General features: G+C 32.9%; 6 protein-coding genes across 6 annotated transcripts; 3 read left to right on the forward strand and 3 right to left on the reverse strand.

The window, feature by feature from the left end:
- Positions 1–40,558: 40,558 nt before the first annotated feature.
- On the forward strand, positions 40,559–41,600 carry LOC123698356 (carbonyl reductase [NADPH] 1-like). Its single transcript, XM_045644958.1, has one exon. It carries the CDS (start codon positions 40,597–40,599, stop codon positions 41,482–41,484), a length of 888 nt encoding a protein of 295 aa, XP_045500914.1. The 5' UTR covers positions 40,559–40,596; the 3' UTR covers positions 41,485–41,600.
- A 665-nt stretch (positions 41,601–42,265) lies between these two features.
- LOC123698722 (carbonyl reductase [NADPH] 1-like) lies at positions 42,266–43,333 on the forward strand. The gene has a single exon (XM_045645474.1). It carries the CDS (start codon positions 42,266–42,268, stop codon positions 43,193–43,195), a length of 930 nt encoding a protein of 309 aa, XP_045501430.1. The 3' UTR covers positions 43,196–43,333.
- Positions 43,334–43,733: 400 nt separating this feature from the next.
- Positions 43,734–45,035, forward strand: LOC123698353 (carbonyl reductase [NADPH] 1-like). The gene has a single exon (XM_045644954.1). It carries the CDS (start codon positions 43,900–43,902, stop codon positions 44,881–44,883), a length of 984 nt encoding a protein of 327 aa, XP_045500910.1. The 5' UTR covers positions 43,734–43,899; the 3' UTR covers positions 44,884–45,035.
- Positions 45,036–56,299: 11,264 nt separating this feature from the next.
- Positions 56,300–57,327, reverse strand: LOC123698357 (carbonyl reductase [NADPH] 1-like). The gene has a single exon (XM_045644959.1). The coding sequence runs from the start codon at positions 57,258–57,260 to the stop codon at positions 56,382–56,384; it is 879 nt and encodes a 292-aa protein (XP_045500915.1). The 5' UTR covers positions 57,261–57,327; the 3' UTR covers positions 56,300–56,381.
- A 17,925-nt stretch (positions 57,328–75,252) lies between these two features.
- LOC123698500 (solute carrier family 22 member 21-like) lies at positions 75,253–80,054 on the reverse strand. Its single transcript, XM_045645150.1, has 6 exons — positions 79,854–80,054; positions 79,136–79,340; positions 77,760–78,015; positions 76,880–77,500; positions 76,361–76,542; positions 75,253–75,408 (listed from the first exon to the last, which is right to left on the reverse strand). Exons 1-6 carry the CDS (start codon positions 80,012–80,014, stop codon positions 75,268–75,270), a joined length of 1,566 nt encoding a protein of 521 aa, XP_045501106.1. The 5' UTR covers positions 80,015–80,054; the 3' UTR covers positions 75,253–75,267.
- A 3,906-nt stretch (positions 80,055–83,960) lies between these two features.
- Positions 83,961–93,274, reverse strand: LOC123698629 (organic cation transporter protein-like). The gene is made up of 6 exons (XM_045645358.1): positions 92,899–93,274; positions 87,918–88,116; positions 86,367–86,622; positions 85,299–85,934; positions 84,814–84,995; positions 83,961–84,298 (listed from the first exon to the last, which is right to left on the reverse strand). Exons 1-6 carry the CDS (start codon positions 93,060–93,062, stop codon positions 84,137–84,139), a joined length of 1,599 nt encoding a protein of 532 aa, XP_045501314.1. The 5' UTR covers positions 93,063–93,274; the 3' UTR covers positions 83,961–84,136.
- Between the last annotated feature and the right edge of the window lie 25,868 nt (positions 93,275–119,142).

A 119,142-nucleotide genomic window follows, 5' to 3' on the forward strand; every position in this document is an offset into this window, starting at 1 on the left:
AGAAATTTATCAGTATCTATCTTCTTAATAATTTTCCATTGTTCTTACAGAATTCCAAATTCCTCCTATCTATATTAAAATTACATTACAACGAACTAGGTACGTAAGCCTAAGATCCATTAAAAGGTAATGTTAGCTCCGTCACTTACACGTTCAGAACTCAATTTCCAAATGAAATTATCAAATTATCGGGGGGCCTAAATATTCGTAATATGAAGGCTTCTACGTCAGGCTGTAGGGCGCAATGACAGGGAAGAGTCAATTATACGCAAGGGCGGCTTACAGTGGGGCTCGATTCGGTGTTATCACTCGACCGGCATGCCCAAGTTACGAACTTAATCCTGCTTGTACGACTTTATGTAAGAGACCGTTTTTTCATTGGATTGCCTGGTATTTTTTGTGAATAAGATGACGGCTAATATTATTAAAACCGAAAAATTGCGGTTCATCTGCTTTTATAAATAGGTACTAGGCTATACATATAGGCTTACTAGGATTTTCTTTCCTGATTCATGCTATTAAATACTTGTTTTCACGTTAAAAAGTATAATTAAAAAAAAACAGTTCTAGGGAATCATTCAAACATTGTTGAAACGTCCTTATGTTCAATTTATAATTAAAAAAAAGACTTGTGGCACTCGGGGACTCCCGCGGTAAAGCTATTGCATAGCATGCCTTCAAGCCACAACTCCGTGCCCGTCGGAGTGGGGATTGTGAGGCTTTTTTTCGTTACGGAATTTCTGGATTCGGACCCCGCGCTCAAGGCCTTTTTAAGTTACTGCATAGCTTCTAGCTATGCAGTAACTTAAAAAAACGTAGATGCCTTGATGTCTTTAAACTGTATCTATACATAAACTTAAAAGGTGATTTCAACTAATAATATTATTCGTAAAACACATCTTCATATTAATATATTATGTTTTCAATAATTTTGTAACACAATGTAAAGTCAAAGTACCTAAGTAAGTAACATACTCTGTACATAATCTTAACTTTTACCACAATCTTTCTAGTACCTATATAATATTATGAAGTCTAAACACACATTATTTTGAACTTAATCTTTTCCCTTGGGCCAAGCCAAGAATCCTGAGGTAGATAGGAGGAATAATCGTCTAATTGAGCCGGAGTTATATCCCTGCTTCTAAGATCCTTTCTACATTTGAACATTATTATTTTTTCCTTTTCATATTACGGGTAAGCTCAATGCGGAAATGTTTGTAACAACTTCAAGAGGTGTTTTTGTTTTGTTTTTAATTATATTATTATTTTACGAATTCGCTTTATGTATCTATACTAATATTATAGAGAAAAGGTTTGTATGTATCTATGTATGGTTTTCACGCATAAACTACTGAACCGATTACAATGAAATTTAGCACACATATAGAAGGTAACTTGGATTAACAAATAGAATAAGTTTTATCCCGGAAATCTCACGGAAACGGGAACTATGCGGGTTTCCTTTAAAAACGCGGGGAAGTCATGGGCGGAAAGCTAGTATTGTATATGTTAGTAATTATACGGGGTAAAATACAACTCGCTATGGACCTGTTGAACAATGTTTTAAATACATCGGAGATAAAAGTATGATGATAAAATATAGGTATATTTTTGAAGGTTAAAGTTCTTCTGGTCGCGTCATTACAATACCGTAACTTAATGGATTAAGGCGACGATTTTGAATCTCACCCCACAAGTTCCACTTCTGACACGTCTGCACACACGCACTTTTTTTCTTAATATAGGTTTTAATAATATAAGAAATAATTTCTACGTATCACAAACAAATCTTTTCTGTAATATCTTTGTCACTTGGGCAACTATTTAAGACTTGTTCTATTCATCGATAACATGAAGATATTTAGACAAACAGCAAACAATGTACAATCCACACAAATTAGAGAATAACTGTTACTAACTGAGTTAACTACTGAGTTTGAGATAAACTTGTTAGTTACTTAGATAATAAGAGATTCTCTTTAATAATATAATATTTATGTTATCGAGAAACTTTTGTATTTTTTCTTGTGGTTTGATTTTTATAACATTTATTACAGACTATGTTCGGACTATAGGACTCCTATTTTATAAATTAATAAATATAAAAGTCAATTATTGTGTAAATAGTTGAATGTTAATATTACGTGAATCATGAATATTTGGTATCGGAATTTATGAAAATGGCTCATAACATCAAGTTAATTAAAATAATAAAAATGTTAAACATTCCTTTATTTTGTAAAAGTTATGCAATTTGTAATATAATATTGTTGTTGTAGATTCATAATCTATTATTATCAGTATTTTCTATTTAAATTTTGAACCAAACATGAAAGACCATGAGATACTTAGAAAAGAGCGTGACGTGTCAGAAGTGAAACTACTTTGGCAAGGTTCAAAGATACCAAAATCGTCGCCTTACTCCATGACGTGACGGTATTGCCTAACGCGAAATTTTACTCTCAACGCAACTAAAGAAGTTAGTTTCTTGCCAATCCGGGGCGGATGCTTGACCAACTCACGAGTTGCTGAGATGGAGGAAGGATGCGGGTTCGAGTCCCGCAAAACATATAAACAGAACCGTTCTGAATGTTCTTCTCTCAGTTTTATGTATTTTCTAATTTCTAATTTATTTTTATTCAAAATATTTCAATATGTCTTCATTCTAGGTAAATAACATCAGTACAGTCTAAATTTGAAATGAGCAACCCGAGGCGTCCGTACGGATCTTAAATTTCAGATGTTGGTCTTATGAACTTCTTAACGAACCAAATATTACGTAGTGTATTCTCTTTGTTGTTCCGTTTCTCTCTGTGAGTACGTTTGTACATAGTTGTACGTAGTTTACGATTGGATAATATTGTATCTATCTATACTATAAAAATGAATCCTAAAATGTGTTGGTAAGCGCATAACTTGAGAACGGCTGAACCGATTTTGTTAATTATTTTTTTATAATATTCCTTGAAGTTCGAGGATGGTTCTTATGTAGTGAAAACGTAAATATGTACCATGGGCGTAGCCGGGGCTACCGGGCTAACCGCTAGTAGTAAATAGCAATTTATTGTGTGAAATATGTCATGGCAGTAATTACATGACTCAAGAGAATAGTCACAGAATACATAATAGTAGCTAAACATAGTTTTAATTTGTATATCAGTAACTAGCTTTCCGCCCACGGCTTCGCCCGCTTTGTCTAAACCTCAATAAATCTATATATATAAAACTCAAAGGTGACTGATATAGTGATCTATCAACGCACAGCCAAAACCACTGGACGTATCGGGCTGAAATTTGGCATGTAGGTCATCTACCTGTTAGGACGTAGGCATCCGCTAAGAAAGGATTTCCCGAAATTCTTGCGGGATCGGGGAAAAACGGGGATGCACGTACAAAGTCGTGGGCGGAAGCTAGTTATATACTAAAACCTTCCTTGAGAAACACTCTATCTATAAAAAACCACTGCGTCAAAAGCCCTTGCGTAGTTTTAAAGATTTAAGCATACAAAGGGACATAAGGACAGAGAAAGCGACTTTGTTTTATACAATGTAGTGTTTTTTTTAATAATATAAAATTTGAAATAAATCGAACTAATATATAAATTGACGGCAAATTAAAAAAAGACTAAATTTGGCAGCTTATAAGAATACACAAAGTGAGTAATTAATTTTTAAAATATATTACATTACTTCCACAAACACGAAGTTAAATTTAATATAAACAAACATATTTCTCTAAGATTTCGGTACAAAAAGTTTACAGCCTGAAATATTCAACTCATTAACTTTATTACACAACAAAAAAGGCCAATTCTTTAGCTTCTTTACTCACAAAGAACGTAAATATATAGGTAAATTTTATTACCATTTATTTAGCAATATAACCGATTCAGAATACGATCTTTTTATGAGATCTCCAGAGTAAGAGTATCGGTTTTTCATGAAAGCGCTCTTCGATTTACATAATCCAGAAATTCTAAGATATTTCAACAATACTTGCTTCGTGTTATTGTGATATTATATTTTTTGTATTATTAAAAACAAGAGTATCTGAATAATAAGTAAAATGGTATTCAAGAGAATACTAGAATTTGTTGGTTTTGTAAGAAATTTCATGATCCCTTGAGCCGTTCTAGCTTTAATATTTATGATTATTATTTGATCTATTGATATAAAACAATAATATAAAAATACCTATTGATATATAATAACAGCCTATTGATTATTCCAAACAAGATCTTATTTCATCTCTTATTTATACCTACGAATGAAATCGCTGGCAAAGAAAATCCATACTAATATTATAAATGCGAAAGTAACTCTGTATGTCTGTTACTCAATCACCTTAACTACTGAACCAATTTGCATGAAATTTGGTATAGAGATATTTTGATACCCGAGAAAGGACATAGGCTACTTTTTACCCCAAGACATAGGACAGGTATTATCCCGCAAATCCCACGGGAACGGGAACTATGCGGGTTTTTCTTTGACTGCACGGGCGAAGCCGCGGGTGGAGAGTTAGTAGGTATATAAATTCCACCAATCACAGAATTAATTAACTGTATAAAGTATCCGTATTCCTGCACTTTTATTTCACTCATGCTCGGAATAAAATATTTGCATGCAATCGTAAAAAACATCCAATTATTTTCAATCCTTGATTAATCAATTACATAGCGCACTCAATTCCTTTGCTTAATAATCCAATGCACTATATTTTAAAAACACTCGTTTTATATTCATAAAGTTTTCTAAAGGCTTATTTTTTTCTTACTTCGTAATGGAAGATTATGTTTTTCTTGTGTACGTATATATAATTATGTACGTGTATACATACTAATATTATAAATGCGAAAGTAACTCTGTTTGTCTGTCTGTTACTCAATCACGCCTTAACTACTGAACCAATTTGCATAAAATTTGGTATGTAGATATTTTGATACCCGAGAAGGGACATAGGGACAGACAAAAGGTAGCCTTTATTGCGAAATATGTACAACGGGCGAAGCCGGGGCGGACCACTAGTTCAATATAATATATTATTGTTAATTCATATACTATGCAGCACAGATGGTTGAACAAAAACTAAATGATGTTTTACATTCGTTTTATTTGTTTGTTTATTGTCACGGGATTCACCAATCTTCAAAATACATCATGAATGTTTCGAAATTATTCATTTTTCAACCCAAAAAATAACAATTTCTTTTATTAAAAATGTTTGAAATAAATTTTAATACTTACCTAACTGCTCATTACAATTACAAATCCAAATAAATACAGCAAGGCTTCATAACAACCAAATCAGCAAAAACAATCCGGCGTTCTTAAACGGCAGCGGTCTTAACGCAATTGTAAAGTCGACTTACTCCCAAACTTTTCTTATAACTTCGGAACTACATCCACATTGCTCCAGTCGCGACATTGTAGAAATTCAATATTGAAATCCATACTTCAAAACTTTCCGAAAAAAGAACTAGGTAATTTGAACGGAGGAGCGATAAAAGTTCCCTCTCACCTCCGATGGTTCGGAATAACTTCCCGAAGTGATTTATTTTCCTTATACTTTTTTTATTTAAAACGTTTCATTCATATTGAGTTTTGTCCTAAGCACTTGGGAATGTTTTGAAAAGAATCCAGCCCCTAATAAGCTTAGTCCCCTCTTCGTTACATATAATTCGTTCGGGAAATATTTCTTTTGCGTATTTATGGGCGACCGATTTCGTCTTATTTCTTCTGTATAATTTAAGTTGTTTCTTTAATTTCGCATTATTGATTTGGTAAAAATATGGGATAGGATAAAAATATGACAAATTACCGATAGGTACCCAGCTGTATTGTTTTCAATCGTACTTTTGGTTTTGAGGTCGATCTAGTTTTATTAGATGTAATTTAACTTATTATATTTCATCTAGGACGTTGCTATTACGTGCGTTGCGTTATATAAACGTATTCAGAAAGAATTAATGTAGTATTGAAGATACAAGCTTCTCCTTTAACTCCATTGATCACTTTTAACCCTATAAGATACGGTACAACTCTTATACCATTCGAAAAAATGAGTCGACTCCACAAGAATTCTGCCATAACATCCAGAACTTTCACATTAACAAGCGCGCACTCCATAAAACTTGTTTGCTTTTGCAACAAACAATGAATAATAAGCAAAGAAGGATAACTAGTGTCGAGTGTCGGAACTATCCGCTCGGTTGAGGACTCTCACTTAATTTCTGCTATTTAAAATTCAAACAGGCAAGCTCCTTGAGATGAACGAATTAAATAGGAAGACGCCAGACGATGTAAATTTCTCGCCGGGAAGAGAGAAAAATTGTATTAGCATGATTCAGTTGGATAGACTTGTCTTGATTATGGGATGTTTCTAGAAGTTGATATGCATGTGATGGAAGAATTAAATAGACAGTTTATTATTATTTTTAGCTAGTGATCATTTGCAGAGGTACCTATAGTACGAATTCACTAACGTATTACTATTAAAAATAAATTGTTCAAAATTGCAATACTTTAAACCGTTCCATTATTGTTTTATGAAATGTTTGGAATGATGGAAATATATGAGTATAATTATTTATACTATATACCGTATAAATACCATATTTATATACTAGGTTTCCGCCCGCGGCTTTGCCCGCGCAGTCAAAGAAAAACCCGCATAGTTCCCGTTCCCGTGGGATTTCCGGGATTGCGTCATTTTCCCGGAATAAAAAGTAGCCTATGTCCTTTCTCGGGTATCAAAATATCTCCATACCAAATTTCATGAAAATTGGTTCAGTAGTTTAGGCGTGATTAAGTAACAGACAGACAGACAGAGTTACTTTCGCATTTATAATACATATTAAGTATGGATTCTCTGTCAGTCTGTTATTTTTAACCGACTTCAAAAAAAAGGAGGAGGTTATTACAACCAGATTTCTTAATCATGCACACTATTGCTTCAAACTTACTAACAAAATATTATTGTTAACTGATCAATTCCTTCTATTTCGATTCCTTTACTTTTCCTGAATTAGTTTTCTAAACCATACTAATGCTTCTTACTTTTTCCACTTTAGACACATTAATAAATTTATTGATAATATACATTATTACTACATTTCATATCCAGTTTACTTCACTCCAAAAACTATCAGACATACATTCAACGACGAGTAAATCACAACTGACGCACGAAAACTTCGCAATCATTAATCTCACATGTTTTAGTTGTTTGTAAAACGATCAGTGGATACGTCATAACACGCTTTCCATGGGCCAAATTAATGGGGCCTGTCAAATTTCCCCCTGATGGGCCACTTTGTCGCCAGATAAAGGTATTGTAATAAATGCTGAAATTCCATGAGACATTTATCCTGAGATGAGGTACGGTTATATATATCGTTTAATTTATGGGACAGGGGTATTACTTGTTACTTTATGTTCTGTGTGTTGAATTAAAAATGGCCGCTTTTGGGAGTAATATATCTGAAGATATGTGAAGATATTAGTAATTGTTTTGAAATTAGTCAATGTCTATTTTTGTATAAGAAGTGATGAGTTTAATTGGAAAACAATATATTTTATGCACTTACACTCTTTAGTAATGTTAGCACAGAAATTTAAGTAGGACATTGATATCGTTCATACAAAATATGATCATTAACTTTGCAAATATTCTAAATAGCTTATTTTTTCCAATTAGATTATGTAGGTACTTTCTATGCAATATAAATCTGTAGATAATTATGCCTTCATACAAGGAACTAATGTTCTTACACTGCTTATTATAATAAGGTTACTTTGCGTAATTACATAAAGAAAAGCTGCTTAAAATTTAATACATATTGTAATCCTTGAGTAAACTGCGTGCAAATTTAATAAAATAATAATTAATTCTAAACAACAGCTGAATGCCAGTGCCAAAGCTAAGGTAAAGTTTAATTAATTTAAAAGTCAAATATTGGTTCTCCATTTAACAATTAATATCAACAGATAAATAAATGTAAATAACCAAAGGGTCTCAACATAAATTAATAAAAGGTGCCATTAATTTGCGAAGCGAAAGGCAATTTTGTGTAAAATTATTAGTCTAAAAATTTAATTATATTGAATATTTTGACTGCCTATTTGGTTTTGTAATTAGAATAATTCCTTTAGAATTGATTTTGTAGCACTCTTTGTAAAAAGAAAATTATAATGCCCTAAAAGAAAGAGAAATCAGGCATCAAAAAAAAGAGCATGTGTGACGAGCACTCGAGTCAGAAGTGAATCTTCTTTGGCAATTCTCAAAGAGATTCAACAAGGAATTCTCCCCGTCGCCTTACTCCATGATGTGACGGTATTGCAATGATGCGACCTTGAAATTATACTTTCAACTCAAACTCAAACATTTATTTATTCTATTAGACTTGTTATAAAAGCACTTTTGAAATTTTTTTTTTATTATTCAGCCATGGCTGTCCCACTGCTGGGCAAAGGCCTCTCTTCCCTTCATCCACGTTTTCCTATTGTGAGCAATTTTAGTACATTCCTTGCAATGAGAGTCCAGTTCGTCTCGCCATCTGATTTTGGGCCTTCCACGCAGCCTTTTTCCATTGTCGGGGATCCACATAGTGGTGATTTTTGCCCACAACTCTTCGGACATTCGGCAAACATGTCCAGCCCAGTTCCATTTGAGCTCGGCAGCTTTTGAATTGTCATAACATTTTTAATTTTAACCATAGTTTTTAACATTTACCACCGATCCGAAAAGCAGTATCGTATAGTATCGTAAGAATAGTATCGCAGGAGAACTCTTAAAGAAGTTTCACTTTATACATTTAATTTTTAAATATTTGTAAGTTTTTCTAGTAAAAAATCGATAAAAATAAGTCTATCGATGAGATAAGTTAATATTCTTTCAATACAAAATTATGAAGAAAGCCATTTATGAACAAAATATTTTTAGGCTAAAATAATGTGAAAATCTTGTAAAAATGTCTGACGCTAACATCGAGTTATTACTTTGTTCTTGGCTTTTTATTAAAGTGTGTACCGTATTTGGAATCTTGAGCAAAAGCACTAAATATTACAAATATCTATCGTTTCAAATATTTTTTTTTATATAATCTTTCAGCATTCATTTAGAATTTTTCATATACATATATGTAATGTAACAGTATTAAAAAAAAATGTTAATATTGCATTCTTAAATTCCTGCATCCTCTTCTCAATTACTCAAAATTATACATACCAAATTAATACATCCTAGCCATTGAAATATACATAATATTATGGAGACGACACCGCCTATATAACTTATGTTCCGATCAACATACGCCATATGGCGTAACTGCACGCTCATTTTTTATTTGTTTTAAAGTGAAACGCATCAAATATGCCTTCGTGTGTGTTACGATATTGCACAAATAATACGGAAAAGTGCAAAGGAATAACTTTCATCGGTAAGTACCTAACTAGATAATAATTTTTAAAACTTAGTTAGAGCAAAAATGGCGCACAGATTTCGTTCGTGTTGTCTCCTCCATACGTAGTACTATTATCTCAATGATCCTAACCTATAAAAGAGTTTGGAAAATCCAAAAGTGCACGCCTCATAATCTCATCCTTTACAATAAAATTGATTATTTATAAAGAGTACACTATAAATATAAAAAAGAAATAAAAAAAAATAAAGAATATAATATATAGATATACTAAAACTATTTTTTTTGTTGTTTATTTAATAACAATTAAACCACATCGAATCAGACCCTGAAAAATGAAAGGGTTCTATTCCTGAGCATACTCAAGCGTAAGAGAAAAAAAAGACTCGATTAGTAAAGTATTTCCGTCGCTATCGTGTTAACAAGAAAATCCTCCGCACATACAGACACACGGACGTCCAAGACAGAACTTTTTTAAACTGTTTTTTAACTAGTTTAAATAACAAAAATGACATCAAAAATATCATGAATGTTAAAAATAGTGTTTTTTCTTAATATGTGTGTGTATGTATTATCTTACAAGTGCAATGTATGATACATAAAGACATTTTAAGTTTGAAAAATCAGATGTTTTGCGCGAAGTGACAGTAGTACCCACCTCAACGCTTCGCTTATGAGGCGTGCAATATCATGTTACGTATTTTGTCCTTACCCAACATTAGACAATTAAATAGTATATCTTAATTCTTAACCAAGAATACTTTATTAAATTTCACACTCAACGTCATTAATTCAACTAATTACCTACACACCACACATCAAACTCAAACATCGTCATTTATTATAACGGTTCGTTCACAAAGGTTCCCCTCTATCGAAATTCAACCAATCAGAACAGATACCAATAATATAATCTATATCAAATTGACGGGCAGCACAAAAGCGGTGTTCGTTACATAGACGTAGATACTGGCAAGAGCTGCTGGTTTATTTTTTATTGAATTCAAAAATGGAATTCTTTTGAATTTTTACGAGGGAATTTGTCTATGGCTTGCAAATGGAATTTTACAACATTATAATATGCAACCTTTTTAAAAGATGATAATATTAAGAAAAATTTGATAGGACAATGATTTCTTACTTACTTGTTATTTAAAAGGTATTTTATAATATTGTCTCAATTTTATTTTGTTAATCGTGTTTAATAGTTTCTAGTGCAGTAGTAGTAACAATATTGTTAGAATGCGTATATGAATCTGTGATAGTAAGTATACATACCTATCTAGTAGAGTATATATTATGTTATCTGTTTCATAAGTTACACAGTTTTATAGGACATATTTTAGTATAACACCATGTTACTACGCTTCTCGCTATATCTATCTCTATATCGAGATGTATCATCAATTTCATTTGTATACTTTATTTACCCTTTCCAAACGAGCCAGCGTGTTCCGAAAAGCGACAAACGCTCATAGCCTATCCGACAGATAGAGGCCAAAATAGCATTTGGTTTTGCTATTTGCAAGGCGATTTCAATACTCTACGTATATATTTTCTCAACACCATTTATACCTCTTCTATTCAAGATCTATATGATCTATGTATTATAAACGAACTGCTACAATATTACTGGCGGCACGTCGTACCACGTACCAGCAATGATATTATAAGTAAAAAATTTAACTAAAGATTATTATTAGCGCTATGAAATGTGGCTAATTAGCTAGAATTTTCTTCAGTTGTCTTTTTTTTGCTTACGATGGTTAAATCATGCCATCTCACTTTGACGTGTAATCGTGTCTGCGTTAGTGTGCCGTTTATAATTCAAACCATAACAATAAACAATTAAACACTTTTATTTGAAATATCATTGATACAAAACACAGGTACCAGGAGTACAAACATACGCAGGAATTTAAATCCCTTGGTAGACGAAACACAAACGGAGAAATGACACCTAAATTTAAAAAAATACTTGATTTACACCTCTTCTATTCAAAATACAGGTACCAGGAGTGCAAACATACGCAGGAGTTTAAATCCCTTGTTACGTGAGCTCTCAGACTAATGCCTCGTACATTTTATTGCTCCATTGTTGACACAAGTGAGGGATGAAGGCCTTGTAGGTACAACGCTCAACGAATTCTGACAACCACCATTAATTCCGTTTTCGCGCCAATTTCTTAGGGATAGAATAAATGCGGTCTGCCCCTGATTAATAGATCTCATTTCGCGCTCGAATGACTGGAGAGCAAATACATTTGTTATGAATAGATTTTGGTAATTAATGATGATGTTGTGTTTTGTATGGATTTCGTGTTACAATGGACAATGAAATCTGAGCTGGGATTAATTGATATTGTAATATTATCATGTACTTACTTGCTATAGAAATGTTATAAATAAATATGATATAAGATGTACCTCTTATTTATAATGGAAATGTCAAAACCCTCTATGTGATGATACATCTCTATGTTTAGGAATAGATTACGAATACTTAAAGAGAAATAGTTACAAACTTTACAACAAGAAACCTCTAATGAGCAAGAGTAACTTGTGTTACCGAAAATGTACCAAAGTACACGATTGAAGTAACTAATAGGTAAATGGTACGTATATAAACAAACCAAGTCAAACAAGAAATTAAACCCAGTCAAAAGTGTTGAAGAAACAATAAAAAAATACATTGAAACACACCAACCAAACAAAAAATACTTAAACTTTCGAAAAAAACATTCATTAAAACAAAAATCGCTGCCAGACCCCTTCTCGAAACAGCGACTCTTTGTAATACCATAGTATTTCTCACTGTCTTTAAAATAATTGCTGCCATATTTTATTTCAACTTTTCCCCGGAATTAAAAGGCCGGGGAAATAATTGTCGACTCCCGGCGCGATGACGTCACCCGGGTAATCCTGGAATGGGATATGAATTTATCACGGTCGTAATCTATAATCGGTATTGACGAATATGTCGTTCAATTTGTTTCTTGTGAACTGGGTGGAGTGGCGAGCTTGGAAATTTAATTGCAGGCGTTATAATGTGCTCGACAAATGGATGCAGGTTATGGGTTATGTGGAAAAGACAGTAAATTGTTGGCTTGGTTATTAAGCTGTCGACATGTCCCGCGTGAAGGTTAGGTTGATTGTCTGATTTACGAAAATTAGCTAGGAGAAAGGATATGATTTTATTCGACTGGGCTAGAGTGTGGATTACGTTTTTGGACATTTACAATATAAAACGGGCTGAGTTTTTAAATGTGCGTGTGTATTAAAACTTGGTCCTAACACTATGTAGCAACCATAAGCATAGATAGGCCTAGAGGACAATTTTCAATTGAATTCTACTTATATTATTGAGGAATATTCTCACAAACTAAACTATTAACCTAAAATCTATCTCTACCACCAGCCTTACCTTATCAACGTAACCATTATATCCTAACGTCCAATTCATCCGACGATAATTATTAATTACTCAAGATAAGCCTTAAGGATATTATAACCCAGAGTACTTAGCATTTCGGCCGAAAAAGGTTCATTAATTCAGGCTTCAATCTAAATCTTCCTAAGTCACTTTTGTAGGACAATTTATCGAGGCGGGTTCGTGAGATAACCCGAAAATGAGTACTATCCTTTATAATTCATGTCCTACTTGAAAATTAATGTTTTTAATTATAATGGCTGACCTATGTAAACGGCTGTACGGTTAAGCTGTGTGCACACGAGATTGTTTATTTTGAAAGTGTCGGATGTGGTAAAGAATACGTGATTAAGAATGCAAATGTGGATCTTGGTTTGTTTAGTACATTATAATCGTAACAGGGATGCGTTTTTTAAATATACACTACGTTGTAATTAAAGGAAACGAAATTAATTAATTTATTATAGCATCAAATAAGAATATTGTTAAATTATTAATGAGAAATTAACACCTTACTCTTTTATGAATTACATTGATTAAAGACATGAACGATTCAATGGGTTTCACTTTTTCTATTGTACATTACACAATTACACAATTACAAAATACAATAAAATATTTCATCTGTGATAAGTCGGTTGTAATAATACATCAGTATTATTTCGTCAGCCGGATGACGAAAAAAATCAAACATAATATTTTTTTTAGTTTTTTTTTTTTTATAAATATCAAACATACATATTCAAGTTTCGTCTAAGCAATATCAACTAAAAAATATGTAATTAATAACGGGAGAAATAATCTTCTTAAAGTAAGTAGGTACTTAAATTTCGGAGGTAATCTCTGACCCTGGCTAGCCCTAGATATAAGTGTTTATGATATTATTACTTCGTATGAGCCATAAAAATATATATTAAGAAGCATAATGAAGGATTTTATTAAGCAATATAATTATATCTATCTTGTTGGTCATGAATAGCATACCTACTTATTATGATACGACCTCATAACGATTTTAATATGAGCAAACGGATTCTCATTTAAATACATATTAGTTCTATATATTATTAATAATGAACTAGTTTTTTTTAAAGGATATAGGTTAGAAAGGCGTTGTAGGCGGCGCAGACGCGCCAAGGATATGAGCACTGCTCACATCTATGCGATCGCGCTGTTTAGTCACTCGCTATCTGCAACGGAGAGAAGTAGTACTGCGAACGCAGCGACAAAATTATGAGAAAATGCCTTCATTTGCGTGTGTGTGAAAATATGTGTTGAATTTTCACAATTCGTACCTACCTTTATCGATACACTAGTTTTGCTCCGCAGTTTTATCCGTATTGCGCCGCTCCTTTGGTCTTAGCGTGATGTAATATAGCCTATATACACTTCCTCGATAAATGGTCTATCCTAGCACTGTAATTTTTTTCAAATTGGAGCCATACTTCCTGAGATAAACGCGTTCAACCAAACAAAAAAACTCCATAGCTTTATAATTATATTTGTATAGATTTATCGTTCACAGGTACAAAAAGGAATAATTACAATTTCCTACTAGCATTGTAAGTATTATCATACCTACTAAAAAGAGAACAAGTAGACCGACTTCCGAAGTTCGAAGATAACTTACGTGTTCTGTTTATACTATGGTATTATGTAGTGACTGTTTAGTAGGTAATCTGTTGTATTATGCTCAATAATTGTATGCACTATTCGAAGTGCACTGTGCAGTGGTGTTGAAAATACTATTATAAGGAGGATCCTCAATTTTAATTCTTGTTATACTTAAATACGTGCTCAAGGCAAATATTATTCTGTAAAAAGCTGCCGCAGAATAAGAACGAGGAATCTTATAAGTAGATTTCAAGTCCTTGAATTATTTCTTATTTATAATTTTGTTTCATCCTTTTCATCACAACGAAGACTTTAATTTTTTGATAAAAATAACATAGGTCTGTAACCCTTTTGCAATTTCATTTTTGCAATTTTTATAATATCGAATGTTCTAGAATTGAACGTTCTTTCGAATTTGTCATTTCAAATAAAAATCGAACGTCATTTCGAATGTGCTATTACCTTTTTTTAAATGAAAGCGAACGTTCGAACAATCACGCTGTTACGAATTTGCAATTTTTTTAAATGGCATGAAGCTGAACGTTTCCTCAGAACGTTTCTATTGTTGCTTTGGGCCACAATAAAACAGACGTGCTCAAGGATTTTAATGCAACTGTTAGAGCAGGCCGAGGAATCAATTTGGGGGGCGAATCGTGATTCCAATTTTTCGTCCTCTCTGTTTATACGTGAGGTGAAAGATTTATGCTTTATGGACCTATCCCAATGTTGATGGTTGGTTTTATTAAGTGATGTTTTATTGATTAAATCTGTGTTTGTATTAAGTTGTGTGTTTTATTGTTTTTGGTAACGATATTTTGAAGATAATAAAGAAGTGGTATTTAACGTTGAATGAATTAAATAAACCCGCATCTAAACCCATATGACCACCCAAATGTAATAACCCATAATACCTGTGACTCACAATAAATAATTTTTGAATTTGAACCTTTTGCTTAGTTTTAAAAATCAAATCATACGTAGGGACAGCGGGAACTTTGTTTTACACTAAATAGTGAAGAAGGATAATGAAACCACTGCCTTCCCAACACTAAACGAAACCGTGTTAAACAAATAGAAAACATATCTAAATATACCCTATTGAATCGTTATAATATATAACCCTTTTCCTGTATCACATAATCGCCATTCATCCCCTTTCATCTTTCAAGGCGATCAAACGATTCCAAAAGTTTTGGCGCGAACTCATTATATAAAAACACATTTGAAAAATCAGCGCGCGCCATTTTTGACAGAAATTAACAACGCATCCGAACAAAAGCGGTGTTCTCTTTGAAGTTTGTCGGTAATTGAGAGAACACATCATACCTTTAATTAATTTAATATACGGAAACGCGAACGAGTGAAGTTAGAGCGTTTTGTGCGATATGAAAAGAAACACTTTATAAAGGCCTATTCATACGGCTGCTTAACCGACGGAAAATTCTATTGCTTCCCACTTCACGATGGAAGGTTTTTTTAATTAAACTCGTGAGTTGAGTAAAATTAATGTTGGGAAATTGTGGTTGCTTGTCTGAAACATCTTTTACAAACGAAGCGTAGTCATTAATGCTGTAGCTACGAATAAACTTACAGGAATCAAGAAAACATTGATTGTATATTTTTGTTTTTGAAATAAACGTTTCTCTCTATGATCTATGATAGTTAATATAATAATAATAGTTAGTTACGATATTTTAAGACAAAAATCGAAAATAGTCAGATTTATCCTTTCGGTATATTGGCAACAAGACACTACCGACAAACATCGTAAACATATTACGTTGTTAAAAATATATCACACAAAAAATAAAATCTATGTTAATAATTCACCTTTTATTCTGATATGTATATATTTCTTTTTACATTCATATTATTTCGTATTTATTAAGCTATTGCATAGCTTCTATCGCGGGCCTTGAGCGCGGGGACCGAATCGAGAAATTCCGAAACGAAAAAACCTCACGCTCCCCACTCCGACGGGCGGAGGAGTGGCTTGAAGGCATAGCATGCAATAGCTTTACAGCGGCAGGCCCCGAGTGCCACACGTCTTTTTTTGATTTAATTTATTTAATTTATTTCAATTTATAAAACCAGTTTTAAGGTCAGTACTAATAATAATATGAATGTATAGGTAATACGAGATATTACTTATACATCCATGTTATGGTTAGTATTTATATACCAAACGTCTCTCAAACTTTACAGTTAGTCAACATCCTACAGCCTCTTTTACAAACTAATCCACTAACAATTAACATAACAATATTGCTAATTCACCGCTAATAACCAGCTAATTCAGAACGCAAACAATGTATTTGCACAACACAATCAAATTCACGGCCCGTCAGTTTGAACGCAAATAACTCTTCACTAATTGATAGTGTGAATGAAACTCGAAAGGGTCCACAAATTAATTTCGGAATCCATTTAATGTTAATTATTGTGAGGAAATTATTTTGCCATCTTTGAATTAACGTTAGAATAGGTTCTGATTACTGTAAATGCACAAGAAAATGGGCATCTTATTTTTCGAAAAATAATTAGAATGCAAATATTAATACATTTTTTTTTTTATTTTGCACCAAATTAGATAGGAAATATATCTCTCCCAGAATCTCTTGTTCTTTAACCGACTTCAAAAAAAGGAGGAGGTTATCAATTCGACTGATATGTTTTTTTTATGTATGTACACCGATTACTCCGAGGTTTCTGAACCGATTTACGTGATTCTTTTTTTGTTCGATGCGGGATTGTGTCGAATTGGTCCCATAAAAATTTTATTCGGATAGGCCCAGCAGTTTTTATTTTATGAGCATTTTTGTCTGTATTTGTAAATGTTGCAACTGCAAGTTTGAAGTCGGTTGTTTTTAACGCAGTTATTTTTATACTTTCTTGTTCTATAAAGAATTTATTATTTAAGAATCTATACTATAACAGTTGTCTGACTCACATAAACCTGTGCCAAATGCAGGACTACATTCATCTGATCAACCATTTTGCGTGAAGAATTAGGTAGCAAACAAAAATACTGACAATCATCTATACTAATATTATAAAGCTGAAGAGTTTTTTGTTTGTTTGAACGCGCTAATTTCAGGTACTACTGGTCCAATTTGAAAAATTATTTCGGTGTTAGATAGCCCATTTACCGAGGAAGGCTATAGATAGGCTATATGTCATGACGCTAAGACCAACAGCACGCGGGTGAAACCGCGGGGCGCGGCTAGTTTCTAATAACAATAGGGTATAATATTAATCATTCTATTTATAATTTATTCATTAGAATCAATTATGATCATTCCAATAAGCCCCAAACACTATGCAAACAATATCTATTGTATCTGTGATGAGAAGGTAATCCTACCGATTTCAGATGACTCCATAGCAAGACATAAAGGTTATCGTGATTTTGCAATATTATTCGGTCGGTTTATCTTTTAAGCTACAGAATATTCACAGATAGAGATACAAATTGCATAGCAATAAAATACAAATATTTCATTATGAAATTTAAATAATAGATAGTTAAAATGTGCTTACTTTATAACTCAAACTTATAGTATGATACTGTTAACTTATTAATACAAATACCATAATTGATCCGTGACCGCCTCCTTAGTACAGTGGATGACGCGTGAGCGTAGAACCGAGGGGTCCTGGGTTCGATTCCCGGTGGAAACGAAAAAAAGTCTCGGTGTGGCAGGACACGGAAGGCTGATCACCAAGACGTAGGTGCCTAAAGAAAAAACCGATCAGTGAAACAGATGTATTATGCATAATACATCTGCCCCTTACCCCACTTGGGGACACGGGACTTCACTTTTACACCATAATTACTGTAAATAAATTACCTCGTACCTACCGGATTAAATTACTGAATGCTTACGAAAACTAAATTAAATATACATAAAGTTAATGCTACCCTTAATACTTTTAAAAGGTCGCTACTAAATTACTGATTTTGCACTCCATTTACAAATGAATCGTTTCAAAGGAAATTAGGTTAAATATAACGATACATGTACGTTGAAATGAATAAGGAATGAGTGTATGTGTTTATGTTAATCTTTTTAGACGTTTTGTATGAGTTTCATTTGTTATGTGTGGTAATTTGACGTCACAATCGCGTAATATATAATACTAGCTTACCGCCCCCGGCTTCGCCCGCTTTGTCTAAATTCTAATATACTAAAATATTCCTCTTGAATCACTCTATCTATTAAAAAAACTGCATCAAAATCCATTGCGTATTTTTTTAAGATTTAAGCATACAAAGGGACATAGGGACGGAGAAAGCGACTTTGTCCCTATGTCAGACAGGGGCAGAGAATATTACGAAATTTTATTTTATAATCCATATGTAGTGATTTTAAACTAATATTTCGTAAATATAGTAAACTAGCTGTGCTCCACAGTTTTACCCGCAGTGCTCTGCTTCTGTTGGTCTTAGCGTGATGCCTTCCTCGATAAATGGGCTATCTAACACCAAACGAATTTTTTCAAATCGGAACAGAGATTAGCGCGTTCAAACATACAAACAAACTCTTCAGCTTTATAATAATAGTATAGATTATTGAAATCGTGCTTTCAATTGCATTAGCAAATCTCCTATCTTTACCGTTGTTCACTTAGGTATTTTAAACTTCAGAAGAAGCATTACTTAATGTTTTCATTAATCTTTGATATTCAGTATTGATCATGAATTTAACTGTACAGCATGTTGTGGTTATACCATACAGTTTGTAACTCCGTAGTTTGCTATCGTGTGCACTAGACTTTGATCTCCTAATGATCTAAATGGAACTTGAGTTTGCTGTTTCCATTAAAATATATTATGTTTGATTGATTGTTTTATCAATACGTTATTCGTAGAAAAAATAATTATTTATTTGTAAACATAATCTCAACATACATTTTCCTATCTATTTAGTAAGTAAATATTTTTGTTACAAAAAAAGGAATAAGATTATATCTAATATTTGAAAGATATTAATTCTTATTACTAGATTTATTCTTGTTACCTACTCATGCAAATATCAAATACCGACAAAACATTATAATTCCACACTGATAACTACAAAAATCTACAGTGTGCATGTATCCTAATAATTACGCAAGAAAAATAATTGATATCCAAAAAAAGAAAATCTAGAATTTTTTTAAACATTTCCACAACGTTCCAAAACAAGGAGCCACTAAACGCGAACGATCGCGGAACGGATGCGGCAATAATTGGCCGCACGTAATTACATGTTGTTTACTGCGGGGCTACTCGAGTTACGACCGCCATTAGCTTTGACGTAACATTTACCTGTTCCTTTGGACTCTTGAGCGAATAGTTGAGAATGTTCTTTTTTGGGGGAGTGAATAATAAATGTTTATAACCGTTTTTAACACGGCTGTCTAGGAATAAGCCTAGCGCTCGAAGTGTGGTTAGGCATTTTATTTTGTAAATGTTTAAATGGAATTAAAGCTTAGTTTCTGATCTAGAATTCATTAAATATTAACAAAAGATAATTTAAAAACAAAAGCACTTAGCACTAAAATATTGACTAAAATAATGTAACATTGGTTTATTCAATAGACTCACATCTCCAAAGAAAAAACCCATTAATGAACTTAAATATTAACCATATTAAAAGTTGTAACAACAGCTTTTAGGAGATTAATTTACCGCACTAATTTATTGAGACACACCATTATGTAACAAACGACTCTAATAATAGGGAAATAGAGGTGATTTTAGATTGACAAATAGGTCTATTTAAATTGGTGATTGTGAATACAATTAGCAGAAGTTAAATATAGATTTGAGAGCAACTGAAGTGGAAACAATGTCTCGTTTTCGCTTCAATTTAACCTTTATGCGTGAAAACCTTTCTGTTATTGGAGATTTTGTTATTTTCTTTGTTGTTATTGCTTATTTATTTAACACTCTGGAGAGATAAATAAACATCATTATATTAAATTGCACGATTTTTCTATATATTTTCTATACATAAAAGGTCTTACAAAAATGATACGAGGTTATGGTTTAATTATATATAAATAATTTTATTTAAGTTTCAGGCTTTGGACTTCAATCAACAAGATGGAGAATCGAGAATACAACGGTCCTGTAAAAAATATTTTCAATTTTTCATAAAATTATTCAAGTCTTCCTTTTCTTGTGAGAAAAAGCATCGTCAACATACCCAATAATTTAGACGACCCTTGTCTCAACAGGCCTGGATATTAATAAAATAATCAAAAAATAACGTGAGTACTTTAAAGTTATTTTTCTTAAAACGGACAGATATCTGCTGACTGACGAATACACAGAGAGAAGAAAAACTTAAATATCATCAGAGTTCTGTACATAGTTTTTGTAAAGTTACCTATTTAAAGTAATAATTTCAGAACAATGTACGTGTAAGAATAATGATGAATTGTCATCCGATCGTACAAATTTGGATATCGAAATTCTTTTATCTTCTATTACTTTACAAAAACTTTTTATAAATTTTACATGTTAAATTATTTAAAAAATTTAAATTATTTAATAAATAATTAGAATTCATACCAGAAACTTAATATAAATATTTAAAGCATTGAAATATCCTCGTTTAATGTACCATGAATTACCCACTTTTATTACCGACGCTAGTCACATACTAAAACGGCTTTTATAACTCCTGTGTAATGTAGGTCATATTTTTAATGTCACCATGTAAAGAGCTGAAGAATAGAAGTTATTTCTCTATAAAATAAAATTTTTCATATAGTTTGCCTGGTAGAGATTGCTGTTCAGCAATAGGGCCGCCTCTTGTATAAATGCCGTGTAACATTGTATCATTATTTTTTTTAGTTTTACGATGTACCTGGTATATAAATAAGAATTTATTAAATACGGATTATATCAGCTTACTATCCTAATACGCTAGAAGCATCTAGGGAATAGAAATATTGCATGTATTGGAGAACAAAGCCTATAGTAGTTATACTAACTTTGGCTTATAAAAAATTTAAATACCCATCAGAGGAACCACACCAAAAGCTATACTACTATAATAAAAATTACAAATGTTGTGTGGTTTTATGAAACCACGGTAAAAGTGAAACATTTTTTCACACTATAGACATTTAACTAAAAATTATCGTATTTGTACGATAATTATCGTACGTATCGTTCGCTACACAGACCAAAAAGTTTGGGACGATGTAATAAAAGTTTCACTTTAAAAATTTAAATACCCATCAGAGGAACCACACCAAAAGCTATACTACTATAATAAAAAATCAACAAAACGTTTTACACATTTAACTTACATTATATTTACAATTATTCCTCAAAAATCGTTGAACGGACGTAGGCCAATTACGTAATGCCCAATTAGGTTAGCTTCGAGCTGCTGACGTGGCGTGACTTGCAAAATCACGGAGTCACGTACCGATCACTCGTCGGTTAATAACCAAAAAACGGTTATTTGCATACCCATACCGATAACGGTATCGAAAACTTTTAAAACTATGTCACTACTGGGACCATGAACGCTTACGTAGAAAAATACGATTTCAAAATCAAAATATTGCGAATATATTTTGACCTGAATCCTCATATCCTGAACCATGGGGATGCATTTTTTTTGTAAAAACGCGTGCGAGATTTCCGAGTTTAAGAAAAAGACAGAAAAAATAAAAACCGTTTAGATTATAATATAATATTATACTTGTTATTATGTTATATAGTTACCCATTTTTTTGTGAAAATAAAAGGTTATATTATAAACTACAAAACGTTTGAATCATCGAAGTCAGGACCAGCTACATAAAATCGATCTTTATATTATCAACGTAACCATGTTACGTTTATTTTATTTTTCTTCTAGTATTCTAGTAGATGAACGGTGAAGGAAAATATCGTGACTAAACCGACGCGTCGAAGAATCAAAAGTTCGACAACATGTGACATCCGCCAATCCGCACTTGGCCAGTGTGGTGGATTACGGCCTGATCCCCGAGTGGCCCGCGTCCTGCTGGGAACATAATGGCTGATGATGATAATTCTAGTAGATCCTGTTAATAAGCGTTTGCCTCATCGAAGTCACAATGACATTACGAAAACAATCAACTTATTAATCCAATTATAAAAAAGCAAACATTTCCAACAATTCCTTCATTGTTACGTCTTAATCAACGTTCAATTATACGTGAAAAGCATTGAAAAGTTATAACTACCGTGACAGGCGCGAACTGGAACCGACTCAAACGTTTTCATTACTACATACAAAATTTAATGGATTTACATTACAATAGCTAGCTTAAAATAGAAAGCAATTTTACTTTGAAATGAATATTTTCACGTTGTTTTACGGGTTATTTTTGGCGGTGTGACTCAATATTGGAACGATTTTTAAATTATAAAGATTACATATTTTGTTGATAAAAGCGATAGTAAGAAATTTCAGGGTACGATTTTGTTTCTTGCAACAACTTCAGCGTAGCGTGTAGCGTGCTACGGCTTCGCTACGATATCGCTACGGTAAAGTGTCTACGCTACGGTAAAAGTAGACGCGGGATTGAAAACCGATTCACGCTCTAATTTATTTACTTACATAATATTTCTTTTTTTAATAAGAGATTTAAAATGTTTATAAATTGTTTTTAATATATTAAAAATGATTAGCATTTTCTACAAAAAATACATCCATAATCCAGACTTTACAACGAAATATACTTGTAATTTTGTAATCTAGAAAGCTTAGTTGATTTTCTTTCTTTGAAAAAGTTAAAAAAAAACATAAAGTACCTAAATTATAGCTGAAAACTATTAGTGAAAGCATTAGCCATAGCCCGCATTAGCGGAAAAGTCCATGAAAATTCATTAATATTTATTTGCCTGTCCTTCTTATGTTTTATTCTATTTTACAACGAAGTATTATTCTTTCTTCTCTCTAGCACTAAACTATAAAACCCGCTTTAGTCTTGTATATAATTCGTTATTTTTATTTCTTTCTTCTCTTTAACACTTACTGTCTTAAACTTAGGCATTGGCTTGTAAACAATTAGAGACAGAAATTCTATTATATTTCGACCCTGCCAGTTGACAAAGTTGACAAACTTTGTGTGTGTGACTTGCAAAAGTGTCACAACAACCGATAGATGTGCGTCAAAATGCATTAAACTCCGAATTAGTCCGGGATAGTTTGCTCTCTTATTGTTTAACTTTGATAATTACGTTGACCCTTTTTGGTACAGAGTAGCTATGTATAGAGACTGTTATATTTACTTTTGTATTAACTTTTAAGGGCTGAAATATATGCGTACAGTTGTCATTAGTAGTGCACATAGTTGTGGATTTGAAAAAGTTGAAATGTAAACTATTTATTATACATTTCCATCATGTTGTTAAATCATTTCGACACAACTAATATGATAAAAAAATACATAATTAATTTATATACTTAAAGAAGACATCATTGGGGTGAAAAATACTGATACGCGAACGGTGGTCAAGAACACGGATTTATAGTCAGTAGATAACGTATACGTTTGCTGTAAAGATTGTAACTAATAATTTTGTGTATAATATTGTATAATATTCATTACTATTACATTCTCTACAAACACAGATTTTCATACAATCACATTGTAATAATTATTACATCAAGATGGTCGAAATTGTACTATCTTGATTAGGCTATTGTTTCTCTAATTGCGTAATCATATGCCATTAGGCTAGACCCTAAACATTCCTATGAAAGTTTTGGAAATACCAGACTATCTCTCCGAAGAAATCGGTTTATAGTTCAAATATAATTAAGAAAATAACTAAATCCTACTTTATATAATATTATAATTGCGAAAGTTTGTGGGGATGTTTGTGTTTGTTACTCTTACACGCAAATACTACTGAACTGATTATAATGCAATTTAGCACACTTGGATTAACACGAAGGATAGGTTTTATCCCGGAAATCTTACGAGAACGGGAGCTATGCGGGTTTTTCTTTGAAAACGCGGGCGAAGAAGCGGACGAAAAGCTAGTATACCATATTTATAAGTTTGGATACTAGTCTCCCTATAAAAAAAGAAAAATGTAAGTAAATCCTAGATTTAGTTTCAAATTGGCCGAAAGCTTCAATAAAAGCTTAATATTTTTAAAGTGACTATTTCCACTAAATACAAGTACCATCTTGACAATCAAGACTCTTGATCGGATTTATTTAGGCCTATTTTTTGTCTAAACCTATGTCTAATTATCTGAGTACTGAAGCAAAAAACTAAGTACTGTCTAGCCAATTTCTTATTCCTGTGAGACTTACGCAATTAATTTATGATATAGAATTCCGATTTATATGATTTTTTTGTGTATCTGTGGCAGTTCTCAGAATAGGTCGTTAACTATTTTTTATCTCCCTACGTGATAAAAATATCCTGGCAGATCGTTTGACGTAAGCTAGTTAATATATAAATAGTAAACATGGTTTAAAATATCAAAAACACGCGGACAACAGACTGTGCTTTTAATCAGAAAATCTCTTAACCACAGCTCTTGACATTATTGCATTGTCACCGATCTTTGATAAGTGGTTCAAAATCGAATCTAAAGGAGTAGGTTACAAACAAAAAAATGTGTGCGTGTACTAGTGTACACACGTAAGAAGTGAAACTTCTTTGTGACCTTATTTTTCAAAAAATAATTTACTACATGCAACTTTACAGAAATATTATGTCGAATCACGCGTGGTAGGGATAAAAAAAGAGGACACGTAACGGAAAAATGTTACGCGTAACTAAAAAGTGTTACACTAAATTTTTTTCCAACCCCGATAAAGAAGTTTCACTTCAAAAATAAATATGAAGTTAGAAGGAGTGTTTAAAAGTATCTAGACATCCTTAAATACGTTTTATCGCCTTCTTTATACGCTAGTTTATTATCAGTAAATATATAATATTTCTTTACAAAACTGCTGTTTCTTCTTCCATATAACAATTACGCCTAACAAAGGCTCAGTGCGGGTAGTAATAGAATTAAACAGTAATAAGGTTACGCCACACTCCGGTAGGTCAAGTTAGCTCTGCTGTTCTTAGCCGCTCTTTGCGAAATTGTTACTTATAACGAAGGTTAATGTATTTAGTTGGTTATATTGAGAGGTATATTTTTAAGAAAACCTTTTATGAAAACATAAACTTCATAAGATATTTGTTCCTCCGCACTTCGCCAGCGTGGTAGATTAAAGTCAGAGTCGTTCTATATTTTGTATCAAAGCACATTTATAACTCGTTTCTACTTCATATGGGTTAACTTTAGTATTAGTACATGAATATCTATTCTCTAAAGACAAGTTCACTTGATTTGAGGTACATCACAGCTAACTATTAAAATATAAGTTGCACATTCATAATATAAGAACCTCATGACTGAATGTTGCTTATAATAATAAAATTGTTCTTCTTATTCTCTAAATTAAATTGTACTAGCTGTATGTTTTATCTTTATATATAAAAATGAATCCCAAAATGTGTTGGTAAGCGCATAACTCGAGAACGGCTGAACCGATGAATTCTTTTTTTATTATATTCCTTGAAGTACGAGGATGGTTCTTATGTAGAGAAAACGTAAATATGTACCACGGGCGCAGCCGGGGCGGACCGCTAGTTTTTAATATAATTTTTTATAATATATAATTTGTTAAACGAAGGGTGTTTGAACGAGATAGCAAGAACGGAATCAATATCAAATCGACCCACTAAAGGAAAAGTAAATAATAAATGTTACTTCTTAAGTTATACGATGCAGCGTTTTATTGGTGATATTTGTTAAAACTAGCTCTGCTACTGTTTTACATACGGAAAAAAACTACGGAAACGTTTTTATTATAGCCTATATATTATAGCCTATAGCACATAGAGATCACGTACAAAATAAAAGCATTTTAGAAATAGGTGCAGTACAAATGTATATAAACTTTTCAGCAAAACAGGTTACCAAAACCGCGATTTCCTTCAACCTGTACCAGCCTCTTCAAATACTCCATTATAGGTATTGAATTAGGACCGGATTAAGGGGTGTTTAAGCAGTGCTTCTGAAAGGTCGATCATTCTTAATACTATAGTTTCGAAGAGCGAACTATAACAGAGAAACTGTTCGTATGAGATAATTAGAGACATAAGGAAATTATTATGGGAACCATTGCAATAACAATATAATTTCATTGACTCGTAGTGTTAATGGAAGTCTTGGGATGTATTTGTATGAACATATTATGTATAATATTATTATGTTGATAGCTAATAGTATTTTATATAATGATTAGGTTTAAAGATGTAATTCTAGCATATCGTGCACATGGGATATCATTTTTTCATTTATAATAATAATGATAACGTGCGTAAATCGTAAAGTTCATCTGCGTCATACCAATATTAAAATAAAAGAAGCAATAGTACAAAGTACCGAAGCTTAAAATATTTAAAATTATTTTTAGTTATAACTATTCACATGAATACCTACTATTGACGTACATAAAACTCATGTGCGTCATACTTCTATTAAAATCTGACCCATAAAGGTAGTAAGTAGTACCTAATAAAATTTTCAAACTGCACCTAGTTGTTAGCCTATTAAATTTACTACATAGGTCATAGTATAGAAAAAAGTCGCTTCCTGCTGTCTTTTCCTTTACATGCTTATAAATTTAAAACTACGCAACGGATTTTGATACGGTCCTTTTTAATACATAGAATGGTTAAAGAGGAAGGCCTATTTAAGTTATTAACCCTACAGTAGTCGCGCGGTCTACACGTGTAATCCAGTGATACAAAATGGCAAATTTCTAATAGCTTTCTAGCTGCAGACGAAGCCGCAAACGGAAAGCTAGTGGGTAAATTATAAATTTCCAAATAACGTAAATACAAAGAGATTTGACGACAAGTCAATAACTGCGTTAAAAAAAACCGACTTCAAACTTGCACTTGCAACATTTACATTTGTATTTTTGTCTGTGTTTACCGACAAACCGCCGCCGCTTGACACCATCCCGCATCGAACAAAAAAAGAATCACGTAAATCGGTTCAGAAACCTCGGAGTAATCGGTGTACATACATAAAAAAAACATACCGGCCGAATTGATAACCTCCTTTTTTTTGAAGTCGGTTAAAAACAACTCCCGATCTTTGCATTTAATCCTTCGTCTTAACTTCTTCACTATTAGTATAACAGGAGTCTCAAGAGCTATTTGAGTCAATTGTACAGTATCAAGGAGAATTAGTCGGATCCGGTGTGAAATGGAAATGAATTGAATTAAGGCTTGCGGAATTGAGGCTCCATCATGCTGATTGGTAGATAGTGATTGGACAAAAGTGGATTGGGAATTGAACTGTTTGAATTACATAATAAGCGTTGCCATTTTTTTTACTGCTCTGGGTTTAGACGTAGTTGAAATGATAGATAAATGAAATAGATATATAAGTTTGCGTACACTGTTTAGAATTTTTAAGAATACGACGAAAATTAAATTACCTGACAATTTTGTTGTTAATTTTACAATACGGTTATGATTACATTAAACCATCGTCCTACATGTCCTTTCTTTTAATGGTTTCCTGAAATCGATTGCTTAATAAAGCTGCTCGTTCTTTGTACACTCACCATATTTTTATATTAAATTTTACTTTGTTTTCTTCTTTATGTTTTCTAGGAACGTTTAATACCTAAGTATAATATAAGTGAAAACCTCAACATTTTAGAAAATAAAAACTTAAGGAGATGTATCTGTATTGCCAGTACAGATTTGTATGTTGAAAAGTTTGTTAAATTTTATTTGACAATAAAAGAGCAAACTTAATAACTCGGGACATGAAAGCAATATCCACACTAAAAGCGTTTCGGGTTTGTACGGGGAATGTCATTTAAAAAAATATTTTTCCCCGTTTCCCATCTGCCTGGGACAAATTACTCTATCTGTCAGGGATCATGATCATATCGGGAAAAACATGGGTGCTGCTAGGGCTGCCAACAATATTTTGGAGTTATTTTTCAACATGCGTTGTGATTTTAATGGTAAATCTTTAAACTTTATTTGTAACTAGATTTCTGCCCGCGGCTTCGCCCGCGTTTGCAAAGGAAAACCCGCATAGTTCCCATTCCCGTGGGATTTCCGGGATAAAAACTATCCTATGTGTTAATCCAAGTTACCCTCTATATGTGTGCTAAGTTTCATTGTAATCGGTTCAGTAGTTTTTACGTGAAAGAGTAACAAACATCCATACATCCATACAAACTTTCGCATTTATAATATTTGTAGGATTTCTATTAAGTTTGTTAAATTTAAGAACAGATCATGCTGCATCTCTAATGAGTTATTACAATTTTTTAAGTGAATAAGTAAACCGGGAAAAAATTTCATGACATTGAGATTTGTTATGGCGAATATATGTATAAAGGAATAGGCGTCAAAAGTGGTAGCAGAATAAAATAAATCCAGATCCATGATGGTGAACCATCTTTAAATAAAATTATACTGATGTTACATGCGTAATTAATTAATTTATTTAAATTTTAATGAACATGCAGAACATGTAAGCAAAATGAACCTTGTTCACATGTCTCTACATTTTCCTTTATAAGAAATACATAAATAAATAGTCCAATAAAACTTATTTGTAGCAACCCTATCGTGAACTTAGTACTTGCACCTTATGGTTTGGTGATAAAGTTCACTCTGGGGTTCATTAGGCATGTATTGGAAGAGGATTATGCGATCTGATGAATTATTTTGCAGCGGTCGGACGCTGTTTATACAGGATGTTTCCATCAATTACGTATCTAACGGTTGTTAGGGTAACGGGGAAAAACCGTTCGATATTCGTACGTGAGGTATAGAATTATATAAATCGAATTGTTGCTTCTCGAGTTCTTTGAAGTATATATATTTTGGATATCAGTGCAATAATGTTTGTGGGAAATTAAATTGAATGGGTAGCACGAAAAGAGATGTGATTTTACGAATATTTTTAGGTGTAGTTATTTTAATCAGATTATAAAAAAAATCTAACATCATTCTAATTAATTATAAGAATATGTTATATCTATTTAATAATTATAGCATCACATATTGCAACAATTACTAATGAGCAAACATAACTCATAAGTATGAATAAAGAATTAGATATGTAAAGGTATTAGATAATATTCATGAAACAAATAACTTCATTATGATTGTATAGCGTCTATCCCTAGCAATTACTTATCAAATCATTCACAGAGCAATTTTATTCCACCAAAACAAACTGCATTTACCTTAGGATCAAATGATTGATGTAGGACTGATGTCTCCAGTAATGCCGTGGAAGATTGATCGGCTCCCGAGAGCTCCACACTTACGAATGCTATCTAAAGACTTTAAGATTATGATTTCAGTGACAGTTCAATAGCAATTCTGTATGGGTTGTCGTGAATGGTATGCAAAAATGGTACGAATTATTGGTTGGATATAGCAAGGGAAAACGTAGGAGTTGAAACGTATGAAATATTAAAAGTCAGTGGCTATGTTATCTATGTAGGTAAGTAAATTTAGGTTCAAGCCTATTGTTAAATGTCATTAGATTTATTCTAGTACTAGCGGTCCGCAACGGCTTCGCCCGTGGTACATATTCATGTTTTCTCTACTTAACCATATACGTACATATTCATGTTTACCTCGCACTTCAAGGAACATAATATAAAAAGAATTAAAGAAATCAGTTCAGCTGTTTTAAAGTTGTGCGCTTACCAACACATTTTAGGATTCATTTTTATATTACATATAAGATTAAATTGTCACGGCTATGCTACTTAGTGTGGTACGTATAAAAAAAGTTTAGGTATCAAACTCACCATTAAAAAACATTGTGTATGTTAAGCAAAAATGAACCAAAAATAAGAGAATGTTGTACTTAAAAGCATTAGAAACATAAGTATGAAAGGTTCAAACAAAAAATCAAAAGCCTCTCCAGATAAAATAGCTCGACTTTTCAACGTTATCTTAAGTCTTTCATTTGCCTTAATCCTTTAGAATTTAAGGGGAAAAATTCCTTATTATTTAATAGCTGGAGTTTTTATAAAGTGCGAACGTCCTCCAGGGTTTGTGAGACTAAATGTTGTAATTAATTTGACGTGCCTCTTGTCTCCGTAACGACGGTTCTGGATTAAGGTGCTTCTTACGTTGGATTACGCTGATGTGAATTATCATTTTGAGTACGAAATTTTGGAAGATGTATGCTTGGTTCGCAATGTAACAACATTTGAAGCTTAGTTACAATGTTGGATAGCACAGAATAAAAGTGAATGGTTTCTATCTATATTGTCGTATATTTCTGGTAGATTTTTTATTTATTTATTTATTTAGGTTTACCAGTAATTGTTACACAAATAAGGAAGTATACAAAAAAAAATATATCTTAAAACTAAGTGTACAATTTTAGGTAGGTAAACACCACATGCGTACAATTAAACTATAAAAGGTGTTATTATACAGTGAGAGAAAAAAAATAAATAAGAGATCATTAAAAAGTGTCTGAATAAATAAGTCTTTCAATACGTAATCAAATCGATTTTCACTAAAAATATGGAAAAAAATTATTATTATTATTTAGAGAAGGTCTCACATGTCTCCTTATTGTCATCGGAAAATGAATATTCTTATACATTTTCAATTTTATTAATCATATTGAAATACACAAGTAACAACACAAGTATTGTCGTTAGACCCGTAGACATAATATCATGGCGTTTAAAACTCAGTGCTTTCCTGCTATTCCCTAGAGATGGTCTTTTCATTCAGTCCCCTTACAGACGAGACGGAACTCTTAGGACAAGGAAAGAACAATTAATATTAATGAATGAATTACATCGGAAATTGTAGAGCCGAAAAATGTAATATTTACCGATGCTTTGAATTTTGTACAATTTAAACGATTTTTTTTTAAGTTTTTCATCCGTTCTATCTCTATTTGTGCCAAATTCCTATTAGATATAATATGCATGTGTTCAAAATTCCATTTAGATTCGAAAAATTGCAAAAAGTAATGACGATGAATGTGTCGAATGCGCGCGGAATCGGCAACACTCGCGCTAGCGCGTAGCACAATGTAGCACGATGATTATCTAAAGGAATATAATATGCATCTATATGAGTATTTCTATTTACGTCTTATATCGTTATCTACGAATATTTATAATGTATAATCCCGGACATATCTAAATTGTATATTAATTGTATTTAATTGTAATCTGTGTATTGGAAAATTGAAATATAAGTGACAATATTAACACAATATACAGATACGTAGTATATATCTGTCAACTGTGATATTAATGTAATTTAAATATAATATTATATTGCAATACCTGCATAAGGTTTCTAATATTATGTAAAATGTATTAGTATGCAATAAATGATTTGATTTGATATATCTTTATCACAAATAATATAAGATTACCTCCAGTTCAAGAGATTAGTACAAATCAACAAACTTCAGCTGATATTAATATAAATGTGTATTAACATTTAAATAAACCAGCTTTCGCATTAATAGTGTAGATCTGAGATTCAAACACTAAATATTTTAAAGGATATATAGCGATGGCGTAGTTTCGTTGCGTATTCAGTTTTACGCCTCTAAGTGCACGTTCGTATCATACGTAAGCCAGGAAGATATTAAGGTGTGGGGTACAGTGGGATCTATTTATTTATTTATCATATGATTGTTTAAAGACTCACTACAACCCGAAAATGATTAAACTTCACAATAGTCTTAACCCGGATTGAAATCTGGTAATGACAAATAAAGTATAGAAGCACACAAGAATCATTGATAGGCACATATTATTAGTACATAAGTATTCTATTTTGCCTCGAGATCAGTTCAGAAAAAACATGCTTTCCTTAAAAGCAACGTAAGTAATATTTTAATTTTCTTTGTGCCAATAACTTATAAACAGCCCGTTGGTTCACTATTTTATTGATTCATGTTTCATCATTCATTTTTTTTAATATTTATATAAATTGTTGCTGTTGTATTCGGGAATGTTATATCAGTAAATAGACACACAACAGCTCAGGGGCTCGTCCGCACCGCAGTCCGAACAAGCTATACAATCTAATGTCTCATGCCAACCTACCGAGTTACCCGCCATATTCATTAAGATAATATAATACCATACTTATTATATAAGTATCTACCTATGCCACAGATGCTATGATTTTATGAAAATGAGCAAAGCTCATTGCCCCTCCATCCTTAGCAACGTGAGTGTGGTCGCGACTGGGCGTTAAGCACAATGTGCGGATTTAAAATTCCATTTCCGCGTACGTGATCGCGTCAGTTTCGATCTGGATCCGCGGATCCCGGAATCCTGTTTATATTATACATATTATACGGGATCCTGCAAGGTGCCGCGTCATTTGGCATCATTTTGCATTCATTGCGTTATTTAGTGGAAAGAAAACGTGATTGTAGAACAGAATGAAATAAATGGCGGGTTTTAGGTATACGTCTTGTGTTAAGAAAGGTATGTCTTTATATATTCAGTCTATTCATGTCTATGTATTCAGTATTTTAGACAATTTAGATGTATTATGATTAAAAAGTTCTTACACGTTCTTAATCAGCGCATTGATCAGTACAAACTATTTTCCAAACCGCTTTTCAATCGCAACTATAAATTAAATGTTAAAGACGAAATAGAGACAATAGGAGCGGTTCATTCCGGTCACTGCACATTTCCTTGCCCCAGCCGATATAATGAGTTGACCGCCGGCCAAACCGCCAAGATGCCTTCGCCTTTTAATGAATTTAACAAAATACTGCAAGAGATTCTTATATAAGTATATTTTGCTATAAATTCAGTTTTGTCGTAATACACAATGTTTCGGATATATTTTTTTTGCTATAAATTGAGTTCAAGACCTTTAAGAATTCATCTTTTTATATTAGATAATATTTGTAGGTATTCGTGTATGTTTAAGTCATACATGTAGTTCTTTTGCGTTATCAAAAAATGTAATTTTTCACGTTTTGTATCTGCATCCGAGCACACATATTAATATCCAAGCAAAATTAGGTATTTATAAAAATAAACTTTCTGCATCGCTTCTCTGAAGATTCATTTCCAATCAATAAAAAAAACATAAGTTTTAAACATCTTTACGAAGTAGATCGTATTTTTGTTATAAAAACAATACAAACGAAAAAGATTACTATTGATTATTGGACACCATCGTTATAGTCATTTTATATTTTGCTTAACTATCGCTAGAGAGAATACAATTCATTATTAGTGCAGAGAAATGATAATTATTGCTTAATTAAAAGTTCAAGAGCAATTGTAATAAATTTGTCAGGTTGCAAAGAAAGAAATATTTTTTCTATCTTTTGTATTAAGATCTCTTTACCCTAATGAAGCTAAGATTAATAAATTTTTAATATTTAACACAAGAAATAAATTCTAACATGTTATTGATACATACGTAAAGCATAAGGGCGCTTTTCCACCAACAACGTGCGAGGAGGTGTTTGTTATTTATATAGGTTATTTACCTAAATGAATACTCTTATTAATATTTAAATTTTAACAACAATAATGTATAAATTGTCTTTTATACCTTTAAAGAACACTCTCTAAATACAATAAAAATATAGAGCCAAAAGAAAAATGGTGGTAATAAGCAATTTTATTCCGTGCTCATCTTGAAAATCTTTCAACGTATAAAACAATGAATTCCCATTGTAATTCTGCGCGAGTTATAATTCCGCAGCATTTTAATATAATTTAATATTCCCGCGGTCGTTACAGTCACTTGGAAATTAGCATAGCTGAATGTTTGATTAGCCTTTCCCAGTAAAACACAGTTCTGACCTATTAAGTGTTCGTTAATTGCGAATTAATGCATACTACTAGTGTCATTTGCGCGCGAAATCTCATAAATTGCGCGAAGAGAGTTGCCATTTGCAAATGGCCGCTTCAGTTTCGGTTTTTCGCGTGATTAAAGTTGGGAGAAGTTTGGAGTTATTGTAGTCTGAATGAAGATTAGGGTTATTATCTTCTACCCATATCTTTTACTTGTAGCTATATATATAGATTTATAGAAACCGCAATAGATTTTTCTCATTATCCACATTAATGAACACATTTAGTGTACCTATATAAAAGGTAAATAATCCAACAGAGAGTTAACCCCTCAAAACTCAAGAAGCTCTTAAACGTAGAATTATTTTTACCCTCCAAAGCCCCTCACAACCTCGCCATAAACTTTTACCACACAATTGTTTCGAACGAGGTCTGAAACTGCTTTGATTTACAAATATTATATGGTACATGGCACCATAACATCATAACACGGCTGTGGCAAGAGGCCAAAGGTTGTCGACAGCTGGCGGACTCACATTTATTTATTATTAATAGAGACCACGCAATATTATATTCATGTACCTATGCAAATACTATCCAAAGGTTTATAGCTCATGATTTAACGTGTAATTAATAGTCCTACGCAATACGTTCAAAACGTGAATATCAATATGTGAATATTTAAGTAGAATGGTATGTTATTTGCTTTTGTACTAAGTATATATTGTATTATGAAACTGTAAGGTAAGGGATCGATTATTTACATTAGATAAATTTAAACTACAAAGAGGTTAGATGTGTAATATAGGTAATACATATATGTTATATAGGTTAATTGGAAAAATGAAAGTGCTTCTTTGTTTTTGTTCAGGCAATAGGTATGCATGGAAATAAAATTTAACTCGTCCTAATACTCAAATAACATAATTAAAGAAATTCACTTAAGCACATAAATAAGTTATTAAAGTATAAGATATTTTATTAACTTCATACATAGAGGGTATTTAATATTTATTATCCATACTAATATTATAAATGCGAAAGTAACTCTGTCTGTCTGTCTGTTACTCAATCACGCCTAAACTACTGAACCAATTTGCATGAAATTTGGTATGGAGATATTTTGATATCCGAGAAAGGACAAAGGCCACTTTTTATTGCGAAATATGTACCACGGGCGAAGCCGGGGCGGACCACTTGTTGAAAATAAAGTCTTTAAACACATTATTACTTCCATCTAGGTTTTACCACAGACTATACTAAATAGGTAATTACTACGCTGTTACGAAGCATATTTATCATCATGTAATTTTTATATCTACCTACTTAACGATAATAATTATTACTGGGGGCAATTTTTTCGCTATTTAGTCGCGAAATTGACGGGGGCGTGAGGACTTTTTGTAAGGCGGTGTGCAGAATGAGAGAATGCTATTTTAAATTAAACAAATTTCAATATTTACTGAATAAATTCGTCCAATAAAAAGCTTAGTTTAAGACGCATGATGTATTTAATATGTTACGTTCTGTATGATCTGTTACATGGTAGGAATATTAATTAATAAAGTTGTATATGAATGAATTTAATTAATTTTATTTTATATATTAGTTAACAAATACCCTTATAAATATGACATTTATTTTTGTACAAATTTCAAAAAAACTTGGTTTAAAGCAGTTTAATTCTGTTGTCTATAATCTGATGTTCTCGATTTTAATGATTAACAAAGTACATCAACTTGAATATAAGACGTAAAAAACAGGTTTATGTGCAACCGCCCTAAAGGCTGTTTTAAACGTCAAATGCAGGATACCATAGCAACTCTTTTACACTATCACATAATTGACGAGGGGCAACGAAAGCTTAATATTTGCACTATGGTTCGGGATAGTTTCATAATTTTTTTACTACTTTAAAAATATTTTAAAGAACAGAAAACATTTCTGTTTGTGTGCCTGTTGCAATCGTAAATTATTTCTCTCTTTCTGTCTTAAGACAGTCCTATATACTTTGTATACAAGACTTTATAATTGCCTTTTGTGATAAAACTCACAAGAAAACACTTCATAATTTAGCTACAACTTAAGCACTTATAAAATAGAACCCTTCACTAAACAACAAGGAAAATATGATTTTCTCTACCAAGAAAATAGTTAATAAGTTTTAAATAATTAGCATTTCTTGGAAACTTATTACCGGGCAATTTCCTTCAAATTAAAAGCATTTAAATTAGTTGTCTTTATTATGTTTTGCTTATTCTAGAGTTTAATAGTCTTAAGTCATCAGTTAATTGGTCAGGTCTAAGCTCTGGAGGGAAGCCAAAACGGCGCTCGTAATAGTAAAATAAATTATACATTTATTTATGGTGCTTGCTTCCGAAAAACTATTGCTAACCAAATTAGTATTATAGTCTAGTGGTAATAAATTGAATATTTACGCATCTAACATTACTTATAATAATACTTACTTATTATATTATTGAAGAACGTGTTTTATAATGTCATTTTAATATTTAAGCTTTTAATCTGTTTGTTTTGTCCTTTCAATAAAAGTTTAATCAAATCATTATACCGAATAAGACTAAGGAGCTAGTATTCTTATAGTTAAACAAAGAAAGAATAGGTATAAGAAGGAAAAATAACTTCATTTCATATCCCAAAGCAGGAGCGTTTATGAATGAAATGAATGAAAAATACTTTATTGCATTTAAAATACATAAATACATAATATAACAAAGACAAGACTACAGAAACAGCAAAGGGCGGCCTTTTCGCTAGGTAGCGAACTCTACCAGCGTTTTTTACTTTTAGTAATTTATACTAGAGGTCCGCCCCGGCTACGCCCGTGGTACATATTTCGCAATAAAAGGTAGCCTATGTCCTTTCTCGGGTATCAAAATATCTACATACCAAATTTCATGCAAATTGGTTTAGTAGTTCAGGCGTGATTGAGTAACAGACAGACAGACAGAGTTACTTTCGCATTTATAATATTAATAATATGGATAAGCAATAAGATGACAAGCACATGATACTTGTCAATCAGATAGACAGATGCAAAATGCATCATCGTACACACATTATTTTACCAAATCACTCCATCATTTCATCAATAACAAAATAATCAATACTCAATCACGAGGAGATACGAATGGACCATCGTTTAATCTCAACACACGGGCAGAACGATTTTATCGCTGACAGCAATTATTAATAGCCAAGGCTTTGCCGGATTACCTCTGCTACATAGTGGCTTAAGACCCATCTCACCTATACAACCCTTTTTAATTACTCGAGCAAGGATTTACAGCTAGATTACAAAACAAATTTATATCTACTTTCCCAACGAATTGTTAGAAGGTAAAGCCGGAAGGCATCGCGTGATTCCAAATAGCAGCCAATTTTATATTTTAAGCCTTATTTTTTAATTGGTAGGATTTAATTTCGATTGCGGGCAGGATCAGCGTTACGTTGTTCAATTTGCCCTTATCGCGATGTTTACAAACGTTACGACTTACGAGATTATCAAATGCTTTGATGAATAATTGTTGCCTTGACGTCGCTCATACCGACAATTTGATTTTGTTTGATATTAAATGTTAAGTGGAAAATGGTCAACTTTAAACGCATTTAATTATTATGAAAGGGGCGCAAATTAAACGTGAAGTATTAATCTGGGTCATAATTTATCTGTATTATAGGTACTACATGTTAGCTAAGCTGTTGGTACACCTTTTTTAATAACAGTTCAACTCCATACAACATTCGTAAAAAATTTATTTAGAACTTTAGCTTCGTTGATATAATATGTGATAATTTGAGCTTTTGTGGAATTACTTGTAACCTACTTTAAGTAAATACTAACCATTCAACCACTAACATTCAACAGTATATTGAAAATTATAAAAGAAATGCTTGAAGTGCTATGGACGTTTTTTAGTTTTCTACGTGGTTTAAAAAAGCCTGTCATGCTTTTAAATTTTCAATTATTTACTTTACCTATATATGTGAATAAGTATAATAAAAATATTATGAAGTCATTAAAAAACTAAAAGAGACGCCAGAAATATTCTTACAATCGCAAAGTTATAAGAACATAATTTGCTTGAAGTCCACAGAAGTACTAACTGAATCTCGTTGACCCACTAAAGGTCTTGTGAGTTAAAAATAGCATAAAATATTAACTTTGTCCTTCACCTGTATTTCTTAATCCATCCTTTGAAATTTATAAGGAATCTTTAGCTTTTATATCGGCGTAGATTATTTTCTTAATCCTTAGACAGGTCTTTATAATGTTAACTTATTTGATAGGAACTTCTAGTTATAAATAACTCACTACTTTTCTCGACTATCCGACGTCATTTCCGATAGGCGACCGTTGGCCAAGGTAAAATAAAATAACTACCTAGCTGTGCCGCCCGGTTTCACTCAGTTTGTTTGAGTAGAGTGGCTTTTCACAAATGGAAAGCTCATCAATTGTACTACTTATTAATAAAGTCACTGATAGCCTTTTTAAAATATATTTATATTATTTAACATATATACCTACCTGCGTTACCATTCTACATAATTGCGATGACGACCATTCTACACAGTTTTAATGTGGGTACATAATATGGATCCCTTTTCGGAAAATAAGCATCAATAAATTTTAAAATAGACTCATATAAAAAGAGATTAAGTATAGAAAATATTATATTATTTACAGTTCGTAACTCTGACCTGACGTTCGTAACTCTGATATGAAGTTAGCGCATTGCACAGATAATAAATATCAGAGAATATTTGAATTTTTAACGATTCACATCTTTTTTTATCAGCAGCAGCATTAGGTTTTTTAGCAGCTTTTATAGCTGACAGAATGTGATATTACTATTAGATTGTTATTTATTTTTCGATTATTATTAATAGTATGATAGTTGATTTATGTTATACTCATTATAAAACATACTGGTACCTTAATAGGTATCAGAAAACATTTGTAAGAGGTAATCCTCTTACAAATGTTTCAAAAAAGACACCTTACTAAAAAGCTGTGTTTAATTTTAGGACTGAATTAACTTCCATGAAAACTAACATTCCAAATTTCTTCCGAAAAGTTGCGATTTCTCTTAAATGATTTCAAAATATTTATCAATTAGGTAATTAGGTACCATGCATATTATTTTGATGATATTTTAGTGTGCGGTGACTCATTAAATGTCAATATGATAAAGAATAAAAAAAATGTTTGCTACAAAAACAATATTTCTTATATCTGAATTGCATAATATTCAATTGCAATCAAAAATTTATTGAGATTTTTTACAAATCCACAGAAATAACTTTTGAAATGAAAACATTCATCAGAATAATAGCGGTAACAAAGTATCCTTATGACATATTGAATGCATTAAATATTAAAGTCGAAAAAAAAAATCAAGCACTTAACATCCGTCTCTACATTTTATTACTCTATCTACATTCAACACGCCCGATTAAACTTTGCTCCAGCTGATGCGATTTGTTATTTAAATAACCTAAGATGTAGAACTCTATATTTTATACTTTTAACCGACTGGGAAAAAATGGCGTGGATTTTAAACGATTTGTATTAGAATACGTGAATTAAAAACCTATTAAAGGTAAAGGTAAAGTACATATATGCTCTATGAGAGACTGAAAATTTAATGCAAATGAGAACTTATGCCCCACAAGTGATAACTGCGTTAAAAACAACCGACTTCAAACTTGCACTTGCAACATTGACAAATACAGACAAAAAATGCTCATAAAATAAAAACTACTGGGCCTATCCGAATAAAATTTTTATGGAACCAATTCGACACCATCCCGCATCGAACAAAAAAAGAATCACGTAAATCGGTTCAGAAACCTCGGAGTAATCGGTGTACATACATAAAAAAAAAACATACCGGCCGAATTGATAACCTCCTCCTTTTTTTTGAAGTCGGTTAAAAATATCAGTGCAATGTCATTTACTTTTTTATCATATTAGGAACCAGGCAGCTAAACCACAACAATAAATAATTACTTAAAATATCCTTCTGATTTACTTAACCATAACAGACATGTTCAAATAAATTTACTATTAAATGTGTGTTATATCATATATGTATTAAACGTTTGATAAAAGTAAACTAAACCACTTTAATAATATTGAATCACGAGCTCTGATATGCTTCTTATTATCTACGGCTCACGAACATTACTATTTTTATTGTCAATCTAATTTTGAATGTGCTGCAGTTAACATGGCTGGTAAAATTGCTATAGTAACTGGCTCTAACAAAGGTGTTGGCTTTGGTATCGTTAAAGAATTATGCAAAAGAGGTGTCGGTGTTGTTTACTTAACATCAAGAGATGTGAACCGTGGCAAAGAAGCTATAGAAATCATAGAAAAAGAAAATCTTCATCCCAAATTTCACCAACTCGACGTAAGTAATGAAGATAGCGTTAAAAAGTTCGCTGAATATATCAAGAAGGAGCATAATGGAGTAGATATTCTGATCAATAACGCTGGCCTCCTAGATACTGACTTTTATAAAATTAACTATGACGATGCAAAAAGAGTTATTGATACCAACTACAATGGAGTTTTATTAATGCAAAAGTATTTCTTTCCAATTATGAAAGAAAATGGACGAGTTATAAATGTATCCAGCGCTTGGGGCCATATAACGAACATTAGAAATTCACATTGGATTCAACGCCTTACTAAAGAAAATGTAAGCCTAGAAGATATAGATGCCTTTATTAACTCGTTTTTAGATTCTGTAAAGAATGGAACTGTGGAAGAAGAGGATTTCGTTTCTAAGACAGTTGTTGCATATAGAGTATCAAAAGTAGCACTGGCTGCTTTAACTAGACTCCAACAAAAAGAAGTTGGGAAGAATATTTCAATTAATACTCTTCACCCTGGTTTTGTTCGTACGAATATGACCAAAGGGGCAGGTGATATGTCTGCAGAAGATGCTGGTATCACCCCTGCATATCTAGCTCTTGATATTGATCAGTCCGTTAAAGGCAAGTATATTTGGTTTGACAAAACTGAAAAGGACTGGACAGATACTAGTCTTATCTTAATAGAACCATTTGAACACTTCGAAAAGTGCATTGAAGATGCAGCCAAAAAGGGATAATTTTAAGAATCATCAGTATTCTTGAGGTTTTAGACAGTGTTTGTTGAAATACCAAAGTAATACCTAAGCTATATCATTTAATAAAATATTATGTTTATTTAGTAAAATTCGTTTTATATAGGTTTCTCTTAAAAATAAGTATTTTTTTGAAACTATATTATTTGTATTATTATTTATACACCACAGTCAATAAAGTATAGGTACCATATGATAATATGTGTTTTATTTGCCCTCTTTATTAGTTTCATAAATCCTACAATGAATCAATACGAATTGAAGTTAAATGGAAACAAGATATAACAGGAAAATACCTAGGAACAGTAATCGCTGTGCTAAAATTTCATCACATAAGTATTTTAGACAATATGAAACGTTGTTATCAATATTACCTTTTTATTGAGTGTGCATTGCAAAATACGTATACACAATTATGATATAACGCAGTGGAAACATTACAGATAAGATATAATAGTACTGATAGTACTCTGTTGAAAAACAAACCCACTAAAATCAAAGATGTCTTAAATGTAGTTCTTTCCTATGAAATAGAATATGATTCAAGATCATAAATATTTATGTTAATCTAGTTATAGAGATCCTCCATTTTTTTGTAGAACTTCGGTTTACTTTTTATTAAATTCAAGTCGTGGTCAATTTTTATATTTGCCTAATGTACACACATTGATAACAACTAAATATTCATTAATAATAAACAGAGGATTTTGATATTGTTCTTATCGTCTGTTGATTATAAGTACATAACGTTTCAGGGCAATTGAAAATGGAAAGCCGTGCAGTAAACTTGTCTGATAAAATTGCTGTAGTAACTGGTTCTAACAAAGGTGTCGGCTTCGGCATTGTCAAAGAATTATGCAAAAGAGGAGTTGGTGTGGTTTATTTAACATCGAGAGATATCAATCGGGGTAAGGAAGCTATAGAGATTTTAGAAAAAGAAAAACTGCATCCCAAATTTCATCAACTTGACGTAAGTAATGAAGACAGTGTTAAAAGTTTTGCTGAATATATCAAGAAAGAACATAATGGACTAGATATTCTGATTAATAACGCGGGCTTAACTGCATCTGATTTTCATAAAACTACCTATGAAGATGCAAAAAGAGTTATAGATACAAATTACTATGGAGTTCTATTAATGCAAAAATATTTCTTTCCCATTATGAACGAAAATGGACGAATTATAAATGTGTCTAGCGTCTGGGGCCATATTAGAACGAATATAAAAAATTCGTATTGGATTCAACAACTAACTAAAGAAAATGTAAGTTTTGATGACGTAAATGCATTTGTAACATGGTTCCTGGATTCCGTAAAAAATGGCACAGTGAAAGAAGAGGATTTCGTTTGTCACACTCTTCTTGCATATAGAGTGTCAAAGGTAGCTCTGTGTGCTCTTACTAAGATACAACAAACAATAGTTGGGAAGAATATTTCAGTGAATTCCATGCACCCTGGTTTTGTGCGTACTAAAATGACCAATGGAGCTGGGGATATGTCTACAGACGATGCTAGTATTATACCTGTGTATTTAGCTCTTGATGCCGATCAGTCTGTGAAGGGTAAATATATTTGTAGTGATAGAACTGAAGTGGACTGGGAAGATTTTTGGGACCTTGATATAATTATCCCGTCTGAACTCTTCAAATATTATTATGTTGATGCAGCTAAAAATTATAATTTTCGGGATCATTAGCAGTCCTCTTTTAGAGTCTTGTCAATGTTTGAGTAAAATATCAAATAAATACTAATCTACAACTGCGTGAAACATTCACACTGCTGTAGAACTGTGTATATGTTATGCTACATTAAAAAATATATTTTTATACCAACACTCTTTTATTGTATTCTTTATGACATACCTAACTCGTAAGTCTATATTATCATATATAAATAATTAAGCATTGTTATCGAGATTACCTCCTTTTGTGCGGTTGCAGTGTGCGATGTATATTATGTATTATGTAATCATCATAATTATTATAATAATTTTTAATTACATTGAAGATAAAGCGTACCTCTACCAAAACAAAACGACTAGAATTGTCTGCCATTTAAAATGAAGAAGGTAAGTCACTAATTATTCATAGTTCATCTTTATTGTGATATTTGATATTTTGTACATTAACTATGTTTTTTTTTTGTATGGTTTCGTCATATTCTTTAAATATGAAGAATAAAGAAAGTTTATTACGATTAAAACTTACACAATTTATTGCTACTGTAGAATCTAGCCTTCTAGGGAAGATTTCATATTCATATGAAAAGAAAAATCTCTACGAATTTGAAACCTAGTTTGGGAACATCGGTTATAAAAATATTATCCAATTAAGAAAAATACACAATGATAAGAATTACATAAATAAACTTCGTCAATACGATTGTGATATAAATGTGTGGATGTTGATACGCGTCTTATCATGTGTTGCTTATAAAAACTGCAACGTTTTGCGTCAATTATATATAGAAAGCCGTGCAGTAAACATGGCTGAGAAAATTGCTATAGTTACTGGCTCTAACAAAGGTATCGGCTTCGGCATAGTTAAAGAATTGTGCAAAAGAGGAGTTGGGATTGTTTACTTAACATCAAGAGATATGAACCGCGGCAAAGAGGCTGTGAAAGTTTTGGAAAAGGAAAATCTACATCCCAAATTTCATCAACTTGACGTAAGTAATGAAGAAAGTGTGAAAGCATTCGCTGAATACGTCAAGAAGGAGCATAATGGACTAGATATTCTAATTAATAACGCCGGCCTTCTTGATCCTGACTATCTCAGACCAAACTATGAAGATGCAAAAAGAGTTATTGATACTAATTATTACGGAGTTTTGTTAATGCAAAAGTATTTCTTTCCAATTATGAATGAAAACGGGCGAGTTATAAATGTGTCTAGTGACTGGGGCCATATAACGAACATAAAAAATTCTTATTGGATACAACGCCTTACTAATGAAAAAATAAGCCTTGAAGACGTCAATGCCTTTGTCACATGGTTCCTGGATTCCATCAAGAATGGAACAGTAAAAGAAGAGGATTTCGTATCGTACTCAGTTCTGGCATACAGAGTGTCTAAGGTAGCGCTATGTGCTCTAACTCGCGTCCAACAAAAACAAGTAGGGAAAAATATATCAGTCAATTCCCTTTACCCAGGATTTGTTCGTACAAACATGACTAAAGGGGCTGGTGATATGACAGTAGATGAATCCGGTATTACTCCCGCATATTTAGCTCTAGATATTGATCAGTCAGTAAAAGGCAAGTACTTCTGGTTCGATAAAACTGAAGTTGACTGGGCAGACACTAGCCTTGACATACTTGACGCATTTGAAGACTTCGAAACACGCGTTGAGGATGCTATGAAAAGCAGTGTTGAATATCAATAATGTTGATTTGAATTGACATGACTGTTTGATACCAATTTAAGTTATTTGTTATTAAAAGCAGATTACAATTGGACCTTGACTGGACCTTTTCTCGAATGATAATAAGTATCAAAAGTGAATGATTATTTATGTAAATAAAGGAATAAATCTCATATGATTTTTATTTTATTATGATGCTTTGTTTATATGCCTAAAGTATTATATTCAACTAGCTTTCCGCCCGCGGCTTCGCCCGCGTTTTCAAAGAAAAACCCGCTCCCGTAGGATTTCCGGGATAAAAACTATCCTATGTCCTTTCTCGGGTATCAAAATATCTCTATACCAAATTGCATGCAAATTGGTTCTGTAGTTAAGGCGTGATTGAGTAACAGACAGACAGACAGACAGAGTTACTTTCGCATTTATAATATTAGTGTGGATGTAAATACTAGGTACTTATGTTAAATAATTCTTGTATGCACCTAATTGTGAAGTATGTGCATCTCGTACTTGCAAAAACGTAATAAGTGAAAAAAAATATGTAACTTTAGGTTTTACTCGGTTTTACATATAATTCTGGTTGTAGACTGAAAATAAAGTCATGTTTTGACACTATCCTGTATTTATTCTGGATTTACAATTAAATCATAAAACAGATGGATTTATCTTTCAGATTAAAGTTATGTACACACAGACACGAAATGTTTATGATCTTTGCGACAGAGATTAACAACACTTAAAAATATTGTTGTTCCTAATTTTTTACAACCTACGTTGTATAGAGGACTTCTAAAGAAATTATATATTTGACACTCACTTAACGAAGGCAATTCTGACTACACAAGACGAAATTATTTTTAGACCGAGAAAAAGTCACATAGAAAAGTCTATTCAAAGCGGGCATTGCAACAAACTGTAAAAGCCGGTAGAACGGTCGAATTAATATAAGTTAAATCACATTTTTTCGCTGAATAAACGTTTCTACAGCACAATAAATGTTCAGAGGCAAACGAAATTGGCTGTCCTGTAAGCGGAATAGATTGGTGCACTTAGAAAGGTACCAGTGAAGTCTTTTAGCTCTTATTCGAAGGGTATAGACGCTATTTTTGCGTGACACGACTTGAAATGGTCAAGTTTATTGTTGCAAATGCATAATGGTCTGTAACTAAGAGGGTAGTTTCCGACTGATTGTAGAAATGTAAGTTTGGAGTGTTTGCTCAAGATATATAGCTCGTTTTGGTTATATGTTGCATAAAATTGCTTATATTATCTATGATATAAGTTGTAATAATAGTTATTTGAGTAAAAATTGCACTGTTTGCACTATATATGAGAGTTAATGTTTTTTGTGCACATTTTAGCTTCTATCGCGGGCCTTGAGCGCGGGGACCGAATCGAGAAATTCCGTAACGAAAAAACCTCACGCTCCCCACTCCGACAGGCACGGAGGTGTGGCTTGAAGGCATGCTATGCAATAGCTTTACCGCGGCAGTCCCCGAGTGCCACACGTCCTTTTTTATTCTGAAATGTCATTGGTAAATATCGTGTCCATTGAATTACAAAAGAGGATTTAAATATTCAATTATTTTCAAAAACCTATTTGAAAAGCGTGCAAATATTTATATTGAAATATACGATTATTTACACAAGGCTTATGTTAGAAACAAAAAATCAAAATTACTTCTATATAATATTTGGGTACAAACAGTTAATTAAAAATGAATGAATTTCCCCGCGTTTTTTAAATTAGTTACATCTTTATGGGAACTATATTTTCTATCACCAAAATTTATATTTGTCATCAAGTTGTATCACCTAATAAATAGATCTATCACCACGAAATATTTTCGTTCTCAGATAAACAAAAGTTGTTCCCAGGTATGGATTATCAAATTAATGTTAATATGTGTGTAAAATAACAGATCGATAACCAATAAAATTATATTGCATTACATGAATACAAACTTCGTTCTTATAATAACAGTTTTGTTACTTAAATAATAGCTCTGTGCTCAGAATGGTAGATCTGTCACCAAATAAATCGATTATCGATGCCTGACTGCGACTCCTTTTTATTTGATATTTTGTCACCAATACAGTAGTAACATTTCATTTCGTTCAGATATTAAATTAATGTATTCGTTACCAATTTAATACATCAATTTATAATTTTAATGAAAAAATGATCAAAGGGGCGGAGACAAATTGGCGCGCTTTAAAAATTAACATGTGCAAACATATTATCGGATTAGCCATACGCTTAAAGCTGGCCAACCCCCCACCAGAAGCATAAATCGGCCAGAAAAGAAAAAGGGGGCGCCCTTCGAAATCCAAACGAGCTGATTATTCAGTGATTATTGTTTTTTAACAATAAATATTTAACAATAAATATTGATTATTTTGACTTTAATTAAGTGTTTTATCTACAATTATGCTAGCCACTGATTATTCAGTGGTTATTATTTTTAAGAATAAATATTGATTATTTTAACTTTTAGTAACATAATATGATTTATTGGTGATCTCTTTAAATTAGTTTGCTTAAATACTTATTAGGACACACCTATTATAATACATACAAAAACATTTATTTGGTTCTACACCTTATATCTCAGGATTTTAGGTGATTTATTGTGGAACTGATTTTGCATTGTTTGGTGACTACATTTTGGTGACAGATCTACTATTTTGAGGACAAACCCTATTATTTAAGAAACACAAAACTAATTAAATTGGTGATAGCTTAAATGATACCCCATCTTTATAACACCTAATATTTCAGGCGTATCCATAATTATTAATATAATGATTAATATTAGTTTTCATAACAACTTAACTAAACTACAATATACTTCAATTTGTAAGAGATGATTCAATGCGTTATAAGTATCTTTTTTTTTATGCTATAGGATAGCAAACGAGCGATGCGTCGCCTGGTGTTAAGCGATACACGCCGCCCATGAGCACTGGGAAGTGGATGTGTTGCTATCCTCAAAGGGATTTGGAAGGAGTTAGGTTGAAGGGGCGAGGATGGGAGGGAATGAGGATAGGGAAGGAGAGGATAGGTAGGGGACGGGAAGGGATGTGGGCCTCTGGACCCCTCACTCACCGTACGGAACGCGACAGTAAACTGTCACTATGGCGCCAATATTCTGTGAGGGTGTGGTACCTTCCCCGGTGCGAGCGTGGCCCAATTCGTGCCGAAGCATGCTCGACTCCCACTATCTGAAGTATCTATCTTTTTTCTGCCACCATTTTTTAAGTTCTGCCAAATTGTCAAATAGAAGTGTAGTATGTAAATGAATACATAATATGCACATACCTACATTGTGAGCATCTGCGCAAAGAATACATTACGCAAATGCCGAGATTGTAGTTCGGGAATTGATAAAGTGTACGGAACTATAAGCTCTATGTGTAAGTAAGTACTACAAGCTACATATTATTACTCAAAGATAAATTGTATGTCTGTTTGTAATGAATATATTGAATGAAGAAAAACAGTAAATCAAACATAAACTCAAAACTCAAACAAACTCAAACATTCATTTATTCAATTAGACTACTACTTAGTAGCACTTTCGAATCGTCATTACATAGGTAAGTATTTTTAACATTTACCACCGATTCGGAAAGCAGTATCTATGGAGAAGAATCGGCAAGAAACACCATAACATACATTTATTTGTCTGGTTGTGGTATAAAAAATGAATGAAAAGTAGTTAATGAACTTAAATAAAACAGTTTTGAATTTAACACATGAAAGAAAGTTATGATAAAATGTAGCTAAACATGACATGACTCAGGAACTACTGGTCCCATTTGAACAATTCTTTCGGTGTGAGATAGCCAATTTATCAAGGAAGGCTGGCTATATATCATCACTATCATCAAGCTAAGACCAATGGGAGCGGAGCAATATGGGTAAAACCTCGGGGCACATCTAGTATTAAAAAGGGGGACATCTTTGAATAAAGACAAAAAAATATGAAAATATATATTTCTCTAACAAACTAAAATTACTGTACCGATCCACATAAAATTTAAAGCTCAGAACACACTCTAACCTCAAGTGAAAACAACCTTCAAAAAACAAAAACCGAATAAATAAAATAAACAAATAGAACTCGCAAATCTACTCTGACCTCACTCACAAACTCTCAACATCAATTAACATAATCAAAACTCATTCAACAAATGTAACGAAACTTAACGCAAGTTCCAAGTGCAAATAATTGTTGTCCGGACAGGAAGACATATTGAATCAATTTGTTTGCACAATTCTAACCCGGGACTGCGTATAAATCACACATCACTATGAAATATTGCCTACATAAACCAGTCTAAAATGACCCCTCAGTCCTATCATATGAACATAAAATAGGGGCAAATAACTATGGCCAATGTTTGAATAAAATTGTTCATAGTTCGTTTTATACGGAGTTTATTCAATTATATATTTTTATAGGCTGTAAAATATGTTGTGAATATGAAATTTTATTGTCTCGTTTAGGTGTGTGTGTTTTGGAAGCTTTGTCAGTAATAAATTACTTGTATTGGAGGTAAAACGATTTTTTTTTTTTGTATTTGTTAAGCGATAAGCTGTGTGCGTAATGAGAGAAAAAAAATCTTTGCAAATAATTATTTCTGATCCTTATCTTAACTAGCTAAGTATCTAGTTTTCATGACTTTAAGTATAGGAGTATCTATACATTATCACTTTTCAATTCTATCAATAGACAACAATTTCCATTAAACTATTGTATATATTTTATATTTTAAACCATTGATTGACGTAAAGATTCGTTGTCAAAATTCGCGTTACCGATATTATGACGAAGGGCTCGGTATAAGCATCAAAGAATTTTCATTAGGCCGAAGTAGAATTCATTTCCTTTGAACCGATGAGTTTTAAGTTTTAGGGGATATTAAAGGAATTTTCATAATCAATCATCTTTACATTTGTTTTATGTATAGATTACCAACTTTTTAATACCTTTTTGATTGTTTTATCGGCATTCATACTCGCGAGAAGCCAATCTCGGTAACTTTTTAAATGGCAAGGTTTTGATAAAATCTACGTAATGTTTGAATGGTCTTTAGAAATTTGCTGTGACCCTTCACAATGAATTTATTCATTGCTTTCTAAAGGCGTTTTTTTAAATAATCAAATAATAACTGAAGTTTACAAAAGACGAACTTTTAAAAGTCTTCACTACATAGTATAAAACAAAGTCGCTTTCTCCGTCCCCTTGTCCCTTTATATGCTTAAATCTTTAAAACTACGCAACGGATTTTGATGCGGTTTTTTTTAAATAGATAGAGTGATTCAAGAGAAAGGTTTAAGTATATAATTTATTAGGTTTTAGACAAAGCGGGCGAAGCCGCGGGCGGTAAGCTATCAAAAAATGGCAAACGTAACGTCTAAACCAAAACTATTGACCATCTTAATTTCACATCTGTTGCACAAGACGATTTTCTGCAAACAATTGAACAATAAATTTATTCTTAGCTAAAATAAAAGATTGAACAGATCACATTTAACATAAACTAGTTTATAGAAAAGTTCACCAATAACCAAAAAACACGACATTCACAACAAAAATCATAACCAAACAAACAAATACACGCAAATAAATTCAAAGCATCCAACTGAGCACCGCAAACGTTTTGTCTCCGATAGCATCAAGTACTCTCGTCAAGGAACAAAAAAACGAAGCCAAATGAAACGAGAAACGGGATAAACAAAAAACAGAGGGGCCCTTATCGTAAGGCCCTTTCCCTCCAATGACTCCCTTTGAGCTGATTTCTTATTGAATTCAAGTTTAAGAACGTTTACGGAAGACGTTTTGACGATATAAGGAAAATTTTATATCGAATTGAATGCGAAAATTATCTCTTTGTGTATCAATGTTTTTAACATTTTGTGCTCTCTAATTGGTTGGTTGGGTGGTAATGAATTATGTTTCAAAATTAAGTATTCATAATATCGAAATATGAAATTAAATTTTAATTTCGGTTATGGAACGTTACCGCAAAAAATTGTATCACGCCACAGATAATATTATAATACTCATCACACTAATAACAGATATAAAATTTTATGTTCATTGTGCACTTAAGAATGCAAAAATATTTTCACACAATAATATTATTCTCTATTACCGTTCTTCGAAGTCATTTTATTTGTTATCTACTTATCGTGTTTTATAAAAAAATTAAAAGCATTAATAATAAAATTCATTTTACATTCTTCATTTAATATTATATCAGAATAGACCATTTGCTTGAAAAATAGTTCTGATTTATTTCTAAATATAAACGCTAGCCGTCCATCCATTTCAATTTTCCATTACCCATCGAATGATAAAAGTTTATTTATTTCTCAAATATAAAATGGAAGACTCGTGTGTGCCTCAACCGCATTATTTAATATTTATGTCCATTTAAATGTTCTGAAATCAACATCTTTTGGCACTCACAGCTAGATGTTCACATATTTGGCCGCAAACTTCAACTATCGGGGCTCATTCTTGATCGTGATCAACAAAGTCGCCAACTTAAGGGTTGTGTTATATAAAATATAAAATATAATATTATAAATGCGAAAGTAACTGTGTCTGTCTGTCTGTTACTCAGTCACGCCTTAACTACTGAACAAATTTGCATGAAATTTGGTATAGAGATATTTTGATACCCGAGAAAGGACAAAGGCTACTTTTTACCCCGGGAAATAGGATAGGTTTTATCCCGGAAATCCCACGGGATTGGGTTTTGTTTCAAATCAAAAGAAGGATTGTTATCATTGGACTGCTGTTTTATTGATAAATTAAACTAAATACCGTTTTACTTTGTATTTCCATAGTGCTTTCCCTTGTCACAATAGATTTCAATATCATTACATAATATCTTTGACTGGAAAATCAAGTTACAGCTACGAAAATTTCCTAAGCAAGCAAGGCACAAATATTATATAACACCTGATTGTACCCTTAAAACATATAAGTATCTACAACTCAGCTTGACGTAACACAATACAGTTATGTACACTAAAAAGTTATTTTTACAAATGTGACAGCCCTATCCAAGTCTAAAAAGTAAAGATAAATAAAATTTAACGAGCAGGAGGCGAGCCAGCAGCCCATGTAAACACGGAGACGTAACTAGTATCGTGGGGGTGAATCTCTAAATGAAATTTATGCACTTGCATAATGGAATTTGTATTTATTTAAAATTGGCAAAGCTTCGTTAAAGGCTATGTATGAATAGAGTAAGTTAATTATCTACACGTTTATTTTAACAAGAGGCTTAATAAAAATATTTAAATATAAATAATTATAATGATTTTTAAAGAGGGAAGATGTCGTTGTCTGTATGTGAACATAGCAATTCCTAATTATATCGATTTTGAATTTATCAACATTATTTTCTTTGTAGATTTTACCCCGAAATTGACATTTCATGTACCAGTTACTTAAATTCATATTAAAAAAAATCTTTATTTTGCCAAAACATTATACCTTACAAAACTATGTAGGTACACTGACTCTTAAACTAGAAAAACTCTGTGTCTGATATTATATTATTTACTAGAACGTTAATCCTCCTAATATATCTCTCATTTTGACTTTAGATTCATAATATTATTAATAAAACATTATACCCACTCTGAAGTGATATACATTTTTTTATAAAGACTCATCTGGAAGAACAGAAAATAACAAACCTAAACTTATAAAGGAAACCCTGATCTATAAGCGGTCGGAGAATATAAAACTACAATATGAGATAACAAAGTTAAAATTGTTGTATTATGCGAATCATGGCCCATAAAACACTTTGTTAAATGTGCGCACGCTTTACAATTGAGTTAAATGACTGTATATTCAGAGTAACATTAAATCGCTTGTGAAAATTTTCCCGCTCATTTTAACCTTTTCTAGTCCGAGCGAGTATCTTATGCTAGTGCAGTATGTAGTAATTATGATAAATAATTAATGTTATTCCAATTTCCAGGCATACTGTAGTCCAAGTACACTTATTGTCAAGTTTATCTGCACTTTTTAGCACGATAGAGACACCGATCTTATAAATAGATAAATAATTGATTTTAATATTTATTAAGTGCATTGTGGGGTATCCATAACGAAGCGCTTTTGGCAAAATTATTCTTATAATAAGTTAATTTTATTAATTATTTCGATTGTAATAATATTGTGTAATGATAGAGTGGTAGAGTTCTCATTTGAATGTATTTTAATTTGTATAAAATATATTCCTACTAATTAACACAGAACAAAAATGAAATAATACTTGTAATAACTAAAACGCTATGCATCATCGAACTGATCCTGTATCAAAAACACAATATTTAGGCCGTAAATTCGAAACGTTATTAAAATCGGTTCGCTGTATAAAAATGAGGCATTACCTCCGTTTTATTCATTCGTTTCGTTGGAAATTATTTTCGTGAATGTAAATTAAAATGTAGAAGATGTAACATTAATCAACGCTTTGTTGAAATACAAGTTGACGTGAAATAATGTTTTTTGGAAAGGTCTGCCTTGTAGTGTTGGGGGCAATGGTGCGGTTTTTTTATTTGCAAACGACTTCAAAAATATATGGTCCTCTATTCGACTGTATTTCTTTTGGGTATGTTTCCTCAGAACTTTCCACTGGGTGAACCGATTTTGATGATACTTTTTATATGAAGGTTAGTTCAAGTAGTCCGATTTAAATTTTTTAATAATTTGTAGTTTTTCGGAGTTTTTCGTTTTAAAATAATTATAGTTTGGATTATTTCATTAAATTGTTCTCAAAATTCAGCGTGCATGAAGCATATTACTATAATTGAATTATTTTTATCATGTGCTTGATTCTCTATTAAGGTAAATGTTTTTTATTTAAGATTTTTTTTTTTGATGTTTTGGGAATTGAATACAATACAGCGATTTGTAATTAATAATCAACTTGTTAAATAAATTGGAATTATTTATATTTTATCAATTACACGTCATTTTAAATATATTATTACGTAAACTGAACTGACGTTGAACTGTGTAGGTGAGTACTTTCTTTCGGGTATTTTTCAGGTAGTAGTAACATAAAATATACTTCTAAATATAAGTATATATTATTTACTCCAACTATCTATAATATTTGCATAAGAGTACTTGCAAACAGGAACAGAGTATTTATCTTGTATTTACATAAGTATGTCTTATAATTTGTATTATTTGTATTCCATAAAAGTGAAAAAATAGCGAAGAAAAATATAGGTATGTACTTACCTACATTTTAATGAGGTAGATACAAGAGTATAAAAATTACTTCATTTTTAATTAATCAAACACCTTATTATATCTAGCTAGTGACCAGCCCCGGCTTCGCACGGCCAAAGAGGATTATACATAATATAAAATTTACTCTTGAACCACTCTATCTATAGAAAGGAGCATCAAAATCCGTTGAGCAGTTTTAAGTGCCCTTGGTAAGTAAAAATGGCTAAATGGACTGTTATTAATTATGAGCTATAATTGAAAATATTAATATTTTTCGCACTGAAATTTCTAAATTTTCATGGTGAATGGCGCTTACAATTTTTAGTTTCGAGCACTTTGATTCCATACTCACCTCAGGCGCCAATAGCTGAATTTTCGCTGATCGCCTAAACCCTCTTAAAGACCGAAAAATAGGACAGACAGACAGCAGGAAGTCATTTCGCTTTAACTAAGTAATAAGTATGTAGAGCTATTTGTTTATGTTGTTTAATTAAAAAGACTGAAGCTCGTGAACGAAACAAAAATAAACACGACTTCAATTATACAAACTCACATCTGGGTTTAAATAAACAAAACAAGAGACGTTAATTATAAAATAGTGTGCGAAACCACAAGCCAAGTTTTAGCAAGTACGTCGGGAAATAGCAAAATCTTTACCTCAAAGTTTCAATCAAATACCCCTGTACGTATTTTGACCTACTTCCTTCAGTATATTCGTGAGTTGTAATAAAATTTGTGAGCCAAAGTTTGTACAAATGCAATGTAGTTGTTGGCTGTTAATACAATAGACTTTAATTGAATTTGCCTGCATCAAGAGTTTTTTTGTAACGTTGACTCAAGAAGCTTTTATTCCGAGTGAAATTTGATTATTTTGCTGTGTTGAAATTTGCTAATGTTGAATGAATTTAAGGCAAATGTTGGCTGACTCTTTGTGTCCTCTCAGTTTTTACTCATAGAGATTTAATTTAAAAGATGTGAAGTTCCTGTAAAACTATATTCTTTTGTCTCACACACACAAGGACAAAACTGTTCCGGTTTTAGTGTCAATTAAATTTCGGCCATTTGACCATAACTATGTGTAGCCAAATAAAACTTTATTTGATATCCTATGACCTAGTGCAAATCTATATCTATCTTCTTAATATATATAAATCTCGTGTCACAATGTTTGTCCTCAATGGACTCCTAAACCACTTAACCGATTATAATAAAATTCGCACACCATGTGCAGTTCGATCCAACTTGAGAGATAGGATAGGTTTTATCCCGGAAATCCCACGGGAAAGGGAACTATGCGGGGTTTTCTCTGAAAACGCGTGCGAAGCCGCGGGTGGATAGATAGTAGATAATATTAACATTGTGGCCGATAAATAAAATATCGCAGATACTAAAATAAACATTTAGAGAACTTATCTATTGTAGATATTAAAACCAAATGTTTGGATTAAATAGCAATGCAAAAAAACATTGATATCGTTGCAACCGTTCGAGAGATACAGCGCTACAGATAAAAAAAATACACACAGCTTATCAACGCATTACTATCTTCGTATAGAAGTTGTAATAAGGCACTAATACCTATGAAATCATAATACGATTCCAAATTGTTAAGTCAAAATAGTACATAAGATACCTCGTGCGAAAAGATAACTTCTAACTACAAAATACAAATCCAATACAATTGTCGCTTCAAGCGCTTACGAATTTTATACGTTCAAACCGAACTCAAGCGCTGAATCGACTGCAAAAATACCACAGTTGACATTCCAATTATTATCAAGTCTGGATACGATGTTATTCCTTTATTTTCAGTGGAAATGAGAGGAACTCAAGAAATAATTGGTTCGATACTGAATAGATATTGATCTGTTTCTTTTTAATTTTTTTGTTAATGTTCTAGAGATTGCATTGTTAAGTGCAGCCGCTGGTAAAACCATTTTATAGGTTTTTTACGGCTACCACATTTTACTTCGAAGACAAAAATGGTTTTTCATAAGTAATCGCTTGTTTATACATTTTTATATACTTTTAATATTATTTCTTATAACTATAACTATATTTGTCAAACGGCACTATTTATTGTTTATTGTGTTCACTTATTCGTTAGAGAAAAATCAAAGACGTTTTTATTACTTGTGTATTTCGTAATATAATAATACAAAAATATTCGCATAAAGTAAGTACATCATTTCCATTATTTATTTATTTTTTTTACATGAGGCTCCAGCTACATAGGAATCAAGCCGACATCCTGTTAAGAAATTCCTTAACAATATCCGGATCAGCGTAATCAAACTTCAAATTAATATCTGTCCACTCCTTTTCTGTCTTATCGAACCAAATATATTTTCCCTTGACATTCTCATCTGCCTCCAAAGCCAAATAAACTGGAGCTTCACTTGCCTCTTCAGGTGTTAACATACCGGTGTCCTTCGTCATTGATGTTACAACAAACCCTGGGTGTATGGAGTTGATACAAATTCCCCTGCTTACATTCCTTTGTTGAATTCTCGTATAAGCACTCAGAGCTATCTTCGATACAACGTACGGATACAAGATTGTAATATTAAAGTCCTCAGCATTGAACGTACCATTTTTAACGTTATCCAGGAACCAATTAGTAAAACCTTTCACATCGTCCAACGTCGCATCTTCGCTACGTAACTTTTCGATCCAGAATGAATTTTTTAGCTGAGATAAATGTCCACAATCACTCGAAACGTTAATCACACGCGCATTATCATTTAACAGTGGAAACAAATACTCTTCTATAATGAGAATGCTATTAAAATTGACATTGATCACGTTGTACGCATCCTCGTACTTTATGTTGAATTCGCTGATGACCGCTGCGTTGTTTATGAGTATATCTATGCCTTTATGGTTCTTTTTTATGTGATCTGCGAACGCTTGGACGCTTTTTTTATCTGTGACTTCGAGTTGATGGAATATCGGGTTGAACCCTTCGTTTTTTAGGCTGTTTATCGCGTCCGTTCCTCGCTTCACATCTCGGGCGGTTAGGTAGACGGTTTTTACGCCGCGCCTACATAGCTCCTTGACTATGGCAAAACCAATCCCCTTGTTTGCACCAGTAACGATAGCCACTTTATCAAGCATGTCTACGGTTCAACGTCACGCGGAAGACTGAGTTTTATGCTGTTCTTTTAGCTTCAATGCAGTTTTAATTTTATTTATTGATATGCAGATTCTGACATTCATGCCTGACATTGAATAATTTTAGTAATTGCCGTGTGTTTGTTTTTATGTTGGTTTTTTATCTTTATGGGCGTGAAGTGTTTACTTTGATATAAAATTTACATGCATCAATAATGATAATATGTTTGCATTTTTGCTAGATAATATTAATCAAATAAGTTGTATTGTACAAGACTAATTCGTGATGTTGATGCTTGATTAATAATTAACATAAATAATTCCCATCAACTGTTTGTGTTTAAATTAACATGAATTATAATTTAATATGGAGCTGACAGGTACAGGTTAAATAATACTATGTAGGTTAAATAGATGTCTAGAAGCAATTACTTAATTAAGCTATGTAACTCCAAGACGATTAAGGTATAGTTGTGTATTTAGTATCAATCAAGTTTTAACCATTTTATATACCTGCTTTTGCTCATGTCTAGCTTATTTATATTTATAAACAATTGAATTTTGCTGCGTCGTTTAACCTTTAATCTTTCTATATTTTATAGGATTTAGATACATCATTCGCTTTATTTTCAATGTTATTTTATTCACAGACTATGACATTATATTATGCATGCTAATATCTGCCGTCTTGTTTTTTGTATTAAACTATGTCGCATTGTAATTTGAACGTTACCGTGAATAAATTAAAGATCAAATTAGAAACACAATGCACAATTACTACCTGATCGGTCACTGAGTATTAGCAAAAAAGGAGCTATTTATTTGTTAATTTTCAAGGTCTGTTTTGAACTTACTAAGTTTTAGAGAAGGACTTGTTTTAATAATATAATAAATAATTATTTATTTATTTATTTATTTATATATCGTTTATTTCTTATTCTTTCATAGACATAAACATGGACATATTCAATATAGTTTTGTTCACAATTAAAAAGTATAAGTGGCACCCGTTTTAGGCTTAGTTCGAAGAACTAGCCTGTATATACAGGCACCAGCTTCTCCCTAAGTCATTTGAACTTTTATAAAACAAAAAACTTGAAAAGTGAGCTAGTTAGATATATAAATGGTATGTGCAAGCATATTATACAAATATGATTATTAAATAAATATAAAAAAAATTAAATTTATGAGTAATGTGTGTGTGTGTGTGTGTGTAGGTGTGTGTGGGTGTGTGTATATGTGTGTCAAAATATTAAATAAAGTAAATATATCAAATAAATTACAATGTCAAATCAAATAAATTATGAGTCATACAGGTTTCTCTTAACTCTATCAGAGAATGATATAATAGTAGTTTTATCCAGAAAGATAAAATAGGATATTATAGTCAATATGCAATCCAGTCCAGACCATGATGTCATGATGAGAATTCTTTTTTGCATCTAAGTTTAACAACATCCGTCCTCACAAACCATTGTGCTTGCTTGCTCTACAATAACAAGAATACATGTTTTTACTCATTAAGTATTTATTTATTCACTAGCTTACCGCCCGTGGCTTCGCCCGCTTTGTCTAAAACCTAATAAATTATATACTTACCTTCCTCTTGAATCACTCTGTCTATTAAAAAAACCGCATCAAAATCCGTTGCATAGTTTTAAATATTTAAGCATACAAAGGGACATAGGGACAGAGAAAGCGACTTTGTTTTATACTATGTAGTGATTTGACTTTTGGAAGCATTCATCAATAAGTGCCAAGTGATTACATAATTGATTTTTTTAATACTATAACTAACGTATATATAATAATGTGATTCATTGGTTATAAGTAAATAAGACTTTCGCGTTGGGCCTGGAGATAGGCTGCCGCTGACAATGGCCGCTGACGGGTCCGCGGACGCGGTTCTACCGAATACCCGCGGCCCCGTCTATAAAGCGGCACGGCGGAACACAGTGGAGTTTAGTCGGTAGGTCCCTGCACTCAGCAGGGTGAGTCCGACATAACCCAGGGCTCTTTCCCCGAGTGCCCTGGGTATGCCTAAATGCATTCTCCACTATAAAAAAAAAAAAAAAAGTAAATAAGACTAACATTCCATGCTGAGTAGATATTTAGCGAAAGGTGGATAAACTCGCCTCCATTAAGGCTTCCATATGAGCCCTAGTCACGGAAGAACCGAATAAAATGATACAAACGACCCATTGAATCTACTACTATCACGGTATATGTTGATTTGAACCTCTTATTACTTTAAAGGATTGGCAATCGTAAGCTATGCAGCCATGTATTGCTCTTATTAACAAAGGGAAATGATAATGGTAATGAATAGTAACTAATCATCACGTAAGAATTTAAAAATCGCAGATACCTCATTGTATCCCATTTTTTTTTTGTTTTTTTCATTCCATGAACAATAATTATGATGCTATACAACTTCTATACAATAATAAAGTTCAGCCATAGCCTACCCGTCAATGCATATGGAATTTAAAAATTGCTTTTATTAAAATCTTCTATATTTATGTCAGAGAATTTAAATAACTCTCCATAATTAATTATAGTTAGGTAGATATGTGAAATAATATTAAATAATGACTCAGTGCGCACACCTTGCGCGGTCGATGGTAGTACCGAGACTATATCATCGAGCTACTGACTCAAAGAATATAAACCATAGCATGGCCCGACACCCCATGCATTTCATATCAATTGAATATCAACACTATGTTGTACACCATAGAGTTCATTATAATAGGAAGGTATAGCCACATAACAACTACTATGTTATAATTCTCTCACACGGCCATTCTGACAACGAGCGCGTTCTCGCGCGAACATTCCACTAGTAATTTTGCGAGATTACTTACTGCGTTGCTATTTCATTTGTTGTATTCAAACTCTTTTCCCTTCACGGTTTGTAACTTTTCACACCGACTCACAAATTATTACTCATCATCGTCATCATCGGTGATATCAACAACGGCTACTGTCGCCTAAAGACGAAGCTTTGAATGTATTGTGTGTGTGTGTGTGTATTATATTGTAAGTGTAGAGCTCTGAACAAATACTGGAACTACATGCAGCGCGGAGCCTGACATGTACTGTAGTCACATGAAGCGCAATGCTTCGCACAAAATCTGGAACTACATACAGCGCGGAGCCTGTCATGTACTGTGACTACAAGGAGCTTAAAGCTACCCACAACAACTGGAACTACACGAAGCGCGAAGCTTCCAATGTACTGTGATCACAAGGAGCGGAATGCTACCCATAACATCTGGAACTACATGCAGCGCGGAGCCTGCCATGTACTGTGATCACAAGGAGCGCAATGCTACCCATAACATCTGGAACTACATGCAGCGCGGAGCTTGCCATGTACTGGTGTGTGTGTTATAATGTAAATGTAGAGCTCTGAACAAATACTGGAACTACATGCAGCGCGGAGCCTGACATGTACTGTAGTCACATGAAGCGCAATGCTTCGCACAAAATCTGGAACTACATACAGCGCGGAGCCTGTCATGTACTGTGACTACAAGGAGCTTAAAGCTACCCACAACAACTGGAACTACACGAAGCGCGAAGCTTCCAATGTACTGTGATCACAAGGAGCGCAATGCTACCCACAACATCTGGAACTACATGCAGCGCTGAGCCTGCCATGTACTGTGATCACAAGGAGCGCAAGCGCTACCCACAACTACACGAAGCGCGGAGCTTCCAATGTACAATATGACATACACGCCTTGCTATGTCAAACACAGAGCTATTATTGAGCTATTAAAGTGTGGTGTGCATGTGTGTTATGAAACTTTTGTGTAATACTTAGATTAACTATAAGGAATTATGTAACAACCGAGGAAATAAATAGGTAAAAATAATAAAATAAAACAAAAATAAAAATATACGGAGTATTTATTTTTTTTACAATACTTTATAGTAGAAAACAATGTAAGAAAATCTAGTACAAACTTATAAGGTAAAAATATTTTGCACAATATGCGGCCTTATTGCTACACAGCAATCTCTGCCAGGCAACTTGCAAATTACTGGAAGTAAGGAGTAACATTTGTGGAATACATTTTTATTCATTGGCTCACTTTCCAACTGCAGATGAATTTGGAAGTTCTTGACACAAATATGTACTGAGCATGGCCTCCAGTTTGAGGCTCGATTCGATACCTCTCGTTATCGCAAAGTCTATAATCTCATAATTTGTATGGACTGGAGAACTTTTCTCCTAACTTAGTAATTAACATCGTATGACACGCCATCAATTCGTCGTCCAGTGACATATTTAGTGTATTTACAGGAGTACACAAAACCACCTTGCACTTATAACTTGATGTATACTAACAACGTATAATAACAACACTTTACGGGGCAGAGTAACTGCTAATAATTAATTTACGAGGACTGAACCCGGTTCTAAAGTCGCACCAACTTCCATATCATTTACCACTACCGACAATATCACATTCTCATAGTCTACCTTCAGACAATTCAATAATCATAAAATGACCGTCAAAACAATCGGCTTTTCTTTCTTACTAACACAAAATCAACAACATTTAACAGACGTGCAATTGCTCGTCCATCCTGACTTTTGCGTTATTTCTAATTTCAAACAGGTTAACTACTAAAGTGTTGACACTCGTACTAAATCATTATAACGCAGTGGTCTTGCAGCCTATAGACAATTGCAATGGGCTGTCGCCTGTGCTGTGCGTTTTTTTTATACAATACAATTCAAAGTAAGTTGAATTTCGCCAATAACTGAAGAATACCATCATCTAGGTTCATGATTTTCAGCGATACTGAAACAATGAACTTAAGAACAGACATAAACCTTTTAAAATAACCCGTTAGCGCAACTCAACCCGCTTGTAATTTTGTAAAACTCAAAAGAACACTGCCAACTCAAGTCTATGAGTTCGCTACCTGCGAATGACGTAGCTTAATCGGCTACTATTCCTTTCAGCGCACAACAAAACAAAGCGCTTAACATGCTCTTTTTTTTTTTTTGAAGACACATTTTTAACAGGAGCTAGGTGAAAATATTAACCAATAAATGCGTCAACAATTACCAATGCGCATTCTATACTGCTACTCGTAAGTGCCATTCGTATCGATGGTTATGTATGAAGTGGTTCTGATACATTTTCTATCGGATGTCAAATCAACTGTCTAGCTCTAGAGGGCCTTTTATTAACTTTGCAATCTAAAAACTTTCAATGTACGTTCTAACGAACTAAGTACACAAAGTTTGCAGGTTTTTCCAAACTAAAATGTTTCAAATAAGTAATCATGAAATGATTGTATCAATAAATGATTGATAACACTTCGTTTGCACTTTGCACCAAACAAAAGAAAATGTCTATACAGCAAGCATTTTTTTAATCGTATGTGACACCTTAAATTTAAATCAATAATATCATTTTATCGGCTTCAATTACTCTACTTATGTTCGGATCTAAGTTGTTCGGCTTGTAGTCGTCGCGAATCTTTACTATTTTTGCCCAAATTGAACATTATGTGAAGACAACTAGTTTCTACTAATAAAATCTACACGCGGTATTCTTGGACCCTTGCGTAGGTACCGACTTCGAAATCAAAAGCTTGTATGTAAGCCCATCATCTATGAACACGAGGAGAAAATATTTTTCTTATGACATGATGCTTTGAGACTATTTCAGTCTGTTAATATTCTAAAATGTTAACGCTTAATAGATTATGCTTGAGGTCTTCTTAAATCTTATAACTTTATTTAATAACTATGATAACAACTTTCTGTGTCAGTGATTCTTTGATAATATTCGATTTTTAAGTTGATCATTACTTTCTTGTAGGAAAACTGAACCACTATTAATCTATTGAACAGGAATCTGTTTGCACTTCAACAACGAGCTTTGTCCGAAAATCGTTAATAAAGAAGCAGAAATCTTTTTTTTTTATCATTCTAAAATATTTCGCGAACTTAAACGTTCTTTTGACAATAATGCTTCAGCAAGAGCCTTATTTTTTTTATCTGAAAAGTCTACCATTCGATGTTATGAAACCTTGTGGTGAATACCTATTCAATGTTGCAACAGCAACTTGCATTTATTCCAATTAAATGAAAACTCTGCGCAAGCGAGACTTTCAATATTCTTTTTAAACAAAAGAATGTAACCTCTTATGATTTTGAAACTCGACAAGATCGTTGATAATAAAAAAGTAGCTATGAAGTCACGTAATTTATCTAGTCCTTGGTTAACAACAAGGGCATTACAAAACCTCATCAATGTTGAAAGAACTGTAGATTGTGCTAGGGTTGTATTCACAAGTCTTATTCCCATTTCACAAAATTTGTGCTTTACTTTCAATAATGGATCTCACACGATGAACATCATTAAAATCATTTAAATCCGTGTCTATAGATTCAAAATTATTGTCCGCAATAACAAATATTGTTTATTTTAAATTCACGAATAATTTGAGCCCATTGTTATCCATAATCAAACTACGTCCGGCTCTAGTAAAAACATCTCGACCTGTTACTCCATCCCAGGAAGTACTCGAGAGTCTACAATACCCAAAGCTCATATTTACATCATTAACAGTTATGGGTAATGTTGTACGGGCGAATGAATAGGTTGATACAGTGCCAGTTCTTGTTACGCGAGTGTATACAAATTCTAGAGGCCCGGTCATGCTATCGGCTATCCTTTTACAAAGGAAAAAAAAAAACAATCGGACCTGCTGTCAATAAGGCACTTGAACTTTACGCCGGCAACGTCTGTGACTGTAAGCGGGGTATCGTGCTGTAAACACACATTAATAAGGGTATTGTTTCTTTAAGAGCGTGCCGCCCGTTGCTTAGAAAAACAAACCTCTTCTATGTGACCAAATTTATGACAATAAAACTATTTCTTAAATATTGAGCGGACCTTTGTTATTCTTATCGATTAAACTAACTGATTTTGTTTCATGGGCGAGATTTACAGTCACGTTCGTAATGACATGTGAACACACAGTTATAGCAAACAATTTGCAACATGCGACGCTTTAAATGATTTATGCCAAAATGTCTATCAAGACCCACAAAATCAATCGGCGTGTATCATAATAAATCAGATCATACCTGGTCATCTGCAATACCTTCTACCACGAATTTACTATATTCGCATAGTTCCAGCCCGTTCTCAGCCGGTCGATTAGCGCCAACTTTGTAGTGGAGCACTCGATGTATGTTGAAACTCGATCACTTTTTTACCATACCATATCTCGAAAAGGTATTTCCTTTCGCTTCTTAGCTTCTTTTCACCTTAAAAATAATGTCCACACAGGTAGATGAAGGCTGGCCTCGTAGTGGGTCTTCCTTACTTATGCGTTAGACCCGGAAACAAAATGTTTCGTTTTAGGAAAGTGTATCTGCCATTTCTTTTAACAGAGATGCGCACGACATGGTGCTTTACAACCCACACACAACACATGATGTTGTTGTTGTTGTGTTAACATTCTCACGATTTATTGGTGGAAACTCTGGTTCTTCTCGAACCTCATTAACACTATCTATTTCTTCTTGAACTTCACTAACACTATCACTCGTTTCACTCACTTGCAGATTTGCATCGTTTAACGTAGTCTTATTCTTATTGGAATCGGGGGTAATAAGTGCCGATCCCACCGCTGCTGTCAGAATTTAAATAACTCTCCATAATTAATTATAGTTAGGTAGATATGTGAAATAATATTAAATAATGACTCAGTGCGCACACCTTGCGCGGTCGATGGTAGTACCGAGACTATATCATCGAGCTACTGACTCAAAGAATATAAACCATAGCATGGCCCGACACCCCATGCATTTCATATCAATTGAATATCAACACTATGTTGTACACCATAGAGTTCATTATAATAGGAAGGTATAGCCACATAACAACTACTATGTTATAATTCTCTCACATTTATATAAATAATGAATTGCTTCATTTGTTTAACGTTCATATTGCTGTCTCTTGGATTTGTTTCTTTTTCTTCAAAGTTTATTCTGACAAATTATAAGTTTTATCTTTAAGAACGCGAATAAAGTCAAATCACCAATCAACATTTAGTTGATACGTGTAATATTCAAGACCAAATATAAAAAATAAAATATATGTAAAACTTGATGATATTTTCGATTATACTGTCAGATCAAAAACATAAAATATTGAAATTGACTCGATAGAAAAAATTCACGAAGTTACCTCTAAATTTCACACTTTTACGTTTTTTACTTGACATGGTAATGCCTATTATGTTCTTTTTTTCATAAACAATTATATTGAAACATTTGTGAGAACTTTGTCCGACCACTTTTTTGTAATTACTTATAGTTTTGGTTTAATCACGATAAAACACTTTTGGCGCTTACTATATTTTTAATTACGCAAGAAATCATCTTGCATCGCACGTTCCGGGAGCTAAAAACATAATTCTATTTCATACATCAGACGCTATCGCTCCGTTGAGACGAGTAGACCATGCTCAAATTGCTGTGCCGCGCGCCGATTTTTTAATAATATTGTTTCAATATTGTTTTTTTGAAAATGGTACACAACAAAAGAACATTGAAACTTCAGAAACGAGAACTAAAAGAGATTCATATTTAAATGATATCTAACTAATTTTCGAAGATAAGTTAATATAGTATTGTAATCATATTATTAATAAATAATTATTAGTTATTTATAATAAATAATAAATTATTATTTATTAATATGTATTAATAAAAAATACGACTTTCGATTCATTTCAGAAACTTTATGCAGGTGAGTTTAGATATTACATAAATATGTAATATCTAATCACACTCACACGAATTTATGCATAAATTCGTTTCCGTGGGCTGAGTATTGACGCGACGATCTTAGGTATACAAACATATATATATATATATATTATATGGATACAAATATTTCATTCATAGTGTTACATCAATAAAATCAAGAAAGATTTATGGTATATTTTTTTATGAATTATTATATTATTACTTATTACCATTACTACTATGATTACCTACTACCTATTTGTAGATTCCTATGGTTGTTCCAGTAAATAACGTAAATAGGTTGTGAATAGTAGGTATATATAATATAATATAATATTCACAATCTGTATTACTTATCACTGGTGCAGTGATGAGTGAACTCCCATAAATAATTATTATAATCCATACTTATATTATAAATGCGAAAGTAACTCTGTCTGTCTGTCTGTTACTCAATCACGCCTAAACTACTGAACCAATTTGCATGAAATTTGGTATGGAGATATTTTGATACCCGAGAAAGGATATAGGCTACCTTTTATTGCGAAATATGTACCACGGGCGAAGCCGGGGCGGACCTCTAGTAAATTATAAAGTTATACCTGCTCATTATTTGAAATCTATCGTAAAATTATTAGTGTCAATAAAATTTCGTGTTTCGCGTTGTCACGTTATCACGTGTTTTTTTCAATTCTTTTTTTATTGTATCCCTTGAAGTACATAAGGATGGTTCTCATGTAGAGAAAACGTAAATATGTACGGGCGAAGCCGGGGCGGACCGCTAATTACAAATAAAATACATATCATTCACTAGCTTTCCGCCTGCGGCTTCGCCCGCGTTTTCAAAGAAAAACCCGCATAGTTCCCGTTCCCGTGGGATTTCCGGGATAAAACCTAGCCTATGTTACTCGTGGATAATGTAGCTTTCGAATGGTGAAAGAATTTTTAAAATCGGTCTAGTAGTTTATGAGCCTATTCATTACAATCAAACAAACAAACAAAGTTTTCCTCCTTATAATATTAGTGTATGTATAAATAATTATAAAGTTACTAGCGGTCCGCCCCGGCTTCGCCCGTGGTACATATTAACGTTTTCTCTACATAAGAACCATCCTCGTACTTCAAGGAATATAATAAAAAAAGAATTATCGAAATCGGTTCAGCCGTTCTCGAGTTATGGAATTACAACGAAAAGTGGCATTGATTTTTATATATTAGATACCTGCTCATTATTTGAAATCTATCGTAAAATTAGTGTCAATAAAATTTCGCGTTTCGCGTTGTCACGTTATCACGTGTTTTTTCCATTCTTTTTTTATTGTATCCCTTGAAGTACAAGGATGGTTCTCATGTAGAGAAAACGTAAATATATACGGGCGAAGCCGGGGCGGACCGCTAGTTACAAATAAAATACATATCATTCACTAGCTTTCCGCCTGCGGCTTCGCCCGCGTTTTCCAAAAAAAAAACCCGCATAGTTCCCGTTCCCGTGGGATTTCCGGGATAAAACCTAGCCTATGTTACTCGTGGATAATGTAGCTTTCGAATGGTGAAAGAATTTTTAAAATCGGTCTAGTAGTTTATGAGCCTATTCATTACAATCAAACAAACAAACAAACAAAGTTTTCCTCTTTATAATATTAGTGTAGATTAGTGTAGACAAACACTATGAATAGGGTTGCCAACTTTTTTTACAAGAAATAAAGTACGTATATTCGTAATTCATTATTCAGGTCTATGAAGATTATTAAACAGTATTTTAGCAAAACAAACATTATTTATTGTAGTGTGTGCCCTCTGACTAAATAAAAAAAATTGTGAGCGTCTAAATGTAACACATAATAATGTGTCTGCACTTTGATGCTGAAAACAGTCTTTTGTATAAGTACTTTTTTTTTGTTAAACAGTAAAAAGTATAATTTAGTGAAAAACAGTAGAATACTGTTTGGCAACCCTAAGTATGAATACACTCGCGAATGCAAATTCTGGTTTTGTGCGTGTTTCCACTTTCAACTATCAAGTGACGATTTATTTATTTGTTTTGTTTCGTAATTATTATGGTCAAATATTAATAACGAAACAAATTATTATGGACTCGATATTTTATTGTTTCACGGTAGTCGTCTTGTCGTTTGCTCAAGAACGTGAAATTGAATGATAATTATTTTTTTTTTATAAAGTCAAAACCATTTTCTTTCAAATAAAAACTTGTTTTTATTGAAAACAAAAATCAGAGTGTTTCTAGGAATAAGTATAACATTAAATAGTAATGTTAGGATATCGAAACATTTTTGTATAGGCCTGAACGTTATAGTGGAAACGCGCTCTAAGATCTGAGTAATATACATGTCGTGGCCATATCGTAGATTTGCTCATTTCATGAAATGGCCAATTTAGTTTGGCCAGATCGTTAAATTGCCAACGTTTCACGATTTGGTCATCCACATTTGGCCAGATCGTCGATCTGGCCAAACGTGGATGGCCATTTCACGAAATTCGACCATTTTTGTTAAAGCGATTCGCTTCTGGCACTCGCCGGCCGCTGCCGCGGCACGCTCGCTTTGCTCGCTCGGCTCGTGCGTTGTTTATTAAAGTCTAACCTAACCTATATTTTATACGTTCTGGCCAAATGTCGATGACCAAATCGTGAAACGTTGACGATTTAACGATCTGACCAAACTATGTTGGCCATTTCATGAAATGAGCAAATCTACAATATGACCACGACATACACACCACTAGATATGCAAATATTTCTCCAAGCTAATTTACCTTGTACTAATATTATACTAATGTTGTAGGTACTAATATTGTAAATGTGAAAGTAACTCTGTCTGTCTGTCTGTTACTCAATCACTCCTACTGAACCAATTTGCATGTAATTTGGTATAGAGATATTTTGATACCCGAGAAAGGACATAGGATAGGTTTTATCCCGGAAATCCCACGGGAACGGGAATTATGCGGGTTTTTCTTTGACTGCGCGGGCGATGCCGCGGGCGGAAAGCTAGTATATAATAAATATAATATAAACACAACAATATAACATTCATTCAAGTCATACAAACAAACAGACATAAACACACAGGCAGAATTTTTTTACGGATTCGTGCTCTATACTGTTTCCCTGATATTGTTTTTTTGAATATATTACATACATACTTACACTTTTTTACTGTTTTATTATATACGTATAGATTATCATCAATAATTATAAATAAAAAATAATAATAAATTATCATATTACATAACTTGCCAATCTTGCCATGATTTCAACTTCACTGTTTTATATAATTATTTCATTAATATACTAACTACCGAAAATACGCGTAGAACGAGCGAAGAATATTGTGTTTAATTTAGCGTCCGATGAACTTTACGTAAGTACGATGAGCCGGGTGCGGAGTGTATGATGGAAGAAAGATTGCGCGCGGCATGGCGCGCTAGGGCGGGGCCCATAACTTTAGAAATTCTCTGCCTTTATGCCCACTCTTAAAAAGTATCACTAATTTATTGAATATTATACATTAAAATACAATACAAACTCACCCAATAATTGAATTCATTCTAATTGTTAAAGCATGCAATTTTAAGAAGATTTTCCGCAAAATCTCCAGAATGGTTTAAATAAGTGTTTCAAAATACTTTTTAAAAGTGAATAATTTTTCCTCCGTCGCTTCGCTTTTGCCTTATCATGAAGAAACAATTTATCTCTCTCAAGACCGAATTAAATTTAGAAATTAGGAAAAAATTACAAGTCTTATTTTTTGTTATTAATCTACATTAAATTTAAACATTTCTTCATCATCATTCTTGTCGTTTAAGAACCACAGGCATCATAATTGTGATATAAATATGATGTAAAATTTAAAGGTAAAATTGACTTTTTTAAAGCACTCATTTCTCTATTACTTTTTAATATTTTTAAGACGTAACCACCCAGCTAGCAAGCATGTGCATAATATGTTTTGTTTATAATTTAAGAAGTACTTCCAAATTTTCATTCAAACAAATAGGCAATACGTTAATAATAATTGATGGCATACACGTAACATGTATCCAATTTAAATATAAATCAGTAAAACATAAAAGACCAGCATGATTACATCAACTTTCATCCTTCGGGAGATCCCAAACTTACCTTATCGGGATCGCTGTGAACATTCGGTTTTACCCTCGGAGGAGGTTTTATAAGGCAAATCTGAATTTTATTCAGGGTCACTATGAGGATCAGTCAAAATTTGATACCTTTTGATCCTTAGTCTTGAAGTAGGTACTTCCTGTAGAAGACCTTTTTATGTCAAATTTTTGTTTTTGTTTTTTTCAGCGAGAATGGTGCAAGATTGAAGAGCCAAGTACAAATAGAGTTCCTGAGTTACATCCCTGTTGGGGAAATAAGAAACTCTATCAAGCAATCCACAGAACGCTAAAGAGAAGAAAAACAATCAGAGAAACAGATACCTACAGAATAAATCTGACAAACTGTGCTTTTCTCACAATCCAAACAAAACCAAATAGCTTCACTAGTCAACACTTTATTTTGCATAATCCGACACATAATATTTGTTATTATTACGCTATTTAACCATATAATCCAACATTATGCTGATATGATACAGATGGTAATTTTCGTAATATGTATACGAATATTATATACGTAAATACTGGGATCACATGTAATTCATTATGGGAGTGCAGCGAAATTAAATGGATTTCGACTTATCCGTGTATATTATTAACGAGATATTAACATTTGGTTTGTAATAAATATTTAGTTCGTCGAAATTATTTTAATGCGAAATGAACTCGATATATTTTGTTTATATGCTACAATTACCTACTATACTATATATTTGAATTGTATTTATGTTTATAAAATCAAGAAAAGATTGAAGAAGCAGGTATAAATCTCTTGTTGCATTCAGAGCTTATTAGGCGTTTTAATATATACTAAAGATAAAAATATAAAACGTACGTAACGTAAGATAAAAATATAAATATAAAAGTTTGTTTGTTTGAACGCGTTAATCTCAGGAACTACTGTACCGATTTGAAAAATTCTAGTTAGATGGAGCATCTATCGAGGAAGGCTATAGGCATCATTCTAAGACCAATAGGAGCGTTGCAAATTGCAATGCGGGTAAAACCGCGAGGCACAGCTAGTTACTTATAATGATCTCAGTTATAAAGCGTTCATAGTTTCACAAAGTTATGCCTTTGTTGATTAGTTTAATATTATGTATTAACTTAGTCTCCCGTGTGATAGGTAAGTTTTAAATGAGGTTAATTTCGTCATAATATAAACAAAATATGATCGATAAAGGACCAAGGGTCAAACTATGATATTAATAATATAGTAAGTATAATAATTCGATAATTATTCTTCAATTTTTAAAGTATATTTTCTTTATGTAAATTTCACGTATACCTACATGTTATCCTATATCCTATCCTATCCTACTACTAATATTATAAATGAAAAAGTTTTTGAGGATGTGTGTGTGTTTGTTACTCTTTCACGCAAATACTACTGAAGCGATTACAATGCAATTTAGCACACGTATAGATGGTAACTTGGATTAACACTTAGAATAGGTTTTATCCCGGAAATCCCACGGGAACGGGAACGGGTCCCAGGTTATGCGGGTTTTCCTTTGAAAACGCGGGCGAAGCCGCGGGCGGAAATCTAGTAAGTATATAAATTGTATATTTTAATTTAATTTGGTGAAAAAAATACCTCTTTTTACGGGACCCTTTACATTCTTCAATGTAATGACATTATTAAAACATTGATTAAGGACCGACAAATAGATGTAATAGGGTCTTTTTGGTTATTTCACGAGTAAAATTAGACTTTTTTGAAAAGGGTTTACGAGTAATTGGTGAGCCAAATGAAAAGGTTGCCTTTAAAATCTCACAAATTCGCCAAAAGGCCCTTCTAATAACCCACGCGAAATCTCGGGAGCTTCTCTGAATTTTTCTAATAAAAACAAGAATGCGAATTCCGATGTTTTACGAAGATACTTTATTTTCTGAGAAAAAAATAACAAATACGCTTCCGTGCAACTACGCTATTTTATTGCCAAAGGCGCTATTTTTTATTATTTCTTTTAACTCGATATAAGTAATCTTACAATTTGCTGGTCTTTTTAGAAATATAAAACGATTTGGCAGATGTCTCAAATCTTTGAACTTATCACTTTTACAACCTACTATGCTATACCAGTTTATATTATATCCTTTTCGTTACAACTTGCAGTTCTGATCAGCAATATGTTTATCTGCGTAAATTTGAAAACCTGAAAACCTGTTGAGTGAAATTTTCAAGGTCATGTCATGGACTTAGGCGACGATTTTGGTATCTTTGACTTTTTCTAAATAAGTTTCACCTCTGACACGTGTGCTCAGCACACACGTTATTTTTATTTATTTATGCTTCATATATTATATTTTTCACCGTTATTCTACCTAATTGTCTAACCAAACGTGTTGATATTCTCATTAAATTCAGCTTTTCGAAGACTTGCTTATTGCGGGAAAGCCTCGTAAGTCATCTAATAGCCTCTTTGATGTTTTCATTGATTTCTAAGTATTTTATTATTAAAGCTCCGATGTTGAAACGTATTTAAGAGCTGTGAAAGACCTGTCTTTTGTGTTTGCAGAAAATAACTTTGAAGATTATTCCCTTTATATGAACAATTAAAGTATATAATACGTTGCGTAATATAAATATATAATTTATATCATGCAATTATAATTCTTACCTATGTACTTCTAAAAATATATTTTAAGGTTTTATTGTTAGTGTTATATTCAGTCCAGAGAGCACAGGTTACTTGCAAACCGGGTAAATAGTAATAAATATTAGGAAGAGTCCTTTTTTACTGATATCACAACCACTGAACCAAGGAGCTTCCAACCAGAACCAGATAACCAGAAATAGAAAAATGAAGGCTTTATTAAAGACTTATTAGTTTAAAGACATAAATACTTTCCTTGCCTTCGTGATATTGTTTCGTATTTTAACTCTTGCAGCAAAATATATACGTCCCTATCATGCAAGTCAGGTGGACTTTGTACCTAGCACCAGAAAGGACAAAAAAAATAATTATTATTATACGTAGTTATAATTGTTAAATTTAAAAATCATGGAGGGCAGACAAGTTCAGTCTCTACAGCAAATTATATACAAAGAAAAAGGCAATAATACAACGTAAAACGTGATTAAAACGTTTTTATTTCAGTTTATTATTTTAGTTTATTAAATCGTTTCGTAAACGTATTTATTACACTTATTTAACTACGCTGAATTGTATCGAATTTGGCTGATATTCGTTTCTGATAGATTATGATCTGCAATATCGTAAAGGATACTCTGTCAGGACACTATACAAGCGAATCCACGAGATAAATCTATGTAACAGATTTTTATTTAGGTAACATTTAGCAATAATACTTAATTAAAATGAAAAATAAATATCAATTACGAAAAATACAATATTTGCTAAACGTATATTACAGGCGTATAATTTTAAATTTTAAATTTTGTTCATGTCTGTTCATAACATAACATTAAAAAGAGTGTATTTAAATTCATTATTATAAGAATATGATTCTTTCCTACACACAGCTTCATAATAGCTACGTAAAATTCGAACTAAGTATATAAAACCATAATTCACAAGTTCTTCGAATTTGTCCGCTAAAAACACAAGCTAGGCAACCTCAAGCCAAATACTCGGTTCTACAAAGGGACCATAGCAACCCTACAAAATTGTAAAGTATCCGTGACAAACAACCCGCATCGAGTATTGTTTCTATTACGTTCCTCCAATTTTCCGAGCTTCGGCCAAAGGGACAAATATGGGTCGACTTTTCACTATTGTTAGCACGTATAAATGGACCGGATTTCGGTTTTAAAATATGTGAATTTCAATGTTGAGACGAGCTTTTGGGTGTAATTTTATATTTAAATAATGTTTCTACATCTAGGTAACATTACACAATATTTATAAATCAATATTTTAAATCAATGGAGTCCTAAGTCGTCGAACCCAAAATAATCAATAAAATCATTCGTTTAGGAATAGTTAATTTTAGAAAAAAACTAATACGTTTGCTCGCCGAACGAACCACTATAGAATATTAAGCCCCATTTCTGAAATAAAGTTGTTAAATAGAGATTTACCTGATTTTCATAGAAAGAACTTAATAATCTTCCGAATTAAATTTATAACACATGAAATTCTTATGTTCCCGTACGCGTGGTGATGAATTTTGTGTTATTTTGCTTATAAGAAGTTGCTTTTTAAATTTATTTGAAAGTCTTTAACTTGAAGAACAAGAATATATAATAACTAGCAGTTGCCCGCAGCTTCGCTTGCGTGGAAAAGATAAATTTTCATGGTATAAGTTTACATCCCCTATTTTACCCCTTTAGGGGGTGAATTTTCTAAAATCCTTTCTTAGGGGACGCCTACGTTATGACATTTACCTGCATGCCAAATTTCAGCCCGATACGTCCAGTGGTTTGGGCTGTGCGTTGATAGATCACTATATCAGTCACCTTTGAGTTTTATATATATAGATTAGGTCAGTATATGTTTCTATCCCCAGCAGATTCAATATCGAAATTCATCGTCAGAACACGAATAAAGCAAATCATTATTAAAATGAAGACGTATCATTCAATCTCATCATTTATTACGATAAACTACAATGTTACGATGTTAAGTAGGTACACTCAGGTTATATTTGAGATAAGTAGATACAGAGTGACAGATCAAAGAAGTCTTAGATAGGGCATTTATCTTATACGTAATGTAGGTATAATGCAGCGAGTGTCCTCAAGTCATAGGGATATAAATCTCAATGATATTAAAGTTAATTTTTCTCTCTTAAGGTCGTATTATAAATATAGACTTACCTACATCCAATAAATGGTACATGTTTTGCGTTTCAGAAATAAAATGGTGACAGAATAGAGAAATTTGTAAAAGTTTGTAATTCAAATCGCCACTGGTGGAAAGTGTACATTAGAAATATCTTACAAATATTATAAAAAACTCCATAATTAAAATACGTCTTTTTTAATATTAGCGTCTGATGATCTTTAACAACAATATGGCACTGCTCCGCCAGAATACTCGAAACTGAAACAGGAATTTTAATCGTTGGTTGAAAAAAAAACGAAACTTCATTGACTTAATTTTATTTAGAGATCTTTTCAGCTTCCTTCGTATTATCCGGTAAAGTAAGATTGTTTGTTTCCGGTGTTGCGAGGGACAACACGCTGGCTGTCAGAGCTAGACTTCCGAAGAATATGGTTGGTAAATTCTCGTAATACAGCGCCTGTAAAAAATTGATTAGTTTAATATAGAATATTTAAAAGTTAGTTTCTTGTTTGATTGATTGACGGGAAACAATTAATATTGATAGTAACTGACAACTAGAGGAATTAAATAATTATATTTTTAAAATAATGTAAATAAAAAAAAATGATACAACAAGTAACACAAATAGAAAACACTACATAATGATAGATTAATCGATTCAATTCGATTATCATGGCAACAGAAAAACGGTTTAGAGAAGTAGGAAGATGTTTATACGTATAAATATGTATTATTATTTGATTCCATCCAGGTATCTAAAGAATCTTCCTAACATTCATAACTAAACTGAAGTCTGCTAGAGAAAGATTTGTTCTAGATCGTCAAGTAAATATCATACTATTGGAAATACATTGAATTCAAGAACTAAGTCTTACAAAGAACTCATAGTTACAAACTATGAGATGAAAACTTTTGCTCTGTTATTGGTTACGGTATCGCTTGAGAAACATAAATAATAACCCATCATGATGTGAATTATTACTAAAGTTTATAACAGGAAATAAGTTATAAAAACTGATTACAAAAAATTCGCGTTCAAAAGTACGAAATTATGCTCTCTAGAGAATACTGAATTTATCGTTACATGATGTAGAATAAAACCATACAGAAAAGCTTTTAGAATGAATAATTTTATCTGATTAGAATACTTAATTCAGAAACAATACGGCAATATTTTAATCAAAATATTAAATCTGAGACCTTTTGGGTTCACCGTATTAAGGTTATAATTACATCTAACACCACCGTCCACCACGTATTTATTTTTTTGTTTGTTTTTAGAATTTCTACATCACCAACTACTGAATATTGATTTTGATAAAACTCAAAGCGTAAAAATAGATAAAAACAATATACCTACTTTACTACGACAGATTACTAAATAGTTAATATTACTTACAAATACTTACAAGTAATGGAGTTAATGGTGCCAAAGTGGAACCAATTCTACCCGTACTAGAACATATAGCCAATAGAGACTGCCGCGCATTTGTGGGGAATGCTTCTGATACTGAGATGTACACTGTAGTGTATGCTACTGTTATTGAAAACTTCCCAGCGAGGTAGAAAATTAACGGCCATATGGAATCCTCTGTGGAAAAAAATGATATAAGGTAAAAAAAAAGTAATATTAATTCACATTTACAACTCCAATAATTCTTTATTCCAGTGATATGAATGTTATGATTTATCGGCTAACCGCTATGTGGAATCAGAGCCATGATGCACCTTAGCATAGTTTTAGCTGAGTGTCTGTTTGATAAAAGGACTTAAAAAATTAGTACCATATAATACATTACCAACAAAACTTCCTTATTCTAGCTGGTTTAATTTCTTAAATTTTGTTTGTTCAAATAGATTTTGTTACACTAGTAACAATTATTCAAAGCCTTGCAATGAAGTACATTAATTTAAAAAATAATACTCACGTTTCGGTAAGAAGCTCAAACAAATGCAGAAAACTGCGCTCAGCGTATACCATGTAATCAAAACCTTCTTCCTTCCAAACTTATTCAGAACCATACAACATAATGTATTCGCTGGTATTTCTATAAAGGCCACCAGCATAAAGTTCAAATACTTGTTTCCAGCTAATGACACTGAATTTATAGACATACCATAATACCCAAAGGCACAAGATGTCCACAGATAGCAGTACAAAATCAATCTGAGTGACATCGTTTTTGATTTCACTACTTGGACAAAAACAGATGAGAACGATTCACATTTATCTTCTTCAGATTTAGGACTAGCTTTGAGAGAAGCTAGTAAATGATCTGGCACTTTTATATTATTCATCGTTTCAGCTTTCTTAACTATTGCAATAGCTTCTTCGTGTCGTCCTTTACTGAGTAACCATCTTGGACTTTCGTTGACGAAAAGAAGGTAGAATATGACGAAAAGTGAGGGTGTATAGACGAGTCGAAGCATACGTCTCCAATCTTGTAACCACCAAGCAATCATGGGTAGGGTCATTGACCCACAGATGTAAGAGAAATTCATAAGAGTGTTGCCAAATACACGTCCACTGGGTCGCACTAATTCCATGCCTAAAAGCAAAAAATAATTAAGTTCTATAAATGGGAGAAAATTTGTAAGACGATTGAAAGTAATCATGTTATTTGTGAATTGCTTTCACCAATAAGATGTATATCAACTGAATAGAAGTAGAGATTGAGAGAATTGCAAATAAGGGTCATAGAATTTAGGGTGACTATTTGTAGCAATCAAATTGTCAAAAAAATCCTATATATTTACGTAATTTGAAGTACCGATACAAAATTCAAAATACCTCAACAGCAAACTTACCAAAGACAAAAGAAGCGCTATACGCGGCAGCCGAAGAGGCAGTTTCAAGGAATGCTGCCATAACGAACATCACATAACCAGTAGAGATCGATCTCAATAAGCCAAACACTCCATACATAGATGTTGCTACGGATATCGCTTTCACTCGACCGAAATTGTCAGAGAAGATCCCAGTTAGGGGAAGCGCTATGAAGTATCCTGCGCTGTACGCTGAACCTACGAAAGTTCGCTTCCAATATTGGCATCCAAGATCAAACTGGAAGAAAACAGTTTAGGTCAATTTATTGAACAAATATATCGTTTAGTCATTTTTAAAAATATGTACAGTTCTATGGACCTAATGAAAAATAAATGATAAAGATAAAATAATACGTTTTAGTTAGTTCTGTTTCAGAAAGAGGTACAAATCATGAATCATTGCGTATGTTGTAGTAGTCCTAATTAAAATATCTTAGAGTAATGTAAATCAGTGGTGGCACGTTTTGTACACTGTTAAATCTTGTATCAAGCCTTGCATGATACGCGGAAATTATCTACGGATAGGCCAGGGGCCGGTGTAACACGGGTCTACTGTATTATCATCATCATCATCATCGGCCAATTATGTTCCTACTGCTGGGACACGGGCCCATACGGGAATATATAATTAACTACATAATAATAATAATTGTTGTAGAAATATAAAAGAACAGTAGAGGTTATTTTTCTTGTCTCATAATATAAAATCTTGAGTGCTTTAAGTATTCAATTCTTAACGATAGCAAAATATTTTACTAAGATTCTATTCATTACACAATATTAAAAATACGTCAATTACATGACTATAAACTATTCGATTTCCCTGTAAAGTGGTTTATAATACGTGGGAGTGATATTGAATAGAATCCTAACGGATTAGCTGAAAATAACTATCAGTACTTAGAATTCTCAACAGAGTACACTCAATAGAACTTTATCAATACTAATAATTTCTACACTTTAATGTTTAAAATTACAATTCATGAACTAAGATGGTAAATTTCTGACGATAGTGACATTGAACTAACCAATAATTTAAAATTGTAAGGACAATGATTGTTTTTGAAATAATTTACTAGCCACTTGTCCCGGATCCTATGACACTCACAGATGAGACAGCGTGGTTTTCTATCGGAAAAAGAATCGGTTCTGTAGATCCAAGGATTACCTCTCCAACATCACAAACTCACAAACTTTTTATAATATTAGTATTTTATTATATTTTTATTATGATCGAACCGGTAACTTTTCGAAACTATACATTTTCACATTTTATCTACATGATAATTAAACGATCCTTTATTGCCCTATTCACAAATTTCCAAAATTTAATCATTAACCGCAACCACTATACTTACATCTTTAACAATTGAATCTTCATCACTATAAACATAAGCGTCACACTTAACTATAGACGAACGGTTAAAACTATTAACATCACATTTCCCATCGTCATCAACAAACTCGTAACTGTTACATTTGTCAAACTTATTGTTAACCTTTGGTATTGCATAATCCAGCCAAAGGGTATCATTCAAACCTTCACATTGTGGTATTTTACATCTGAAATCGTAAAAATCATGGAAAATATAACATAATCACCAATTGTTGAAATACTTGGCCACGTGTAAAACGTAACCTGAAGTGCACTATTATCAATTTCTGTTATTTTTTTATCAAATATTTCAGACTCCCTTCCCTTCCGTTCCCTCAAATAAATTTTTATAGATGGAATTAAGGCACTAACGTCATACAAATAAACATGATCAATGTATTGAAAGTTAGTCGGTAGTCCAATTGTATTATTTCTTAAAGGAAGGCTAACAGTCATAGACGAATGAAGGTAAATGTTTTAACTTCAGTATTAGAATAAGGAGCTCTATAAAAATAATATCCTAATTTATCATAAACATGAAATATTGAATGTTATTGTTATTCATAATGAATTTTTGGTATTGATAAATTCATCTTGTTTATTATCTACCATAAAATACCCAGAATCTGATAATTGCCATTGAGATAAATTTTGATCGGAACAAAGACGTAATTTCCACGTAATGCCAATAAGCCACTTACCTATAATTTATATCCATGGCCTCGAAATTAAACGAAGAAGTGTACATACCACTTAGAAAACATGGGAACAATAATAAACAATAATTCAACACAGTAAACTTGCCGAAAGGGCCCAAACACTTCCAAATCTGGTCTAGTTTTGCACCAATTCCTTGAGACATTTTCACAGAATATACGATGGAAAATAACTTTTAACTACTATCTCATATAAATATTCATTGTGTCTGTGCCGTAAGTATATTAAATGTTTTATTTTCTATTATATTCATCTTTTATTTTATCTTAAATATCGCTTGATATCATATATATCTTATCATATATTATATATTATATATCTTGGTTGGTTTTATTACTGTTTGCTTACTTTATGAAATCTGAAGAGCTGTGATATTTATAAGAATTATCTTTGTAAGGTTAAGGTTGGTCCACTACTGTATTCTTTGCGTTACCGTTGAAAATTACCGTATGAATACAATAGAATATAAATTGCTCTATTGTTTTCGCTTTGAAAGATTACGTAGGACAAGTAAACAAGAAATATAATTACTCCTACTCATTTCCTAAATAAATTAAAATTCTTAATTTGATTACTGCATTATTCGATAATTTTATATTTATTGTGAACTAGCATTCCACCCGCGGCATCGCTCGCGCAGTCAAAGAAAAACCCGCATAGTTCCCGTTCCCGTGGGATTTCCGGGATAAAACCTATCCTATGTCCTTTCTCGGGTATCAAAATATCTCTATACCAAATTTCATGCAAATTGGTTCAGTAGTAAAGGCGTGATTGAGTAACAGACAGACAGACAGAGTAACTTTCGCATTTATAATATTAGTATGGATTTTCTTTCCTTGTTTTTTATAGCACACGGTTATCCTTTAGTTATCCTGTCTTCTTTGTATGTAGGTACATACAATTTGTATCTTCGTTTAAGGGGAGTCCTTTCAGCGAAGCGGAGTAAAATTGGTTTGCAAGATCAAATTTTTCATGTATTTGCAATTATATGACGCTTCTAGAAAAAATAATCAATACACTTCAAGATATTTCCTAAAAAGTGTGCTAATTTGTTACACAACCACGTGTATTTTGTTCGATCATATAAAATCATAAAAATAGGCTAAAATAAAGATCGAAAACGAATTATTTATTAATGAAATTTCTGATTTTGGAAATAATTTTTATATAAGGATATGTATTTTGATGTACTGCAGAAAACGTGCTAAATTTTGGTTTTCTACTGAAGCCCTGTAATTATTAAATACATATTATATCTCAGAACTTAACGTTGCCCAGCGTTTTCTTTACAAACCGCGCTGCCCGCTACCCCGCCAGTCCTGATCAGGCGCTTGCTAACGTAGGACCTGTGTCAAATTATCTCCGCTCGATTTTAAGTTTTGAGTAAAGATAAATTATTGAAAATGGGTAACAAAACAAACAAAATTCGGAAGAAAGCAGTGTCAGTATCACAAAAAAGGACAGGAAAAGAGAACTAGTATGTAAATTGAGTAATATGATAAAAACGTAGTTACTTGATGCCACAGAATAAAAATATCAGTTGGTCATAAAGTTTCACCTCGTATGCTTTTATTTCAAAACGATAAAAGCTGCGTTACTGTGAAATAAGAGTTTAGTTTATAATAATTTGTTTTATATATATAATACTAGTGGTCCGCCCCGGCTTCGCCCGTGGTACATATTTCGCAATAAAAGGTAGCCTATGCCTTTTCTCGGGTATCAAAATATCTCTATACCAAATTTCATGCAAATTGGTTCAGTAGTTTAGGCGTGATTGAGTAACAGACAGACAGACAGAGTTACGTTCGCATTTATAATATTAGTATGGATTATTATTACGTAATTGGTGTATTATTTGCATAATTTTGGGGTATAATTATTAATTACAGTTGTTTATTTTAAGGAAAAAAACAATAATGATTATTTGTTAAAAAATAATTGATAATAGTCAAATAATAATGATTATTGACTAATAATAATTATTAATCACTACAGTAAAAGTTCCTTATTGGCGGGGTATATGTTCCATAAAATATATTATGCCTCGAATACAGAAACCGTGAATACGGAATGGTAATTATTATATGGGACTAGCGGTCCGCCCCGGCTTCGCCCGTGGTACATGTTTACGTTTTCTCTACATAAGAACCATCCTCGTACTTCAAGGAATATAATAAAAAAAGAATTATCGAAATCGGTTCAGCCGTTCTCGAGTTATGGAATTACAACGAAAAGTGGCATTGATTTTTATATATTAGATTATAGGTTCTACGTTATACGTTCCTAGGTGACGATTGAGATTTTTTTCGTGTCTCATTTTTTTTAGTTGACATTATAAATTTATAAACTAGGAAGAGTGCAGTAGACGTTACTCGATCACAATTATTTTTGTAACGAATGTGAAAGACGAAACCTATAAAACACGCAAAGCGGCTTTTACTATAAACGGAACTACATTTAAAAATATACTTTATTTATTGAGTTATAAGGTTGCTTCCATTCTGTTTATTTACATTCTCAAAAACATCAATCGCGGCAAAGGCGGCTTGCGACAAAGGCGGCTTGGGTCAAAGGCCTCGGCGATATCATTAATTAACAACATAATATTATGTACTTTAGGCTAACTTGTAATAAGATCTATTTTACTTTCTTATTAGTCCATATGACAAGGATATTGTGTTAGATACCTATTGGAATAATTTTATTATTATGTATGTACTTATTAAATCCGCGAATAAAAAAATTTTTAGTCGCGAATATAGAAATTGGGTCGCATTTTTTTAATTCCCGAATAGTGAAAACGCGAATAAAGGAAGCGCGAATAAGGAACTTTTACTGTATAATAGATGATAATAGTTAGTTCATAATCATTGTTATTATAGTTCATTGAAAAGTTACATTTGGGGTTGCGTTTTTTAGGAGGACGCATTTTATTTTTTTGATGTATAGGGGGGGTTAGTGTGAAGCTATCACCAAGTTTGTGGGGTCGCCACCCTTGTCCCACGGCCGCCATCTTAAAAATAGCGCTTAATATGGTTTTTATGATATATCTCTTAAACTATTAATCTGATAAAAAAAAATTGTCAACATTATTTGTTGCAAATTAAATTTTCTACAATTTTGGTCCAGTAACTTTTTGTCATAGAACTATAAATAAAAATGTTATGAGTGAAAATGTTCAGAAATTAGCGATATTTATATTTTTCAATAAAACTTTTTTTTTTTATAATTTTACGAAGAAATAATATCAGACCATTTTTGTAGATTGTTGTAGTATTGTAGTTATATTGTAATACACGCGCTCTATACTATTCTAATATAATACTCTAAGCTTCTACTGGTAGCAGCAAGTAATATTTATTAGTTACACCAAGTAGGTACTTCCATAATTATGTTGTGCTAATCAATAAATTCCTAGTACCTACTTATCTCAGTTTATAAAGTTGTAAATGATTTCTTTGTTTACTTTTATATTTACAATCTGACACAAACACTTTTACATTGCTTACATAATAAAAATTGATCACAATTTACTTTTGATATAAGTATTTTACACTGTGGCATAGCGCTAACGTTACGAAAAACAAACGACGCGAGGAGCGCGAGGAGCGCGTGTCACGCGAACGGCCCCGCACACCTCACCTCCAATCTTGCCTCGCGTTGAAATACCTCGCGTTAAAACAATACTTACATTAAACTGAAGTGACTTTTTCTTTCTATTTATTATATAATATATTGATTATATACATTATTGATGTTTGATGAGATGAGATTTGTTTTTGTTAATTTATAAAAGAACACTGTCGAATTAGGTTAGAATCCTGTAATGATAGTAAGTTCTATGTGATGTAAATAAATAAATAAATAAATAAATAAATATATATATATAAATCTCGTGTCACAATGTTTGTCCTCAATGGACTCCTAAACCACTTAAACGATTATAATAAAATTCGCACACCATGTGCAGTTCGATCCAACTTGAGAGATAGGATAGTTTAAACATGTAGGTACCACGGGCGAAGCCGGGGCGGACCACTAGTTTATTATATGGAGAAAACATCTCAGAGTATGTAGAATAATAAACACAATAAAGTATAAAATAATTGTATAATTCATTAAACATATTTCTTAAGTTTTAACATAAATAAACAAACAAAAGTATGACCATAGAAAAATGAGTATTAAGACACATTTTAACTTATATTTCCTCGTATACTCATAACACAAACAAAATAATACATTATAATATTATAGTAATTTAAATTTAATCTTTGGCAGCTTGTTTTAATTTAGACATCTGTTTGGCTTCTTCTATATTATCAGGTAAGGTCACGTTTATTGTCTCGGGTAAAGTCAGGGCTAAAGCACTAGCTAGCAGGGCCACACTTCCGAAGAATATTGTTGGTAGATTGTGGTAGTATAATGCCTGAAATTAGATAGCATTTATTAAATTACTAGTGGTCCGCCCCGGCTTCGCCCGTGGTACATATTTTGCAATAAAAAGTAGCCTATGTCCTTTCTCGGGTATCAAAATATCTCCATACCAAGTTTCATGCAAATTGGTTCAGTAGTTTAGGCGTGATTGAGTAGCAGACAGACAGACAGACAGAGTTACTTTCGCATTTATAATATTAGTATGGATTCCAGGAATTTTCTAGTATAGATTAGAACAAAAACACTTAAAACTTAAAATTCGTCTTCAACATACTCACAAATCAACTATACAGTTAACAGACTGATTATTATCTAAATCTTCTAATTTCTCAAAAAAAAATAGGTAGTTTAAAATATTTTTCAATGATCCAAGTCTTATTTGTAGATATTTGATAATTGTATGTAATATTTACAGTATTTTAATACAAGATGAAAAAGAGGAAGTATCCAGCAAAACATTAAAACATTTTAAATCTAATATAATCTATATAATAATTTTTACCTTACCAACAAAGGTGTCTGTGGTGCTAAAGTTGAACCAACGCGGCCAGTTGTCGCACAGAAAGCGAGTAGAGATTGTCTAGCGTTGGTTGGGAACACCTCAGAGACCGTCACATACACTGTACTGTAGGCTATTGTTATGGAAAACTTGCCACCTAAGTACAGAAGTAAAGGCCAGATTGATGTTTCTGAAAGGTTAAATGTGTTTAGTAAATTTTTTGAAATTTTGATAAATTCTATGAGAAAAATGCACATCATTTCGATTAGGTTCAGGGATGAAGTTATAGAAAATAGAATCCGTGTAAAGCGTGATAAATAAAAATAGAAAAATTAGATGCAAAATGCTTCAAACTGTTTTTACGAATTAAACTGTTAAAAAGTTAGATGTTTTTATCGTTGTTTTCAAGGTCTACAAAATATAAAGTGTCATGGAATCAGAGATATATTTAACATTTTTTTCCTTATAACTTATGTCTTAATTTTTTGCTCACCTTTAGGTATAAAAGATAAGCTCATACAAAATATTGCGCTTAACATATACACGATGACCAGAACTTTCTTCCTGCCAAACCTGTCCAGCACTAGCAAGCAAATAGCATTTGCTGGTATCTCAACAAACACTACCAGGAGGAAATTCAAATACCTATTACCAGCCAAAAAGACTGAATTTATTGATAAGCCATAGTACGTAAATGAACAAGTTACCCAAAGGTAACAGCATAACATCAGTCTAGAAGCTATTGTCTTTGATCGTATAACTTCCTTTAGAACTGATACGAGCGTTTCTTTGTTTTCGTTTTCTTCCTTTTTGTTTTTCACGTCAGATTCTGACCTTAAAGAAGTTAATAGATCTTCTGGTAGTTTGATATTATTCAATTTTTCTGCTTTGTTTATTACTGAGAGAGCATCTTCGTACCTTCCTTTACAAAGAAGCCATCGAGGGTTTTCTTTGAGAAAAAATAAGTAAGATATAACCAAAATTGCTGGTGTATAAATGCATCGGAGTAGATATCTCCAGTTTTGAAGGTACCACGCGAGTAGTGATAGGGTCATTGTACCACATATGTATGCGAAATTTATTAATGTATTACCAAAAACTCGTCCTTTTGGCTGTACTAGTTCCATCGCTAAAAAAACAAACAAAATTTTAAACAGTCCCAATTTGGCCAAGTAACTCTTTACAACTTATTTACAACTACAAAATATTCAATACCGAAAATTCACAATTATTATAAAAATACTTGTCTGAAGTTCAAATAGTTTTTCTTTTAGAAATTAATTTCAGAGATCTTTTTATATATGAAGAAACACATCTATCATTTTCATAGATCAACTTTTTAAAACGATTGTGCATTATATTCGTTCTAACAATAAATAAATCATTGTACTAGTATATTTTCCATTATTTTATATAGATGCTAAGTGGTCTACATCGCACTTAGTCATTATTTCCTGTGTATCTCCCTCTATATCTATTGTTTTTTAAAGAAGCTGATCGTTATAAACTTTAACCATTTCTTATTTCCCATAAATCAAATCCATATTTACAATATACTTACCAAAAACAAACGCAGCATTATAAGCCCCCGCGCCTAAGGCAGTCTCAAGGAACTCTGTAGCAATCAGCATAATGTAACTAGTAGAGAATGATCTTATAACTCCACATATACCACATAAAAAAGACGCTACAGCCATTGCCTTTACTCTCCCAAATTGATCAGATAATATCCCAGTAATAGGGAGAGATATGAAAAAGCCTGCTCCATACATTGTACCTATTAAAGTCCTCTTCCAATTTTGGCAGCCAAGGTTGAACTGTAATAAATATTTACAATTTTGGAATTTGACTTAAATACATATTAAACTCCATAAATAGATAATTATAAATTACTAGCGGTCCGCCCCGGCCTCGCCCGTGGTACATATTTCCGTTTTCTCTACATAAGAACCATCCTCGTACTTTAAGGAATATAATAAGAAAAAGAATTATCGTTATAAAAATACCTTATCATCTTAATAAATTTACTTCATAATTTTCTATTTAATATTGTTTTGTATCAATATAACACTTTTAATAGTAATTTGCATATAAATGGACCTGATATTATGTTTGTAAAAGAAACTAGAGTAGATCACGCTATAGTGTTTATGGTAGGATGTTTGCATTGTTCTGTATTATATACCTACTTATTGTTTTTGTTAAAACAATGTTGATATACAGGGTTACTTGTAAAACACCGGCAACCTCGCAGGACAAGATAGCTAACATCATAAGCAACAACATTTGTTCTACGACTTTTGATAATTTGTTACATTTTATTTTCATACAAAAATAAATATTCATTCAATTTTCCGTTTGAATATTATAAACTCTACGCCTCCCAAAAATTACGTAAACAAGAAGCGAACGGGAGGGGGAAGGGGGCGTCGCGTCGTCCATCCGATAATGAATAGAACATAGACTCACAAATGTTAGGAGAGTACAATAAAAGTTTAAAAAATCATTTAAAAATAATTTATTGCGTTATACCAAAAGTCGTAGAACAAATGTTGTTACTTATGATGTTAACTATCTTGTCCTGCGAGGTTGCTGGTGTTTTACAAGTAACCCTGTATACAGATATTTATTTAATAACATTGGTATAGACTTATAACGTTGCATACTGTATCTACTTTAAAACTCCACAGACACAAAATTTTATTGTTTCTAGTTATTCGACATTTTTATACAACACAAGTGTTTTATATAACACACTGTGCTGAGCTCCTGTTGGTCTCAGCGATCTTCTTCCTCGATAAATAGGCTATCTAACACCGGAATTTTTTCAAATTGTAACAGTAGTTCCCGATATTAGCGCATTCAAACAAACAAACTCTTCAGCTTTATAATATTAGTAATAGATTAGTTATACCATAAACCTCATAGAGGCAAATTATCATCAACCACTGACTACATCGTGTTCAAACTGATAAACTACACACACAGATCTGCATTAAATAGTTACTACACACTACATTAAGATAAATCATTACTACTACCAACAACAAACTAGATAGTACATTACTCAAACGAACTACACTTAAACTACTTACACACTATAGGTACTTACATCTTTAACCACGGAGTCTTCATCGCTGTACACATAAGAATCACATCCCTCTTGAATAGTAGAAAACCCACTAACTTCACACTTATCTGTGCCATTATATAGGAATCTCTTACACCTCTCGAATTTGTTGTTTTCTTTCGGAATAGCGTATTCGAGCCAAATAGCTTCGTTTGCACCTTCGCATTCCGGTATCTCGCATCTGCAAAGTTTCGGTTTGTAAAATCTTGTATAATATTAGAATATACTTTAGTTTCCCAATGAGAACAATTTGGATTTATTTAAGAAAAAAGTGATACTCGTTGCTTTTTATTGACTCAAAAAGAAAGGCGAAAGACAGTTCTTGCACGGTTAAAGAACAAGACATATTAAAATAAAATTTTGAACGAAAATAGTAAAAGAATCAGGATCAAATATGGCTCGTTTTGTTACAAAAATCGTTGTTGATGAACGTTGAAATAGAGGATGAAAGTTTTTGCCCGTGATATTTTGTCCCGTGACTTAGAAGAGTACTTATTTTTAACGGTAGGTATATTCTTAAACATATGTGAGAATCAGCCATGAGAAAGTAAGTGAAGTAGTGTTAAAAATATGAAGTCAGTCGTACATTTACTTGTTGCAAGATTGTCGATAACTGTCTTGTTTTTATTTTTTTTATAAAAATAATAACATATTTTAGCTTCTGCTAATATGTTATTATTTTTGTAAACACTTCTGTTAATTTACTCAATATGTTAATGGTAATATAGCTAATTGCGTTCAACAACAAAATTCAATACAATCAATACAATTTTGTAGCGTTTACTTGATAGTGATGATCTGTTTGTTTTAACCAACATGCGTATGATAAACTAGCTATGCCCCGCGGTTTTACCTGCATTGCTCCGCTCGCGCTCCTATTAGTCTTAGGCCTTAGCGTGATGATATAATTATATTCTATCGTCTTCTTCGATTAATGAGCTATCTAATACTGAAAGATTTTTTTCAAATGGGACCCGTAGTTCCTGAGATTAGCTCGTTCAACGAAACTCTTCAAACGGCAAACGTTAAATGTACCTATAGAGAATATTATAAATATAGAGATAGAGCTTATACATAGTGTTATATAGACGAGCTTTAACTATTTGTACAATACAAAACAATTAGGTTGATATAAGTTAATTGGTCCATTCTATAGCGTGCATCGCTCTTAGTGGATAATTGCGGGGTAATAAATACCATCATTAGTATGGTTTAATAAGGTCTTGTACCGTACGCTCTGATTATAAGATGACTATAGTTAAAATATACCTAATATGAATACTAATATTATGAACTCTGTCTGCGTTATGGCTATTTGTTATAGTAGGTATAAGATCCCACCGCAGGATAAAACCAAAATTTTATGTATATTTATAACCTACTAGCGGTCCGCCCCGGCTTCGCCCGTGGTACATGTTTACGTTTTCTCTACATAAGATCCATCCTCGTACTTCAAGGAATATAATAAAAAAAGAATTATCGAAATCGGTTCAGCCGTTCTCGAGTTATGCGCTTACCAACACATTTTGCGATTCATTTTTATATAAAAGATTTGGATAACATTTAAATAAGTACCTAGTTGAAGGCGAAATTTAGACACTTATTATAAACTAGCTGTGCCCGCGACTTCGTCCGCGTGGAATAGTGACTGCATATAGTAGTTACTACTTATCTTAAATTATTGAGTAAACACAGACTACCATAAATAATTAAAAGAACTGTAAGTAAAATTTATTACTAAACTGAGCTAAACAATACAAAAAAAATGCCTTATTAATTTTCTACGTAAAATTTCTTTTAAATTATGTCATATTATTTTTAGGCACCAGGGGGCAGGGGAGCAAATTTCTTTTCCTTCCTTCCTTGTATGGATGTTTTTAACTATGTATCTTGCAGCAACTGATCAGCTTAATCGATACTCAGTTTTTATCAAATCCAGCACAAAATCCAAATCAGATCTTTCCTGAATCCTGTCTCACGCCTGTAGGTAGTAACTAAACAGTTTAGACCGTGCAATAAAAATTAAATAAAAAAAAACAGCGCTACGAAGAAAAGTGCATACATAGAAAAAGGAATAAATAATTTCACAAACTTCCCGAAGATTTTTAAAAATAAATACCATTTTAAATATTTATAAAAAAAAAACAAAGTCATCGGGGCTGCCATGCCAACATCATCATAATATACCTCATTATCAAAATACATAATTATGGTACTTAATTTTAAAGATCGTCAGGAAGTTTGTAAAATAATTATTTATTCCTTTCGGTTTCTTATTTTCATGTAATATTTTCAAGTGAGCGAGACCTACCTCTACCTCCATATTACATTCCTACATCATATTGATATCTATAAGTTTGTTGCCATCTGTCATCTTTTAAGTTGGGCCGTAACCGTGCACAAATTGTAATGGACCACAGTGGCAAAAGAAGTGGTATACTTAGGAAAAAATATTGCCAAGGGCCAGGCCTATGTAGCTTTGAGTAGAGTTCAAAATTTCCAGGGTGTGGCTATCCTCTCGCTCCCATATCCCCTCTTCTTTCACAGACTTTCAACCCTTACCTTTCCATCCCTAGTAAATGGCAGAACCGATTTTGATGTAAACCATATCTAATTGTACCTATATGTACACGTCATATCCTGTAGTTTGATGCTCCATTTGGTTTATTTATCCCCACTGTCACCCCTAAAAAGCCCTAAATGTAATAAACGAATGAACCGATTTCGATAAAATATGACTAATTGTAATTCACACGTTGCCCTTTCATATTTTGATATGCCGCTTGAGTATATTATTTGACCACATTATTCATTCCCACTTTTACCGCTGTAATCTAATAAATGGATAAACCGAATTGGATAAAAATATAACTAAGTGTACTTCACCCGTTATGCACTTTTATTTGATATGTCACTTGGGTATATTTGACAACATTCGTTTTTTTTTCATTCCCACTTTTACCCATAAAAAGGTATAATAAATGGATGAACCGATTTTGATAAAACATGTCTAATTAAACTTTACACGTCATGCCCTTTCATATGATATGTCACTTGAGTATATTTTTGACAAATTCATTTTTTTATTACCACTTTTATACCTATATTAAATAAATAGATGAGCCGATTTGTTACTGATAGGTCGTTCACTTTCATTTAATATATTACTTAGGTACTTATATTTGACAACTTTCGTTTTTTTCATTCCTACATTAACCCCTATAATAATATACCTAGGTATAATAAATGGATGAACCGATTTTGATACACTTTATCTAAGAACCAGCGTCGGAAAATATGCTGCCTAACTAAAAAAACCGCATCTAATTCGGATTACCTGTTAGCGAGCTACGGTGGCACACACAGACACACACACACAGACACACATAGCGGTCAAACACTTATCACCCATCTTTTTGCGTCGGGGGTTAAAAATATAATACGACATAATTTAAAGGACATTTTATGTATAAAATTTACCTAGAAGTAAGAATAATTCTAATTTGACCAACACCCCCCCCCCACCCTTGGGCACTTTCGATATGATCACTTGGACATTTACAGGAATAATAATTGTAACAGATAACTTACGTTTTATCGTACAGTGTATAGAATGCCTTAGCAAATGTTCGCCGTGAATACTTAAATGGTCATAACTTTTTTATTTACGAACCGATTGACATGAAATAAACACTAAATGTTAAATGAAGATTACCACAATATATTAGTGAAAACCGCATCTTAATCGGATAAGCCGTTTCTGAGATTAGCGTGCACGAACATACAGACAAACAGACAAACCGACAAACAGACAAACAGACAAAAATTTTTTTAACTACAGTTTTGGGTTTGGGATCGATTTAATAATAGCACCTGCTAATTTTTTTTTATAAGTATATTTTGATTGTACAGACACGACTTTTCTAGAATTTTATTATATGTATTGATGATGATTGATGATGATGACTATAAAGGGTTGAAATACGAAATGAAAGTATTTCTCGATTTTTCCTCGGTAGGTAGGTACATCTCGTTGGTATCTTATAAATGTTAATGTGGCTTATAAAAAACGTTTGTTATTTTTGATTAAAATATAAATTAATGCTTGATATAAATCCTTCCTATGAGAAATAATTTTATATTTTTAAATAACATTACTACATTAGGTATGTTATTGCAATACTGCATACCTATCTTTTTTATTATTGCGAAGTATTTTGATATTGGACACTAAACTACTGAAGCGACTGTAATTTGATAAACAGTTTATATGACGAGATTCAAGTCAATTAGTTTATCATATACCTACCTACCTTCATATAAAAAATACTAGGTGTGACCCATAAAAAATAGCCTCTGTTCTTAGCTCGGTCTAAAATTGTTTTCATTCAAAATATCATCCAAATTTGTGAGTGTGGTCATGGACCCAATAAATAGTGTGGTGCAGACGTAAAAGCGCCAGACTGACAATAATTTATTTAAAATATATTTATATTCTTATTAATTTTTTTTCATTGCTTAGTGTTCGTTTAGGTTATAAAAATAAATTTAAATAAATCATATAAGTAAGTAGGTACCTACTTACCTTTTATTTATTTATTCAAGATAAATCGCTACAGATACGTCATGCCTACACATGATAAAACATAAATATCTGCCGCTTTTACCGGTAAATAAATGAAACATTATAATATTATTATGTATTCTAAATCCTAACCAAAACCAGTTTTAAATATAGGTATGAATCTACATGAGATCATTTTTATACACAAATGAATCTTAAATGTTTTGCTCGAAATTTTATTCAAATAATGAATGAAAATTGTTTTAATATCTAAAATAATTATTATGACTAAAATAGTAGGTATGTTATGCCTACATACCAATAGGTGGCATAAATAACTCAAAAATAATGTAGCTTTCTTCTAGAGCTCATTCTACTTTATAAATAAATTTAACTCACCTGTAGTTTATATCCATAGCTTCAAAATTATACACAGACCCGTACATTCCGTACAAATAACATGGAATAAGCAAAAGTGCATAATTCACAACCGTGTATTTACCAAATGGACCCAATTTCCTCCAAACTTCGTCCAAAGCGGAACCCGCCGCTTCTTTCGACATATTTCTCACTAATACTTCGAAATAAATCACAAATCAACAATAATATGAACGTGTAATAAACACTAACAAATCATTGTATTTGTCATTTTATTTTATATTAACTGCGATAAATAATTCAGTCGTAATTTCTATTATTTAAAACTATACGTGCTACGAAACTACTCGCATGCGTTTAACACACATAGTGAATAAATTATGCACAAAATAGCAGTTATAAACATTGAGATAATATTAATATGGAGACGATACCGCCTACATCACTTATGTTCCACTCAACATACGTCATGTGGCGTAACTGCACTCAGTCGCTTGCTCGCTCATTGGCGCGAACGTCACGCTCATTTTTTATTTGTTTTAAAGTGAAACGCATCAAATATGCCTACGTGTGTGTTACGATATTGCACAAATAATACAAAGAATACGGAAAAGTGCAAAGGAATAACTTTTCATCAGTAAGTAACTAGATAATAATTTTTAAAACTTAGTTAGAGCAAAATTTTTGGCGGGCGACATTTTGTCATAGATTAAAAATTTAAGATATGACATTGGGCATGAAATAAGTGTTGTTAGTAATATTTGCTGGCGTATATTTTTATAGTATAAAATAATAATTTTATATATTTAGAAAAGCATAGACTGGTTGTTAATTGAAAAAAGGTGAAATCATGAAATATGAAAATCAATTACTCAATCACCAATTTTTTTTTGTTAATTGATTTTAATCTCGTTTTTAATTGATATTGTATAAGCTACTGACTTGAACGTGTAATTGAATTATTATTTATTTATCTGTACTAATATTATAAAGAGGAAAACTTTGTTTGTTTGTTTGATTGTAATTAATAGGCTCATAAACTACTGGACCGATTTTGATGAAAAGAGAATGCCCATTTTTGGTACTGGTTTTTCTCATGCATCAAGACAACAATACTATTAAAAAAAATCTCGGCAATTTAGAGGCCTTCTTACCATCGGAAAATATATTTTGAACAGGGAATGTTTTGTAAAATCTAATAAGACATGTAATTGTTTAGATCCGTTATTATAGATTTAGTGTCCATTACCGGTTACCACGGTAACCAAGCGGTAACTTATTACATTTACCATGGTAAATAGCTAAATGTATTAATATCGATTATTGTTTTCATTGAATTACAAAAAAAAATCAATTAACATAAAATCACTCTTTAAGGTATTGTTTATACAATGTAGGTTGTTTTAACAAAGATAGTGAAGTAAAATAATATAAATATGTATATATAAAAAAAATATTATTATGACATAGCTTGGTAGGTAACCAGTTATTTCTTATTTGTTTCTTTCTTCGAATATGTAGTGAAAAAATGATTCAAACAACAACAGCAACAACAACATGTAAACCGAATAAAAACTCAATTGGCATTTTTTAAGTATATATTTAGGTTTTCTTGAAATCCGTCCCGGAAGATTTCTGGTGCCTACCTACACTAGCCGATGAACAGATAGACTTTTTCTGAAAGCATAAGCTCTACGCATAGATTAAATATGTTAATCAAAAAATAACCTTTGGACGATAAAATGTTACCAAAATCACAGATAAACCTAACTAAATCGGGGTTATTTAAGTTTTGAGGTTATTTCACATTTTTCTCAATATCTTGAAAACCCCTGTTTTTATCACAAAAAAATCAATTGGTAAAAATCTTTTGAATATCGAAGAACCCTCCAAAACCACTCTGGCATTGACGCAACACTGTACTGTGGTCCATACTTTCATGGGCATTCTCCTTTGGCACAGACAATCTTAAGACCCTGAGAAAGAACATAGGCTACTTTTTATAGCGAAATATGTGCCACGGGCGAAGCCGGATCGGACCGCTAGTTCAGAGATAAGTAATTAATATTTTTTCTATTCAAGGTTTCCATGTCTGGGCCGTGAAGAAAGGGAAAAATTATTTTTTTTCTAAAAAAAGGCTCAATTTGTAAGGAATAAAACTTCCCATAGCCCTGACTGAACCTAAAACACGAAAAAAATTAAATTATTCCATATGACGTCACTATTTACATCATCCTATATTATATGCCAGATATTGTTAGCCCCGCGTAGTAAAGTCAGTTTATACCTAAAATAAATATTAAGTAAGTACAAAGACATCGCATAATCTATGACTGTCTAGCCGTCATTCGCGCGCCCCGCGCCGCCTCGCTTGGCGCACAGATTTTGTTCGTGGTGTCTGCTCCATATTAATATTATCTCAATGGTTATAAATAAACAACTGCAACAGATAAAAAAAGTTTGATAGAACCGGCCCCACTTCCAAAATATGTCAAAGATACGACCGAGCACTGTGCTAATAAGCTATCGACTCGATACTAAATTTATTATTGCAAAACCAGTGCATAAACAGGTCAAGAAATATCAATAAATAAAAGAGATAATAATATAACCTAAAAATGTAACTGTATCTGCCGCGCAAACCTTTACATACCTATTATAATTATTGTATGTAATTGAGAATAGCGCCATCTAGTGACAAAACACTAAACTAAATGAGAACAATGAATTCGATATTGATTAAAATGATGATACATTGATTCATATAAAATGCGTATACCTACTGACATCCAGAAGAGAGCGCTGTTTCCAAAAAATATATATTATTTGCATTAAGAAAACGCTGCGTTCTTCTTGATATTGCGAGTATTTTTTTCAATTAATTCAACTTTATTCGATAAACCAATGATTAGCGTTTTTGAAAACTATAATAAAAAAATTTTAATTATAAGTTCGACGTCACACAAAATCGTAAGCTAGTCGAATATCAAAATGGCGGTTCACACAAAATTGCGGGAAAGTTGGTGGAACGCTAACGAACGCCTTTGTTCACCTGCCGAAGTCTGGATGCTCCTATTATTTTAGGCTTTGCTGACCATTCGCTTTCGTTTCCGATGTGATTTGAAAAAGGGTAAAAATCTGCTGTTCCAGAGATTCAACTTCACGCTGCTCGTGTTAGATTTTGTATTTAAAGTATTATGAATTATAATTTATCAGTAGCTACTAGTTATTATTCTGTGCCTCAGACAAGCACATTAAGGATATCTACACAATCTCTTATATTATACCAAAATTATAATAGTTTTACGCAAATTGGTAATAAATAAAAGCTATGTATCAATGAAAATCTGCGCGGTTGGGGAAAACTCAAACTGTTTGTTTTGTTGAATGTTTTCATTTCCTAAATAATTGTTTACAAAAATCTTTGTTTCATAACTCCCTAACAAATATATTGCTAATTATCGTTTTAAACCTTATGTAATTAGTAAATTATCACTCAATAATCTTTCAAAAAACACACCTTAATTTAGATAAATAAATATGTTTTTATGTGAGATTATCAAGTTTCTAATTAGATTGTTCCATTCATTTTAAAACTTATCTTACACTAGTGGCACAGAATACATAATAGTAGCTAAACGCTACAGAACGGACACTCTCCGCCTCCCGCCAAAATTAAACACTCACTCACCCCGCACGATCAGACATGTTATGGTACCCATTTCCCCGCAAGGACGATACCAACGACGTCTTTAGACGAAACGCAACGAAGATTGACAACATTAATCAAATTGACTTAAAGCAATTTTATTATTTTGGATTTGTGATTATCGTTTTTCGTAGAAAATGGTTAGATATTGTGCTGTTTACGGATGTATTACATCAGAAAAACGCGAATTTTTTTTTACGCTAGTCACAAATGTGCCAACCATAAAGAGTTTACACACACATTTGCAGTCTCTACAGTGTGACTGTCAAAACTATAATTTTGTATGGAGTGTCCGGGGTGTGCTAGTGGTCCGCCCCGGCTTCGCCCGTCGTAGATATTTCGCAATAAAAGGTAGCCTATGTCCTTTCTCGGGTATCAAAATATCTCTTTACAAACTTACAAATTGGTTCAGTAGTTTAGGCGTGATTGAGTAACAGACAGACAGACAGAGTTACTTTCGCATTTATAATATTAATAGTATGGATTATACCATCTACTTAAAAACTTTAACTTTCCCCTTCTTATATAAATTTTAATGTCATTCGGACCGAAGACAAAACCAAACCATCAAAAACTACTTATACATTTTTTTTTTCGTTCTATTAACTCAATCTTATTCACAAAGAACCAATTTTCTTATAGGTAACCAATTTTCACCCAAATCCAAATGTAACGAACATCCATCATTCTCCTCTTTATTAAAAACTTACGTTAGTAACAGCATACTACTGTTACGCATAGATAATGATCTTTTTGAACAGTCCCTCAAAAATAGCAGTTATTTCTATAAGTAGCAGCTATTCGAAGAGAGCTCTCTTCAAGAGTGATTTTTCAGTGTCATACAATCTGAGTGCTACTTTAGTAACTGTTTACTTTCCCTAGTAGGTATGTAGGGCTGTTTGTCATTGCCTGTCATGTTTATGACATAAAAGTGTAGTAAGTACTTCCTCATTCTGCTTATTGTTTTGTTGTTCTTTGAAAATGAGTTTGATAGTTATTTTCATACACATTGCAACTAAACTTGCAATCAGTAAAGTGCATATATCTATAAGTATAACGTCTTTAAATAATTTTTTTTCATACTTCCGTTATAAGCGGTTATTAGATAGGATAGGACCTACCTATCCAAAACAATTAGACAAAAGGCAGAGAAAGATTTTTTTTTCGTATTATTGTTGCTTCAGAAACTTTAGATACCTATACATTCATGTGCACAGCACTCAATATAAACACATATAAAGCTGTTAACATTCCAGAAAGTTCAGTTAAATTTATTCCATTCCTACTTCATAGAACCTGCCAGTCACAAAACAAATCTAGCGGGAAACAATTCTTCAAATGCATCAATAATTTAACATCATAACCAGTAAAGTGTGAGATCTGTTCTAGTGTTGAGAATTCAGATTAAGTTTTAAAAATTCAATATCTGTGAAGCTTGCAAACAACCGATTTTAGAAAACCAACCTCTTCGCATGACAACACTCGTCTTTGTTCAAAAACGTTTGATCAAATGCTGGTAAATCAGGGTAAATCAGTGTTTCTTTAATATTGTGTTAATAAGTTTTCAAATTACATGGATTACAATGTTATTACATGAATGTTGATAGAGTCGGTTTAAGTATCGATAAAGAGATACTCTTTTTTTTCGAAATATTCACTATCCTAGTGCCATAAGTTACACCATTAGTTTAAACGGTACTTAAATGATCAAAAAATATTATCATCACTCATGGACTAATAATAACGTACATCATGACCACCTGATGGTAAAAGTCAAGGTCTTCAAAAACCTCGTAGGAACCTAGGGTAAAGTCAACAGGTAGACAAGGAACTTTAATATATAGGTACTATATAATATAAACATTACACATGCTGATGATTATATAAATTACACTCAATCTAGAGGTATTTAGAACGTCATCTAATAATTGTTACCTAAAAACTAATTAAATGCAACAAAATGCAGAAGAACGAAACATGCTCAAATAACTACAACAACCTTACATCTGAAACAAAGTTATACAAAGATAATTAACATTTTTTGTGCCAAGAGACCTAAATAACAAAAAGAAGTATTGTCGAATATCTACTTATAAACTCATTGAACGTGCTGTTAACTCAAGAGTTAATCGATGTCTCAAGCCTTAAACATCACTTTCAAGCGATAGGATTTCCTAGCAGTTAAAACTTTGCAGCCCCAACTAAGAACTACTTTTTTAATTGACACAACTAATCACGAAAGAGAAATATGACATGAAATTAGCTAATAAACAAATGAATTGACGCACCAATCGCGTTCAAGAATTCTGCAGCACTGTTTTAAATTGAAATTTAACTATAAAGCAAATCAATTTAAAGCGTATCAAACTCATTAGAAAGGAATAGAAGACAAATCAACCACTTATTACAGGATTAAAAGATTAAGACTAAGAATCAGAATTCAAAAACCAAAATTCAATATCTACCAATCACGTAATACTATTTTGTATCAGGATAAATAGTAAAAATAAATAGCAATAGGTATTTATTTAAAACACAAAAATATATAGGTGTAAACTTGGCTGCTCTCTACACTGCACTGACGCCAGTCGCGCCAAATAAAAGGTTTTTCATTTGGCACATGCGCACTCTCAACTGTATTTCAGATTTTGAATCTGTGATTGATATAAATAAATTTATTTCTGTGATTAATCTCGAAGGTGGTTCCTTTAGTCACTATAATGCATTAGGTACGGAAATTATGTAAAACTGCTTACATTTTCTACTTGAATGATAAATAGATATTGAAGAAAGCTTCCTCCCTTCATATTTCTATGGTCATTCACGGACATACTATCTTTACTAATATTATAAAGCTGAAGAGTTTGTTTGACTGTTTGTTTGTTTCAACGCGCTCATCTCGGGAACTATTGATCCGATTTGAAAAATTCTTTCAGTGTTTAGATAGCCCATTTATCGAGGAAGGCTATATATCATCTCGCTAAGGCCTAAGATCAACAGGAGCAGAGCACTGCGGGTAAAACCGCGGAGCACAGCTAGTATGAAATATATTCCAAACCTAGAACCATTGCCATACCCCCTAAGTCATTTTTCTGAACATCCAATTTCCAAACTGAATCATAATTATTATTATCGAAAACCAAAAGTAAGAGCGTTGAAAGTTCGTAACTCTCTCCAAAAACTTACGTAACTAAATGTACCAGAAACCTTTGAAGGTTTAATCGAAAATCAGGCTGTTCTTTGTTGCGATAACGACGAAATTTAAAATTTAAACGCTTACAAACGATTACTGGGAAGTATTTAGTAGATAAGTTGTTTAGGATATTTCTTTTTTCGAATGGAAGCTTTTTAATTTTTATAACATACGGTTTGGAACTTTCTCGAAAACAAAGGATTTTATGAGTTTGTAAAGCTTTTAATTAATACCCTTTCCTGGTACATAGCAAATTGTTATATCACTGCGCAGATTATCCTACTTCTTTGTGAAAATGGAAAAAATTTATATCCAAAAACTGATCAAATAAAATTTTGCTTAACATAATAAAAATGGATAATAATCTGAATTAGCATAAAGGCTTTTATACTGATACCTATCTATTAGGCGAGTTGTAGGTGTATCTTATTTCAAATTAACCGCTAACAATTAAAAATTTAATTCACCAATCCTGTATATTGTATAAGTAATTAATTAATAACATCCTCACATAATACACCGTTAATAACAATAATAGGATATGCAGGGTGTTGGGACTATAATCCCTTTTAAGTTTTAAGGATCTCAACCCTATTAATCAAATAGAATAACATTATTGTAAAGAATTTGGTTACAAAAAGGAAATTAATGATTTTATTTTTATTTGTTAAATTGTTTTGATAAAACACAAAAACTGCTCTACCGATTTTGAAAATTATTCCACCTATTGAAAGCTTCATTATTCCAGAATTACATACATAGGTCAATTTCGTATAATTTGTCCGTTTGTATCAGTCAATACGAGCGAAGCTGGGTCGATTCATTAGTATATAAGTATAATAAACAGTAAAATAGCACAGAAAATATAAAACTATAGTAATAATATTTTGATGAAGTAAATTTCCGACTTTGTATTTTCTGAACTAGATGGTTTATTTTCGGAACTACGGATCGGATCATGAAAAATCTTTCAATAACAGAAAGCTTCGCTATTTAGGGGTGATGTGGGGAATGAATGAATGAATGAATGAAAAATTCTTTATTGCACACAAAAATACAAGATTACAAAAAAGAATGATACAAGTTATCTATAATATGTACAGAGGGCGGTCTTATCGCTGTAAGCGATTTCTGCCAGACAACCCGAAAAACCATAAGGATTACAATATATTTTATGGTGGTGGTGCATTACATTTTGGAATTCTCATTTTCTCATTTTAATTCATTTCAATTCTCATTTTTATTAAGGATCCTTCTTAAGGATCTAGAATAATAAACTGTACAGTGAAATATATACGGTTAAGTGAAATACATTTTATAATAAATATAATATCTCCTTTTGTATGCGTGTGAATAGGTACAAAACCCAACCCAGCTTAGTAAAGCCTCCGTGTACTAAGAACATAAGCTTTGACACTATGTATATTACCTACCTATATTGTAACTTACCTTTATATTTTAACTAGCTGTTGCCCGCAGCTTCGCTTGCGTGGAAAAGATAAATTTTCATGGTATAAGTTTTCATTCCCTATTTTAACCCTTTAGGGGATGGATTTTCTAAAATCCTTTCTTAGGGAACGCCTACGTTATGACATCTACCTACATGCCAAATTTCAGCCCGATACGTCTAGTGGCTTGGGCTGTGCGTTGATAGATCACTATATCAGATCAGTCACCTTTGAGTTTATATATTATTATGTATATCGATGCTTTACAGCCAATAAAGGATAACCGCCACCTATAAAATTGTTCATGAGAGTGGTTTAAAGTGAAAAATATAAAAAAAAATTCATAAAAAAAATTGTATAGACCCCAAAAAGCTGGAGATGTATACAATATAGCATTGAATTTAGTACTTATTAAATGACGTTTTTATTTTTCCATTATATAGCGCAAAATACAATTTACTGTCGCTTATCCTCAAATGGTTTTTATTTTGTAAACAGGAAAAATGGCATAAGTGTAAATAATTGAATTTTTTGCTTGAGCATAAATGACGTAATTCTAATTTAAATGTTATATATATCGAAGAAAAATGTCACAAGCAAAAGTTTTAGGGAAAAAATATAGGTAAATACTGTGTAAGGAGCTACCGAATAAAAATTAACAGTATGCAAAACTGTATAAAGTTAAATTTTTTAACGGAAATATTTTGCATAAGATACTGAAACTTGCTTTGCCCCAAATTTTGCTTTAGGGATGTAAATAATTAGAAGACATCAATATTTATCAAATCAGTCTTTATTTGACGTATTAATAGCACATAACATAAGCATCACAAAATCAAAAACAAAATAAAAAAGCATCTCCGACGAATTACATAGCCGAGCTCAAATTAATTTAAAAATAACAAAGGTAATTTTTTTTTTTATGTCAGAGCAAGCAAAGGAGCAGGTGGGCCACCTGATGTTAAGTGGTCACCACCGCCCATAAACACTTGTAACACAAGGAGTGTTACAGGTGCTTTGCCGGCCTTTAATGGACAAATAAGCTCTTTTCTTGAAGGCCCCAATGTCGTAGTTGTTCGGGAACACCGCAGGTGGCAGATCGTTCCACAGTTTCACCGTACGCGGAAGGAAGTTACGGGTAAAGCGGACAGTGGTGGAGCGCCAACCATCCAGATGGTGCGGATGGAACTGGTTTTTACGGCGTGTGGTCCGGTGGTGGAACTGTGCGGCTGGTATAAGGTGGAACAATTCCTCAGAGCACTCCCCGTAGTAGATTCTGTACAGTATACAGAGAGACGCAACGTCTCTCCGCACTGACAGTGGATCGAGCCTATCGGAAAGCCTACGGTCATCGACAATTCGAGCTGCTCGACGTTGGATGCGGTCAAGTGGAAGGAGTTGATACTGTGGGGCTCCGGCCCAGAGATGAGACCAGTACTCCATATGCGGTCGCACCTGAGCCTTGTACAGCTGAAGTCGGTGGGCCGGCTTGAAGTACTGTCTCGATCTACTGAGCACACCAAGTTTTTTCGAGGCTAATTTAGCTTTTGCGAGGTTCTACGACAAATGGGGTCTTTTTAGCGGTAAACGCGCAAACCTGTGTCTTTAGGGGATTGAACTCGACAAGATTAAGTTCGCCCCACTCCGAGACTTCTTGGAGAAAAAGACTCGACTTCAGACACAAGTTTGTTTTGACTCTCATTGAGGCTTTCCTTTGAGGTGTTTGCACGGCCGGGATAAAGAGCATCCCCCGTACTGTCGTCTGCATAGCAATGAATGTTACTGATTTGTAACAAATCATTGATATGCAGAAGGAACAGTGTAGGAGATAGCACGCAGCCTTGTGGGACACCAGCGTTCACATGAAGAGGCTTAGAGCAAGAACCGTCGATAACGACCTTAATGCTCCTCTCTTCCAGGAAGCTGGCAACCCAATCGCATAACCTTGCAGGAAGTCCGAAAGATGGTAATTTCGCTAGAAGTGCCTTGTGCCAGACCCGATCGAAGGCTTTCGCTACATCCAAACTTACAGCCAATGCCTCCCCTTTACTCTCAACCGCCTCCGCCCATCTGTGAGTGAGGTACACCAAAAGATCAACAGTCGAGCGACCACTACGGAAACCGTATTGCCGGTCGCTTAACAACTGGTTCTCCTCCAGATACCTCATGAGCTGGCAGTTAATAATGGATTCCATTATTTTGGAGAGTAAAGAAGTGATGGCGATCGGTCTGTAGTTAGACGGATTTGAGCGATCGCCTTTTTTAGGGATTGGGTGGACAAGAGCAGTCTTCCACGAATTCGGGACAATGCCTTTGGCGTAAGAGAGCTGAAAAAGACGCGTTACAACCGGTGCCAACTCAGGAGCACATGTCCTAAGCACAATAGGGGAGACTCCATCCGGCCCAGTCGACTTATGGATGTCAAGATAAAAGAGAGCGTTTCGAACGGCACGTTGTGTGAAGCGTATATCCGCCATTGAATGGTTGCACCGCGGGATGGTCGGCGGTGTCATTTCCCTGTCATCAAGAGTCGAGTTCCTAGCAAAGAGAGCGCCCAAGAGTTCGGCTTTCTCTTTAGCGGTGGAAAGGATGAACGACAAAAGTTACCTTGGATGGCCTTGGCGAGGGACCAAAACGCCCTTGTTCCCGAAGGAAGTCGCGCTAGTCTATCGCCAAGTGCACCAATATAACTAGATTTTTTAAATAGAATTCAACGTTTTGTAATTTTATGTATATTTAATTTTGTTCTGTGTAGGTATTTCTCATAGAAAACATTACAAAAATTAAAAAAAAAAGAACTGCAACTTTAACAAACAAAGTTTTCTTAACATTAATTAAGATTAATGAAATCAGTCTTCTCATCGCGAAGCCGCTTGGGCTCGTAGGTTTGGGGAAACGATACCGATAACCACCATTCCAAACTGTTTTTAGACAGATAAACGACAAATAGGATGAAAACAAATTAGCATAAACGTATTTTTCATTTCTGCTATTTTATCCTAAGCGTCAAAATTTCTTCTGTTTCGGGAGGGAAAAAAGTATAAGCGACAAACTATTATTAAATATTTATAGGGACAAATGTAGTATCCGCCATTTAAGTGTTTAAAGACTAACCGGAAAAAAACTGCTAAACACCAAATTAAGTCTCAAAAATGTTGCCTTTCTATATCAAACGACAATTTTGTTTTTTGAAGGCACGAGCGTAAAGTACTAAATGAAATTTAACAAAAAATTACAGCGAAGCAAATTATCTTAAACGCATATTTTTTTTATACTTGCCTTCAGGCAAAATGGTTTAACGTTAAAATATTAAAAATTTACAGGAAGCCCAAAAAATATAAAGGTTGTTTGTATTGAAATATTTTTGACTAACTACCAAAATGCATTCCACACAAAAAAATCTGTCGTTTAAGACGAAGAAATTTGGCCTTAGTCTTTGATTTTACTACCGCCAAACGGACTTAAAGTTTAACCTAGAGATGTGTGAACTAGACCAAACGACGCAGAAAAAAAAGAGCAATTCAGCGGTATATATAAGTCCGTTCTCCAAAAAATGGCGCTTATCCCTTTTTGGCTGTAAGCCATCGATATAGATTACCTTTATAACATTTTTTGATGTAGTTAGTTCTAATCTCTATGACAATCATTTTTGTAAATTGTAACTTGGATATTATGTATTATTGAAGTGAAACTTCTTTATTAGGGTTGGAAAAAAATTTAGTGTAATATTTTTTCATTACGCGTGACATTTTTCCGTTACGCGCCATCTTTTTCTTATCCCTACCACGCGTGATTCGACCGACGTATAATGCAAAGTTGCGTAATTAATAATTATTATTTTTTTTAATAAGGTCATAAAGAAGTTTCACTTCTTACGTGTGTACACGCACACATTTTTTTATTATTAATAGAGTGAACGTAAAAATACCGAAAATGTTAAACCTACAATTAAAAGAATTCTTAGGAATATTAACAAATTCAGGCGTTTCTAAAAAACAAAGACGCCTTAATTACACAATTTATAACCCGAACAGGTGGACTGTTTTAATAATATTAGTTCATTATTTATCCCGAATAATAAAACATTGCAATTTATTAGCTAAACATTTTTCACGTCACGAAATAAACACAAGCACAGCGCGGTCGCAACATTTTGAATTTTTCCCAAAAAAAAAAACATACAAAATGTCCCATGAAAGGCCAATTAAATCTGCGGTAGACATCATTATTTTTTATGCTTGTATTTTCAAAGCGACAGACGCTTACAAATAAATGCTATCTCATTTTATGATCCGCTTGTTAGGTCCTCGCAACCGATGTTTATTTTATTTTCGACAGCGTCAATATTACAGGTGCCATTTTATTGGAATACTTGAAAAGAAAAACTATCCTGTTTGTTTCTGAGGACGTAATAAAGTGTGGTAGTGAGAGAAATTCAGGACGTGTTATTTCTTGAGTACTTTTTTGTAGCCCTTATTACGGACTCCTTGTGGTATTATGAACATGAAATACGAAACAAAAAATGTCTTATTTGTTTGTTCATTTTTATAATAATTATGATAGCTACAAAATATTTTACTGTTGTTAGAATTTAAAAAAAATGTGTGCGTGTAAGTATTAAGTGTACACACGTAAGAAGTGAAACTTCTTTATGAGCTTATTTTTCAAAAAAATAATTTAGGTACTTTAATATGCATCTTTACAGAAAAACGTCGAATCACGCGTGGCTAGGGATAAGAAAAAGATGGCGCGTAACGGAAAAATGTCATGCGTACTAACGAAACAATGTTACACTAAATTTTTTTCCAACCCCGATAAAGAAGTTTCACTTCAAAAATATCGTATGACATTGTTCGCTACTTATAGCATTTTATGCTCTAAAGTCTAAGGCTAGCCTTATATAGGTAGCTATCCTATGTACCTATCTAGTACGTACCCAACATCAGAAATGAATAGAAGAAAAACATCGTATTTGGTAGATTTTCCAGTAGGATAACCGACCAACACTGTATAGTAAAATAAAATGAAATATTTTTATTGTTTTATCCTTGATTCAGAAGGTATGATCCTGTTTTTTAACGTGATAACGTAAATATATGGAAGTTGTGAGAATCACCAGCTTTTAAGGTTTCAAATAATTACAATTCCCAAACATATTCAATTGTGCATTAACAGTATGAATCATGCATAAGAAGCTCAAGCAAACACCCGTATTGACAAACAGTTTCCATTTACAGATTAGTTATAATGTTTAGTGTAAATTTAGTTCTGCTTCATTCTCGCTCACAGTAAATTTGGCGATATATTCTAAACTGTCATTCTGTTTACATTTATAGGTGCTTTGTTGTTATTTATTTATTTATTTATTTATTTATTTAAACAATTAGATTACACAGATCCATTTATGTTAGTACGAGACTTAATAACTAATGTTAGTAAATATTAAAAATATACTCATTATTATCAGTTGATGAGGCACTCTATGCGTAAACTTGTCTCTTTGAATGGACAAGTTCACGCACAAAGTGTCCCATGAAAGATGACATGTATCGCTCCGAAATGATCATCATGAGACTGTTGCGACTGCGCCGCATTCTATCTAAAGTAGACGCTGTTTTTCTGCGTATAATCGCCCAGAAGTCGTCAGTATGCGCATTAGCAAACATTCCAGACGCACTGCAGTAGCGAGGCAGTCCCAACAGCATTCTAAACGCATTGTTATACATGACACGCAAGGCATTAAGCGATCTATCAGTATAGTCAAACCATAGACTACCCGTGTAGAAATTTTGACAGTAGGCTTTAAAAAGCGTGATTTTCACTGGATTACTACAACGGGCAAATCTACGGGCCAACATATTACTTCGGATCGCCAATGCCCTACGCTCACGCTCTATATCTACATTATCCTTGAGGTCATCAGTAAGCATGTGTCCGAGATACTTAAACTCTTTAACTCTTTCAACTGTTATAGCGTAAAGAGATATATCAGACGTACATTTCCTATGCTTACCAACGTCCCCAAAAACAATGCATTTACATTTAGACACATTATAAAGCAGACCGTGAGCAGCGACATATGTCTCACAGACTTTGAGCATCTCAGAAATGGCACTTGCAGTCGGAGCCAGCAATACCATATCATCGGCATAGCTTATGTTGTTACAACTGATACCTCCGATCCGGCAACCAACCCTCATATTGCTGAGTTCGACAACAAGGTCATTTACGTACAGATTGAACAACTTAGGCGACGACAGTCCCCCTTGTCTTACACCGCATTCTAACACATACGATTCGGAAAAAGCGTTAGACCATTTTACAGTATTCTGTTGGTTGGCATACCAATACTTAAAAACATTAAGAATGTTAACTGGTAAGCCCCTGCCCTCCAGCTTGTTCCATAAAACATCGTATGACACGAGGTCAAAAGCCCTGGAAAGGTCTAAAAAACAAGCGTACACTGGTGTGTTACGCTTGGTATAGTATTGTACAGTGTGCTTCAAGCTTAAGATTGCACTTTCAGTGGAAAGTCCTGGTCGAAAGCCAAACTGTGCATCGTGTAAGTCCAAAAAATTGTTTAATCTCGCATCAAGCACACTGTCCAACACCTTGGCCAAAACTGTAGCAAGGGATATGGGACGATAATTTCCAATGTCGGAAATGTCACCTGTTTTGTTTTTTAAAATAGGTACAACGATTGTTTTCATTAGATCTGCTGGCAGATAGGAGTGCCTTATACATAGTGTGTAAAACATCGAGAGTACCTTAGGCAGATGACATCCCGCATATTTTAAATGCTCGATACTGAGCCCGTCATGACCTGGAGATTTACCTCTGCTCATATTCTTAATAATTGACTTAATTTCATTTGAAGAAATAATATGAAACAGAGGTTCATCTCCACGTCCTCCAGACTCCACATTCACTTTTTTATTAGATGATCCAAGAGGTGACTTTACTGTAAAATGATCCTTGAACATCATAGCGATTTCTCTTGGATCATTCTTCCCACCCACACTCACAGGTAGACCCGGCTTAGCATCTAGTTTACGAGTGGATTTCCAAAATTGTATAAAATTTTTAGAAGCTTGATGTTCGGCTAAAATATCCATCCTAATTTGGTCTTGATTATCTTGACACCACTTCAAACGACTTTTAAATTTTTTACGAGTAGTGCACATTTGATCATAAATAATCCCTAATTGTGGACGCTGGTGTGATAACCACAACCTATAACTAAGCCTGGCCTCCCGGTGAGCATTCCTTACATGTTTATTCCACCCACATAATTTTTTAGGCTTATGGGTACGCGTTGGCTGAGGTTCAGGATGAGATAAAATTGCAGATTCAGATAAGCAATGAACAATTTTACTGTACAATCTATCCAGAAATTGCATATGTTCAGACAAAGAACATGAACCGTGACTGCAACCGATTAATTCACGGGGAAAATCAATTTCTTTTAATTTACTATCACATAGCTCTCGGTAAGCATCAATTTCTGAGTTACTTCTTTCACCCCAGTTAACTTTACTACGAGGCATGTCACGAATCACACTCTTACTTCTTACAACACCTAAATTACACGTAATGAATAACGGCAAATGATCCGACACATACACATCTTCTTTAATACTCACGTTAGCAATAGTGTGCCACGCTGTTAATGAAACAATGCAATGGTCCAGCCAACGTCTACACCCATGAGCCTCGCTAACAAAGGTATAGTTATTTACTGATTCGCCTAATTTTAAAACATCAGCACAGATCCAAGATTGTTCAGAACAAAAGCTAATTAGTTCTCTATAAAATAGCTCGTGCGGATGAGCGTTAAAATCACCGAGAATAAATATACACTCAACATCATTGCTCACAACAATAGCATTAATTTCACTAAGAATCTCAGTGAATTCAATTAAATTATGACTAGAGTCTGTTGGCATATACACTGAGAAAACTATAATAGAACGGTCCTTAATAATCGCTTTAATTGCAACCAACCGTGAGCTATTACACTTTATTACAGAAACTGAATCAAAAACACCAACCTTCCAGAGAATAGCCACTCCCCCATATGGCCTACCAGTGAGTAAACCCTTGGATGTATCTACTGCTGATTTACCGGTATATTCAAAGTTGCAAGAAATCGTCCCAAGCAATGGTATATCATGGGGCAGTAGCCATGTCTCCTGTAAGGCAACCAAATCTGACTCGTTACATATACTTCTAATATTATCAATAGAACGCTTAAAAGATTTGCAATTAAAGCTAGTAAATTTACAATGTAATTGACTTTTATCATCCATACTAAAGATATTTAACCCATTGAGCCCCAAGCGGCCCGATCGGTCCCAGACACAATAGATTTTCTATTGTGTCTGTGGTTCCGGAGCCTGAGTTATTTGACTTTAACAATGCTAGACTTCGTTTTGTATAAAAAATTCACAAAACGCCTAAATGTAATGCCGTTTGGCCAGAATGTGTCATTCAAAAATAAATCTAATTTATTTTTCGGTACAAATAACTTATATGCATTATATTGTTTTTTACTTCGCATATTAATCTTTTTTAGAGACACAATTTCACCCGTTTTATCTTTTATGTAGTCCATAATATCACTCTCATTCGTATCCATGCTAACATTAGAGATAAACAGCGGCACTTTAAGGTTCGCAGCCCTAAACTTATCATCCTTAAAAGGTGATGCACATCCCTTTTGCCCTAATAATTTATATTTGGTTGATTTTTTCTTACGAACTACCTGCCAATCATCGGTCTTATTAGATTTGTCCCGAACCAGACAATCATAAACTGTCGCAGGCGTATTCGTAATCACATTGTTCTCGTTATGCGAAGACAGTTCCTTATTACCAATCGATGACTCAGTAGCGGCCCGAGCGCAGCAGCGGGGCGATAAGAAAGAACCCGCGGCAGTTTTATTGCACGAAACCGTAGTGCGGGCCTCAACATGCGCTTTCCCGCTCGCTCTTCCAAGGACACCGCAGCCACTGTTATCTTCGCGCGCTGTGTCAGAAACCGCGGTAGCTGTTGTGGCCTCCACGTGCCTAGTGCTCGTTGTCTCATCGTATTGCTGGTGCGTAAAAGAGACAAAATCTTCAATAGCATCCGTTGACAACGGTGTTGACTGATTTGCGCTTTTAGTAAGATTATTACAGTGGGCACCGATTAATGTCTGAATTTCGTGTGAGCGTAATTCTTCTGAGTTTGACTCATTGTTAATAAAACAAGCACTATCCCTGTGGCATGCACCCCCTCTCCTGGTATTATATATATATATTTATATATATAGATATCTCCATGGGCACTATGTTGATCAAACGTGCCATATAGTTAGTAATTATTTGATCCGTTTTCACTTGTTGATCCGGTTGGTATTTGTGGATCCATTGCCACATCACCGTCCGTATGTGGATCCGAACGGAGCCACAAGTGTCACCATCAGTAATAATAATAATTACGTGCTTTTTATACAAATCCACCTTTTTTGCATTATAGCTCTTGTTGATCCGATTCAAATGAGCCAATCAGAGCCCACCGAGCTCAGCCATTGGTCGCTTGCGGCCTTAGCCACTTGAAGGTTTAAAGAAGTTTATTCCCGTTATAAAAACGTATGTTGCCGTTCGCCTTCCATAATTTGTTCGGATCTTTGGGAGGGCAAGATAGCTAGCTCGTCCATTAGGATAGTGACGATTTGATGTTGAGATTATAATATTTGTATTTATGTTTTTATGTAGTATAATTGTTTTAAATTCATTATTTTAGTGTCGTCGTAGATTTTATTTGTAGAAGTTAAAAAAGGATAGTTAAAGATAGTTTTAATGATTTTATTTTGTAAAATTTGGAGTGGCGCTAATTTATTTTTGTAAGCACTCCCCCATACTTCTATTAAATACATTAGGTGCGGCTTTACTAACGTGTTGTAGATGGTGTGGCGTAATTTATGAGGAAGGCAAGAAGTAATATTATGCAGAGATCTAAGAAGTGCTGATAATTTATTTTTCAGAGAGCTGCCGATTCGCAAATCTAGGTTATTTCTCGTGGGTTTTATGTTCTAATACAACACCGTTAATTTTAAGTGGAGCGTGTGGTGGAATAATTTTTTTATGAGCTTTGAATTTAGATATATTTATTTTTAGTAGATTGCATTGAAACCATTTATTTAATTCATTTTGTGCTTGCGCTATCATGTCATGTATAGAAGGACCAAAATAAAACAGACAGGTGTCATCCGCATAAAGTGTTAGGTGACCATTTAGCTTTAAATCTTGTAAATTATTAATATAAATTAAAAAAAGCAATGGGCCTAGAATCGAACCTTGGGGTACGCCACATGTAATTGGTAAGGGAATGCTATCGTGGTTATCTATTTTAACTATTTGTGATCGATTTTTTAAATATGATTTCAGCATATCTAGTGCTTTACCATTAATGTTAATTGATGTTAATTTCTTTATTAAAAGTTCGTGAGAAACGGTATCGAAGGCCTTTTGTAGGTCAATAAACACTCCCAAAACTATATTGTTTGCGTCAATGTTCTGTTTTATTTTAATAGTTAGGTCCATAGTCGCTCACAGAGCTCACTTTTTGGCTTAAATTCGTATTGACGCACTGAATTAAAATTAAATGAGTCTAAATATTTTTGTAATCTCGTGTGTAAAATCTTCTCCAATATTTTGACAATACTGGCAAAACCGAATACTCACTCTTATAGATAGGAGTTACCTTCGCTATTTTTAACGAGTCCGGAAAACGTCTATGACTTATGGCTTGGTTAAAACAGTCGCTTAAAGTATGATTTAATTTTTCTTTGATGCATTTAATTGCTTTTGTAGTAATACCATCAAGACCTGTACTACAGTTTGAATTAAGGTAATTATAATTATATATTTTTACTGGCTTCGGTAGGTCTGAACTTATTAGTGAGGTAATTTTTAAAATTTCGTAGTTGTCTTTAGATTTCCTCTCCTCTGAATTATAAGATGTCTTTCTGGGAAACCAGTAAAAATTACATTTTTTTCGCGGCTCTTTCTGTCCCGTAGTTCCTTGATTAAGTTTTAATTTATATGAAGTTGATTTTTAGACGTAAAACCCGATGGGTTGGCTGACTGATTTATTGATTGAAGATTTAATTCCAGTGATTTTATGTTACTCTCACCCTGGTTTATCTGGGATTCTAATTGAGAAATAGCACTCTTTAATATGTTTTATTCAGTAATAATTATCATACATGCTGATGACTTAATTTCATTGATTTGATTCGTATTTTGGCAAATTAAATTCAAAGATTGTTCGTTAGACGATTTAATTTCGGTAATTTGTATTTTTACCTCAGAAATGTTTTCATGAATTTTGTTTACTATTTGTTTATTTGAGCATACATATTTTTCAAGTAATAAATACGGCTCAACTCCGACCGAATATCCTTCATATCATCACTAAATCTGCAATCTTGTTCTAGCGGTTGTTTCCGTTTTCTGTAAGTAATTTGAGTATCAGTTGGCGTAGAACTCGTAGAAAACGAACTTAGCTTCGATAGATCGGGATGCGATCCACCGGCAGTACCCACTGCATGTTGGCGATCTGCGTACACTCATATTTACTCCGCAATGGATAATTTGTGCAGGAATATGAGTCGTCATTTGTTTGACCTAAATCTAACATTTTAATTATTTTATCAGATTGATGTCAGAACCAGGGCAAAGGCGAACGCTACACGTCATCAAATATTATGATAATTATCTTGATATTTACTGATGTATCTTGGGAGAGATCACAGCACACCCTACACCATCAATACTGACGGCAAGATAAATATAGCGATCTAGGTCCTGGGATCAGATCACAAGGATTTCCAGAAATCCAGCGATATATTTTGATCGGTCAATACACTACCCTACACGTCAATAAATATCGTAATCCGATAGTAAATATTGACGGATCACGTGAAGCGTTCGCGAAAGAGTTGCCCTGATTCAAGTGGTAGGTTGTTATTTGTAGGTTGCATACTACTTGAGAATTATCACCGTCACTGTATGACGAAAAGTTCGTCCAAATATCTATCTTTTTAGGGTTCCGTATTTTTAGTTTAACAACGTTTTCAATAAGTTTCAATTGAATTACGGTCGACTTCTTCAACTTCCATAAAACTCAGGAGATTTTTTGCTAGCCCTAATTTCATATCTCCATGTCAATGTCAAGCAAGTGCATATAAATGAAACAGATCAACATACGACTTATGATTTGGTATATAAAACGAAGTGAAGAAGGCTGTTTTCCAATTACAGAGCATAATGCGACTCAGTGGCGCACAATGCCGAATTATGCTGATGCTTAATTGGAACGTGAAACGCAACAGCAGGTTGCGCTAAGTTCAGTGTTGAAAAAAAAATATTCATAGAGTTAGCAACAACCTCATTAATGTGTAAATAAAGTGGTATACATAACAATTGGTTGAAAACTATTTACGGTTATTTTAAGTAATTTGGATTTTGATTATTTCATTAACATTTTTTTCAATGTTTTTACCTTCATCCATACTTATATTTATTTTTTTAACACAATTTGAATTAACTTTGATTATATCGAAAAAACTACAATGAAACGAAAGCTTTAAATTTTTTTCCAACAATTAATGATAAATCGATTGCACGCATCAATTCACGCGCATTAATTTTAAGAGTGCTCGATTGTGCGAAGCGTTGCTGTAGTTGGAACACTCAACGTTAAGCATTATGCCGCATAATGCGCTCTAGTGCTGTAATTGGAAAACGGGGGAAGTGTTTGAGCATTTCAAAATTTGAACCGTTACGGAGTCGAGTTCGTCTAGTCTAGGCGGATTTAGCAATGTATGGAATATTAACTAACTATAATATATTTGTGTACGGAGCCAACAAATACTGTAGTGTTTACGAAAAATTAATCTACGTTACTTAATATACAGTTTCGTTTTGTCGGATCAAATAAAGCTTTAATTTTGATAATATATATGGATCTGATCAACATACGACTTTGGATTTGGTATATGAAACGGAGCCAACAAGTGTTTATGGGTTTCTGAATTTCGGCCGTTACGGAGTCGATTCAGTTCAAGATCTTAGCAATAAAAATGTTGAGTATATCAATTTCTCCATGAATACGTTTGGCAACATCGCCCAAAAATTTGCGCCGTTGCCACTCCGGGCAAGATCTATGCAACGGGAGTCGAGTAATATCGGGGAAAAGGTGGAGTCAGGAATGCACGGCAGTCGGGCTGGATCAACTTAGTGCCCAAGTTGGTATTTATATATATATATATATATATATATATATATATATATATATATATATACCAACTTGGGCACTAAGTTGATCCAGCCCGACTGCCGTGCATTCCTGACTCCACCTTTTCCCCGATATTACTCGACTCCGGTTGCATAGATCTTGCCCGGAGTGGCAACGGCGCAAATATTTGGGCGACGTTGCCAAACGTATTCGTGGAGAAGTTGATATACTCAACATTTTTATTGCTAAGATCTTGAACTGAATCGACTCCGTAACGGCCGAAATTCAGAAACCCATAAACACTTGTTGGCTCCGTTTTATATACCAAATCCAAAGTCGTATGTTGATCAGATCCATTTATATTATCAAAATTACAGCTTTATTTGATCCGACAAAACGAAACTGTATATTAAGTAACGTAGATTAATTTTTCGTAAACACTACAGTATTTGTTGGCTCCGTACACAAACATATTATAGTTAGGTAATGTTCCATACATTGCTAAATCCGCCTAGACTAGACGAACTCGACTCAGTAACGGTTCAAATTTTGAAATGCTCAAACACTTCTTGACTCCGTTTTATATACCAAATCATAAGTCGTATGTTGATCTGTTCCATTTATATGCACTTGCATGATATTGACATGGGGATATGAAATTAGGGCTAACAAAAAATCTCCTGAGTTTTATGCAAGTTGAAGAAGTTGACCGTAATTCAATTGAAACTTATAGAAAATGTTGTGAAACTAAAAATACGGAACCCTAAAAAGATAGATATTTACGAACCTTTCGTCATACAGTGACGGTGATAATTCTCAAGTAGTATGCATCCTACAAATAACAACCTACCTCTTGAATCAGCAGTAAATATCAAGATAATTATCATAATATTTATTGACATGTAGCGTTCGCCTTTGCCCTGATTCTGATATCAATCTGATAAAATAATTAAAATGTTAGATTTAGGTGAAACAAATGACGACTCATATTCCTGCACAAATTATCCATTGCGGAGTAAATATGAGTGTACGCAGATCGCCAACACGTTTAACCAGCAGTGGTGCAGTGGGTACTACCGGTGGATCGCATCCCGATCTATCGAAGCTAAGTTCGTTTTCTACGAGTTCTACGCCAACTGATACTCAAATTACTTACAGAAAATGGAAACAACCGCTAGAACAAGATTGCAGATTTAGTGATGATATGAAGGATATTCGGTCGGAGTTGAGCCGTATTAGTACATTACTTGAAAAATATGTATGCTCAAATGAACAAAATAGTAAACAAAATTCATGAAAACATTTCTGAGGTAAAAACACAAATTACCGAAATTAAATCGTCCAACGAACAATCTTTGAATTTAATTCGCCAAAATACGAATCAAATCAATGAAATTAAGTCATGAGCATGTATGATAATTACTGAACAAAACATATTATTGAAGAGTACTATTTCTCAATTAGAATCCCAGATAAACCAGGGTGAGAGTAAAATAAAATTACTGAAATTAAATCTTTAATCAATAAATCAGTCAGTCATGAGCCAACTCATCGGGTTTTACGTCTAACTTCATATAAATAAAAACTTAATCAAGGAACTACGGGACAGAAAGAGCCGCGAAAAAAATGTAATTTTTGCTGGTTTCCCAGAATTGACATTTTATAACTCAGAGGAGAGGAAATCTAAAGACAACTACGAAATTTTAAAAATTACCTCACTGATAAGTTCAGACCTACCGAAGCCAGTAAAAATATATAATTATAATTAATAAGCTTAAAAACTTACTTCAAACTGTAGTACAGGTCTTGATCACTTGATGGTATTACTACAAAAGCAATTAAATGCATCAAAGAAAAATTAAATCATACCTTAAGCGACTGTTTTAACCAAGCCATAATTCAAAGACGTTTTCCGGACTCGTTAAAAATAGCGAAGGTAACTCCTATCTATAAGAGTGGCTCAAAATTTGAACCTGGTGACTATAGGCCAATTTCGGTTTTGCCAGTATTGTCAAAAATATTGGAGAAGATTTTACACACGAGATTAGAAAAATATTTAGACTCATTTAATTCTATTTCAGTGCGTCAATACGGATTTAAGCCAAAAAGTAACACTCTGTCAGCGACTATGGACCTAACTATTTAAATGAAACAGAACATTGACACAAACAATATAGTTTTGGGAGTGTTTATTGACCTACAAAAGGCCTTCGATACCGTTTCTCACGAACTTTTAATAAAGAAATTAACATCCATTAACATTAATGGTAAAGCACTAGATATGCTGAAATCATATTTAAAAAATCGATAAATATTTCACAAATAGTTAAAATAGATAACCACGATAGCATTCCCTTACCAATTACATGTGGCATACATGGTTCGATTCTAGGCCCATTGCTTTTTTTAATTTATATTAATAATTTACAAGATTTAAAGCTAACACTTTATGCGGATGACACTTGTCTGTTTTATTTTGTTCCCTCTATACATGACATGATAGCGCAAGCACAAAATGAATTAAATAAATGGTTTCAATGCAATCTCCTAAAAATAAATATATCTAAATTCAAAGCTCATAACAAAATTATTCCGCCATACGCTCCATTTAAAATTAACGGTGTTGTATTAGAACATAAAACCCACGAGAAATAACCTAGATTTGCGAATCGGCAGCTCTCTGAAATGGAATTATCACATCGACCATCTAAAAAATAAATTATCAGCACTTCTTAGATCTCTGCGTAATATTACTTCTTGCATACCCCATAAATTACGCCACACCATCTACAACACGTTAGCAAAGCCGCACCTAATGTATTTAATAGAAGTCTGGGGGAGTTCTTACAAAAATAAATTAGCGCCACTCTAAATTTTACAAAATAAAATCATTAAATCATCTTAAACTATCCTTTTTTAACTTCTACAAATAAAATCTACGACGACACTAAAATAATGAATTTAAAACAATTATACTTTTATAATACGTGTATGTTCATCCGCAAAGCGCTACATAAAAACATAAATACAAATATTATAATCTCAACATCAAATCGCCACTATCCTAATAGACGAGCTAGCTATCTTGCCCTCCCGAAGATCCGAACAAATTATGGAAGGCGAACGGCAACATACGTTTCTATAACGGAAATAAATGTCTTTAAACCTTCAAATGGCAAAGGCCGCAAGCGACCAATGGCTGAGCTCGGTGGGCTCTGATTGGCTCATTTGAATCGGATCAACAAGAGCTAAAACGCAAAAAAGGTGGATTTGTATAAAAAGCACGTAATTATTATTATTACTGATGGTGACACTTGTGGCTCCGTTCGGATCCACATACGGACGGTGGTGTGGCAATGGATCCACAAATACCAACCGGATCAACAAGTGAAAACGGATCAAATAATTACTAACTATATGGCACGTTTGATCAACATAGTGCCCATGGAGATATCTATATATATATATATATATATATATATATATATATATATATATATATATATATATATTTATGCAATCATATTCGGAACGTGAATTATTTATCTTTTGTTTACTACAAAATTATGTTGACTGAAAAAGTTAACCTGAGAAAATTATGCCCTGAACAGATTAAATGAAAGTTAACTACCCAAATACCTATGGTATTATATTATATATGCTAATACTAGTTATAAGTATTATTAATTAGTAATCTGTCCCCTCTCCTTTTTTAAAATATATGCGAATGATTAAATTAATTAAAACAGTAACGCCATCATCATCAATCATTATGCAATGTTCTAATGTGAAATACTATCAAATTTGTTGGTTCCACTAACAGAATAGCGTGCAAGATTATACCAAACAAGTTCCTTTAAAATAAATTGGACCAAATAATAATTCTAAAAACAAGTTGTAAAATTATATCGCCTATCATAAAAGTTTCGCAAAATCTGTGTACCTCGTCTTCTTGCATCGCATAATACACAAGGAGAAATACAAACAATCTAAGATTCCAAAACTAATACAACAATCTCCTGCAGAATCAGAAGTACAATGAAACTGTAACATGGAACGGAGATAATCCACTTGGCAGCTCACAATGCGCTGATACCACCTGCCTTTATTCACTACAGTGTAGCGTAGGAGCGTTGGATATAAACATCACAACTATCTAGATAAAGTAGATGTGCTAACATCAAATTTCTGCTGGGAAATTATCACTCAATGGAGGGTAACTTTGTTGAACAAATGTTTGCGTAGTTGCATTATCGAGCGGTGTAGTCGACGGGTAAAGTTGTAATTATAAAGAATATTATTATGGCCGCTAATATTTAATCTATAGATAAATAAATAGATAGAGTATTGATGTTAATAAAAAAGAGCGTGTGTGCCGAGTACACGAGTCAGAAAACTTCTGGCAGGAATCAAGATACCAAAATCGTCGCCTTACTCCATGACGTGACGATACTACCATGACGTTGAAATTTTACTCTCAACGCACCTAAAGAAGTTTCACTTAAAAATATCCGTATTTTTTGTATGTATTATAATATTAAATTACACATAATTAAGCTTAAAAAAAATTAAACCTATTTTTTATGATTTTATTTAATAAACACCTAATTTTAGTTTAATGCGTATACATA

This window comes from Colias croceus, chromosome 16 (assembly GCF_905220415.1).
Source record: "Colias croceus chromosome 16, ilColCroc2.1".
Taxonomy (NCBI): Eukaryota; Metazoa; Arthropoda; class Insecta; order Lepidoptera; family Pieridae; genus Colias; species Colias croceus.

Excerpts from the sequence above, each read along its gene's own strand:
- LOC123698722 (XM_045645474.1), top strand. The coding sequence starts at position 42,266 with ATGGAAAGCCGTGCAGTAAACTTGTCTGATAAAATTGCTGTAGTAACT.
- LOC123698357 (XM_045644959.1), bottom strand. The coding sequence starts at position 57,260 with ATGCTTGATAAAGTGGCTATCGTTACTGGTGCAAACAAGGGGATTGGT.
- LOC123698353 (XM_045644954.1), top strand. The coding sequence starts at position 43,900 with ATGTTGATACGCGTCTTATCATGTGTTGCTTATAAAAACTGCAACGTT.
- LOC123698629 (XM_045645358.1), bottom strand. The coding sequence starts at position 93,062 with ATGTCGAAAGAAGCGGCGGGTTCCGCTTTGGACGAAGTTTGGAGGAAA. Across the intron at positions 84,996-85,298 it reads CTTATCTTTTATACCTAAAG|AAACATCAATCTGGCCTTTA; the intron begins GTGAGCAAAAAA and ends TTAACCTTTCAG. Across the intron at positions 84,299-84,813 it reads CACCACAGACACCTTTGTTG|GCATTATACTACCACAATCT; the intron begins GTAAGGTAAAAA and ends ATCTAATTTCAG.
- LOC123698500 (XM_045645150.1), bottom strand. The coding sequence starts at position 80,014 with ATGTCTCAAGGAATTGGTGCAAAACTAGACCAGATTTGGAAGTGTTTG. Across the intron at positions 79,341-79,853 it reads GCCATGGATATAAATTATAG|ATGTAAAATACCACAATGTG; the intron begins GTAAGTGGCTTA and ends TTACGATTTCAG. Across the intron at positions 77,501-77,759 it reads TAGCGCTTCTTTTGTCTTTG|GCATGGAATTAGTGCGACCC; the intron begins GTAAGTTTGCTG and ends TTTTGCTTTTAG.
- LOC123698356 (XM_045644958.1), top strand. The coding sequence starts at position 40,597 with ATGGCTGGTAAAATTGCTATAGTAACTGGCTCTAACAAAGGTGTTGGC.